Source organism: Arachis hypogaea, chromosome 20 (assembly GCF_003086295.3).
Source record: "Arachis hypogaea cultivar Tifrunner chromosome 20, arahy.Tifrunner.gnm2.J5K5, whole genome shotgun sequence".
Taxonomy (NCBI): Eukaryota; Viridiplantae; Streptophyta; class Magnoliopsida; order Fabales; family Fabaceae; genus Arachis; species Arachis hypogaea.
Genome location: NC_092055.1, coordinates 5,235,867 through 5,374,683, shown reverse-complemented (window position 1 = coordinate 5,374,683; position 138,817 = coordinate 5,235,867). Strand labels below are relative to the sequence as shown.

The 138,817-nt window shown below is 33.4% G+C and overlaps 16 protein-coding genes, 1 long non-coding RNA gene and 1 other non-coding gene across 29 annotated transcripts; 6 read left to right on the top strand and 12 right to left on the bottom strand.

The window, feature by feature from the left end:
- The first annotated feature begins 27,448 nt into the window (after positions 1 to 27,448).
- LOC112784885 (pentatricopeptide repeat-containing protein At4g18975, chloroplastic) lies at positions 27,449 to 29,893 on the top strand. Of its 2 annotated transcripts, none has more exons than XM_025828223.3 (6): positions 27,449 to 27,806; positions 27,888 to 27,970; positions 28,080 to 28,188; positions 28,310 to 28,453; positions 28,961 to 29,173; positions 29,285 to 29,893. In XM_025828223.3, the coding sequence occupies exons 1-6, from the start codon at positions 27,474 to 27,476 to the stop codon at positions 29,492 to 29,494; spliced, it is 1,092 nt and encodes a 363-aa protein (XP_025684008.1). In that variant the 5' UTR covers positions 27,449 to 27,473; the 3' UTR covers positions 29,495 to 29,893. The 2 variants fall into 2 exon arrangements, with proteins under 2 accessions (XP_025684008.1, XP_029152535.1); XM_029296702.2 differs by having other exon boundaries at positions 29,281 to 29,893.
- Positions 29,894 to 31,361: 1,468 nt separating this feature from the next.
- LOC112782280 (subtilisin-like protease SBT5.6) lies at positions 31,362 to 33,167 on the bottom strand. 2 transcript variants are annotated; one of them, XM_029296119.2, is made up of 3 exons: positions 32,837 to 33,167; positions 32,418 to 32,514; positions 31,362 to 32,311 (listed from the first exon to the last, which is right to left on the bottom strand). In XM_029296119.2, the coding sequence occupies exons 1-3, from the start codon at positions 33,023 to 33,025 to the stop codon at positions 32,262 to 32,264; spliced, it is 336 nt and encodes a 111-aa protein (XP_029151952.2). In that variant the 5' UTR covers positions 33,026 to 33,167; the 3' UTR covers positions 31,362 to 32,261. The 2 variants fall into 2 exon arrangements, with proteins under 2 accessions (XP_029151952.2, XP_072086005.1); XM_072229904.1 differs by having other exon boundaries at positions 32,837 to 32,974.
- A 2,358-nt stretch (positions 33,168 to 35,525) lies between these two features.
- On the bottom strand, positions 35,526 to 39,018 carry LOC112784796 (uncharacterized). Its single transcript, XM_025828122.3, has 10 exons — positions 38,552 to 39,018; positions 38,335 to 38,418; positions 38,018 to 38,148; positions 37,827 to 37,924; positions 37,183 to 37,271; positions 36,990 to 37,098; positions 36,730 to 36,884; positions 36,394 to 36,464; positions 36,072 to 36,186; positions 35,526 to 35,957 (listed from the first exon to the last, which is right to left on the bottom strand). The coding sequence occupies exons 1-10, from the start codon at positions 38,738 to 38,740 to the stop codon at positions 35,787 to 35,789; spliced, it is 1,212 nt and encodes a 403-aa protein (XP_025683907.1). The 5' UTR covers positions 38,741 to 39,018; the 3' UTR covers positions 35,526 to 35,786.
- Positions 39,019 to 51,628: 12,610 nt separating this feature from the next.
- Positions 51,629 to 53,119, bottom strand: LOC112786788 (uncharacterized). Its single transcript, XM_025830163.3, has 2 exons — positions 52,494 to 53,119; positions 51,629 to 52,396 (listed from the first exon to the last, which is right to left on the bottom strand). The coding sequence occupies exons 1-2, from the start codon at positions 52,909 to 52,911 to the stop codon at positions 52,056 to 52,058; spliced, it is 759 nt and encodes a 252-aa protein (XP_025685948.1). The 5' UTR covers positions 52,912 to 53,119; the 3' UTR covers positions 51,629 to 52,055.
- Positions 53,120 to 67,691: 14,572 nt separating this feature from the next.
- LOC112784206 (uncharacterized) lies at positions 67,692 to 70,165 on the bottom strand. The gene is made up of 4 exons (XM_025827335.3): positions 69,744 to 70,165; positions 69,184 to 69,593; positions 68,689 to 68,979; positions 67,692 to 68,136 (listed from the first exon to the last, which is right to left on the bottom strand). Exons 2-4 carry the CDS (start codon positions 69,568 to 69,570, stop codon positions 67,927 to 67,929), a joined length of 888 nt encoding a protein of 295 aa, XP_025683120.1. The 5' UTR covers positions 69,571 to 69,593; positions 69,744 to 70,165; the 3' UTR covers positions 67,692 to 67,926.
- Positions 70,166 to 70,398: 233 nt separating this feature from the next.
- LOC112785324 (disease resistance protein At4g27190) lies at positions 70,399 to 74,158 on the bottom strand. Its single transcript, XM_025828789.3, has 3 exons — positions 73,984 to 74,158; positions 73,815 to 73,867; positions 70,399 to 73,663 (listed from the first exon to the last, which is right to left on the bottom strand). Exon 3 carries the CDS (start codon positions 73,642 to 73,644, stop codon positions 70,615 to 70,617), a length of 3,030 nt encoding a protein of 1,009 aa, XP_025684574.1. The 5' UTR covers positions 73,645 to 73,663; positions 73,815 to 73,867; positions 73,984 to 74,158; the 3' UTR covers positions 70,399 to 70,614.
- A 750-nt stretch (positions 74,159 to 74,908) lies between these two features.
- On the bottom strand, positions 74,909 to 77,272 carry LOC112784207 (ylmG homolog protein 1-1, chloroplastic-like). 3 transcript variants are annotated; one of them, XM_072230781.1, is made up of 2 exons: positions 76,457 to 77,272; positions 74,909 to 75,978 (listed from the first exon to the last, which is right to left on the bottom strand). In XM_072230781.1, the coding sequence occupies exon 1, from the start codon at positions 77,185 to 77,187 to the stop codon at positions 76,597 to 76,599; it is 591 nt and encodes a 196-aa protein (XP_072086882.1). In that variant the 5' UTR covers positions 77,188 to 77,272; the 3' UTR covers positions 74,909 to 75,978; positions 76,457 to 76,596. The 3 variants fall into 3 exon arrangements, with proteins under 3 accessions (XP_072086882.1, XP_072086881.1, XP_025683121.1); XM_072230780.1 differs by having other exon boundaries at positions 74,909 to 76,324; positions 76,457 to 77,258; XM_025827336.3 differs by having other exon boundaries at positions 74,909 to 75,225; positions 76,457 to 77,257.
- An 11,402-nt stretch (positions 77,273 to 88,674) lies between these two features.
- On the bottom strand, positions 88,675 to 91,094 carry LOC112784205 (uncharacterized). Its single transcript, XM_025827334.3, has 6 exons — positions 90,607 to 91,094; positions 90,082 to 90,261; positions 89,906 to 89,987; positions 89,614 to 89,721; positions 89,354 to 89,512; positions 88,675 to 89,103 (listed from the first exon to the last, which is right to left on the bottom strand). Exons 1-6 carry the CDS (start codon positions 90,856 to 90,858, stop codon positions 88,907 to 88,909), a joined length of 978 nt encoding a protein of 325 aa, XP_025683119.1. The 5' UTR covers positions 90,859 to 91,094; the 3' UTR covers positions 88,675 to 88,906.
- Positions 91,095 to 91,526: 432 nt separating this feature from the next.
- LOC112784204 (uncharacterized) lies at positions 91,527 to 93,564 on the bottom strand. 2 transcript variants are annotated; one of them, XM_025827333.2, is made up of 6 exons: positions 93,166 to 93,564; positions 92,874 to 93,053; positions 92,652 to 92,733; positions 92,454 to 92,561; positions 92,212 to 92,370; positions 91,527 to 91,935 (listed from the first exon to the last, which is right to left on the bottom strand). In XM_025827333.2, the coding sequence occupies exons 1-6, from the start codon at positions 93,544 to 93,546 to the stop codon at positions 91,733 to 91,735; spliced, it is 1,113 nt and encodes a 370-aa protein (XP_025683118.1). In that variant the 5' UTR covers positions 93,547 to 93,564; the 3' UTR covers positions 91,527 to 91,732. The 2 variants fall into 2 exon arrangements, with proteins under 2 accessions (XP_025683118.1, XP_025683116.1); XM_025827331.2 differs by having other exon boundaries at positions 91,527 to 91,962; positions 93,166 to 93,561.
- A 4,084-nt stretch (positions 93,565 to 97,648) lies between these two features.
- Positions 97,649 to 97,734, bottom strand: LOC112788382 (small nucleolar RNA R38). Its single transcript, XR_003195748.1, has one exon. It is a non-coding gene; the product is annotated as a small nucleolar RNA R38 (small nucleolar RNA).
- A 215-nt stretch (positions 97,735 to 97,949) lies between these two features.
- LOC112784203 (large ribosomal subunit protein uL24z) lies at positions 97,950 to 98,656 on the bottom strand. The gene has a single exon (XM_025827329.3). The coding sequence runs from the start codon at positions 98,540 to 98,542 to the stop codon at positions 98,102 to 98,104; it is 441 nt and encodes a 146-aa protein (XP_025683114.1). The 5' UTR covers positions 98,543 to 98,656; the 3' UTR covers positions 97,950 to 98,101.
- Positions 98,657 to 101,414: 2,758 nt separating this feature from the next.
- LOC112782997 (lysine histidine transporter-like 8) lies at positions 101,415 to 106,413 on the top strand. Of its 2 annotated transcripts, XM_025825713.3 has the most exons (7): positions 101,415 to 101,860; positions 102,578 to 102,671; positions 103,385 to 103,789; positions 104,422 to 104,555; positions 104,748 to 105,175; positions 105,270 to 105,401; positions 105,517 to 106,413. In XM_025825713.3, exons 3-7 carry the CDS (start codon positions 103,407 to 103,409, stop codon positions 106,000 to 106,002), a joined length of 1,563 nt encoding a protein of 520 aa, XP_025681498.1. In that variant the 5' UTR covers positions 101,415 to 101,860; positions 102,578 to 102,671; positions 103,385 to 103,406; the 3' UTR covers positions 106,003 to 106,413. The 2 variants fall into 2 exon arrangements, with proteins under 2 accessions (XP_025681498.1, XP_072086013.1); XM_072229912.1 differs by lacking the exon at positions 102,578 to 102,671 and having other exon boundaries at positions 101,463 to 101,860.
- Positions 106,414 to 106,671: 258 nt separating this feature from the next.
- LOC140182683 (uncharacterized) lies at positions 106,672 to 108,073 on the top strand. The gene is made up of 2 exons (XR_011878713.1): positions 106,672 to 107,673; positions 107,768 to 108,073. It is a non-coding gene; the product is annotated as an uncharacterized lncRNA (long non-coding RNA).
- Positions 108,074 to 108,901: 828 nt separating this feature from the next.
- LOC140182911 (uncharacterized) lies at positions 108,902 to 113,535 on the top strand. Its single transcript, XM_072230882.1, has 10 exons — positions 108,902 to 108,940; positions 109,031 to 109,053; positions 109,566 to 109,960; positions 110,102 to 110,218; positions 110,561 to 111,014; positions 111,123 to 111,189; positions 111,906 to 112,048; positions 112,158 to 112,348; positions 112,433 to 112,993; positions 113,204 to 113,535. The coding sequence occupies exons 1-10, from the start codon at positions 108,902 to 108,904 to the stop codon at positions 113,533 to 113,535; spliced, it is 2,322 nt and encodes a 773-aa protein (XP_072086983.1).
- A 2,347-nt stretch (positions 113,536 to 115,882) lies between these two features.
- LOC112783981 (3',5'-bisphosphate nucleotidase AHL) lies at positions 115,883 to 119,156 on the top strand. Its single transcript, XM_025827069.3, has 3 exons — positions 115,883 to 116,602; positions 117,963 to 118,650; positions 118,737 to 119,156. The coding sequence occupies exons 1-3, from the start codon at positions 116,203 to 116,205 to the stop codon at positions 119,038 to 119,040; spliced, it is 1,392 nt and encodes a 463-aa protein (XP_025682854.1). The 5' UTR covers positions 115,883 to 116,202; the 3' UTR covers positions 119,041 to 119,156.
- Positions 119,157 to 122,870: 3,714 nt separating this feature from the next.
- LOC112782749 (uncharacterized) lies at positions 122,871 to 124,308 on the top strand. The gene has a single exon (XM_025825307.3). The coding sequence runs from the start codon at positions 123,469 to 123,471 to the stop codon at positions 123,910 to 123,912; it is 444 nt and encodes a 147-aa protein (XP_025681092.1). The 5' UTR covers positions 122,871 to 123,468; the 3' UTR covers positions 123,913 to 124,308.
- Positions 124,309 to 125,059: 751 nt separating this feature from the next.
- On the bottom strand, positions 125,060 to 128,983 carry LOC112782748 (secretory carrier-associated membrane protein). 2 transcript variants are annotated; one of them, XM_025825305.3, is made up of 13 exons: positions 128,578 to 128,904; positions 127,915 to 127,980; positions 127,454 to 127,567; positions 127,269 to 127,331; positions 127,044 to 127,077; positions 126,754 to 126,876; positions 126,452 to 126,514; positions 126,250 to 126,343; positions 126,090 to 126,135; positions 125,924 to 125,991; positions 125,743 to 125,791; positions 125,509 to 125,574; positions 125,060 to 125,400 (listed from the first exon to the last, which is right to left on the bottom strand). In XM_025825305.3, exons 1-13 carry the CDS (start codon positions 128,638 to 128,640, stop codon positions 125,314 to 125,316), a joined length of 936 nt encoding a protein of 311 aa, XP_025681090.1. In that variant the 5' UTR covers positions 128,641 to 128,904; the 3' UTR covers positions 125,060 to 125,313. The 2 variants fall into 2 exon arrangements, with proteins under 2 accessions (XP_025681090.1, XP_025681091.1); XM_025825306.3 differs by lacking the exon at positions 127,915 to 127,980 and having other exon boundaries at positions 128,578 to 128,983.
- Positions 128,984 to 130,319: 1,336 nt separating this feature from the next.
- LOC112783001 (uncharacterized) lies at positions 130,320 to 136,232 on the bottom strand. 5 transcript variants are annotated; one of them, XM_025825719.3, is made up of 16 exons: positions 135,803 to 136,232; positions 134,532 to 134,632; positions 134,319 to 134,426; positions 133,983 to 134,018; positions 133,680 to 133,790; positions 133,472 to 133,555; positions 133,272 to 133,390; positions 132,780 to 132,881; positions 132,252 to 132,368; positions 132,105 to 132,170; positions 131,834 to 131,900; positions 131,387 to 131,440; positions 131,110 to 131,205; positions 130,981 to 131,007; positions 130,826 to 130,861; positions 130,320 to 130,738 (listed from the first exon to the last, which is right to left on the bottom strand). In XM_025825719.3, the coding sequence occupies exons 2-16, from the start codon at positions 134,586 to 134,588 to the stop codon at positions 130,592 to 130,594; spliced, it is 1,227 nt and encodes a 408-aa protein (XP_025681504.1). In that variant the 5' UTR covers positions 134,589 to 134,632; positions 135,803 to 136,232; the 3' UTR covers positions 130,320 to 130,591. The 5 variants fall into 5 exon arrangements, with proteins under 5 accessions (XP_025681504.1, XP_025681503.1, XP_025681505.1 ...); XM_025825718.3 differs by having other exon boundaries at positions 135,358 to 135,826; XM_025825720.3 differs by having other exon boundaries at positions 135,632 to 135,826.
- Between the last annotated feature and the right edge of the window lie 2,585 nt (positions 136,233 to 138,817).

Sequence of the window (138,817 nt, the reverse complement as noted above, 5' to 3'; positions counted from 1 at the left end):
ATACAAAAGAAAAATCTTCATCTTTCTGAAGACAAGGAGAAAGAACCAGAGTTTTGAATTTTTGTTCTGAGGAGCTAATATATGAAGAGTTCAACATGTTGGGTAGTGTTTTCTAGAGAAAGAAGTATTCCGCCAAAGTGAAAAACTTAATCAGTGTTAGCACAATCCGGTTCATCTTATAGCAATAGAGGCTATTGAAGTATCAATCTCCTTCATGTTTTACAGATTGTAATTTCATTTTTAATGTATATCTTTCTGTAATTTCTTGAGTGGTAAAAGGCTGAAAGAGAGAGAGTTCAAGAAAAAGCCAAAGAGTGACAAAAGGTTGAGTGATACACCTGATTGAAAAGCCTAGAGTGGTTTCAGATTTCTTTTGGTTGTTTCAAATGTCTTGTGTCTTGTACCTTTGAGGCACCCCTTTCTAAGTTGGGTTAGCACTTAAAGTGGAGAGTTAGGTATTAGCATAACCAAGTCAAGTTAGGATAGAACTTGAGAGGGAAAGGATTGTGTCAATCCTATGAAATTGGTGTATGTAATACTTTAACTATAGTGGAAATTTCACCACTGTTGTGGCGGAGACTGGATGTAGGTTGCATTACACAAGGCAACTGAACCAGGATACATGCTGGTGTCATTCTTCTTCTCATTCTTTATGTTCTATTTTCTGATATTTATGAGACAAAATAAAATTGTCTCATAAAGTTTCTGCTGCACAGTTCAAACAGAATCTAAGTGAAAGCTTATAAGTAAAGGCTTATTTCATTAATGTAAAAGAAGGTCATAGATTCAACCCCTCTTCTCTAACCCTTCTACAACCTTCACTTTCCAACCACAAAAAATTTTTACAATCGACTTTTGCTTTGCCAACCACACTTTATGATAACTTATCGTATAGTTGAATTTCGACTGAATATCTAGGATCACAACTCAAATCTTCAGAGATGGTTCGGCTTCAACTAGAGATCTTATAGCGTCCGTGATTGTGTCGGAATCTAGTTTCGAATGGTCTTGAGAAATTGTGCCCATAGTGCAAGTATGACTTTCATTGTATCGTCTAATTTTCTAACAACATTTTCTCTGAATCAAACTAGCGTGAATCAGCCAATCACAACCTCTGCCATACTGCATGCATTTCGCATGAAATGTCAAAGGCTCAGATTCAAACACCCTGTAATCGACACCGCTGAAAATGGTATAATTTTTAATTGCCATAACTACAGACTCTCTAGAACTGAACTCAATTTCAACAGCAGACTCACCATCTTGCACAAAAGGAACTCTTGTGTATGTGGAATAACATTTTCTAAGTTCTAAAAAAATATATCTAATTGTATTTAAAGAGTTTTCAATTTTCAATGATTTGTATAATATTTCATCAAAGCAGTCACAATATCTAGTAAAATAATGTAAGTTAGATTTTTTTTTTCTTTATCTTTTGTACAAAATAATCTTATTACAAAGTACTCTCAAGCTGAACAAAATTTATTGTTTTTAGATAGTGAACAATTTTTGAAACACTTTAATTGGTAACTTAAAAATAAATATATTTTAAATAATTCAACAAATAAAATAAGAATGTATAACCGAAATTTGATACATAAAAATAAAATTGTCATGACAAAAAAAAAAGATAGGCTGACATATCTAAGTTTGCCAACTCATAAAATTCGGGTACATTCATAGCTTCAAGATCCAAAGCACGCATGAAAGATAGAACACCAAATGAATGTTAGCTTCTTACCGTGCTTGTTCAAGCCTGAATTTTTGTGTTGGTAGTCTCGTTTCCTCCCAACATATCATTGTTGGATAAGAACTCCTCTTCGTTGTAAAAAAAAAAAAGAGATAGGCTGACATATCTAAGTTTGCCAACTCAGAAAATTCGAGTACGTTCATAACTTCAAGATCCAAAGCACGCATGAAAGATAGAACACCAAATGAATGTTGGCTTCTTACCGTGCTTGTTCAAGCCTGAATTTTCGTGTCGGTGGTCTCGTTTCCTCCCAACATGTCATTGTTGGATAAGAACTCTTCTTCGTTGTCACGGTCATTTTCTTCTCATTATGTATTGCCCCCTTCATTTAGGAATGATTCGTCAACCTCATGACTAATAGTCAACTCCTCGAATTCATATATAGCTCGATCATCGACACACGAGATTAATTCTGTCGATAAATCATTAACATTTCTTGTTTGGTGACTTTATCGGTCACATTCATTACTTGAAACTGTATTACATCATTGAAAACTAACACGGGCTGCCTGTATAAAATATTGTTAACTCTCTTTGACAAATCACCGTATATATGTTGGTAAAGTCTATTTTGTAACTCTAGAAATGACATTGTATAGGAAATAACAAAAGATACTAGATTTGCACAAATAAATTTCATACTTTCATTTGTATATGATATAATCTCACCCTCAAAATATACTAATAAACACACATTAATTTCTATGACTTCCAAAAATAAAAACTTCTCAAAAAAACTCTCACATGGTAAAGACTTATACAAAATTGCAGTTTTAACTTCTCAACGAAAATGAATGTTATTTTTGGAATACTAACTCTCTTATAGAGGAAAAGAAAACTAATTTTTTATTATTTTTAATAATTTTTTCTCATGAAATAATTAAATTATTTAAAAAAATATTAAATTATTACGCTTCTCACCGTCTCTAAATTAGTAAAAATGTCTCATCATATAAAATTTATTGAGTTAAAATATTAATTTCTTCAAAAACTTTTTGTAAATATTTTTTTAAGTAAATAAACCAATTTCACACCAATTTCATACCCTGCGAGATAGATTCAACAAAAATTAAAAAATGCTTATGGTAGTTAATGAGAAGTTTTTGCTTTCACTTTATCCCATGCTCATCTTGTTAATAGCGGGAAAGTGGACACCACCGCCACCATAAAGTTTAACACCTCACATGCCCATGTTAAAGATCAACTCCAAAAAATTATCCATATTTAAATTTTTTAGACTAGTTTAGTTTGTTTAATATTTAATTAATTTTTTTATTTCTAATACATTTAAACAGTCTTAATTAATTTTATAAGCGTAATTTAATATTTTAAAATTAATGTTTAAAGAATATTTTAATACTTTAAATAAAAACTAGAAAAACATTTTTATCTTTTTAAAATTAATTCTTAAAGACCTTTTTGTCTCTTAAATAAATTCTACAAAAATAAATTCTTATTTAAAATAATACTGTTTAAATGATATTTGGTATGCTATTTTTTTCAATCAATTAAATACATGAATTTTACAAAATTAACACAAAAATTTTATTTAACTAATTTTTTATTTTTTTATTTTTTTTAAGTTGATTATGGTATATAATCTTATAATTGCTGAAAAATATTTGTTTATTATTTTTATGGTTGTTTCACAAATTAATATATTGTGGTTCTCATATAATAAACGCATGTGAATATTTTGTATATAAGTAATTAATATCATACTAGTTTGGAATTAATATTGAAAAATTGGAATTCAATGTTGGATGTCCTTTGGGAAGGACCAAAGAATATTAGGATTAAATAGAGGCGACAAGGACTAAATTTTTTTTTTTTTGGTGACTTGACAAGGACTAAATTAAATCTAAATTACAATTTTATCAGCTAAGTTAGCCGTTACACACTCTAATACAGTTTACGATAATTACGTTAGCCTAAAACAGTTGAGTCATTATCGAAAAGATATTCAGAGATCATTATAGTATTTGAAACTCAATCTAAAAAATTATTATGATAAAATTAGAACTTTAAAGACCAAATTAAGTAATTTCATACATTTTAGAGACCATTATAAAAATTTACTTGTTTTTTCAATTCCACATTTTCAAGTCTTTATACAATTTTTTATTCATTTAATAAAGATCTAATTTAGTTTAATTCACATATTGATACTTTAAGATGTGGTTAGTTTGATCTATTCTCTCAATCTTCTTGTACCGTGTTTATTAGGATTTTTTTTCTAATCAAATGTGTTTTAAATCGCCTACCTCTAGTTTTAACAAAAAAAAAATTAAGAGTTCCACCAGTCAAATAAGTGTACGAGTAAATACTTTTTGCATAAAGTCTTTCTAGGTTACAATGTTGACAAAGTTGAACTACAATTCAATTTAAAGATTTCGAGATTATCTCCATAAGTATTTTTTATGAGAAATTCTAAAACTCACCAGGGTAAGATTGAAAATGTTGATTAATTGCGAGGTTGGTCTAATATGTTTTCTAACGAGTTGACAGCATTGACGTGTTGTATTCAACCAATTAATAAAAAAATTAATACACACAAAATGACAATGATATTTTTTAATCTTTTAAAAAGTGAAACTTTTTTCTCATAGCAGTTTTAAATTCACAGATGACAAAATAACGATAACAAACACATATTTTTTTTGTAATATTAAGATAATTAATCCGAATTTTATGTATTTTTTTCTCTAAAATTTGAAAATTGTTTACAAATCAAGAAATCGGTCTAATTTTTGTTTATTACAAGTTTTAATTTTTTTGAAAGAATCGGAATCAAAGAACCTAAATCCTTGCTACCCAATTCAAGGCAATCAAAGGTTCTTCATCTCTTGTTATTTGATTTGAACATAATTTTAAATTTTTTAGGTATGGTTATTGGAATGGTTATAGGAAGAAACTTTTACATCTTGGTGAGGACTTCACAATTGAGAAATTACTAAGGCATATACGTATAGAGGAGGAAACTCGAAAACGTGATGCTGTGTATATCTTTCTCAAAGTTTTAAAGTGAATCATATTGGTGAAAACAACACCAATAAGAAGAAAAGAAATTTCTCTAAAGATTTAAAGCAAGATAAGAAGAGACAAAGAGAGTGTTATCATTGTCACAAGAAAGGACACTATATCAAAGAATGTAGACTTCTGAAAAGGGAAGCACCAAAGACCAACTTAGTGGAAGAGAAGGATCTAATTGCTATAGTTGTAGAAAAAGTACAAAACATGCATATTGGCATGGTTACAGAAGTCAACATAGCAACACAAGAAAAATCACTTGAGTGGTGGTTAGATTCTGGGGCTACTGTTCACATTTGCAATTATCGCAACCAATTCAAAACATATGAAGAAGTGAACAATAGAGAAGTCTTGATGGGCAATGACAACTCAACCAAAGTTTTTGGTCAAGGAAGTGTGGAATTAAATTTTACATCTGGAAAGAAATTAAGTTTAATAAATGTACTTCATGTTCCAGATTTGAGAAAAAATTTAGTTTCTGTTAGTCTCTTGTGTAAGAAAGGATTCAAAGTTGTAATGGAATCCGATAAAGTGATCTTGCTTAAGAATGATGTATTCATAGGAAAAGGATATTGTACTGAAGGCATGCTTAAACTTAGTATTAATAAAGTGAATGTTTCCTTGTATGTTGTTGATTCTTGTGATTTATGGCATAGTAGATTAGCACACTTAAATTACAAATCAATTGAATATATGCAAAAGAATAACTATATTGATCTTAGTAACAAGGACTTTAATAAGAAATGTGATATTTGCATACAATCTAAAATTACTAAGAAACCTTTTCCTAAGGTTGAAAGAAATACACATTTATTAGAATTAATTCATAGTGATATTTGTGAGCTAAATGGCAATATTACTAGAGGAGGAAAAAGATACTTTATAACCTTCATTGATGATTGTTCAAGATTTACTTATGTGTATTTGCTTAGAAATAAAGATGAAGCTTTTGAAATGTTTAAGAAATATAAAATGGAAGTAGAAAATATGCATGATAAGAAAATAAAAGTTCTTCGTAGTGATCGAGGTGGAGAATATTTTTCTAATGAATTTGATCACTTTTGTGAATTACATGGTATTGTGCATGAATCTTCCGCTCCATATACTCCGCAACAAAATGGTTTGGCGGAAAGAAAAAACCGTACCTTAGTGGATATGGTTAATTCAATGTTACTAAATGAAAAATTGCCTTACAATTTGTGGGGTGAAGCATTATTGACATCATGTCATATCCATAATAGGATACCATCAAGACATAGAAAGGTTTCTCCTTATGAAATTTGGAAAGGAAGGAAACCTAATTTAAATTATCTTAAAGTGTGGGGGTGTTTAGCCTTTTATCGAGTTCCTGATCAAAAGAGAACCAAATTGGGGCCAAGAGCCATAAAAGACACTTTTATAGGATATGCTCAAAATTCTAAAGCATATAGAATATTAGACTTAGTGTCTAATGTAGTTGTTGAATCAAGAGAAGTAGAATTTATTGAAAATAAATTTATCAATGATTCAACTTCTAATTCAGAGTATTCCCAAAATGATACTAATATTTCACAAGAAATAAATAATCAAAATAATAAACGTCTAAGCGACAAAGAGTTTATTGAACCAAGGAAGAGCTTGAGAGTAAGAAAAGAAAAGGACTTGGGTCCAGATTTTATTTCTTCTCAGGCTATCACCTTTTTGGTTGAAGGAACTAGGAATTCTGTAACAAACAAGATTCCTATTGTTATGAACATAGAGGGTGATCCTCAAACATTCAAAGAGGCTATGACTTCAAGGGATTCTGCTTTTTGGAAAGAAGCAATAAATGATGAAATGGACTCAATATTATCTAACAATACTTGGGTCTTGGTTGATTTGCCTCCAGGATCAAAGCCTATAGGATGTAAGTGGGTATTTAGAAAAAAGTATAATACTGATGGTTCATTACAAACCTTTAAAGCAAGGTTAGTGGCCAAGGGGTTTAGACAACAAGAAGGTCTAGACTATTTTGATACCTACGCACCTGTGGCAAGAATGACTTCTATTAGGGCTCTTATAGCATTAGCATCCATACATAAGCTTCATATACATCAAATGGATGTTAAAACAGCTTTTCTAAATGGAGATCTTAATGAAGAAATTTATATGGAGCAACCGGAAGGCTATGTGCTACCCGAAAATGAAAAGAAAGTTTGCAAATTAATTAAGTCTTTGTATGGGCTAAAACAAGCGCCTAAACAATGGCATGAGAAGTTTGATTCAGTGGTGTTATCAAATGGCTTCTCACATAATAGTGCGGATAAATGTATTTACTCAAAATTTACTAAAGATTATGGAGTAATTATTTGTTTATATGTTGATGATATGTTAATCATCGGAACAAATTTAGAAGGAATTCATATAACGAAGGAGTATCTAACTTCTAAATTCAAGATGAAGGATTTGAATGAAGTTGATACAATATTAGGCATAAAAGTGCATAAGAATGAAGTTGGCTTTACTTTAAGTCAATCTCATTATATTAAAAAGGTATTGGAAAAGTTTGATCATCTCACAATTAAAGAATCCAATACGCCGTATGATCCTAATCTTAAATTAGAAGGAAACATGGGAAGACCTATAGCACAATTAGAATATGCTAGTGCTATAGGAAGTTTAATGTATGCAATGCATTGTACTAGACCTGATATAGCATTTGCTGTGTGCAAATTATCAAGGTTTACAGGAAAGCCTAGCAATCAACATTGGAAAGCTATAACAAGAGTTCTTGGTTATCTCAAGAAAACCATAAACTTGGGATTACATTATAGTGATTACCCCGCAGTTTTAGAAGGTTATTCCGACGCAAGTTGGATTACAAATCTTAGTGATAACAAATCCACTTCAGGATGGATTTTCACCATAGGTGGTGGAGCAATAAGTTGGGCCTCAAAGAAACAAACATGTATTACACATTCTACTATGGAGGCTGAGTTTGTAGCTTTATCAGCCGTAGGTAAAGAAGCGGAATGGTTAAGAAATTTGTTATATGATATGAAGCTGTGGCCACAGCAGACGACAGCCATTTCAATCTTCTGTGATAGTGAATCAACCATGTCTCGAGCATATAATAAGGTTTATAATGGAAAGTCTAGACATATAAGTTTGAGACATGAATTTGTGAGGCAACTAATAGATGATGGTGTAATTACCATCACTTATGTAAGATCTCAAGAAAATTTAGCAGACCCTTTGACTAAAGGTTTGTCAAGGGATAAAATCAAAGAGACTACTGCTAAAATGGGATTAAAACCTATTATTGCTAAAATGGGTAACAACAAGTTATTTAGCAATTGGAGCACTAAGGTATAGGATTTAGTGCTATTTACAATAAATTAGGAGGGTGAGTTAAAACTCTTAATGGAATGATAATATTATTTATCAAAAGATTCCACCTATATGAATATAGGAGTGGTGCCGCTCTAATCGAGAATTTTAGAGGTTTTATTCTCGTAAATATTCATGAAACCAGGATGAGCACAAGGCCATATAAGTGCTTAAAATTATAAACTCTTGAACTTGGAGGGTGTAAGTAATGTGTGTGATTTTTGGTACTAGCATATGGAGTATAGGTTTAATCGATTAGACACCTATAACTTCGTTAGAACTTAAAAATTTACACTAAAAGAATGTTTAATCTTAGTGATACATTCTTTATGTATATACTTGTATAATATTTAAATTTTGTAAATAGTGGGGGATTGAAGAGTATTTACAAATTAATATATTAATATTAAATATAAACGGTTAAATAATTACCGTTTATGGTTAACTCTTTCTCTAATGGTTGTGTACCTACATATATATATTTTATGAATGCTTGTTAGTGTATGTTAAGTGTTAACGGTACTTTGTACCTATTCAAGAAATAATCAAAAAGTCATATCTTTTCATTATGTAACCATTTAATAACCAAAGGTTACATCTGTTCAAAAGCTACGTGACTCTTGATTTACGTGACTTTTGATTCTAAATACATACAGCATATATATATATATATGAATTACCCACTATTTAATGGTGTGTGTAACAAAAGAGAAAATAACAAGTACTAAGTGTACATGTGATTTTAACTATTGAGAGTTTTCTTTGTTCAAGAGAGTTAAGAATTTCTTATTATTGCTAACTAAGAAATTCATTGGTTTCATTGTATCCTGGGAGAGTATTATCATCAACCCTATAGCAACTAAGTGTAGGAACAAATATCTCTCTAAAAAAAGCGATCTAATCGTGTCTTGAAACTATAACACAAATATAAGATTTTGTCATCTTCTCGTACAATAACCACAACAGTGGGACGTGTATTTTAATCTCTTGTGCCTTTATTTCCCTTATCGAATATTGATTTATGATTGTACAGTGTATCCAAGTCAAAGACATTCCCAGAAACAAGAAATAAGAGTAGTAGCGTTTGCACTTTGCAGTGTAGTCGCCAAGGCCCCAGAAAAGGTTTTCTTCGGAGATTTTCAGCATTGCTTCCTCTTGGTAAGAAATATAACATAATACATATTATTATTATTATTATTATTATTATTATTATTATTATTATTATGTTTGATTTTCCAAGTCTTTTTTTTTTTTTTTACTTTGGCACTTGTCATGAATAATAATCAATAATGTATGATCATCTATCTAGTTTCATAAGCATTAATTTTAAACGTTAACATATGTTGGATTGGATTGCATGAATGCGATATAGTTAATGAATGTATGAAGCATATGCATCATGGATGGACCTTGAGTTCACTAGCTAGTGATGCATGTCCTTAAATTAACATATGGGAACGTGCATACTTAGAAATTAAAGGTGAATATTCTCCAAGTTATATTATAATAAGATAACAAACATCATAGTATATTAAGTATGTAACGACGTTATATATATTGAGCGATCCTCTGGAGTGTTCTGCGCATTTGTGGGCGGTGGCACTTACAATAATTGGTAGTTTCTTATAGTTGTAGGCAGGGACAGACATAAAAGCGAGTGGAGGTTTTGGCTCTTCTAGTGTTTTTTTCTTTTAATTAATAGTAGTAAGTTATTAGGTATAATTTAATTTAAAAAAAATATTTATTATTTAATTTAGTATAAATAAAAGTTTAGTTTAATTTAAATATTAATAATTTTTAATATTTAAAAAATAAATAATAATATTTAAAAGATTTGAAAAAGATATTATTATTAATATTTTTTAGTTAAATAAAAATTTTTAAATCTCATAAAATGAATTTTTTTGTGATTATTTTTTTTTATTCATTTAGTATTAATTCTTTCTGTTTCAACTGTTACAATTAAGAGATTTTTTTTAACTATGAATATTGTGAAAAATAATTTAGAAATAAAATAAAAAATAAATTTTTTATTAATTGTCTTTTAATTATATTAAAAAAAATACTGAAAATTTTGATACAAATTTTATTATCAATGAATTTTATGATACGAAAAATTGACTATTTCGTTAATAAAAAATATACACATATTTTTTATAGTTTAAAATATATTTTTTATCGGTATATTTTTATAATATATCTTATATTATATAATTTTTAATATTATATATGTGTTATTGTTTATTGATTTCCACGTGATAATATTTCTAGGTCCGTCCCTCAGATAATGAACTGTAAAGTAAATTTCTTTTTAGAAAAACAATAAAAATTTGGTTACATCTTAAATTCGAAAAATATACATTCAAAATATCAAAATTACACCTTCAAAATTTTTATTGCTTTTTTTTTGGTGACTTAAAAGAAAATAAACAAAAACTAAGAAAGAAAAAAAAAATACAAGAAACTGCTTAAGAAAGGCAGTCCCGTTGAATACTACTCTCAAACTCCTTCCAAGGCAATGAAAGCTCCACTTGGGGAGAAATAGTCCTCATTGCAGTCTTTGCCATGATGTCTGCTACTGTATTTGCATCTCTCAAGATCAACCGAAGATCAGCACGCCATTTCCAAGACATGATATCTCGGATTTTTAACACCAAAGGATCAGTAAACCCAGAGCAATCTTGTAAATTATTGACAATAGTAAAAGCCTCCACACAGTCTGTCTCACATATAATGTCTCTTTGTCCCGAGTCCCATGCTAAAAGAAAGCCTCTCCAAATAGCAAACAACTCTCCTTGCAAAATGCTACGACTCTCAATTGTTCCCAGACAGCCTCGTTGCCACCTTCCCTTCCAATCTCTGCTAACACAAGCAAAACCAACTCGAGCACCACTGCCAGGATAGCTAGCATCACAATTAATCTTAAAGGTACCCACTGAGGGGGGAATCCAAGAGCCACTAATGGTTGAGGGGATAGATAGTCGTTGCAACTCAAAAATATTTCGGAGCTCCTTTTCTAATGACAAAGCCATACCAATCACCTTGTCTGTGGTCCAATGCTCGTGAGGATGAAAGATCTCGTTGTTTCTCGAACATCAAATCCACCAGAGACCAGAAAAGAATCTAAAGGGGCGCTGTTTGCTATTATGTAAGAACCAACTCATCAAATCCACTGGTTGATCGGAGATCCCTAAAACTTGCCAAACAAGTTGGGCTTTTGGACAATCCCGAATACAATGTAAAACCGACTCCTGACTTGAGAAACATCGTGGACAGCTATCCGTGTGCGAAATGCCCCTTCTAAAACGAAATGCAGCAGTAGGAAGAGCCTCCCGAAGACATAGCCAGGCCAAAAATTTGTGCTTTTCCGGAACATGTTGACGCCAAAGCCAAAGCCAATTACCCCTATCCTCCCAACTAAACATCTTCTTACTGAGCCATAAATAACCACTATGAGCATCATAAACCTTTGAGGCCGCACCAGTCCAACACCAACCGACCTCTGAACCAGCTTGAACATCTGGGTTGTAAGAATTAATGTTGCTCTGCAGAGACTGATTCAGAGGAGAATAGATATTCTCAAGGTTCCACTGTCCAGATGACCAAAGGTCCAAGATCCTGAGATCCGAATCAGAAATGTGAACATAATCCATCTCCTGACACAGTCGCCCCTCTCTTCTCCATTTAGAAAACCAAAAGTTCTGTTCCAAATCCCCAATGCACCAACTAAAACCTTCCTTTAGGATATCCCAAGCTCGACATATACTCTTCCAAACATAAGATCCACTTCCTCGAGACCGACTAAAACAATCATCCTTAGAAGAATGGTATTTCTCCGTCAACAGTTGAACCCATAGCTTGTTGGGATGGTGAAAAAGTTGCCAAACTAGTTTTCCAAGAAGAGCAATATTGGCACAAAAAGGATCTCTAATTCCCAGACCTCCAAACTTCTTAGGAGTGACCAACACTTTCCAGTTAACTAGATTCAGGCCTCTACCATCAGCTTGACCCTTCCATAGAAAGTTTCGCATCATGGATTCTATCTTATTAGTTACCCTTTTAGGGAAGAGAGATACTTGCATGTGATAAGTAGGAATCGCAGTCACTACCGAGTTGAGCAAACAGAGTCTGCCTGCCTTATTAAGCAATCTTCCTTTCCAGCTGGCTAGCCTTCCCCGAATCTTGTCCAAAACATCGTTGAAAGTTGCGCGTGTCACCCGAGAGTGATTAAGGTTCACCCCTAAATACTTGCCCAAGTTCTGAACGAATCTGATGGAGGAGACTCCAGTGAAAATCTCTTTTCTTGTCGCTGAAACATTCCTGGAGCATAGCGCTTTAGATTTTTCCACATTAACCTTCATCCTAGAGGCTCTGCAGAAATTTTCCAAAGCTACCATTACAGTTTGAACTTGCTGTTTTTCAGCTTTACAGAAAAGAAGCAAATCATCGGCAAACATCAAATGAGAAATTCTTGGACCCCCTCTAGAAACCGCAACTGACTTCCACAAGCCCTTATCAACTTGCTGATTAATAGAACAGGACAATCTCTCCATACACAACACAAACAGATACGGTGATATAGGATCTCCTTGCCTAAGACCCCTGCTCGGAGTAAAGCTATTTAATCTATCCCCATTCCAGAGGATAGACAAGGAGGAAGCAGTGACACAACGCATAATCAGATTGACTGTCGGAGGAGGAAAGCCAAAACTCACCAGGGTTTGTTTCAGAAATCCCCAATCCACTCTATCGTACGCTTTCTCCAAATCAATCTTAAAGGCCAGGGTGCCTTTCTTTGACTTTGTCTTCTTCATGAAATGGAGAACCTCTTGTGCTACAATGATGTTGTCAGGGGTTCCTCTCCCCGGGATAAACCCTCCTTGAAGGGGCCCAATAATCTCTTTGAGATGGGGACGAAGTCTATTGACCAGGACCTTCGTTATAACTTTGTAAACCACATTACAGAGACTAATTGGTCGGAAATCCTTCATGGAAACCGGGTTTTCTACCTTCGGAATAAGAACCACAAGAGTTTCCATCATCCTTGGATCCATATCCAAACCAGAGAACGCATGACGAACCATAGTCCAAACATCAAAACCAACAATCTTCCAGTATTCTTTAAAGAAGAAAGCCTGAAACCCATCAGGGCCCGGCGCCTTAAAAGAATGCATACTGAAAACAGCCGACTTAACTTCTTCCAGAGTAACTGGCGCTGTGAGGCTACAACAGGCTTCATCATTCAGGGAAGGCAGTGGCACATCACCAAGACAACCTAAGTCTACATCCTCTGACTGGCAGAATAGGCGTTTATAGAAGGATTCAGCTTCCCTTCTAAGGACATCCGGGTCCGTTTCCCACACCCCATCTTGAAGAAAGAGACCATGAATCTTATTATGCTTTCTCCGCACAAGAGTCTGGACATGAAAGAACTTGGTATTTCTATCCCCAAATTTTACCCACTGCTCTCTGGATTTTTGAAACCATAGAAGTTCCTCCTGCACAAGCGTGTTATTAAATTCCTCAATTAGCTGTTTTTCTTTTTGCCGCATAGACAAATCTTCCATTACTTCAAGTCGCTTCTGAAGGAAATTAATCTGTCTCTCCAATTTGCATTTCCTAAAGAAAATATTGCCAAACACTTTAGAATTAAACTCCAAAGAGTTCTTCTGCACTTCTGAAAGCTTGCCGTGCATCTCTCTGTAGCCAGCCTGCCATGACTGGTTCACAATATTTCTGTACCCCGGATGAGTTGCCCAAGCTGCAATAAACCGAAAAGGTCTATTCTTTTTCGGTTGGGGACGACCTGTACAGCGTACTAGGATAGGACAATGATCAGATTGAAGCCTATTTAAAATTTCTGCGTAAGCCTCTGGAAAGAGAGATAGCCAGCCACTATTGATACAAACCCGGTCAAGTTTTTTCGCCACCTCAACACCATTTTTAACCCTTCTGTACCAAGAAAATTGTCTTCCAATAGTCTTCAAGTCAAACAGATTACTATCCCCTAGAGAGGCAGCAAGCCGATCTGCATGATGACTCGAGAAGAGGCAACCCTTAGATTCATGAGAGAATAGTACTTCATTAAAATCACCAAGAACAATCCATGGCCCGCAGAAAGACGAAGACTGAGTAACAAGATAATCCCATAGCAAAACTCTGGTATTAAATTGAGGACTACCATAGATACCACTGCACCTCCAAATCACATTATTTACCTGAACCTCAACTGTAACACACTGATCAAAAGCATCAACCCATTTGCAGTGAACACCCTGTATTGCAGAAAGGAACCAAATACCCCCCTTGTGTCCTGACGCCTCCACTATACCAATAGGGTGATAACCAAGTCTTTCCCAGAACATTTTCAAGTGTTGAAAAGGACAGTGAGTTTCAACCACAATAAAAATTACAGGTTTAAATTTCCTAACCAGCTCTTTACAATTCACCCGGGCTAACTTATTAGAAGCACCCCTAATATTCCAAACTATTATATTTAAACTATCCATAATATAAAATATAAAAATATAAAACAAGGAAATCAAAGTGCTTCACCAACCTCAAACCGAGGCTTGCCTAGCGGAAGTGACTCCCGTGACCTTCAGGTTTGCCGGATCTCCCTGGAATATCTCCTTAATCCCGCCTACCGACGCAGTAACAGCCGGCAATGCGCCTTCCTTCTCCAATGGAACCGCCACGGTAACACCCTCCTTCACGGTTGCAGGAAGACATGACGATGCTTCCACCACCGTGCCTCCATTCTTCTCAACTGGCGAGCTCTGTAGGGACCCCGGCCTTGGTCGTTTCCGGAGAGAGGACCCGCAAGGCACTGTGGTGTGTCGGGTTGAGGAGATCGACGTCTCACCAACACGGGAAGTGCTGTATCCGACCTTGACTCGTGACCCGACCCTAGCACGATAGGAGCTTGATCCATTCGTGTGAGAGAAGTGAATGGTGGGCCTGATTACTCTACCCGAATCGATTCTGGATTGAATGCTTCTTTGGACCTTGTTAGATTGCTTCTGACCCAGCTTGGTTTTACCTTTCCTCACAACTTGCTCCCAGCCTGGTTCATCATGCATGCAAGCCTCCTCAACATTATTTCCTTCCAAATTATTAGCCTCCAAATCTTCTTGCAAATTCGATGCAGGATTCTCGCCAGTAACGCCACCTACCACATTAGGTTCTACTTCATTTGAATTGTGACTTTTGGTCTCAGGATGTGGCACTGCCTTTGTACCGTCCCGTGGCTTGGTGGCATCGGAATCAACACTCTTTCCTTCCCTAGAGTCTCTACCCAAGCACTGTGCCATATCGTGACCATAACGTGCACAAGAGTTACAAATTAAATTTAAACTTTCATACTCCACTACATGAGTTACGCCTTCCACAATGATATGCTTGATCACTGGCAGTCCTAAATTTATTTGAACACATACTCGGGCATATCGTCCTCTCTCAGCCAATTTAGTGGCTAAGTCCACTTTGATGGGAACTCCTATTGCAGAAGCAATACGCATCATGGCCTGTTCCTGGTAGCACCAGATTGGGAGCCCCGAAATCCGAACCCATACAAGCGTAGACCCGAAGGATTGCTCACATGGCCGAAAATCTATATCCCACGGTTTTACAGCAACATAGTGCCCCTCAATCAACCACGGACCACCAAGCATGACCTTCTCACGATCTTCACATGCATCGAATTTTACCATGAAGTACCCAAACCCCACATCAAGCAGATCAAAGCCACCTTTGATGCGCCAAACCATCCGAAGCTTGTGTGAAAGAGCTGTGTAACTATAATTTTTATCAAGAACCTTAATCACTAAAGCTTCTCGATAAGGTTCTGCCAAACAAAGCTTGGCTTCTTCAGTGAAGTTTACACATGGAGGTTGGGAATCGCCCTGCTTGCCCACCACCGTGGCTATACTATCCCCAGATAGAGATCCTGCAAGTGCAAACGCCTTCGATTTCTCTGGACCAATGACTTTATCTCTAAAGGAGATCTTTGTAGGATTTGAAAAACCCCCTCGTGAAAAACCCTCCTTGACACCGGATGCACCCCCACCCACACTCTCCCCCTTATCTCTTCCGACGGCATGGCCGCCATGCTCACTGTGTTTCGCCCTCAAACACTCGTTCCCGCTCTCTCCTTCTCTCATTCTCTCTGAGTACGGAGTAATTTTTATTGCTTGATTATATATTGACTAATTTTTATTGTTTCTTTCAAATTTATCTTAGATAATGTGAGTACGTGGCATACCTATTTAATTCGAACGTTACCTGTGAACCTTTTGTAATTGGACATTTATATCCAAACAAAGGTTTGCTAAAGTTGAATATTGCCTGTAGTTCTGTAAGTGGTTACATCTTGTTTAATTCTTTATAACTACTGTTTGCAATAATATTTAAAGAATAATAAAAAATTAGTCTAAATTTATTTTATTTAATATTTATTAATAATTAATAAATATTAAATAAAATAAATTTAAATTTTTTAAATTAATTTTTTTTATTATTTGTCTAACATTACCAAACTACTTATACTGCGTGCTGTAAGTACATCCACAAAGTTGATTTTAAATTTATCTGCACTACACTTATACCTACAAATAGTATCAAAGTGAGTATTAACCTTATGAATATTAGTGTATCAATATGTACTAATATAAACAAACAGGTGTTATCTGTGATGAGTGGTGACTGATGCATATTAATGGCTAAGATAGTCATCATAACGTGTGAATTAATGCAGAAAGAATATTTGTGATATTATTTGAACATAGAGAATGGATATTGATTCTTCTAATTACACATTAACTCCACTAATTAAATGTAGTAGATCATTTGGCACATAAAATTAGAGTAATTAACATGAAAAAAAAAATCGATAATGCAATTTCGTTAGAAAATTGGTAAAGATTGGTTATGGGTATAATAGTTGGAGAACTAGGGTTCTAATTGAGATTGGAGATTTAGTATCGGAAGACTAAGTTTTGGGGCGCGGCTAGTGAGCGTGTGAGTGAGAGGAGAAATAACTAATTAGTGATAGAAATAACTAATAGTCCATATTTTTAATTTTTTTTCCTTCGTAGTTATTTACATATTTTAACTTACTAGATTTGAAGAAAACGAAAAAATATGTTTTAGGGTCATGGATAAAAATAATTCTGCTAATTCCCTCTATTTCATCTCATTCAATGATTCCTAATCCTAATCAAGATAATCAAGAACACTTCTTTTCAGTGAGACGCTCCCTTTACCAATAATAGTGGCCGCTGCTGGATGATGGAAGAGTAGAACACTAGTGAGCCATTGAACGTTGCTGCCATGGAAACAGGTTGCTCTTCGCCTGTACCAATACATCCTGCCTCGTTCTTCTCTGTTGATCAGAGGAGAGGAATGCTAGATTGCTTGCTTTGAGTTTCGTCGTTGGATGATTTTGCCTTTCTTTAATTTTCTTTTAGATGATTATGTCTCTTTATTGGTGCTCGGAATTTCACCGACAGTAGTAATATATCTCTGCTTTCAATTGGCATCAAAACTCTTCTCATCAATTTCTATGCACTTTTCATGAATCCAAGCGTAATACTAGCCAGAGAACCAAAAAATAATTGTTTTCACGTTTTTTTTTCTTTTTTTTTTTAAATTTATCATATATTCATCTTACGTTGACATGGTTTTTGTCCATACAATCTAAAGTCCACATGAAATAATCAATTTTTCGAACTCAAAATGACTATACTGTCAATGCAATAAAACTTAGCAAATTATCGTACTTAGATACGTTTAATCTTTTTTAATGCTTACATTAAAAATTTTTAATATTTAAATAGGTGTGTCACATATTATTCACCAATTTATTAGTTAAAGTATGACCACTTTTAATCATAATAATTTTGGCCACCACAGAACTCATCAAATAAATATTGATTTACTTTTTTATTTATTTACTATGTCTAAAATTAATAAAAATATAATTAATTGAGACGGTAAATTATCTATAACTTAATTAAAGTATATTGAGTTTGTTTCTAATATAATAAAAAAGTATTTTTTTTATAATTTATATATATAATGAAGAGTATTTTTTAGAGAAAATTACACTATCCTCTCCTGTGAGATGCTAAAATGACACTTTTCTCTCTTTTATTTTATAAATGTACATTCCCCTCCCTTCTAACTTTTAAAAAATTTTCTCTTTAATCTATTTTAAACTTTTTGTGTTAATTAATGTTAAGGGATAAGTATTGTTTTGGTCCCTCACGTTGAGGGTCGGAATCGAAACCATCCCCAACGTAATTTTCGATTTAGAATCATACTTAACGTTTTTTTTCGTATTAAAATCGTCCTTTTAATTTTTTTGGACAAAAATACCCTTACCACTACCAACACAATTTACCTCCTCTACCAGCACCACCACCAACACTAACACCAACACCATCACCACAACCACCACTAGCACCACCACAACCACAACCACAACTACAACCACCACCACCACCACCACCACCATCAACAAGACCACCACCAAGAAAGGAGGAAACAACACCACAACCACAACCACAACCACAACCACAATCACAACCACTACCAACCACCACCACCACCACCACCACCAAGACCACCACCAAGAAAGCAGGAAACAACACCAAACAGAAACAGAAACAGAAAGCAAGAAAGAAGAAGCAAGGCGTGAGGCGGCGAGGCGTGAGGCGACAGAAGCGAGGCGGAGGCGGCGAGGCAGAGGCGGCGACGTGAGGCGGCGAGGCGTGAGGCGGCAGAAGCGAGGCGGAGGCGGCGACGTGAGGCGGCGAGGCGTGAGGCGTCAGAAGCGAGGCGGAGGTGGCGAGGCGGACTCCAACGGCAGTGGCACGCCGTCCCCGGCCCCTCCCCCCCTCCTCCCCCTCTCCCCTTCCCCCACCCCACCCCGCGTCCTTTCCCCCTTCCCCCTTCGCCGCCGCCGTCCCCCTCCCCCTTTCCCCTTCCCCCTCCTCCTCCCTCTCTCCCCTTCCCCCACCCCGACCCCCACCCCGCGTACTTTCCCCCTTTCCCCTTCGCTGCCGCCGTCCCCCTCCCCCTACCCCGAACCCGCGTCCCCTTCATTTTCTTCCTCTTCTTCTCCGGCTTCTTCCACTTCCCCTCCTCTCTCTTCACCGCCGGCGCCGTCCCCCCATCCCCCTTCCCGTTCCCCTTTCCCTCCCCTCCCTCTTCGTACCCTTTTCTTACCCCCAACCCCCCCCCCACTAACGCGTTTTCCTTCGTACCCCCAATGCGTTTTCTTTTTGTTTATTTTATAATTTTTTATTATAGGGGTAGTTTAGGAATAAATTAAAAAATTTTATTAGAAATGACGGTTTTAAATTCAAATACAACTTTAAGGATGATTTTAAATCAAAATATACACCAGGGACGGATTCGATTCCGACCCTCAACGTGAGGGATCAAAACAATACTTATCCCTAATGTTAACTTTATCCATTTTTTAAGAAAAAAAATAAATTATTTTTTAAAAAAAATACCCATTAGTAAAAATTTTATTTTTTATCATTAAATTTTACTTACCAAAATATCCTTTAATAAATTATTCTTTTATTAATTAAATTTTATTTTTTTTAAAAATTTAATAATTATATAATTTTTTTCTAAAATACTCTTCAATAATTTTTTAATTATTAAATTATAATTTTACCAAAATTTTCGTTAACAATTTTTTTTATTTTATTATTAATTTTTCGATATCTATATATATTATTTTAACATTAAATAAAAAATGTTAATAAGATTATTTTCAATATCAATATATATTAATTGTTATATATATTAATAGTGGTAAAATTTTTTTATTTAATGTTAAAATAATATATATTAATATCAAAAAATTAATAGTAAAATATAAAAATATTTGTTAACAAAAATTTTGGTAAAATCACAATTTAATAATCAAAAAATTATTGAAGGGTAGGTAACTTAGAAAAAATAATTTAATTATTAATTTTTTTAAAGTATTTTAATAAAAATACAATTTAATCAATAAAAAAATAATTTATTAAAAGGATATTTTGGTAAGCAAAATTTAATGATAAAAACTAAAATTTTTGATAATGAATATTTTTTCAAAAAATAATTTATTTTTTCTTAAAAAATGAATAAAGTTAATATTAGTTAACACAAAAAAATTTAAAATTGATTAAAGATGAGACTTTTTAAAAATTAGAAGGGAGGAGAATGTACATTTATAAAATAAAAAAAAGGCGAATGTCATTTTAGCATCTCGCAGGAAAGGGGAATAGAATTTTCTCTATTTTTTATAAAGCGTATTTTTTTTAAAGTTTAACATAATTTTTTTTATATTTTTATTATATATAATATAGAAGTATAGATTTGTTTAAAAGATTTGGGGATTGATTTAAGATGATTATTGATTAACATGTAATTCAAACATCATTTTGACTTTATCTTCTATCTGACCTTATCCACTCTTAAATTAAATAGCAAACATTATTATTTTTAAATAGAAAGAATTTAGGTAAAAATATCTTAAAATATTAATTAAGAAAACTAAAAAAAGTTTTTAAAATATTAATTTTTTATTTTGTTAATTTTATAAATTTTTCTATTTTTTTTCTTTTTAGACGGAGTCCTTCTGATCTTATCAAAAAACAAATAAAAATAGTGTTAATTTAAAAAATTTAGATCTTTTAAATTTAAATTTTTATTTTAAAAAATAAAATAAAATCTCTTATAATTACATTTTTTTTATATTTTTCGTTTTACATATAAAAAAAATAATAATAAATTATATTTTATTCTCTAAAATAATATTCAAAATTTAAAAGATTTAAATCCTAATTTGAGATAAGTTTGTAAACCAAAATGTTCCAAACATTAAATAACATTGAAAAGCATTGAATGAAAATCATACTAACAATTGCATAGTGTCATGATTGGTATCAATGAATGGATATGAAAATTATGTAATTTTTATTACTTGTGTTAATTAAAAGTTAATTATCACAAATAAATGAAATAATAATGAATCTAAGCTCGTCGCGCGACTAGTAGAACCGGATAAGATCAAATTATAAAATAAATAAAATTCTGTGTCTAAATAAAATATTTATCTAAGTTATTATAACAATTTTTTAAAATTATGCGCTCCTTCTTCTTTTTCTTTTCTTTTTCCGTTTTTTTTTTCTTTTCCTCTTCTTCGTATTTTTTCTTTTTTTTTTTTTAATTTACACAAATTTTTCTTTTTCCCTTCTTCTTCTCCTCTTCCTTCTTCTCTTCTTCTTTCTTTTTTTTCTTCTAATGAAGCACATGTAAGTTTTTTTTTTCTTTTCTTCTTCTTCTCTTCCTCCTCCTTCTTCTTTTTCTTTATCATCATCACCAATAATACTAACATTTTACAAACGTCTTTATTAGTTCTAATTTTCTCTGCTGTTATCATTAAATAATTTTGGTTCATTTCTTAATTTGTTTCGATTCATCAGTTGTGTGTTAATTGTCTATTCATTTGTGTGTTAATTTCGATTCACTTGATGCTGTTGATAAGTATTGACTAAATTTTTTATTCACAAATGAACCGAAATAAACACACAAATGAATCGAAATTAATTCACAAATGAACCAAAATAAACTAAAAAATGAACTGAAATCATTTAATAATCTGTTGTTAGTGATGACGATAACGAAGGAGGAGGAGGAGGAGGAGGAAGAAGAGGAGGAAAAGGAGGAGAAGAATCTGTGTGCGCGAAAAAGAAGAAGAACGTATGCGTAAATTTAAAAGAGGAAGAACGTCAGCGTGAATTTGAAATAAGAAGAAGAAGAAACTTAGAAAAAAAGAAGAAGCAATACAAAAGAGAAAAAGAAAAAAAAATGGTCCTCTCTCTTAAATTTTCTTCTAATTTTGTCATTGTGATTCATTTTCTACGTCATAATTCATGAACTTTAGTGCCAAGAACAGAGGAGTAAGAAATAGCATTCAGTAGAACACAATAAAAAAAATTTAGTCAAACATTATAAATATATAATTTCCTTCAATTTATACCATTTATTATTAGTACTTTTATTTAAAATATTTTATGAAAAGGAATACTTATAAACTAGTATTATAACACTGAATAATCAATATATTCCTTAACATATGCCTTAAAAAACAGATAAAAATCCATATTCATATTATTAAATAAAAGCATTATTGAACAATTTTTTGTCGCCTGGGGAGTAGTGCAGCCATGCTAATGCTAGCGAAGAATGGTGTGGTATGATCTGTTTTGAATTATTTTGTGATCATAAATTCATAATGTGGTCATTTTGTTTGCACATACATGTTCTTGACTTGTAGACTCGGTAAAAATCATGCGATTACTAATTAGTGAATAGTAATAGTGTCATCATAATTACTAGTAGAGTTATTAGAATAGTGAAAGACGAACACAGTGAGTCACGTTTGAGATTAGTAGATACTACTAGTACTCCGAAAATTCATCAAGTTTTTGGCTTATACCAGATAAAATGGTGTGGTTTCATATAAATTGTTTTGAGATGCTACTAAAGCTTTTGAATTAGATCTTTGTTATTTAAAAATAATCTATAAAAAAGGTAAAAAAAATCTATACAAAATTTATATTTGAAGTCAAACTTTTTTTTAAAAAAAATATATATTAAATGTACAATTATTATAATACAACTTTTAAATTAAGTTTAAAATTGTAGTCAGTCTAAAAGCGTCACTTATTTATAAAAAAATACATTTTAGATTATTATGTATGTTTTATTCGAATCTATTTAGATCCTACTATATGATTCACCTTTCAAAGGTTGTAAATAAATGACTTAACATAATCAAAATATATTATATATCTATCCGTAATCTTTATATCTTTTAAATTTTTAGAAATTTGAGTGTCAGAATTTTTTTAGAAATACACCCTACTCTTAGAGATGTCAACCCATAACAAAAAAAATTATTGTAATCTCGTATCTCGATCTTACATATTCCTGTTCCATTGTGGTCTTAACTTCACCTTCAGAACAACAATATTGTTGGAATAAATGATTTAACTTTTTAAGACAAATGATTTCTATAGAATCTCCTATTTTAATTTGTGTGAAATAATTCTTCAAGAGGGTGGATGTTTTCCCAATCTAATACTAACATTTATTTACTTCATCATATCCAATTACACTTACAAGTCTTAAGCAAGTTCAAAGTTAGGATTGTGGAAATAAAATGATGTTAAGTTGGAGCTACTTTCGTTTTGCTGGTAGAGCATGTTGGATCTTAATCACCACATGCTGCAGTAATAGTGTGAGAGCCGAGCCGAGCCGAGCCGCGCCGAGCCAGAGCCACTATTATAGTAATGGTAAGATGAGAAGGCGTGGTTAGAACGAAAGATATGTAAGAAAGTGTTGAATTTGGCAGAGGACGGTGCATCTGGCGGCTTCCAATTCTCAATTCCCGATGACATAACAGAATCTTGGTAGATCCCACAACCATGCATACCTGTCAACCACTCATTGTATGCCACATCTCCATTATTGACGCACGTGCTCTCTATCTAGCTAGCTAGCTAATCTATCCCTAATCTTCTAATCATTAGGTCTGCTTTCTTCTTACGTTCTCCCACGCTGTTCTCGTGCAAGTCTCCTTTATTTTCTTATCTCATTTAGACTTCAATTATTATCTTACCTTGCTCCCTTTGTTTAGTTAAGGAATACATACATACATACGTGCATATACCTCTCTAGTTATTCCAAGTAACTTGTATTTTCCAAGCAACAAGCTTAGTTTCCTCCGCGAGGGATGCTCTTACAGTTCGATTTCTTAATTTGCTTCCATCACTTCATCCCAATCTCTCCCCTTCATAATACAAGTTTCCAATCATGAATTAAACTTTAATTCTTGTTTTTCTATTGTTCAACATAACACTTGTCTTTGTTTGGACATCATTATTTTAATAAAAAAATATTTTTTTAATAAAAAAAGATTTTTTTTTTATTTTGTAGTGTGTTTAACAAATTTCTAGTAATAAAAGTAAAAGCATTAGAAAAATAAAAATAAGAAACATATTTTTTGAAAAACTATAATTTACATTTTTTTAAAGATTTTTTTCTTAAAATTTTTTTTTAAGTAATAAATAAACAAAAGGTATTTTTATATTGTTATATTCAAACATAATTGATAAATAAAAAAATCTTTTTATATGAGATACCCAAACATAAAATTACTTTTACTTTTTCATAAGATCTTTTAAAAAAAATAACTAAAAAAAAAATTTTCTTATAAACCCACCCAAACAAACTCTTACACTCTCCATGAATAAATCAAATTTATGATTAGCAAAGATATATAAAACTATTATATAATATATATTTTTTTTTCCTAAAGAAATGTTTGAGTAAATATCTAGAGCTTAATTAATTTTATATTTTATATATATATTTGCATGGCTTATTAGAGATCTTAATGTAATAATGTTGGATTCTTTTAGGATGTGATTTTTATTTGAGAAATCTTGAACCTCTCCAACATCATATGCAAACAACGTACGAAATTGATTATTCAATGTATATATGTTTTAAGAAAGGCAATTAACTATTCTAACGAAGATGTCAAAAATATTTTTTTATGATAATTTTTGTTTAAAAAATATAATTTATTTATTTAGCTATATTCTAAATAAAAGTAACATTTTTATAATATATGAAAATCAAATCCTACAATTTATCATCCAATAATCAAAATAAAATATTTTTATACGATTATAATTATAAAATTTTCGTTGGAATAGTCACTTTTAAGAAATTGACACTAGATGCATTTGAGATTTGACTACGAGGATGTTGTGATTATTCATTTATCCACTTATACGTGTTGAATGCATGTAAGCGAGATCTTTTTTTATGGAAATATAAAATAAGCAAATTATAGTATGTATATACTAAAATTAGTCACAAAAATTAATTATCAATATAAAATATATATTAGAATATAAATATATATTGACAATAAATTAAATTATATATATATTTATACACAAATATATTAGTGACTAATTTTAGTGTATAAATAATATTTTTTAGAGTATATACTCATTTTGGAACTCAAAGAATTTTAAATTAGACATTTTAGTTCCCAACTAAAATTAATTACTCGATTGGTCCCTAACAATTAATTCCGTCAGTCACTTAGGTTCTTGACTTTGTCAACTCTAACGGAAAATAAAATGATCCTTGAAAATTCTAACATGGGACAAAATGATCCCAGACAATTCTAACAAGGGACAAAATGATCCCTGACCCCTTTAATCGAAAACGACACTGTTCTTCCCCAATTTTTATCATATCTCGCATAACCCTAACATTAATACTCTCCTTCTTCACTTTCACAGTCTTCTTTTCCTTCTTTTCCTTCCTCCTCTTTAACTCCAAGATTAAGCCATGGTGTAATTGTCACACGTGTCGCACCTACCTCAACATGTCATGGACCATACACTTCCTAAATCTTTGTGACTAGTACATCCACCTCTTCTGCACTTCACCCACTAAAAGCATCCACTTCCACGTCTTTGATAACATCACCTCCAACCCCGACAACGTCCACGACATTCTCAAGACCAAGTTCCAATACAACTACTCCAATGGCACACCTTTCTCCACTCTCCGGCAAACAATATAGATTGTTGGACATTATGACATCATGAAAAGATTCTCCTTTGACATCATATGCAAATTCTCATTTTAAATAGGCACTGAGTGCTTCATTTCTTCTTTCCCGGAGTCCAAGTTGGCAGACAGTTTCGACCTCGCATCCAAGCTATTACAACGAGCAATGTCGCCATTGCCGCTCATATGGAAACTGAAGCGGTTACTAAATATTGGTTCGGAGAAGAAGCTGAAGGAAGCGATCAGAGTGGTGGACAATATGGTCATGGAGATGTTAGGGCAGAGAAGGACGGAGATGGCAATGACGATGACGAGTCTTAACAAATCAGACTTGCTGTCTAGATTCATGGGATCCATCGAGGACGACAACTAGTTGAGAGACATAAGCATTAGTTTCCTGATTATGAATTGGTTGAGAACAAGTTGAGAATTTTTTTTTCTTATGAACATTAAATTTATAGAGTGTGCATTGTGTAGTTTGAAGTTACAGTGTTAGACTGTTAATGTTATGCAAGATATGATGAAAATTGGAAGAGAACAGTGTCGTTTCTGAACAGAAGAGATCAGGGACCATTTTGTCCCCTGTTAGAGTTGTCAGGGACTATTTTATTCTCCGTTAGAATTAACGGAGTAAAGGATCTAAATGACTGATGGAGTTAATTGTTAGAGATCAATCGAATAATTAATTTTAGTTGAAGACTAAAGTGTCCAATCTAAAATTCTTTGAGAACCAAAATGAGTATATATTCTATTTTTTAATAAACAAATGAACAATAAGTAGTTTGACATTTATGTTATAGTTGGTTTGAATACCTATAAAACGAATACGTACACCAAATGGATGATAAGAAATTAGGAATATTTAATTTAAACCCTAGGAATAAATATTTAGAGAAGAGAGAATGAAATGAGAGGTGTAGGTTAATCCAAGTGGATTGAAGGCTTAATCATTGAGAAAACTACTCTGTTATATTATATTATTGTGATCTTGATGAGAACGTCAGCTAGAAAATTTGAAGGATAGATCCTGTTAATTACAAGTTACTATGTATATCTTTCCATCACTTATTATTGGTGAAAATCATTTCTATAACATAACATATATTCAATGTTTATCCATCTATTGTTTTTTTTTCATCAATTGAATTGGACAACCGAATTTTAAGTTGTAATTGATAAGATTTGAACTTGAGATTTTTGAGATGGAAAAAGAGAGATATATTATATAAACTACGGTTCATTGGTTCTATCTATTGTTGTTTAATTAGAAAAATATTCTGCAATGAGGATCATTTTTCTTCAAGTGGAACTTCCGTTACCTTAGAAGGACTTTGAGAGTAATATTCAGCAAAACTCTTTTTTTTAAGCAATTTCTTGTTTTTTTTTTCCTTTATTTTTGTTTTATTTTCTTTTAACCCACTAAAAAAAATTAGGAAAACATTTAGGATTATTGTAGTGATGCAAAATAGAACCCCACCAAAAATAGCAAAGCTGAAGAATTATTGAAGTGTAGTAAATGGATTCAATACTGTCTTTTCTGTCCTTTTTGGTAACTTTAAATTATCGTGGGCTAAATGATCTTTTATATTTTCTCCACAACACCTAAAAAATTGGTGATTCAAAACGAATACTAAAGTAAAAAATGTTCGCATGTTGGCCCAAATAGAAGCCCACTATGAACCCAATTGAAGCCCACCTTGCTCCTCGCGAGTCCTTGTTCGATCCTCTCTCTCAGTCTCACAGCCTCACAGAACTCAGGTCAGTTCCCAAACACTGCCTCCGAGCTCCGCCACGGTGCCGCCGCTTCTCTCCTGCAGCTGTTGTGCTCCGTTCTCGTCCCCCGAAGAAAACCACGATGCTTCAAACACTTCAAAACTCAACTATTTGCCCCTTTCTTTCATCAGCCGAATGTCACACTAGGGCTCAACCTCAATTCTTGCTCAACACTAGTTTCTCCTTCTCAATAACAACACTATCCATCTCACATAACGTTATAACTTTTTCAAAAGTAATTGCATGTCTTTCATGTAGCTTTATTCTGCTCAGAAAAAAAAAATAGTATTCTTACTTCTCTGGTATTCAATTGCAGAGAATTGATGCCTATTGTGTGTTTGATTCCTCACTTGGTCACTCCAACATTTCCCGAAGCAATAGTCTTTCAGAGAAGGAGAAGTAAGTTATTGTTGCACTTATTATTCAATGATATTATAGTTCATGTAATTTATTTTTATGTTTTTAACCATTTACTCATGCTTCATGTTACGATTCACCTGTAATTTAGACAAGGGAAGAAGAAGGAGAAAAAGAGAGTGGCAAAGAAAGAGCACCACTTGTGGAAAAGCAGAGATTCTGCTCAATCTGGCCAGAAGGCATTGAACCTTATTAGAATTGTATGTTTGCTCATACCAATTTTATTATTTTCGGTTTGGAATTTAGTGAGAAAAAATGAACCCTTAAAAAAATATATTTATATATGTCCATTTTTGTGCATTTTGAATCTTGGAAGGTTAGGTATCTCAGCTTCCGAATGAGAAAGAGGCTGTTTATGGGGCTTTAGACAAATGGACTGCTTGGGAGACAGAGTTCCCAGTGATAGCAGCAGCCAAGGCTTTGAAAATATTAAGAAAAAGGAGACAATGGCTTCGTGTAATTCAAGTATGTTATACTAAGCTCTTTATTTACTTCTGCAAATTTTGGGACACTATTTGACAACTAATAATTATGGTTTGTTTGTGAAGTGTTTATTAAATGTTTCCATGACATGGTTCAAAGCTGAAATTGCTTCCTCATGAGATGAAAGATAGTTCATGGGTAATTTGAGTTTTGACCAAAGCCAAAATTGTTTATATCAATCATGGTTTTGAGTTATTATATAAGTGAAGAATGGTCTTTAGCTCAAGAAATGGTCCCTCAGCTGTTCAAGCTGCAGTCTATATAAATTACTCACATAACTGATTTGGATCTTTAGTACTTTAATATATATCAATGTGCTTTTTGTATATTTCTTTTCTTTATTTATTTATTTTTATAATAATGTTTTGATATTCTTGAGAATGCCATCCAGCTTGAGTTTGAGCCTTTACAATGTACAACTGTAATGATATGTTGTTTTGTTAACTTTGTGAGTAATGGAAAAGAATCTTACTGCTTATCAATCCTCAGGTAGCAAAGTGGATGTTAAGCAAAGGTCAAGGGGCAACAATGGGAACATATGACACCCTTCTTCTGGCATTTGATATGGATCAGAGGATAGATGAGGCAGAGTCATTGTGGAATATGATTGTACATGCTCACACACGTTCTGTCTCAAAGAGATTGTTTTCTAGAATGGTCACATTATATGATCATCATCATTTGCCAGAAAAGATGATTGAGGTATATTTTTATTGTACTATCAATCTTACTATACCTTGATGCAAGCTGTTCAGCAATTACAAGGTTAATTCTTCTATGCTTTGACATGGAGCTATCATGTTTGTAAGTTAGATATTTGCAGACATGGAGGAGTTGCAGGTAAAACCTGATGAAGATACGGTCAGACGAGTGGCAAATGCCTTTAGAAAACTTGGCCAAGAAGAAAAGAGTAAATTGGTTACAAAACGATATGGGCTTAAGTGGAAATATATTCACTTTAATGGTGAACGGGTTAAAGTTAGAACAGAAGCTTGGGAAGAAGAAGGTCCATTTAGAAGTTGAAATTGGTGTATTCCAAATTGTTAATGAGGACACCAGTACACCACCATATTCTATTACCTGGGATCTGCTGTTGTTGCCGATTATATTGTTACATTCCTAAAGCTGTTGTATTAGAGGTTCACTAGTTTGGTTTCTTAACATGTTTAGAGCTTAGCAGCTAACCAATCAGGGGAGGAAGTGAGGAACTGAACTACCGTGAGGGATCGGTGCAGTGCTCCCAGATATGAAAATGTTGTATACTTGTATAAATATATATATTATATATTAGTTATGTATTCAATGGAAAGGTAGCTAAAATTTAAGAAATGTATTCATGGAATGTAAATTTTAATATAGCGACAGTTCTCGAAAAAATTTGTTATGTATTGTGGTATCAACAAAAATGTTAGACCCAACCAACTACTGCCTTAAAATGTTACAAGTGGATCGAAATTAATCTCTATATAACATCAACCGTTGAAACTTATTTTTCTTGTTTCCATCCATGTGATCAGGGATGCTTACATAAATATTGTCCTAATATAATGAGATTCAGTAATTGCAAGCAACAGACACTCACATATATGTGGTGATGATTTATAATCATCCTTCACCATCTAGCTATATAAGTATATAACTGAATTTTGCTGAATTGGGATGGTAACTGATGATAATATAAATGTGTGTTGTGGGGATTCAGGATTCTGCTAAATGCCAATGATGCAGGTACTATTACTCTTGTGATTCTGGAATGGCTTGGAACACAAAGGTGATAAAATGATCCAATTATTTATACCATTTTGTCCCAACTAATTTCTACATTTTAAGACTTCAAGGCACTACAAACTTTTGGTATAAAAATAAAATGGTTCAATTATTCATTGGTACTATTTTTCTTTTAACAAAATTGTTAGCATCATTTATATTGTATGTACTTGTGCAGTGTTGCTGCTTAGTGGCAGTGACTCTCCTATAGTTTGTTTCTGTGTACTCTCATTGGGTCAGCATGAAGTTAGAGCATGCTCAAGTTCATCAGAAATTATTGCATATATCCTGGTGGACCTACCACCATGCCTTGTAAGCCTTAAATGTGCATGTTACATGTAATGATTATTATTTCTCTGAAGAGTGAAGATTGTGCATTTCTGTTTTGGTCAAGACACTTGACACATGCTTTCAGGTCCCATGTCATCGACATTATCATTTGGAGTTACACATATCAATCAATGGCGGCATCATCTCATCTTATTCATGTCTTTCATATGTTGAAGTTACTTACATTTCGGTGAGTGTTGATTGAACATCTAAGTTGTTGTTGCTGTATACTCCTTCTGCCATGTTTGTGAGTGCCATAGCTTCTAGTCTTCTAGCCTCAACCCTTTTTTCTTTTTGCTTTTTTGACTGAGGTTGGTGGTCAATTTCCATCTACTCTATTATTATAGTAATTTTAGAGAACTACACTCTGCTTGCCACTTTTTATTTTTGATAGAGTTTAATGGTGTTTTTTCAGATCATAGACTGCTAGAATATTAATTTCAAATGTAAAATAGTTTAATTTGGGATTTGATTTTTGTGAGGTATAGAAGTCAGACTTTCTAATAAATTATAATATTAAAATATATCACTCATTTTACTTCCATACAAACAAAAATAGCCTCTGCTTGCTGCTTAATTTAATATATAGATATGGCAAAATGCCAAAACATTCAAGGTCCAATCGTGGGGGCCACGGTCTTCATCAGATAATGAACAGAGAAAGGCTCAACCATGGTTAACTCTCTGTGATTGCCTCTATGACTTGAAATTCCAAGACCATATGCTATTCACAAAGACATTAAACTTTTTATGGTGTTACTCTTGTATGGACTAAAATATATAGCACCCATAATTTCTGAAATATAAGCCAAAGCGTTACTTTTCCATATTCTTAATTCTTAATATATTATATATCACATGATCATAGCTACAACCATCAACTTGTGCTTCTAGTAGCAGTACCTTATCTGAATCATGCATGCCCCTCCAATAATAAATCAATTGAAATGATTAACAAGAGGCAATAATATTAGGTAAAAGACACTGCAACTTGGCTTCTTACAACATGATTCTGGTTAGTCCAAGCATACCATCCAAAGTAGTATCTATCCGGGCCATACTTGTTTGGAATCTGACCCATCTTTACTGTCACTGTGATGTTGAAGCTAATTTTCTGTCCAACATGATTGAACTCAAGAAAATTTGGAGTTGCTGTGATGGAAAACTCCTCTGGTGACTTAGCACTAAACATGTAATCACTGCTCCTCTTACCAACATTGGCGACTGTCCTCTTAATATTCTTAGTTCCATTGAGTCCGCTGATTTGTATGGATGGATAGCTGAGATCTGTTGGTTCAGGCAATGATGATGAGTTTGGACAGTTATAAGCAACATCAAAGTATTGAGTCACTCCAAAGCTACAAGTATAGACAACGTAGTCCATGTAAGAAGCATCATAAACTAGTCCAGGATCTGCTGCCTTTACAGGGTTGAAGTGTCCAGCATCAATTGCAAATGGGGTTGCAGGATTACCAGTTTCATCAGTTACCATTGGATTAGAAGAAGAATTGATGTAGTGAATGAGTTTCAAGACATTGTGATAGGACACTTGAGTGGAAGGAATGAAGTGAGCGTCACTTGATAGATCATTCCCAAGTTGTTCATTGTTTCCTAGGATGAAACCAACACCACCAGCTCTTTCAACTTCTTAATCCCTTTCTTATTCTTCCTCCTTCCCCTCTCATGCACACAACTATCTTCCCCTTGGCCTTGTTACGATCAAGGCTGTTGTCCAAACAGAACCTGCATATATCATTACACAAAACTAGTATTTACTTTTTTCTACCTTTGTTTGCCATGTCATATACTAATCAATATATACAACAGTAAAATTGAAAACTATGCATACCCAGAATGGCTAGTAGGCATGCCTGGAAATTCAACTTCTCAGTGAGCACCAATGGATAGAAGCTGTTTGGCATGTGCCTTGGAGTAATTGATCTACCCTGATATTGACATAGATATATATAAGCACTGCAATATCTGGTGCATGTGTTGTTACAGGAATATGATTGTGTCAAATGATGAGTACTGTTATTGAAAGTGATTTTTAATATCTTTACTTTGATTGTAAGCATCAAATGATTAACAAGAAAAAAAGATGTATTTGTCAATAACAAAAAGTAGAATGCATTACTTTTATATATTTATATATGTAATTGAGTTTTTCAATTTTCAACTTCAAACCCTTATAGGTACTAATAGTTCCTACTTTGAAGATCCTAGCTAGTTAATTAACAAGAAAAGTGAAGTTAAACTTATTATTACCTCAATAATTGTGCCATCTTGTAGCATAATTGGTGCAACAAATGAACGATCCACAGTACTAGCACCAACGGTGATGATCCATGATGCAATGTCTGACGAAGTTTGAGGCAAAGGACCACCATTCCCAGCACTACAAACGACCACAATGTTCTTCCTTGTCACAGGCTGACTTGTAGTCTTCCTCTTCATTTAGAGGGCCAAATTGATATTCATAACCTTGTACATTACAGGGAGAAAGAAAAATAGCATCATTCAATTTCTGTATCTAAGTTGCACAATTCTAAGAAAATTAGAAAAGTAACGTGTATGAGAAATGATTCTATCATACTAATTCACTCATTATTATGTGCTACTAAATAAGATGTATATATGTGAATGCTGCTGAAATGGTTCTATTATACACGACTTTATATATAAAAAAGAACTCGGTCATAAAATTTTTTAACTGATATATTATTTGTACCACTCATTGGAACATTTTTGAAGAAAGGAATATATATATATATATATATATATATATATATATATATATATATACACTGTGCTTGTAACTGTAAAGAAGCGAAGCTTTTGCTTCCTCCTCACTTTCTTTCACCGAAGACAAATAATAAGAACGATGAACATTCTCTATTTCTTCATCATCATAATGCAAACAAAGTTGGTCCTTATTGGTCGCTTTTCGGTGTCGTTATTCTCAAATACTAACCTGATCACACGTGCTTACTAAGAAACTAAACACATTTTTTAAAGAAAATTTTAGTAACGATAATACTAGGAAAAAAAAACAGCCAATTTTATTTAATATTCGTTAATTATTTTTTACCAAATATTTTTTATTTAGAAATTATATTCACGCAATTCAATGTGAAAGTTGTCAAGTTTTTTGTTTTTTTATAGATATTATGGAATTCAGACTTCAGAAGGTGGAGACCGGGGATTTCTGATAAGGTATTAGGACTTAGGGGCTCTATAATGCTTGAAAAAATATATAGTCTAGAATCTAGCTAAAATGCTAAGTAATTCCGTTTCTTAAATTAATTTTTAGGATTAAACGATGCATTAATATGTAGAATAAGCTTTGGAATATAAAAATGGTTGGAGAAGTTCATGTTTGGAAGAGAAGGATTTTCTTTTTCATGGTTTGTTGAGAATAGGAGTGGTAATGAATAAGGTATGATAGAGTTTAAATTCAACTTTAATTTTTTATCTGCAGATCTCAAACAAATACAATATTTAATAATTTAATGAGATTTTACTGTTGTAATTTGGTATTTATATATCACTAAATAAATTTGGTTTTTATATAAACAAAAATGTTAAATATCTAATTGAAGATTTTGGCTTAATGATTAAAGATCTTTTATATAAATAAAAAATTCTTGGTTTGACACTCATTCCTAACACATTTTTTTTATATAATATAACATATATATAAGATACGGGTTAATTGGTAGAATTGAATTTCAATTCGCACTCTATCCAACCCGCTCCACACTCAACTCTACCCGCAACAGGTCAAGTTGACAAGATCTTTTTTAAATTAGGTAATTATGTCTATAAACTAATAGTAAAAGTATAAGTAACATTTTTTATTATGTTGAATAAAGAAGTGATATTTCATTTCTCAGTTTAGAAGCAACGCTAAGGTTATCCAATTAAGACTTTCTTAACGAAAATAATCGTGTCTATCTTTTGTAACGGAACAATGGTAAACTCCTATTTAAATATACCAACTACATACGCAAAATCAATTTCATAGATTACTAACTAAATAAATTTAAGTGTGAAAAAGGAATAAAATTTATGGGGTTTGATTTGTGGATGATAATGGTGATTATCCAGAGTCTCCAATTTGCATAATAGTCATTTAGGCTCTGGCACGGTGGCACCACCAGTTGGCACTCGTGCATTCGTACTTCATTATTGTTCTCATATTATCCATTCATTGATTCCAACCATGAAAGATGAAACTATGCAATTGCTAGTATAATTTTCTATTTAATGTTATTTAATGTTTGGATTATTTTGTTTTACAAACTTATTTCAAATTAGCACTATTTCTATTTGCATTTTGATAAGATTCGGAGGGCTACAAAAAGAAAAGGGGGGGGGGGGGGAGGGGGAATAGTAAAAGAATTTAATGCAACTCTCTTAGAGGCAGAATTTTCTCCTAGTTTGAGTGTTGAGATTCACCAATCACCACCACAATTAAATTGTGCCTCTAAAATAGTAAAATGGCATAGGCCTCACATATATTCTTTCATCCCATGAATAACATAATGAATTAGTTAGGGTGTCCTTGTCTCGGATTATATAATTTGTTATACTTTGTATTGGATTTGATAAATTCAAATTCTAAATAAAACACAATTTGATATGATATCTAGCAGTTTGAAGTGGGACGGTTAAAAATAATAATAATATTAAAACTATCATACATAAAAAATTTAAAATTATGTTCAAATAACAAGAGATGAAGAACCTTTGATTGTCTTGAATTGGGTAGAGAAGCATAGTGATATTCATTTCATGTTATCATATTCCGTCTACATCAACTTAGTGAAGTTCTATTTTATGTAAAGAAGCTTCTATTCAACAATGTAATCATCTTCTCTTCTCTTGATTTACTTTTGAACTTTGATAGAGTTATGGACCCTTGCAATGCATTACTGATTAAACAATTAATGTATAACGAACAAAAATACTTCTAAAAAAAAGAAAAATACATTATACATAGTAGGAACTCCAAAAATAACACACAAAGGTACAAAAAATAGCCTACTTCTAATTAAAGAGAAAATTTTCAACAAAAACCTATAAATCACACAATAACCAGTCATGATCCTCAAAGTTGAGGACAAAGGTAAATACATATATTCCTATCCCCACATCCAAAAACTCTTAACAAAAATATCTTAAATTTTTTTAATACAAGGGCAAGGTCAAAATTTCAGTGGATTGTATTATGGGAAGGTGAAAAAAGTTGAACAAAAGCATACTCGTCTTTGTAAGGCAAACCTGCTTCGCAAGAAGCTTCACATGCATACACCACAATTGAAGCCCAATCCAAAGAGTCCGCTTCATTGTCTACTCCAAAGTAATATAGCAGCTGTGGTAAAATCTAGTGCCACCAACAATAATAACAGCTTATTAACTAAAAATCTAAAAGTAACATCAACACCAATAGAAAAACCATGAAGAACCCTTCAAGCAAAAACTTCTCGTAACTAACTACCTGAAATTCATGACACCTTGGTCCACCACAATAACTGCATTTAGGGATATCAGCATTGGATGGCCGACCACTCGAAACAGGCCATATTGGCTTCGCATTTGTATCCTTATAGTACCTGTATTTACCATAAGTTTGTATCAGTCGGTTAATGGAAATATATCCTGAAATCAGTTCAATTAGTTGGGTTATTTTGAATTTGTTTATCCATTATGCAAGAAAATCTGGTTTTGGAACATTTTTAGCAAATAAGCTGCCATCATAAGGACGCTGAAAGAAGTTCTTCAACTCAGTTAAGCACTCTAAATAACTCAATAATAATCACCTCAACACTTGTTCGGGGGCCTTGGCAATGCGTTCTTGGAAGTAAACCCAACTCTTTTTGTCATCATCACCCTGTTTGCAAATAATATCGTGAGCAAACTATATGCTTAAACAATAGAATTTGGATCCTCTAAAGTCAGGAAGTTGATAAAGTGGTAAAGTGAAGGATTAATCACCATTGATTTTATAACTTTTATGAAATGTGCGCCCCACTATCTTAATTTAAGAGTGATTAACTTCTCATTTTACTACTTTACCAACTTTCTCACTTTAGAGGATCTTGATCCTAAACGATAAGAAACATGATTTCAGTGATGAAAACAGCTACACGTTGTACCTGAAAACTATCCATAAGTGAATTCATTGTGTCATCAATCTTGTTCTTCGAGATCAAGGAATTAGATAAAGCATTATCCTCAGGAATGTCTGTGTTATATTCACTTTCGTGTTCAATGATGATTTCAAATTCAGGCCACACATTCTTGCTTCCAACTGTATGGTAAGATATCAGATGTAATGAACATTATGCTAGAAAGTATTAAATTTTAGATTAACCTACGTGACTCATGAAATATACAGGTCTTAAACAACTGTGACCTTTATGAGACTCCAATGAAGTGGCTCCACTTTTATTGGATTCGCCAATAGGTGAAGAAGCTTTCATCTGCTGGCAAACAATTTTATGACCTGAGCGCCAACTCATTACCTGCAAATTGAAAATGGAAAGGAATTTTATAGGATGAAATTTGTGAAAAGGAGACTAAACGAGACATTTAATCAATTCAACTACCTGGTGTTTCTCAGAACAATACCGCACTTGTCTGCAACTACTGCAGAGTTTATCTCCTTTCCATGTCCCACACCAATTGCAAAGAGTAGCTAAAAGAAAGAGAGAATCCTATCTTTTAATAAAATATGCTTAATCAATAGAAGTACTAATACAGCAATCTTAATGTAAAAGCAGGCCATAAATTAGTCATATACAAAGAAAAAATAATAGTAGAAATAATGCTGAGTATAAGAACAATAAAGATACGACGTAAGAGCAACTTGTTCGGGGAATCAAATTTTGAGACTGAAATGTAGCAAAAGCATGGTGTCACAAAATAAAAAAGATGAATTGCATTGCATGTACACATGAACTCTATAACTCATGCAATACCTTTAGAATGCTACTCCTCATGATGAAACAGTCACCGGTTAAAAAATTCATAAATCAACAGATACAACTAAGAAAACTAGCAATTGAAGAACAGAACCGAAATCACACACAGACAGAAGCAAAGACCATCTGATAATCATGAATACCCATTTTCCCAAGATACAAAATCACACAAACACTAGTAAAAATGAATCAAATCACAATAGCATATACATTTATATATGTATGATACCCAACAAAAGAGCCAAAAAATAAAATGATGATAAACTAACCTCCAATGCCAGAAGGTTTGTAATTCCCATCATACTTAGGCGGTTCACTTGAGTAAAAAGGATTAAAGCGAGGTAACTGACAACGGAAAACCTTCACACTTCAATAAATCATTACACAATCAGAATTCATTGGCCAAAGGAACCCCAAAGACCATGGAAGAAAACTTTCTTTCTCGTCAGACATTACGAACCTTCTAGATGGCTTCTCCGGGTGGCGTTTCCACTGCTCATGCTGATCCCTGAGAAGACATTTCATGGAACGGCACATGAAAACAAACAGCATCCGATGAAATGCACTTTCCTTCTTAGTAGGTGCATAAACCTATCATTTCAAGAATTCCAGTAATCCCTTAGCTGGGTAGAAGAAAAAGGATATATCCTACTAATTGGTGCAGCTAAAACTTCTCCTAACTTGAAATTTCACTCACATCTTTGAATGAATATCGTGTAAATTACAAACCATGCCATTATTAGGAGAGTATAGGAACAGTGATGGATAGAATGATACCTGAAGCAGGAATTGTAAAGGTTCGCCACAAATGTCACAAATTGATGACCTCCCTGATGGTATATCCACAGGATCAAGCCAAGCCTACACCAATATTCACAGTTCACAAAATGAACACATCACCATCAAAAATTGAAACTTTTCATTTTCTTTATATAACAGCAGGTTTTAGTTTCATTGAATAAGAGGGATGAACACAGAAGCATAGTGGGAGTACCGGTACTCCGCCAGCTTTGCTGGGGAAAAATTGGCGCTCAAGAGACCATTCATTTTTGGGGTTCTCAACGAAACCAAGTGTGACAGCTTCTTCTTCTTCGTCATCGTCGTCATCGTCGTCATCTTCGTATTCCTCAATTCGAAGGGACTTGAGCTTCTCGGCATGGTCTCCAATGGCGTCAACGTCCATAGTAGTCTGCTTGAGAATGAAGGTTCAGGAGTAGGGTTTTACGCAAAGCTCTGAATATGGAACCAGTCAGGTTATCGAATGAATGAACCGGATTCAACCAGATTAAAGTTTGGTTTGGTAAACCACAAGCACCTTATTTTATATTTGGTAAATTAAAAAGCTTAATTACTTGTGTGTGTGACTTTTAAAAGTTATGGTACTTTTGAGTTTTGAAAACATATGAAAAAAACTTGTAAAGTTCTCATCAAAATTAAAAAATCTATTATATCTATTAGGCCATGAATTCCTTACTCCTACATTTTTTTTGTAGGTGTATCGTTAACCATCATAAAAATAATTACAAAATGTACCCCTTTTTTTTTGAAAAATTTATTAAATAGATTTTGATCCCTTAAACTTTTGTTATTTATACTTTTTCTCTTTTTCTTTTAGTTTTAGTTTCTCAGAAGATAAGCATGTCTGTTAGGGTTTATAGATCCAATTTCAATCAACATCATTTTCTCATCTTCTTCCTCTGTTGTATCTCTGGTTCGCCTATCCTTGCTGCCGCAACACCCATCAGACGCCGCCGCTCCCTGCATCCGCCGCCGCGCCCTGCTTCTGCCGCCGCCGCGTAGGACTCTGCCTAAACGCTTGGAGGTTAGTTAATCATTATGCCTTTTCAATTCATCATTTCGTATGTTTTCAATTCATCATTTGGAGAGTTATCGGAGAGGTCGAGAGTGATGAGTGTGGTGAGTTGAGAGACGAGTGGGGTGAGTGTTCCTGTGTAGCCAGCGGGGTCGAGGGTGATTTGGTTGATGCGGGTGTTGTCGGCGGTGCAGGTGAGGCCGCACGTGAAGTGGGTGCGACGAGGGATGGAGCATGGGTCAGTGGTGAAGTTCCAGGATGCTATGCATGACCATAGTGTTATTGAGGGGGGTTTGATTGAGGCCTTGAAAGCCTTTAGTGCTTCAATGTCTGAGGATGAGATGAGACCTTATACGAGGAAACCACACTTACTGTTTGTGTGAATGCACAAGATGATTGTTATGCAAAGATAAATGATGCTTTGCATATTGGAATTTGGAAGAGAGGGTTGGTTATAGAGATTAGTGTGTGGGGAATTGAGGTGCTTTGCATTAGGGTTTTGGCTGCTGGCCGTCAACTTGCAAAGAGTCTGGAGTTACAATCTCTAAATGATTTAGGTTTTTCCAAAAGATATGTAAGATGTTTGCATGTACACTACTTAAATCTACTTAGAGTTTTTTTATAAGTTTATTATTATTATTATCTAATCAAGCTTTCTCATCATTTGCCTCCTGTAATGGGTGACAGATATCTGAGGTTGTCAATTCCATAAAAGATCTGATAGATATCTGTCGGGAGCACAAAAGGTAATAAACAATTTGCATAATTACCTATTTGTGCACATAGGAATACCTAAGGCACTACGGACTTCCCAACCCTCGAAACTCACTATTTCTTGTATACCACATTTTGCATACTTCTCAGAAAATATTATTTCAGAAAGAGCCACTCCCTGTAAAAAGAATAATGTGCTTTATTATTCGAAGTAATGTTATTATTAGCTTTATTTCTATAGTAAGAGAACCTACTATATTTCTAATATGATGCTTGCGTGGTTCATCGTCTTCAATCTTACAGTGAGAGTCTAAATGATAAAGTATTTTGTCAGGAATGCTCATTACCATTAGATACCAGTGATCATTCTCCTTGATTGGGACATATATCTGCATAACAAATAGGATGTAATATGTATAAGTAAAATTTTGAGTACTTTTTATTATAATAAAAATATTCCAATCATTAATGAGAACTTACAAATTGAAGGTCACGGGTTGGTGGCATATAATGTACATATTTTTCCAGTAGGTCATGATCCTCCATATGTAACAACACGTCATCCTAGGAATGTTTGAGCACAATGATTATTTATTTTACTTAGTTAAAATGAGAAAATCAAGATTTTGACTTACGCAAATGATGGTGGAAGGGACCAAACATTTTTTAATTTGGTCATGCTAATATTTGATGTTATCTTCAATGCCATCAGCTTTATGGAAAACATAATGAAACAGGACAATGTCCTGGTCCATTTGCAAAACTTCTAGAAAGACATGGCATATGTGCACAATACACAATGTCATACACACCGCAACAAAATAGTGTGGCAGAAAGGCATAATCGAACGTTAATGGATATGATTAGAAGTATGATGAGCAATTCTTCTTTACCCAAATTCTTGTGGACGTATGCATTAAAGACTGCCATGTATTTGCTAAATAGAATTCCTAGTAAAGCTGTTCCAAAGACTCCTTTTGAGTTATGGACTAATAGAAAACCCAGTTTACGGCATTTACATGTTTGGGGTTGCCCAGCAGAAGCAAGAATATTTAAACCACAAGAAAAGAAATTAGATTCTTGAACAGTGAATGGCTATTTTATTGGCTATCCAGAGGAGTCTAAAGGGTATATTTTTTATTGTCCAAACCATAGTCTAAGAATTGTAGAAACTGGTAATGCAAAATTCTTTGAAAATGATGAAGTTAGTGGGAGTAAAAATCATCAAAATGTAGAAATAAAGGAAATTAAAGTTAATGTTCCTATACATGTTAGTGTTCCTTTATCCACACCTACTCAAAGAGTTGTTCTAACTATTGTTGAACACATTAATAGTGATGAACAAGATTTGAATGATAATGCTCCCAATGAAGAAACTAACTCACAAATATCATAAAGAAATGAGTCTCAAGAAATACCATTGAGGAGATCTCAAAGAGAAAGAAAGTCAGCTATTCCAAGCTATTATGAGACTTATTTACAAGAAGAAGATATTGGAATATCTAAAGATTCAGTTTCATTTACACAAGCCATAAATAGTGATGATTCAGAAAAATGGATTGATGCCATGAAAGAAGAGTTAAAATCCATGAAAGATAACAAAATTTGGGATATTATTGCATTGCCAGAAGGTGCTAAATGTATTGGTTGTAAATGGGTCTTCAAAGTTAAGCGAGACTCCAAAGGCAATGTTGAACGATATAAAGCTAGACTTGTTGCTAAGGGATTTACTCAAAAGAATGGTGTTGATTATAAAGAAACTTTTTCACCTGTTTCTAAGAAAGATTCATTGCGTATCATTATGGCACTTGTGGCTCATTATGACTTGGAGTTACATCAAATGGATGTAAAAACTACCTTTTTGAATGGTAATCTTGATGAAGAAGTTTATATGGATGAACCTGAAGGTTTTCCAACTGAAGAAAAGGGTCGTATGGTGTGTAAATTTAAGAAATCAATATATGGACTAAAACAAGCCTCACGACAATGGTATATTAAGTTTAATAATACCATTCTTTCTTTCGGTTTTGAAGAAAATGTTGTTGATGTATGCATATACCGAAAGGTCTGTGGGAGTAAGTTTATCTTTCTAGTCTTATATGTTGATGATATTTTGCTTGCAACAAATAATTTGGGAATGTTGCGTGAGACTAAAGAATATCTTTCTAGAAACTTTGAAATGAAAGATATGGGAGAGGCATCCTATATGATAGGAATTGCAATTTTTCGTGATAAATCACAAGGATTGTTAGGATTGTCTCATAAGGCCTATATAAATAAAGTTCTAGAGAGGTTCAACATGGAAAAGTGTTCCGCAGGAATTGCACCAATTCAAAAAGGGGACAAATTTAGTCTTATGCAATGCCCAAAAAATGACATAAAACGGAAGCGAATGGAAGGAATTCCATATAGTTCTGTAGTGGGAAGTCTTATGTATGTGCAAACTTGCACAAGACCGAACATTAGCTTTGCAGTAGGAATGCTTGGAAGGTATCAAAGTAATCCTGGAATGGATCATTGGAAAGCTGCAAAGAAGGTTTTAAGATATCTTCAAGGTACAAAGAATTATATGCTCATGTACAAAAGGTCTAGCCAATTAGAAGTAATTGGTTACTCAGATTCAAATTTTGGTGGATGTGCTGACACAAGAAAGTCTACATTTGGCTACTTATTCTTATTTGGAGAAGCTGCCATATCATGGAAAAGTTCCAAGCAAAGCATTGTGGCAACATCTACTATGGAGGCAGAATTTGTAGCATGTTTTGAAGTTACAAATCAAGCTTTATGGCTGCGAAATTTCATTTCAGGACTTGGCATTGTTGACTCAATTGCTAGGCCATTGAAAATTTATTGTGATAATTCTGCAGCAGTATTTTTCTCAAAAAATGATAGATATTCTAAAGGTGTCAAGCATATGGAAATAAAGTACTTTGGCGTTAAGGAGGAAATTCGGAAACAAAGAGTGTCCATAGAACATGTTAGAACAGAACTTATGATTGCTGATCCATTGACTAAAGGATTGCAACCAAAGACATTTAAGGAACATGTACATAGAATGGGTCTTGGTTCTTCTGAATGATGCTAACACTCTAAGCTCACTATGTTTATATATGTGTTTTCTGAACATTGATAGTTTGTTGTTTCTAGTTAAAGTAATATTATTTTATGAGTTATAACATAATGATCTAGAAACTTTATGGGACCGATATAAAATTGTGTTATTTATGTAGCTTGTGTAGTAAGATGCTAGTGGTTGTAGTATATGGAAAGAAATGTGTTTCATATTAAATGCATGACTACCATAACTCACACAAAGTATTTTACCATATTAAAGCAATTATGTAATGTGTGAGAATATGATTACACTTAGGCCAAGTGGGAGAATGTTGGAAGTTTATTGTAATTTAAACTTCTGTTGTGGTCTAATTGTAATTATCTATAAACTATTAATGATTTAATCTCATCTGTTAATTCTAATGTTTGCTGGACGCATTAGATTTAAAGATAATAACACATAAAAGGTGGTCCTCTCTCTGCCTCAATACACACGACGTCTTACAGTTTCCACTCACTGAAAAATATTGAAAAACTGCCATCTTGATGAACGTCTGGAAGAAAGGAAAGAAAGAGAAACCAGTGCTAAAGTTCAACTCTACCGTAATCAGGACTTGTTATGGCAACCAATCCAGGTATGAAAATCACAACTTTTAAGATCCTAATTAATGCTTCCGCTAAAATAAGTTTACATCATATAGTTAACAAAATAAAAAAAATTAATTGAAAAATTAAAGAACTCACTGCGTCAGCATCAGAGAGAAGAAAGAAGGTCCAGAGTCCACGGCGGCAGAAGTGATGCTTGGTAGGACAGAGGTGGCCGACCACAGAAGCTTCGAAGTTCGAACTAACCAGCCGACGACGACGACAGAATCTTCAAATCGTGCTTCCGACAATAGAAGCTTCGAAGTTCAGACGAACAGACGACGCCTAAGCCGATTGAAGCTTCGAACCGCGACGATGGCTACCGCTGGTGGTCATTGTCGGCGTCGATTGGGCTAGGGATGGTGGAGTTTCTTCTGGCTTCTGCAATTCTGCTCGTTGAAGGAAAGGGAAGTTAGGGTTGAGAGAGGGTTGGGAAGTTTGGTGACTTCGTTGGGTTAGGTAGGGGAGGGGCTCTTTCTTTTTTATCAGCGCCAGAAACGACGCCGTTTTGGGGAATGACTTAAAAAACCCTCTCGGTTCGTCCGGTTTGCCGATAACTGCCGGTTCGACCAATTTTTATCGGGTTTTTGCAAGACAATTCTGATGTACAACCGGACCGGCTAAGTAACTGGTTTTCGATTAATCTGGTTGAACCGACCAGTCCGGTCCGACTTTGGAGAATGACAAAAAAACCCTCTTGGTTCGTCCGGTTTGCCGATAACCGCCGATTCGACTAGTTTTTTACCGGTTTTTTACAAGACGATTCTGATATACAATCGGACCGGCTAAGTAACTGGTTTTTGATTAATCCGATTGAACTGACCGATCCGGTCCGATTTTTAAAACCTTGATAATAATAAATATTTGAAATTATTCTTATTAATTATTAACACCAAATTTTATTTATTTTTCTGCACATATTTTCGTCATTATATTGCCATTAAAGTCCTCATGTATTTCTAATTTCTCACCCTAACCTTCATCAATTCTAACATAATCTTCATATATTTTTTATTTTTCACTCTACTCTTCATAAATTTTAAGTTTTCAACACAAATACATCTCTACCACATATTAGGTATGAACTTCTATCTATTTATATTATTTTTTGTTCGTTGTTTTTATATGTTTTTAGTAGATCTATTATGTTTGTTTTTTGGTTCTTTGGAACGTGAGGTGGGAGAGGTGGCTTATAGGAACCCACCATGAAATTTTCATATACTAAAATGAGCATTAGTTAAAATTACAATAACAACGTATATATACATACGTAAATATAGATATATAATAATAAAAGTAAGCCAATATATACAGGTGGATAATGAACATACTAGTATTAATATTGGATTAAGTTTTATTATTAGCTAATGATAACTCTATTTATATTAGTATAAAAAATAAATCGAATAAATATTTAAATTATTAGTCTCTGAAATTTGAGTTAGTATCAAATTAAAGTTTCAATTGATTCAATTAAAACTCCAAATTTTGATTCATGGATTATATTATCAATTCATTGTTTCTCGTGATTTTTTTTGCTAAGTAATATTTATATAGTCTTTTTTATTTTTAAAAGCTATTTTATCAAATATAATTATAGTATTTTTACTTATTAAAAGTCATTTTTTAATTTAATTTTACCAAATTCAAGTAATGTAACTTTTAAAAAATTGTCTTTTAAAAAACAACTTTCATAATTTACTTTTAAAAAATAAAAATTTTATCAAACCAAACCAAAATTTGAATAATAAAATTTTTGAATAAACAATTTTTTTTCTTGGTCTGGGCCTAAAGCCACTTTAAAAAATCGAATTGAAAATACGCGCCCCGGTTTCACAACACACGCTGAAGCCATGCTCTACACTAAGAAGATGAAACGGTTGAAGAGCCATGTTGACCTCCATTGCATGGTATCTAAAACAACTTTCACAGCTCCTGCGGATGCTTTAGAACCTCAATTGCGACCATGGATGATGCTCAGTGATGACTCGCCTGTGCTTCCCCTTTGTGGTAGCTCAGAACGGTTCTCCAGGGCTCATCGCCTTATGTTGTGGAGGTACCCTTTAAATTCAAGGCAGAGAGAACAATTTGGAGAGATCCACATGGAGAATCAGAATAAACAACTTGTAGTTGGCAACTTAGAGTGGGTTTGCAGTTCTCTTTGTTGAAAACCCAAGTAGAATGAAGCCAAGCCCAAAGTCCATTCAACGCTGAAACAAGGCAGGAGGAGACTCACCGGAATAGGACCGTGTAGAGTCTTTTCTGGTCGGGTCTGCTAATATACTTGACCTACGCCCAACAAAAAGAAAAAGGCAGGATTACCTATTTTTTAAACAATATACTTATTATAATATTTATAATTAGTTTTTTAAAAAATAGGATAATTTTATTTTTACTAATTACAAAATTAATTTTAATTTTTTATTTAATTTAATGTAATTTTATTTTTAATATTTAAGATAAATTTCAATTATATTATTATTGTCATTTTTGCTTAATTAGTTATAAACTTAATTTTGAATGAATTTGCTGATTAGAATTTGTTTTAATTAGTTATAAACTTAATTTTGAATGAATTTGGTTCTTGCCAACTTAATTTTACTCTGAAGCTCTACTTCTAAGACAATTGTATTTATAGCTTGTCTTAAAAAATAACATAAAATTATATGACTTTGAGACTATATATATGTATGTATGGAAAACTTTCTAACAATATATATAAAAACTAAATCCCTACATAATATTTTATATCTCCAGTATGCATAAAATATTGACAATTTAGAATTAGATGTATCAGGTAAAGAAAATAAAATAGTAAAAGAAAAGATATGTTCATCAAAAAACATATTTCAATATATGTAAATTTTATTAGAGGGAGATAAGCATTTATATTTATATCTCTTATAATTTTGTTCATAGCCAATAAAAATGCATTGATAGTGTGATCTGTAATTTAAATTATTTTGTTGTATGATCTCAAATTTAAATAACATAAACTACCAAAAATTTTTAAATAATTATAATCTAAAAGTTGATTAAACAAAACTTCAAAAAGGTGACTTGTCATCTAAGATAATTATAGGTAGTCTGTTAATGAGATATGCTGAAGTTAAAATAGTCTTGTCTTAGAGACATCTTAACAGTAAAGAGCATAGACATGGCCATTTCTGTGAGATGACGATGTTTTTTCTTAGCTCGACCATTCTATTTATGAACATATCTGCATGAAAATCTATGCTTAATACCATTTTGTTGCAATAAGAAAGTAAAGGCAATGGACAAGCATTCTTTGCCATTATCAGATTGCAAACCCTTCATAGAATGTCTTGTAAGATTTTTCAATGTATGCTTTATATTCCACAAAAGCATTAAAGACCTGAAATTTATTAACCAATAAAAAAAGTCAGGTATATTTTGAATATGCATCAATAAAAATTACATAGTAACGATAGCCTAAATGAGAAATTATTGAAGATGACTCCCAAACATTAGTGTATCCTAGCTACAGTGGTAATTTGGTATTAGAATCATGAAAAGGTAATTTGTGTATTTGGCACAACACAATTATTACAAATCGAAGGAATGTTGTTCTTATTAGATTCTGAAATAGAAAAGTTACATTTGTTTAGGACAATTTTGACAATTTTTGAACTAGTATGGTCTAAACGTTTATGTCAAGTCTGAAAATTATTAATAGAAATAGAAAGTAAAATTGGATGAGAAGGAACAAATTCAAATCTACGAAAACCTTTGAGCAGGATCTTCCTAGTGAATTTGTATTTCACAAAATAAAAAAAGTCATGACACTCAAAGAATACAACATTATTTACAGCAAATTTAGACGCACTAATTAATTTTTTTTTGTAATTTATGATGTATTTAAATTGTAATTTAAACTAGTGTTTTGTCGTTATATCTTACAAGAAAGAGTGACCAATATGTTTAGGGGAATGCTCCCATAAAGACGGCGTAAAACGTGTTTTTGTAAAGATGTTTATGTGTCGCATTATTATTGGACGTATTAATAAATTGGTTATTTTTTAATTTTTTAACAAATTATACTAAAACCGATTTTTTTAAACAATAACAATAAATCTTTTTTTTTTTAGAAATTTAATTGTATTTTTAAATTTTTAGAGATTTAAATGTTCGCAAAACAAAAAGTTAGGAGTATATTTGTCTTTTTATCAAAAAATTTAAAGATATTCGACTTAGATTGTGTAATTCGATTGGATCAAATCGGGTCTAATAATTATAATGCTGACAATTAGGTTTATTATTGTTACTATAATAAACCGATTTTGTTCCGGTTTATTAAAAAATAAATTATTAACCAGTTATCCAATAATAACATGACACATGTAAACGTCTTTAAAAGAAGACATTTTTAGTGTCTTTATTAAAGTGGCCTCCATATGTTTAATTTGCATACCTGCTCTATTACCTACATGAATTTTCTCAGATCTAGAATATTCTGTGCAAGATACAAGATTATTGGATTGAGAAAGAGTGACATGATGGGATGTTCCGGTGTCAAAAATCCACGAAAGATAAAAAAAAAACAGATGAAAGTATGGCCATGCATGTTGAGGGATTATGAAAAGAGAGTGGTGCTGATAGAAGTGTAGAATTGACTGTAGATATATTTGATGATAATAATGCTCTAGAAAAATATAATAATGAAAAAGGTGAATAACGAGAAGTTTGAGAATGTGGGAGTTGATCTTGATTCAAATGCTAAAAATAGCTCCATACAATGTGTCCTAAACATCCACAATAGACCTGACATTGAGGGCGTGAATTGTCAAAGAAAAATCTGCCTCCGAGTGAAAATCTTCCTCCACATCCACGTCGATCACCAAATCCTCTTCCAGAGTAATTTGTTGAAGGAAATGAAGCTTGTGTCACATGAGCTCGAGTAAGAAAAGTATATGATTACGAAATTTTTTCAACATATTATCAGATGAGAGAATAGAGTTTTCTACTTCATGCAATGAATACAATTTAGGCTTGGTTGAAATAGTAGTAATAAGAGTATGGTAATTTTCATTAAGACCCTTTAAAAAATCTCAATATGTTCATCAGATGAAAGAGGATTTTTCAATGCTGCCAAAGAATTTACAATCTTCTTTATCTTCAAAACATAATCAAATGCAGAATTACCTTTTTTTTTGGGTGAGTTTCAATTGAGATTTCAATTGTTTAATATGATATTTTGTTGGATTTTTTTCTAAAATAAAATAAAAAAATTAATTAATTTCTAAAACAAGATATTTGAATTTTATTTTTCGAAATGCAGCTTTTTTTTTTTTTTTTGTATTAAGGGCAAGTTTGACGCACCCGGCGAACTCTAGGTTGAGTTCGAGAGAGTATATAAACGTGGGGTCAAATTCATTTGTCGCTTTCCTTCCAAATCTCTCCTCCAAAATCACTTTGTTCCTCCTTCACTTGTGATAGTCAAATTCTTCTATACGAGATTTTCTGTCTTTCGATGTCCGTGAGGCTCGTTATCTACGACATCGTTAGTTTCAGGTCAGTAAATAATATGTTAGTTAGAGTTACTGTTTTTAGGTTAGTTAGAGTTATTGTTTACACGTTAGTTAAAATTACTGTTTAGTGGTTGCATGTTAGTTAGAATTACGGATTTACTATTTATATGTTAGTTAGAGTTACTGTTTATGGTTTACAAGTTAGTTAGAGTTACTATCTAAATGTTATTTAGAGTTACTGTGCAGTATTGACATGTTAGTTATAGTATATAACATGTTAGTTAAGTTTTTTATGTTATTATTTTCTAGTACAGTTGCTGTTTATTATTTATAACATGTTGATTAGTATAAGTTATTAGTCAATTTTTAGTTAGTTTAGTCAAAATAGGTAATTTAAGTTGTGAATTAGAAGATAATTAGCGGAATAATTAGTTAGGTTAGGTTAGATTAGAAAGAAACATGATTAATAAAATTTAGGGTTCAGTTAATTATTGATTAGAGTTGTTTAGAGTGTTAGTTGACGGCCTCATGTAGTTGGATTAAATTTTAATTAGTAAGTTTATAAACGGATTAAGAAGTAAGGTAGACAAGTAGGAGGTGTAAGTATGTTTTTTAAGAATTTAGCTAACGTGAAAGGAACTCATTTCAGTATATGTTATTTTATTTTACTAGAGTGTGGTTAGATGGAGCAGCAGTTATTGGGTTACGAAGATATACTTTATAGATTGGATCATGCTGAGCATATTACTGGCAGACTTGATCGAGTGGTACATTTTTATCATTGTTGTTTATTTTGTTGTAATTAATAAAAAGTGAATTTGTTATTTAATGTGTTCACCGTCTTTTTTTTTTATTTGTTGTTTTCGTTTGGTATGCGACTCGAATCTTGCGTACCAGACGGAATTTGATGAGACGGCTGCCAGAGCAGATTTGGCCATATCTCAGACGAGCTGAGTTTGAGTATGTGGCGTATATGGTTGAGTTTGAGTACGATTGGTCATTAGCCTCGGCGTTGATAGAGAGGTGGAGGCCTGAGTCCCACACGTTCATTTACCATGCGGAAAGATGACTATCACAATGCAGGACGTAGCTTATCAGTTGGGGTTCAGGATTGACGGTGATACTGTTAGTGGATGCATGGTGGTTGGGAACAGCACCATCAGGGACGGTCCATTGAGAACTACTGCCAGCAGTTATTAGGTGTTGTTCCTGGCCCTGATGACAGACAGTCACAAACCAAGTGGACTGTGAAGCTCACATGGTTCCACAACACCGTATGCGGAGAGCTAGAGCAGGACGCCACTGAGGAGCGCCTGTTGAGGTACACGAGAGGATATATCATGCAGTTGATCGGGGGTATCCTATTTCCAGATGCATCTGACTCTCGGGTGCACATCCGGTGGCTCCCCCTCCTAGAGGACCTTGACACATGTGGCGGGTTATTATGAGGCTCGGTTGTGCTAGCATGGCTGTATCGTCAGATATGCCGTGCCACAAAATATGGTCAACACAATTTGGGTGGTTGCGTCAGCTTGCTGTTGTCCTGAGTCTATCGCCATATTTCGCTGCTGCGGCCCGATGGATTTGATACTCGTCGATTTTCGCTGGTCGAGATTTGGAAGAAAAGCGACAAATGAGTTTGGTCCCACGTTTATATACTCTGCCGAACTCAACCTAGAATTTGCCAGGAATGCGGCAAACTCTATATAAATTATAGAGTTCGCCGGGAGTGCGGCGAACTCCATAATTTATATAGAGTTCGCCGGGGGTGCAACGAGCTTATCCTTAATACAAAAAAAAAATCGTATTCCGAAAAATAAAGTTTAAATATCTTATTTTTGGAATTAATTATTTTTTATTAAAAAAAATCCTATTTCGTTGATTTGGAGAAATAATTTTCAATCTTGCTTCACACATCATGAGCATATGTACAATCAACCATCTTATTTTTGAAAGACTCATCCATTGAAGCAAATAACCAGGAGATGATGTTATAATCCTCCTGTCTCCATCACTTATAAGTTGTAAAAAAACACCAGCAGCACAATCTTCATCATTTTAAAACTGTGATGAAATTTTATTGAATTGAGATTATCTTAAAAGATTTTATTCAAAGATTATTACTAATACTTATTGATATCAAATTTTGTGATTTTTTTTATTGAGTTTGTCCCTAATTGAATGATCCAAAGAATGTGAATTAAAAACAGCAAATAAAGAAGATATAAAAAAAAAGATGATTTTAAATTTGCAGAGCTTGAAACCATGAATATTCAATCAACAAGGCTCTTGATACTACGAGCCAAGGACTGAAACAACCATGTAGAGTCAAAGACAATGTTAAAGAGGCAGAGTATACTCAGAAGAAAAGTAACAATAATCAATATTAGATTGTGAAGAAGTTTACAATGACTTGAGATACAGGCTACACAAGTTTGCTACTTAACAGACTTCCTAACCAACTCTCTGTTTATAACTAACTTTAAACATAGCTAAGACTCACCCTTCTCATCAATTTCATTTCTACCCTTAATATAAACAATGCCAGTTAATTAATTAATTAATTAATACCTAAAAGAAATTTACCAAATTAACTAAGATCAGAATAGTGAGACGACACAATCAAATTGGAAAGTCCGCCCGTGTAAGAAATTATATTGTGTGTTATTCTGTATGTAAGTTATATGTGTACATGCAGAAGCAAAAGCTATTTTGCATATGTTGGTATATAAATAAATTAATTAATTAAAAGAAGTAATTATCTATGATGTATTGGTGTGTGTTTAGTTAAGCATCTGTTTGTATTGCTCCTCCAAGGACTGTTGTCTCTGCAAGCGCATCTGATGGTTGAAGTTGCGTATGAATGCTTCGACGCGCCGATTCAACTCGTCTTGACTCAGCGACGGCTCTCTCCTAAGCGCTACCGCCTGCTCCTTGAATGTCTCAGACTTGTTCAATTCAGCCACACTCCCGGGCCCGCGGTTCTGCCACGTGTCACACTTCCTCACGTGCCTGCTTAACGGTATCGCCCGTCCTTCTGTTATGGCCTTCCACGTGTTCTCCAGCGTTTCATGTCGTTTCGCCCTCGCCACCACCCTCAACGACTTTCCAGTCCCGCTCCCACCTACAATTTCGTGCAAAACGACAACACACACTTTTAATCTCAACTCGTCTTTCCACGTCAAACGAAAAAAACGGTGAATGATAACGAGATTTGATACCTTCGGGAATGGATTTGGGCGGTCTACGTTGACCGAACCTTGCCGAAACGAGAGGTTTTCCCGGCGGAATCTCCGAGTCAATGCTCTTGAGCGGAATCAATGCGGATTCCTCCACCACTCCTAAGTCGATTGTCTTTTCCACCTCTTCTTCTTGTTCTTGGGGGTTGACGTGGTGAGCAGGAGGTTGTGGAATGGGAAGTGTTGTGTCGAAGGGATTGTGGTGGAAGAACTTGGAGGAGGCGACGATGGAGATGATGATGGCGTTGAGGAGAATATAGATGAATGGAGGCTTGAAGCAGAGGAGGCAGAGGTTCCAGAGTGTTGGGAAGTGAGTAGTAAGCAATGGAACAGTTGCCTTCACTCCCAGCGCCGTGAAGACGACGGCGGCGGAGAGCACAACCACCTTGAGGGAAAGCATGGAATTGGGTGTATAAGTGGTCAAGTAGTAGTGAGTGTATGATAGAGGGTACTTACGTTGGAATCCAAAGGGGAATTTATAAAGGAAGGGAAGACAGGGAGGGAATCAGATGAAATCTCAGCCGTTCATTGCACGGATATGGAATCTATTTTAGGTCTATGGGGTTGGCCTACTCCTAACAAGTCCTACTCCTTCACACTCTTAGCCTAAGTACGTCAAAAAAATAACATCAACTCAAAGGCTCTAATTATCTTCTATTCACCAATAAGAAACTGTCACGTATAGTAATTTGTTATCCGATTATTACGCATGTCTAATTCAATTTTTTTTTCTCTTTAAAATGTACTGTAAATGACAACTAATGTAAAATTTTATCTTTTTTATAATCAATTCAAAGAAAAAAAAGTAGAAAATAATCTTGGTGCACTACACATCCATATAATCATGTAACTAAGTTGACTCAAACTCAAATAGAGTCATATACGTTAATGATGAGTGAAAATATGCACTCGAAAATCTTTCATTACTTCGCGCTCATTATGAAAAGACGTTACTTTTTCCTTAACACGAAACTGCTCTTTCTTTTTGAATCTCTCTCAAAATCACTCAAACTGCAGTCACGATCTCTGCAAAAACCACTACTGGAGAAGAATCGCGAGAAGATTTGGCAAGAAACAACCAGAAACGAATGAAAACGGCAACAAAGATTCGCCTTCCTCCTCTTCCTCATTCTCCTCCTTCTTTTTCGCATTCCTTCTTCTTCACGTGTTTTCTCTTTATCTTCATTCTTTTGTTGTTATTACTGCTGTATTTTTTTTTGTCTTTTAATCTTTCTCTCCCTGATAAAAAGCAGTAAAAGGTGAGGGGAAAGAGTTTTGAATTGTACAGAACAGAAATGAACCGAAATGGACAACTCCACTGAACCGAACATCATTCATGTGCTGAATAAAACGTCATAAACATTTAATCATCAAGAAAAATATTTCTACATGCACAAGGACTCAATTGAACACACTAACAATCAAGTAAATCAAAATGAGCAACTCCACTGACTCGAGCAACATTCATGTGCTGAATAAAACGTCATAAACATTCAATCATCAAGAATAGCATTTTTTCACGCAAAAGAAGTCAACTGAACACATAACAAGCAATCAGGTGAACCGAAATGGTCAACACCGTTGAACCGAAAACCAATCATGTGCTGAATAAAACCTGATAAACATTCAATCAGTAAGAAAAATATTTCTGCATACACAAGGACTCAACTGAACACATTAACAATCAAGTGAATCAAAATGAGCAACTCCACTTAACCGAGCAAAATGTTAGTGTTGTTGGTGATGATTATAACGAAAGAAGAAGAAGAATCTGCGTGCGCGAAGAAGAAGAAGAACCTACGTGCGCGAATTTGAAAGAAGAAGGAGGAGGAGGAAAAGGAGGAGAAATACTATTCTTGTTGATTGAAAGTTGATCACCATTTATTCACCACATGAACATTGTTCGGTTCGGTGGCCTTTGTGATTTTGATTCACCAAATGAATGTTGTTCGTTTTGATGGCCTCCTTTTACTTTGTTCAAAATTTAAGATTATTGTGATAGCATACAACAATCATTTTCTAGCTGTCTCAACGTAATAACCTCATTCAACTGATTTGAAATTGAATCATTCATTGTTTCCATTCAGAAGTGTAGATCGAAAAAGAAAACGAAGAAGAAGAACGATGGAACTTATTACATTGAATTCAATGCAGATCAATAATGAAGAATGCGAGCAGAGAAGAAAAATGCAAACAGAGGAGAACGACGAATTTTATTAAGAAGAACGAAAATGCGAGAAGAGAACAAGGTTTACGTTGAGAAAGGTTTATCACGCAGCATAAGGTTTATGTTATATACGTTATATGAGGCGCGTGTATAACAAATGTCTAAGGGAGTTGGGGAGGTGTGTCTGATTGAAGTTACTTAGATAGTTTAAATGAAAAAATTACATGGATGTAGAGTTTTTCCAAAAAATAATATTCTAAGTTAATCGCATGCTTTGTATAATGTATATAATTTTTGAGGAGTGCTATACATACAAGTCATTTTTGTTTACAAGTCTTACATTGGGCCTAACACGCGCGTTACTGAACCATCTTTGCGTGTTTCATCTTTGTTTCCTTTTTTACGAAAAAGAAGAAGAAGAGACACAGAGAAAGAAGAAGAAGAAGAAGAAGAGGAAGAGGAAGCACGGAAAAAGAAGAAGAAGAAAAAGAGGCACAAAAAAAACGTGAAAACGGCGTGAATATAAATGACTTGTATGATTTGTATGGAAAAGCGTTCTCTCTTTGTCTTCGATCTCCTTCTGTTTTTTTTTATTTTCATGGTTTCTGAAATTAAGCTTTGAAATTGTTTTGAAGATGATGGAACTTCAGAAATACACCCGAACGATTACAAAAATACACCCAAACGATTACAGAAATACATACAAAGGATTACAGAAATACACCCAAACAATTACAGAAATAAACCAAACGATTACAGAAATACACCCAAAGGATTTAAGAAATACACCCAATATAGGAGGAGACAGTATATTTCTTCTTGAAATCTTTTAATGTTTTGCTGGTTAAGGGTTAGACACATGACAGAGACAATCTAAAAAAAATCTAGAAAAACAGTAAAACAGTACCTTAAATAATGTTTTTTCGTTTTTTTTGGTGATTTTGATGAAGGAGAAAGAGAAAACGAAAAAAGGAGAAGAAATTTCAATAAAAAAAAAGAGAGGAAGAGGTGGTGTTGATGACGATGATAACCAGAGAGAAAAATTACGAAAAAGAAGAAAAAGAGACACGGAGAAAGAAAAAGAGAAAGAAAGAGGAAGAGAAAGAGAAAGAGGAAGAAGAAAAAGAAGCAAAAAAAAAAATGTAAAACAGCATGAATATAAATAACTTGTGTGATTTGTATTAAAAATTACTTGTACGTGGAGAATCACTCCTTACATTATCCTCTAATTATATCTACCCTTAAGCCGTAGGAGTTTCTACCGAAGTTAGACGTGGAAGGTGATTATAAATGTCCATGCAAATTGCAAAGTAAAGTGAACGAGGAAGAATAATATTGACATCTGGTTGGGGAGCAAGGCATGCACATGCGGGCACACGTACGGATATATATGGCACGTATCTACTGTAGCATTATATTTCACATTGATGATGACTATCTGACCATCCATCTGTGTCATCAAATGTGGACCGTCTAATTAAGATACGTTACAAAAGATAATAACATAATTAAAGGAAAAGGAGGAAAGGTCTAGTAGTGATATGAGCTCATAAATTCCCTGAAAAGAGTATAATATTATTATATGCATAGTGTAGGAATTAAGAAAGGATTACATAGTTAATTACATTAACTGACTGACAATGACACTCCCAAATTAAATCCAAAATCTTGGTTTGGACTTTTCAAACCGTAACTTAAGGAGTTTCTGGATGGGAATATAAACACCACAAAATGAGTGATTTTGATTTGATTTTGGTCCAAATTACCCGCGTAAAAAGGCACGTATCTCAACTACACCAGCTGGTCTCATTCTCTTGCATTGCTGAAGAGATAAAATGGTCGGTTCGATAAAAAAACAAAAAGAAGTTAATGAGCTTCGGAACTTTCTTAAATTGATCCCATGAAAATTGACTCCTCTTGTGTTGGTATCAAGGACGAAAGCGCCATGCAATTGCACCAAAAGGTACAGACAAAAACTACATATGTGATCCACCAAGCTAAAAGGAACCTTTCAACAAGATTTTTAATATTTTTTATCTTAAATAAATATAATATCAGGAACCAATATTTTTATTAAAATTTGACTAACATTTAAATATAATTTTACATAATTAAAAATATTAATAATAACTATTTTTTTTTGAAAATGCATAATAATAACTAATTAATAACTACAAATTACAAAACTTAGTTATCTCATCCTAAAAACAACAAATGCTATTTTAATTCACACCTTCAATTTAATATGATATGATAAATGAGCATATATTATATACACAAGTCAATCTTTAAAAAAAAATAGCTATGCGCAATTGAAAAAAGAACAGATTAAACAATTATTTATTTTGTTTATTATTTTTAATTCGTAGGTGTGAATGAATATCTTCAGTCGTCTTCATTTTAAATTGATCGCACATTAACACCGACGAGTGACCAGTGCAAAATAGATAAGAAATAATAAATGTATAATACATCATAATAAGTGATATTTAATTGAGGTAGTATTGTAGTAAGTCAAAGTATAAGTGTGAAAATAGTAATTTCCTTGGAATTGATTCATTCATGATGATTCTCGGTGAATTAGCAACAATATAACTTTGTCACAGATTTTTAAGGATATTCTCTTCGGATATATTCCGATTCATTTTCAGTTAGGTTTTTCTTAAGAATCAAACCAGAGACTCTGTAATCGTAGCTAACGTTATTAATAGGTCAATGAAAATGGTACTTTTTTTTTCGTTGAGTAAACTACCAACACTGTATTTGAAAATTTAAATACTGACAAAAAAATAATTATATAACATGAAAATGACAAAAAAAAAATCTCCTAAAAAATTGACAAAAAGTTTAATATTTAATTTCATACATAGGAACCTAGCTAGGATCTTAATTAGTTGATGGTAAAAACTCAGGTGAAGTCGACTTCATATGAAATTGATACCTGAGAGTCGTTAGATGAAAATTTAGTCAAATCAGTCAAATTATTTAATGACTCTCAGGTATCAACTTCACGTAAAACCAATTACACCCCTTATTAGTTGATATATTAGTTCTATATTTCAAAGTGCTGGCTTTTCTTCATATGTTTTCGTCCTTATACTCTAGTAGATATGTCATCGAATAAACAAAGTATTCATGATTTAGCAAAACAGACAAAGAAGAACTGTAATTGGTGGAAAATTAGCGTAGTCCAAAGTTGTATGTGTCGGCAAACAACGCTCTCCATATATGCACTTTCAACTGTATCCTGCAACTGCCACATATATTCTAAAGAAAGTCAAGATAATTAGTAATATTTTAGTTAATATAAAATTTATTTTATTTTTACTTTTCTTCTTTTAACAAAAAAAAAAAAAAAAAAAAAAACCAAAAGGAGTGTTCGTTTTTTTCTTACTATTTTTTTATGTTAACTATAAATTTATTAAATATTTGATTCCAAGATCCTTAAAATATATACTTAGTAACTAATTATAATTATTTTTAATGGCTAATTAATTATACTCGGATCAGACATGATTAAATTCAATTTTAATGGATTTGAGTATTAGTTTTAAAATTTTAGAACTCGAACCATGGAATCTAAAGAAATGCATATTCTTTTTTCTTTAATTAAAAAAAAATAAAAATTTATTATTTTTGGATCACTAATTTAGTATTTTTTTTAAATATTTTATTTAAAATATTTTTTCTTCTTATAAAATAAATAGATTTTAAATAGATATTTATGAGTTATAAGTAAAAATTTTTATTTAATAAAATTATTTTTATTTAAAAATTCTATTAAATAAAAATAATTCTAAAATTATGTTTCTTTGATTTTATTAAAAAATATAATTATTTTAGTTAATATTATATACAAATTTTATATTCTATTAGAAAATAAAATCCAACTAATTTAGAATATTCCAACGTTTGTATTTTTTATATAAAAAAACTTTTTAAATTTTTTTGTAGAAATTAATTGCGCTAATGAATAAGCTTTCAATGTTGTTCAAAAACCTCTCATTTTCCAAAGAATTTTTCAGATTTTTTTTATCTTAAAGGTGCGTCGTCTTTTTGGAACTGCCATGTAACTAATATAATTTTTTGAGAAAATGACAAATAGGTCCCTGACTTTTTGTTCCGCGGACATTTTCGTCCTTGACCATTGAAAAATACTTTTAAGTCCCTGCCTGACCTTCACAAAACTTGGACGGATCAGTCCCTCCATCCAAATGTCTCTGTCAGGGATTAATCCGTCCAAATGCCTCCGTCAGGGAGTGATTCGTCCAAGTTTTATAAAGGTCAGGGACTTAAAAGTATTTTTCAATGGTCAGGGACGAAAACGTCTGCGGAGTAAAATGTCAAGGACCTATTTGTCATTTTCTCTAGTTTTTATATTGCTACAAGTAAATATTTACAACAAAAAATGAGTCCCAATTTTAAGATGACCGACCCCCTAAATCCAATTCATAGAACGTCTTTCTCAGACGCTAGAAAAAATGCATCTCAAGTACACCAATTAATGAATATAAGAAGATTAATGTCAGATCTACAAAAACAAATGATTGATTTACCTATTTAATATTAATTAAAAATAAATAAAATTTAATAATATATATACATCTTTATCTTTTAACCTAAAATTTTTTTAAATTATAATAATTATTTAAGTTAAAATTAATTATGTGATTTTATTATTATTATTATTATTATTATTATTATTAATTTTTTTATAAATTTTATTTTTAATTAATATTCAATTATTCGAATCCATCTAATCTAAATTTAATCGATTTAAATTAGTTCAAATATATTTATAAAAATATTAAATTTGAACCTATTTAAATTAATTAAAATTTAATCTATTTGATTTTATTTCCCATCACATATTCACATCCGAATTAATCCGAGCGGTGAATACTTTTAAATTTAATTACGCAGTAGCAGATAGAGGCATTGAACTCCGTGCCTAATTATTATGTGAGATTAGGTTTGAGCCACACCCACACCTAAAGGCTAAGGGGATAAAGATAAGAAAAGAAGCAGCAGTCAAGGTTTCAATTCAATACTAGTGGAGTTTAGCTGACTAAGGGTGGAAATGGAAACGTATGGAGTAGTACTACTATATCATACTATACCCGTATTAATGGATAATTTCTGTAGGGCCCACCCGCTATTAATTAACTCAACAAACTGGCTGGTAGTTAAATGGCGGTTGATAACATTTGGATTTTCACAAAATGGATAGAGTTATTGCCAAACACCGTCTAAACTCTAAAGCGATATAGTGTGTTTTTAAGTTATGCAGGGTAAAGGTGGCTTGAAATGATTTGAAATTTGAAGGCTATGCAAGTTTTATTTGATATTTTTATATTTAATGAACGTGAATACTTTTTTTTTAAATCTATGTTCGACCAAAAACAAGAATTACTTATTTTTGCATTTAAAATAGTTCGTTGAAAAATTATGATTGTAATTAATTTTTTTTTCTAATATTGTCCTTATGTTATCTGTCAAAAAATATTTATTGTTGTAGTTAATTCTTCTTTCACCTATTTTATTCTTCTAATTGTACAAAAAAAAACTCAAACATTCTCTTTTATATATTTTAATGTTATTTTGAAAGAATTTTTTATTTATCTTTAGAAAACATAATTTTAGTAAAAAAAAAGTATAAATATTAAAATAGATAAATAATGATTAAAAATATAGTTTTATGTTCTTTTTAGTAGTTTTACAATTTACAAATAGAAATAATTTTAATAAAAATTATCTAAACACAATTTATTTTATTATAATCAATTTTAATATTAAATTATTCAATATAAATTATGTTGATATCAATTCAATTTTAACCAAACATAAGTCTACAAAATTAAATAAGAATAAACTCTCATGCATTACAAACTCAAATCGAAACACATTTATAGATTTTTTTTTGTGATTACTATTTTTTTTTGTGTGACTACATTTATAGATTGTTTGAATTTTAGTGTTTGATTTGTTGAGGTTAGAGGTTCCTAGATCCCTGCTAATTACTATAATAGTATAATTACAATTACACGGTGGTTGTGTGGTAGGTAATTATATATGGTCAAAAACGAGTAAAAGGATACGGGAACAAGCATAACGATAAAGCCTTTCTCTCAACATCTTTATCTATTATATATTATTAATTTTAGAGTATATATCTATTTTGGTCTTTAAAAAATTTCAGACTGAACACTTTAGTCCTTAACTAAAATTAATTATTTGATTGATTCCTAACAATTAATTTCATCAGTCACTTAGGTCCTTTATTCTGTTAACTCTAACGGAGGACAAAATAATCCCTGACAACTCTAACAGTGGATAAAATGATCCATGATCTCCTCTGTTCGGAAACGACACCGTTCTCTCCCAATTTTCATCATATCTCGCATAACACTAGCAGTCTAACACTGTAACTTCAAACTACACAATGCACACTCTATAAATTTAACGTTCATAAGAAAAAAAATCCTCAACTTGTTCTCAACCAATTCATACTCAGGAAACTAATGCCTATGTCTCTCAACTAGTTATCGTCTTCGATGGATCCCATGAATCTAGACAGCAAGTCTGATTTGTTAAGACCCGTCGTCGTCGTTGTCATCTCCCTCTTCCTCTGCCATATCATCTCCATGACCATATTGTCCACCACTCCGATCGCTTCCTTCAGCTTCTTCTCTGAACCAATGTTCAGTAATCGCTTCAGTTTCCATATGAGCAGCAACGGTGATATTGCTCGTTGTATTGATAGCTTGGATGCGAGATCGAAACTATTTGCCAACTTGGACTCTGGAAAAGAAGGAATGAAGCACTCGGTGTCTATTTCAAATGAGAATTTGCATATGATGTCGAAGGTGAATCTTCTCATGATGTCCTAATGTCCAACAATCTATATTGCTTGCCGGAGAGTGGAGAAAGACGTGCCCTTGGAGTAGTTGTGGAACTTGGTCTTGAGGATGTCATGGACGTGTCGGGGTTGGAGGTGATGTTATCGAAGACGTGGAAGTGGATGCTTTTGGTGAGTGAAGTGCAGATGAGGTGGATGTACTAGTCACAAAGATTTAGAAAGTGTGTGGTCCATGAAATAATGAGGTAGGTGCGATATGTGTGACAATTACACCATAGCTTAATCTTGGAGCTAAAGAGGAGGAAGGAAAAGATGGAAAAGAAGACTGTGAAGGTGAAGAAGGAGAGTATGAATGTTAGGGTTATACGAGATATGATAAAAATTGGGGAAGAACAGTGTCATTTTTGAATAAAGAGGGATAATTTTGTCCCTTGATAGAGTTGTCAGGAATCATTTTGTCCCCTGTTAGAGTTGTCAGGAACTATTTTATCTTCCGTTAGAGTTAACGGAGTAAAGGACCTAAGTGACTGACGGAATTAATTGTTAGGGACTAATCGAGTAATTAATTTTAGTTGGAGACTAAAGTGTCCAGTTTAAAATTCTTTGAGGATTAAAATGGGTATATACTCTTAATTTTACCATTAAAATATAAAGTAATACTATAGTGCTGAAGGAGAAAATTTTCAGCAGATGATGAAACTAGGTGGCGTAGGAAAAAGCTTACGCGTGTATCTATTGTCTCGAAAGTCCCGACAAGTCCTGCAGTGTGCCTAGAGATTGATGGAAGAGTACAATTAATTACATGTTATTTGATTTTGTTAATGATAATAATTAGGTTGTTGGACTTTTTTTAGAAGTCCAATAAATATTTGGTATGTAATGTATTGCGAGTTCAAAAAAGATTGTACAGCCCGAAAAAATGAATAATGATAATAATAACACATTAGTTATAAATAATTTATTGGTACAAAAAAAATCAAGTCCCAAATGAATTAAATTCTTGTCTTCTATTTTTTTTTGTTGTACTTTATTTTTGCTTTGTACAAATTTTTTTTATTATTTGTTTACCTCTATTAAAATTTGTAATTGTGATAATTGTATATTATGTTTATCATTATAATTTTTTTAAAATATAAATTATTCATCTTACTAAAAAGGACAAAATAAATAAAAAACTAACTATTAATAGAGTCATATCAAAGTAATATTTATAATATAAAATAATACTAAATAAATTATGAGTAATCTAATTTTATAAAGTATATTTTCATATATTATTCATACACAAAACAAACAACAACTAACATACATGAGGTAGTGCCAATGAGTTATAATTCAAATAATATAATCTTTCCATACTCACCAAAAAAGTTGCGGGTTCGAATCTCCCTATCTTTAGTAAAAAAAAAAAAATACATAAAGTAGTGATGTTTGTGAACCTAACTATATATACGTGTCTTTTTATATCATTTGACAAAGTGGCATATTTAAGAAAAATTAGAAGAAAAAATTTATACATAATTTACACACTTATTTTAATTAAAATAAATATTTGAAAAAATTAATTAAAAAGTCTAGCTATTTCTACATTTAAAATAAAATAAAAAAATAATTTCGCATATTTTTTAAAATCTAAAGGCTAGATATATAACCTAAAATATTTAACCTGTATAACATGCAATTAACCCTAAATATTGTATAAATAACGAAGATGTATTATTATTGTTATTTGTAGAGTGGTGAGCTCTTATATTTTGAGATAGCTGTGAATGATTTCTGATAAAACCCAATAACAAAAGTACGCATAGGAACGTATATGCCACCACCACCAACACCTCCTACACTTCATTTGGGACTTGATTTTTTTTTTGGTACCAATAAATTATTTATAACTACTGTGCTATTATTATTATTATTATTATTCATTTTATCGGGTTGTACAATTTTTTTATCACAACATCCAATCTTTCTTGGACCCGCAATACATTACATACCAAATATTTATCGGACTCCCAAAAAAAGTCCAGCAACTTAATCATTATCATTAACAAAATCAAATAATATGTAATTAAATGTCCTTTTCCATCAATCTCTGATACACTGCAGGACTTGTCGGAACCTGGGAGGCAACAGATACACGCGTAAGCTTCTCTACTACGCCACTTAGTTTTAGCACCTGCTGAAAATTTTCTCCTTCAACATCATAGCATTACCCTAAAATATATCACATGTCATTCTCTTATTAAAACTCCGCTACTTTTAAGTGAGTAAAAGAGACTACACTATTTTTCTTAAGAAAAACTACCATTTGTACCCATAAATTTTGTAAATGCTGACAAAAGTACCCATCAAACAAGAAAACTAACGTTATACCCATAAAAGATGGGTTCCGTGTGACAATAGTACCCAAACCGTGATTTTTCATTGATTTTTTTAATAAAATTCCCAAATTACCCCTTTTATCTTCTTTCCCAAATTCTAAATTTCACAACCCTCATCCTTCGTCTTCCTCTGCCACCGCCAGTCACCATTCCCTCAAGACCAAGTATCTGATGTCTTCCTCCAATCTTTATCCTCAACCTCCATCTCTCTTTATTCCAATCCTAACTTGTTCTCCAAATCTAAATCCAAATCAACTTTAACATCATTATCCTTGTTGTTTCTTTCTTCTTCGGATGCAACAACAACACTAAGAAAGCACACCCTTATCAAACTCTTCAACCTGAATATTGTTGTTCTTCTTATTCCAAAGCAATAAGTAGCAGAATTTAGCAACCAGAGCCAACAAGAGGCCAGTGGCCATGTTCTCTTTCCAACGGTGACTCCAAACACTGCTCAGCGCCGTCGATCTGTAGAAAAAGGGGCTACTGTTAGAGTATCTTCATACGATTTGGTGAACTGATATTCACATCGCAGCCGCCGCCGCTGCTCAAGCTAGGCTTCCGAGGCCACCGCAGAACCCTCTAGAAGGTTGTGGTGGTAGTAACGTTATTGTTGAAGGATCTTGTTTCACTTTGAGTACTGGAGAACAAGGAGGGATGATGGTGGTGGGGTACATTGATGAGGATGAGCTTCTGAACATGCCGAGTATGATCGAAGACATGGCCAGGGGAATGCAGGGTGAAGAAGGAGCCACACTCCCAAGCCCACCTTCGACGACGACATCATCACTGCTCCTCCGGTGAGTTCCCAGCGAAGCTTCTCCTCTGCAACAAATGCGACCGAGGCTATCACATCTTCTGTCTCCGACCTATCCTTCCTTCCGTTTCCAAAGGCTCTTGGTTCTGCACCTCTTGTTCCCACAGTGACACCAAGAAACCAAAATGTATGTTTTTTTTGTTAATTTCAAACTTTTTTTTCTTTTTCTATACGAGATCTACAAATTCATAATATTTGAACAATAATTTCAGATAATTAATAATCCACAGTTTTTAATCTTTTTAATTTTTTGGTGGTTGGCAACAGCAGAGGAAAACGAAGGGTGAGAGTTGTGAAATTTGGAATTTGGAAAAGAAGATAGAAGGGGTAATTTAGAAATTTTATTAAAAAGTCAACGAAAAATCACGGTTTTGGTACTATTGTCACACGGAACCCATCTTTCATGGGTAGTTTTCTTGTTTGATGGGTACTTTTGTCAGCGTTCGCAAAATTCATGGGTACAAATGGTAGTTTTTCTTTTTTTTTACTAAAGACAAGAAAACTCGAACTCGTGACCTCTTAGATGAGTATGGGGAGACTATGTCATTTGAGTTATAACTCATTAACAAAGAGACTATACCATTTGAACTATAGTCGTTGACATGATTAATTACAAATTTTATAATTAAAATATGTAACATAACATTCTTTAATTATAATTAAAATTAAAATTGAAATATAACTATATTATTGTATTACTAACTATTTAACAATCAAAATGTGTCATATGATACTTTCATTAAAATTGAGATAAAATATTTTTTTCTAAAATTAATAAATTCCTTTCCTCCATTCTTTTATTTACTTCTCTTTCCTTCTCTATTTCTCTCTATCCTACTCACTCTATATATAATTTTTATATTTTATATTTTATATTATTAATTTGACAAACTAAAATGTAGAGATATTTTTTTATTATAATTAAAATAAATTTTTTTAAAATTAAAAAACTCTCTCTCTCCTTCTTTTTTTTATCTTTTTCTTTTTTCTTTCATTCTTTATTTCTTTCTATCTCTCTGTGCTACAGAAAAATAAAATTAATAAAATAATATAATTTAAATAAATTCATAAAACTATAAAAAATACAATAAATTTATAATTAAATATAATTAAAAATAATCACACAATATTATTCACATAAAAATATATATTATTATTATATGCATATTTTTTTATTTAGTTTTAAATTTTTATCGTTTATCTTTTTAATCGATATTTTTAATTTTCTTCTTTCAAATATTTATTACATATAATTTATAGAGAATACTAATATCGTGATTATTTAGAATCATTCAAATGTTTTAAAAAAAATTAATTTTGAGTTAATTTTATAACTATTAATATAAATTTTTTTATACTAATATCTAATTATATTTATATATAAACAGTGAGAAAAATATTATTTTTAAGTGACAAATATGAAAATAATTATTTTTATTTATGTAATAAACTTAACACCTAATTAAATATATATATATATATATATATATATATATATATATTAAATACTTTCATAACGAGTATTAAAATTAATTATTAGTAGAAATTTAAACTCTTTTACATAAAAATAATAACTAAAAAACTTATTATTTAATTTTGTTTCTATAAAAATCCTATTCTTTTTAGTCGACGGAAACTTTTGTCCCATACAACCTTTTTGTAAAAGTAGTTTAATTTTATAAATTTTTTTTTGTTATAATCTATAATGCCGTGACAAAAACAACGTAATTTTAAAAAATTCTTATTCCTATAATATTATTACGAGTAAAAATACTAATTATCAATAATGTCTTACCCTTTTACTTTAAAACAAAATTAAAATTTGAACAATACATATTTTTTTATTCAATACACTGGAAAAATCAAGTATGAAAACACAATCATCGAGTTCATTTTTTTAATTCTTTGGCCAATTCAAATTTCTCTGTTGAATGATTGCATAAAATATTTTATCCGACAATGGCAATGTATATAAATCAAACTATTTTCTTTTTGTATTATCTTAAAATCTACTGTCGTGTTTTTTTTGGTGACTTAAAAGAAATCTACTATCGTGTTACCATTAATTATTGTGCGACTATTATTTAAAAATAGGAGAGACAAAATTTTATATGGTAACAAGGTATATTTAGTCAAAAAAGAAAAATGTTTAAACATTAACTAATTCATGTTAAATAAAGTAAAATTGTACATTAAATCAAAGTAAAATAAATAAAGGCAAGTCCAATAGTCAAATTGAATCGCAATTTATCAAATGAACAAAAATAAAAATTGAAAAAACTCAATCTAGCTAAATTTATTGTTTTTGTCGCTAATAGGAGAAGGTAACACTAATGGTTATATTTTTAACATTTTCCCTCAAGCAAAAGCCTCTCTTTTTGGGTTTGCTTGATTTGCTATTTTTTCACTTTTTGGGGTTCATCAAGGATCGAACTCTTGACCTTTTGGACATAACGCTCTCATACCATGTCATGAAACTACTCATCCTAAAAGCTCTATACATAAAATATTGCTGGTAAAAAATAATAAATTTTGCAGGTCTTTTAACATTCTTTGTAGAAATTTTATGTAATTTATTTTGTTTACTATAAATGTAAATTCTTAATTTATTATCATAGAATGGAGACAATGTGATAAAAATATAAAACCAATAAAATCAAAATCAAGATAAGGAAAATTAATTAAATTGAACCAAAATCAAATCAAACTTAATTATATCTTATGAAATCAAGCTAAACTAGATAGGGTGCATATAAAAAATGTAAACTGCAGAGATGGTTCCTTTGGCATTCAATGTTTCGCTTGACCATGGAGAGATCCCTTAACTGTTTGAGCCCAAAAGAAACCAAAGAGAAGGAAAGATAATGTTACGTTTTTAACATAAAAATAAAATACAACTTGATCTTAAGAAGTTGAAATATATAATCCATAACCACAACTCAAGAAGAACTAGAAAGAGGAACAATTATTAGCCGATGCAATTGATATAATATGAGCAAATTAAAGTTCCTTAGTAATCCCATAAATTAATGCAACCATGATAAAAATACATCATATGTTCTTCACAAAAAGAGCACATGCACTTGTATTAAGCATCAATGTTTTTCATGTTTCTATTGTGGAACTCTAGATCCTAGAACTAGAACACATATCTGCATCATCAATATCATTCTATCTTTGTGCACATAGCATCACTCATTCTTCTTGTTCTGTTTCAGCATTTGCTCAACCTGTCCACTATATGGATGAACATGATAAGCATACTGCTGAAGAACAGAAAAGATAACCATTTCTATACAAACCAAAATGTTCTGCATCGCTTCCTCGACATGCTCCACGTCTAACTTCAAATGACGAGGCTTGAGTACGCCCATTCCTCCTAAGATGTCAAGCAACATTCCCTGCATGCATTTTCCCAGACAGCGTTCATTATTTGAGAAGGATAGGCTGAAAGTCAGAAAGTGTAGGACAAGGAAAACAATTCGAGAGCACATGGGTGATGCAAGATATTTAAGGCAGTACAAAGTTATGAACTCTTGAAAAGGAAGACCTTGCCATCATAAGACAAATTAAGAAGGATGTAAATTTGAATATACAAAACATCTTCAGAACAATTAATTAGGAAAGTTAATTTGAAGCATAACTTAAAGGGAAGTTACTTCTAAAGAAAATCACAATATATAGATCAGAAAACTGTTGCAGTTGAGTTTTGCTAGGCAAAACCACATAAATAGCAGACATCAACAGGTTGAAGACTTGAAGATCAACAAGTCATATGATTCACCGAAATACTCAATTTGATTTAGATGCTGTGTAATCATTAGCCACAGAAAATCCCAATATCATGCAGAATAGTTTTATTTCTTCAGTAGCACCACTAGTTTTTTGTACTAGTCTGCTTTAGGCGGTATTGAACAAAGCTTATCGGATGATGATAAAAGAGAACAAATTACCTGCCAAAAGCAGAAGAAAACAATTCCTTTGATGCATAAGAACTTTGCTAGTGGTTTGTGTGGTGCCAATTCTTTTGCAAACACATGGTAAAAGACCACCAGAGAATACAAGGCCAAGGAAACAGAAATGTTGAGAATAATGGTGAATCCCCAGCTCAACCAATTTGGATACAGCCCAACTGCTTGTAACAAAATCATCAGCACGGAACACACTGGTCGGATCACAACAAACTGCCATGTCCAGTACTTTAGAAGCTTTAGCGTATGGTGGTTCAGTCGAACAGTATGAGGCTGCACAACATCAATTCACACTATCATGAAAAACCATGACATCAAAACAACATACACTCCTTGTTCCTTTTTATCTGTCACTAACTAATGACTATTTGGTACACAGTTAGATCTAAGAGAACATCTCTGAAATCAAAACCTAACATGTGATGTACATAGAGTGAACTAATTAACACATAAATTGAATGAAATGTAAGGTAGTACCTGGAAAAGTGTCATGGGAAAAGAGTGGTGAATTTCCCTGCCTTTGATCTCATCAGGCACAATGTTTCTGCTGATGGATATGTTCAAGTAACTGTACATCAAAGAGAGGAACTTGGCAATGACAAGAGCTTCATAGCATTCCTTGATGGACTCCAAGAAAGTGAAGAACTCCTTGCTTCCCCTAATATCCAAGAGTCCCACAAAGGAGACAACAGCATAGATGGGAGCCATGAGGATGATGATGATAATAGCCTTTTGCTCCTTTGGATTCTTCCAATAGAAGAGATGCTGTGACAGTAACTGCGTCGTGAAATGCATTGAAAGCATAACACAGAATCCAGATCCCATCATAGTGATCTGTGCAGGATTCAAATTTCTGAAATCCATCGCTACTCACGAAATCCTAGAACCTGATAGACACGGACAGAGTCATACACTTATGGACATGTTTCTTTGAAAACAACCTAGTTTATGTCGAAATCCGGCATGACAAGAACTAGAAAGCAAAATATGATTGAGTTTGGATGAAACATGGGAAGAAGTGAAAGAAGGAAGCATACCTTAGTTGGATTGAAGTTGAAGCTGATGAATGATCGAACTCGTTTGTAACTTTGACTGACCTCAAGCTCAAAGGCTCCCCAGTCCAACAACTACTTCTCTCTTGGCCAAATGTTGCTGTGCTTCGTGGTGTAAAGATTGGGTCACACGTGAACCAATAAGATCTTGCCACTTCACCCACCCTGCTTCACAAATCTCAAGGCCAAACACGTTGAATTCACCGTTCTAACTTCGCGTGCTTTGCGTGGAATGGAATGGCCCAATGGATTTTGTTTATTTATTTCACTAATTTTATACATACAGAGATATTAAAATCAAAATCTTGAATAATTTAGGTAATTGGTACTTCAAATGTTTTTTTTTTCTTGTCATGTAATAAAAGTTGTGTTGATGTGTTCAACATTACCATAGAAATAAATTCCGCTCAACCCTTTTTTTTAACCCCCTCTATACATTCTTCGACAGTGTTGAATTTCTTAAATGACCCATGAAAGCGTGGTAAGAAATAGTGTTAGTAATCACCCAACAAATAATATATTTTCGCATGATAAAGTTTAGGGAACAGCACTTTTATTAAAATTTGGCTAACACTTAACCAGCAAAAAAAAAGTAAGTAATCTCACACCGTTAGATATAATCTCAGACCACTAAAAATACTAATAAAAACGGTAATTAAATATGTAAAATCAGTGTCTCCAGCTAAGACAAATTGAAGACTCTAACATGGCACCAAGTCTAGATATACAATATATGATGAAGCTGTTTACATGAAAAAAGAAAGGGAAAACAATAACAAATGTACATATCTGAAAGGTAACGATTAAAGATAATAATGATTGGAACAATCCCATAGGAGAAGGGATTAAAACTCCTCTATCTATTAGGAACTATTGCTCCTACTTGGCTGCTGCTATCAACATTATCTGACACTATTGGCATCTCTATGAAATATGTCTGCATTATTTGCTTGGCATCAGGTTCATCCCACTCAAGTGAATCCCACCAACACTTTGCTCCTTTGATTTCCAAAGCATGCGGTGACAATAGTTGCTGGTTAAGGCCTACTAATTCATCAAGATCAAAGGGTAATCTCTTCAGTGCATCACAAGAAACTACTTGAAAAGAGCATGGAGAGCCATAACTCATGAATCCATCATATATTCCTTTTAAATTTGGCATGAACTCCAACCTCAATTTCCTTAATCTAGGCAAGTGAATTTTGGCAGCATGAATGTCATTACTGTTTCTTCCTCCTCCTTCCCATCTCATCAAATCCTCCATCTTGTTGCAGTGGCCGACTCTAATTTCTTCAAGATTTGACAGTTGAAGCAAAAGGTTCCCTGAGAATAGGCTCTTCAAATTTGGACAAAATTCTACATTTATGATCTTTAATCTCATAAATGCAGATGAAGGCATCACTTCCCTACATATCATCTGCAAATTGATCAAATATCTCAGCACCAAAGTCTCCAGCATAGATAAATCAATCTGCTCAGTGTCAACAATTCTTTCTACACTGTAACAGCAAACTACTGTGCATTTCTTGAGCTTCTCTGCATGCAAAAGGCAAGTAGTTAACTCTGTGATATCATAGCAGTCAATAAACTTCAACTCGGTAGTATTTTCTGGGATTGAAATTTCCTCTTTGGCAATGGATATGCTGAGAAATGCCACACTCCATTTCTCCGAAAATTCTTGGATTTCTCCTGGTCCAACATTGAACTTGAACTTCTCTAGCTGAGCACAGTGACCAGAGCAAGCATACAGATTATAGAGATCACAGTGCCAGAAATCCACTTCAAGAGATGATAATCTTGAGGAGGATATGATTTCACCGATGCTGATTTCAGAAACGCTCAGTGGCAATGACTTTTGAAAGACGAGAGCATTAGATGCTAATAACTCCTCTAGAAGGGTTAAAGCTGAGAGAAAACCAGATGGCAAGATGTTAATCATGGTATTGGAAATATTTAGTCTTCTCAGGTTGCATAGCTGTTCTGTCCCATGGGGAAGTTGCTTTATGTTTCGGCAACCCGAAAGGTCGAGAACCATCAACTTAGTGAGTTTTGCCACAGAAGGGATCAATTTCAAATTCCAGCAATTGCTCAATAATAAGGCACATAGATTCTCTAAGTTAGAAACCGAACCCGGCAGCACATGGATCCCAGTGTAAGAGAGATCAAGAACCTTTAGGCTTTGCATGAAATCAAAGAAGTCATAAGGTATGTTTTGAGGGAAAGAGTTGTATTGCAATAACAGGGAAGTAACAGCTGGACATGATGGAGGATTGCCAAGAAAGATATTATTCAAATCATTTTTCATCAATGACACCCTTAGAGCATCTTCTGTCCATTCATCAATTTGGGGAGGTTTCTTCAATTTGTTGCCGGCTTTGACAATGCAGTGCCATCGAGGATCTGTTTTCATGATTGTCACGGCCATATCTCGTATTAAGTCATGCATTTTGACACATTCCATCTCATTGTCTGCAGCATTTTCCAGCAAGCATGCATATTTTAGTTCATTCAATATGATTTTCCCCTTCTGTTTGCTTGTTGAAATGCTATCCACTGCACCTAATAAACCTTCCCACATCCAATACTCAATCAATGCATTTGCATCAACATGATTACCTTCAGGATAGAGAGCACAATATAGAAAACAGGACCTACTTGTGTCATCCTTCAATTTTGTGAAGCTGAATTTCAAACGAGAGAAAACAGATTCTTCCATTTGTTCTATGTTGAGAGCTGAAGCTTTTAACCCCATCAATGAAATCTGCCACTCTGAACTATCAGTTGCATTTCTCAAGGCACGCCCCACGGTAACAATACCAAGAGGCAATCCCATGCATTCTTTTGCCACATCTTTTGCAATCAGTTTGATGTCCGGAGAGGCCAATGCTTCATCCCCAACTTTGTCCCTGAAGAGATCCCATGCTTCATTTTCTGTAAGAGCCTTTACTTTAACATCTCTATCTGTTTCCATGCCTCGGCAAACGCTTACCCTTCGAGTAGTTATTAGCAGTTTGCAACCGTTCTCCACAGTTGGAATTGGTATTCCAACTCTTTCAAGAGAGAATGGCTCCCATAGATCATCCAGAATCAAGGCAAAATTCTTCCTTCTTTGGAAAGCTTCAAACAGTGTGGCAGCTCTTGAAGTCTCATCCTGAAATCCTGAAAGGTCTATATCAAACTTCCCTGCAATAACCTTTTGTAACTCCTCAGTTTTCATGTCCTTTGAGGAACTAACCCAAATAACACTGTCAAATAGTCTATTTTCCCTCAATAGTCTATTGTTAATTTCAGCCATGATAGTTGTTTTCCCCACTCCACCCATCCCATGAACACCAATAATTCTCACTCTATCATCCAATATGAAGTTCAAAATCTTGTTCAAGCTTTTCATTGTTGTTTCGTGTTCCATTAGCTTTGTTGTTGGAAGGGTATGCCCTTTTCGAGGCGAAGTTTCAGCCAATGAATCATCTGCAAATCGACCTTTCTCTAGAAGCTCTCTCACCTCCTCCATTTTTTTCTCAATAAGTTCTCCTCTCTTTATTCTTGAACTATAATAAAATGGAGAGAGAACACTTGTGCTTCCACTTTCTTGTTCAACTTCCCTTATGATCTTATTTACTTCATTTGCAATCTCATCAACATTTTTCAGCCACAATTCCACTTCTTTCTTTGGATTCATCCCTTTTTGAAGCCACATTTGATTTAGCTTGGCACACATGTCGACTTTCCGGGCATCTAGCTCCTCCAACAATGACTTGAGCTTGTTCAAATTCCTTTTGGGTCTTCTAAGGTGTCTAATATGATGACCAAGTGATTCTTGAAGACAGTTCTGTGTACAGAGGCAGCTCATAACGCCCGTGATCGCACCAACGATGTTAATAGCCATTTCAAAATCAAATATATATCTGGTTAAGACACAAGGAGGTGCTCTTCAGTTTGGATTAATTATATAGTATGTAGTCTCAATATGTCTAAGAAGATAAGAACAAATCTAGAAGTTATTTTACACATTTACACAATTTGAATATAGACTTATTTCAGAAGGATCTGTCATACCTTGCACTTTCAGGAAAAGCCTCACTTGTGAGTTCAAACCGTCGCTGCTGGATCTTGAATGAAAGTACAAAGATATAAATAAGAGACACATTAAAAAGAAAAGAACAAAACTAGTAATCAATTATCAGTTTAGAAGGGTCTAAAACAAGTTTTTTAATGTTGAGCTCACCTGATAAGAATTGATGATCTTCAGCTTCAATTAACACCGGCTAGAACCTCCAAAGAGAAATGGAATGCTTGAAGCTGTATTGCTGTTTTACAACAATAGACATTGACTCAATGTGTTGAGTTGAATGTTGACGTGTGATAGTGTGACAAAATATAAAAATAATCATGATATGTATCTACAAAAAACCAGTAACCAAATCAATTACCAATATAAAATAGACGTTGAAATACAATACACATTAAAAAAAGTTAAACAATACACGTTTATACACAAATATTTCATGACTGAATTGGTGATTGATTTTTTATATACGTATAACATTTTTTATTTACAAAATTAAAATAAATCACCTCAGCTAGACATTTTGACATGAGATTTATTTATTATTATGTTTCTCAGAGGAAAAAAAATTAGTAAAAAAGTTGTAAATGTATTCATAAACGTGTGATTAAAGGCAAATTACGATTAGTGGTCACTGAACATAGCCCGTAACTTCCTATTTGAGATCCTACAGGAAAATTGACTTTGCTCTTTAATTTTTCTAGCATTTTTGTTTTTGGTCCATAGCCACCTATCTACGCATTGAAGAAAATAGCAGTAACCTTATACATGCAACCACATTAGAAAGTGTAGCTTGAAGAAAATAGCAGTAACCTTATACATGCAACCACATTAGAAAGTGTAGCTCGGTGTCTCTAACCAGTTTAACGTATATTAATTGATGGCAAAACTAAGTTGGATATTGGCTTCAGTCTCACTATGATTGATTAATAGTTTAGTACTGTTTTATTTCAACTTTTGGCCACAATAGACATAGTCCAATCTAATGCTCTTTTTATAGTCTTCTTTTTTAAAGCTTTTCGAACATTCATTTTCTTTGTGCTTTTTGCCACTCCCTTGTACACAAATAAGAACACGTTTTCCCTTATTGTAAATCACAGTTTTATAGGTTCTTGAGTTCATATATATAACATAAAGATTAACAAAGTCAGAAGATCTATAGTATGTTGTCATTTACATTGTTCAGTATTACAGAACAAAGAAATTCATGGAGCAAGCAATATCTTCTCAATATGTTGGCTGCTTTCTATGATGCAGTGTGCCCCGCTGCCTCAGAGAGAGGGAAGTATTTGTACACGACAGGCTTTACCTTTCCTTCTGCAATTGCTGGCCAAACATTCTTCTCCCCTTCACTAACAATCACAGCTTTATTTTCAATGCTTCTATTCCGCAAGCCGTCCCCTGCATTCAATCCAACAAAATTCTGGTTATTGGTTGTCATCAAGACCTCATAAGGCAGCACCTTTGATCACATTAAGGCTCTTTCACACCCATTGAACACATTTGTTTTCTTCACTCATCGCCTTTTGCTCCCATTCATTTCTTAATTTAAATTCCTTCTCTCCTTTGAAGCTAATGTCGATGTTTATGAACCCCTGCTTCATGCTATTAGCCTTATTTCTCAAGAACCTCAACGCCCAACATGCTTCCTTCTTTCCATTAGCCATTCAACAACATTCTTATTATCAACAATCACGCTTAGCTTTTTGCTAATTTCCGCTTCCTCTAGTATAAATTGTAGTGATAATTGTAATCCTACAAGTGCTGCATCACCTTTTGTTTTTTCTACAATTATATCACCCATATTGCACTTCACTGCACCATGTGGATTTGTTATATATCCCCCGGCCAAAAAAGCGTTAGTGACTGGGTTATATACAACCCAATTTCATCACAATCACTTTCTTTCTTTTCCAGTCTGTTCTAGATTATTGCAATGGCTCCTTCTATTCTTTTTGTCTACAAGCCATTGTTTTGTAAGAGCCAAAAAATAGGATGATCCAATTCTTTTTCTCATACTATATATCTCTTGGATCATCCAACTCTCAAACCACATTTAACCACCTCTATGTCTGTCTTTGCCTCCGTCTGATCAGAGCAAGATCATCTTATGGGCAGATCTGGGTTGGTCCGGAAAGTCATGGAAGAGGTGGGCTAAGTAAAAGAAAAGAATTAAAATCCCTGATTCTGCTCAGTTTATACTACCCCAACATAAGACTTCCTACCATAACTTAGATAAGAATTTGCAGATTTACAATGCGACTTAGATGTCATAACTCAAACAAAAGCATATAAATGGGTTGACTTCACAGTTTTTTATCAAACAGAAAAATATGTATTAGCTTAGTTTCTTTTTTCCATTTTTTCTTGTTAGAGGCAGTTCCATACTAAATGTAAAAGCTAGCAAAATCAGCCCAGCATCAACCTCATTGTGTAATCCCTTTCCTTAAGTTGCATTATATGAGCATTGCAAAAGGAGAGCTTCACAAGACTGTGGGAACTGGCAAACATAATCACTTAACTTCAAAATCAAGTTAAATTAAACTAACTGTTTGTAATAAATAATAATAATAATAATAATGACTCTAGAACAGTAGCAAAGAGCATAACATAAACTGAGTGACCAAAATACCTGTAACTATAGGGAAATGATGTAGTGGCACTTCCATACCCATACTTGCACCATCATCAGAATCATGAGTGTAACAGTAAATATAAGCAGAATACTCAAAAAAAGCAGATACAGGATAAGGCATGGTGCTGAATTTGTAACTAAGCGACAGTGGTGTTGAGAATGGAGCCGAGGGTGCCCAAGACGGCAAAGGCGAGGAGGGGGCTGACGTCGAGGGTGTCGAACACAGGGGGAATGATGTTACGGAAGAGGTTCAGGTAGGGATCGCACAGGTCTCTCATGGCAGACAGTGGCTGCTTCTCCCACGGAATGTTGGGGAACCAACTCAGCAGAACCCTAACCATCAGAACGCCGCTGTATATGTCCAGCCACTTCGCCAGCCCCGCAGCCACCACCGTCAGCGGCGTGTTCAGGTACCCGCTCGGCCTGTCCGTCAGCGACGCGAAGAACAGAGGCCCTACCGAAGACATGGACATGGACATCGTCATCGGAGGAAGAAGCTTGTGGCAGAAGGCTCTGAGGGAGAGTAGGGCCATCCCGGACAGGCTGGTGAGTGTGCGGGTGGAGCCTTCCAGAAGGTGCGGTGCTCCCTCGGCGGCGACAATTGGGGGATTGAAGTTGCGGCGGAGCGGAGTGAGAGAGAGTGAGGGTTGTGTGTGTGTGAGGCAGAGCATGTGAGTCTTCGAAGCCATGATTGCTGGGGAGAACGCCATCGCCATCGCCATCGCCATCTGCGAATTAGGGATTAGGGGACTTTCTTCCTCTTCCTCAAATTAATCTTTTTTAGGTGACAATAAGACATTAAAAGAGATTTTTTTTTTTTGGTGACTTTTATCAATAGATAAATATGAGTTAATACTGTCCTAAACTTACCCGCGAGTTTTAATTTAGTCCCTAAGATTTCAATTGTCTCTATTTAGTCTCCAAAATTTATAAACGTGCCTCATATTAGTTCTTGAGACGATTTTTAGTATAAAAAGGTTAATGGAACCCTGTTATAGACTATCAGATGTCACATTAAAACTTGTAAAATGATGTAGTTTTGATTTTGGCATTTAAATAGCTCAAAAACGGTATCATATCACTTATTTTGTTAGGTAAAATTTTAGGATTAATCTTAGCATACAAGTTATTAACACTTACAAGTGTTACAAGTGTGAAGTTTATTAAAACCTTAAACGCGCTCCAATTGTTGCGTACAACTGACGCGCTATATAACAGAGCATTATATCAATCAAAATCAATTAACACGTGAATAATACTATTTCCAATTTTCAAACGACTTCGTTACCTTCTTCAAATCTTTTGCCAATTTTCTTCGTTCTCCTTCTTTGCGTTCTTCCCATGTATTCCCGATCGTTCTTTCTTTTGCGTTTATCACTGCTTTGTTCTTCGTCATTCACCTCAGTTTCTCTCATTGTAAGTCTAGCTTCGTTTTATTTCGATTTTTTTGTTTCTGAAATCAAAATCTAAAAGAACCTTGAAGATAATGGATGATTCAACCTCAGATTGTCAGCTTAATCAGGGCGAAGTGGATTTTGAATTTGAATCGAACGAAGTTCCTGAGGTTTGATTTAGATTCAGCTAATTAAGATTAATCTAAATTTGATGCAGTTATTCGTCTATGATTGTCTAGCTGAATAATTCGCGAACGTAGACTATGAAATTAATGCGTGAACATAATCTGTGGATTGAATCTAATGTATTCGTTTTGATTAATTATCTACAATTTATAGCAAACGCTCGGGTGTAGATTAGAACTTTTTGGGTGTATTTTTAGGGAAGTTTGGGTGTATTTTAGGGAGGAGTTTGGGTGTATTCACAGTTTATAATTTTTTTGTTATTTTAGTTGACTTGTTGTCATAACGGGTGTAGATGAGGGAGTCTTTGGGTGTATTTTACTTTGATTGATTGTTATTTTTTTATGAGGTAAAGAAATTCTATAGTATTTTTGCAGCCCCTCTCTGTTGTTGATGAGCAGCTTGTTCCCAAGGTTGGAATGACCTTTAAAACCCTTGAAGATGCTGTAAAATTTTACAAGGACTATGCCAAGGCTGCAGGTTTTTCTACTAGAGTTCGGAACACAAATAAAAAGGGAAACGAAATTAAGAATCAATTGATCACATGTAGCAGAGAGGAAAAATAAAAATCTAAAATATCTCCGACCGAGAAGACAAATCCCACAGCTAGTTTAAATTGTCCTGCAAGAATTTATATACACACATTGAAGGATGTTGGTGCTTGGATCATTTCAAAGGTCGTGCTGCATCATTCACACCCTTGCTGTCCAACTCAAGCAGAGATGCTCAAACAGCATAGGGAACTAAGCATGTCCGTTCGTCGTACAATAGAGAATAACGAGGAAGTCGGTATCAGACCAAGCAAAATATTCCAATCATTCGTTGTGGCAGTCGGGGGTCACCGCGAGTTAAATTTTATTGAAAAGGATGTGAGGAATTACATCACGAGAGAAGTGCGGAATGTTTCGGAACAAGAAGATGCAAAGGAATTCGGGAAATGTTTATTGAGAATGAAAGAAAAGAATCAGAATTTCTTTTTCGAGCTCGAATTCGAGGACGATCAATCGATTGAGCTTGCTTTTTGGGCCGATGCAAGGAGTAGAGCTGCCTTTGAGTATTTCGGAGATGTTATTTTATTTGACACCACGTACAATACAAACAGGTAATATGTTGTTCTTGTTTATGCTGCTAAATTAATTTTGTTCTATGAATCTGCATCAGAGGTGTATATTGGATCTTCCTTGGGTGTATAAATTCATTATATGCGTGTACGTAATGATTTTCATTCTGCAATGTCGTAATTTGTTTCAGGTATAATTTGGTTTGTGGTTCTTTCGTCGAGGTGAATCACCACGGTCAGTCAATACTTTTTGGATGCGCTTTGATGAAAAAAAGAAGAAATTGAGTCGTTCAAATGGTTATTTCAATGTTGGCTTCGTTGCATGGGGGAAATGCTCCGAAATAGTTTCTCACCGCGCGTCAATGAAAAGGGCTATAGAGGCTTGTATGCCAACAACAATTCACCGTTGGTGTATTTGGCACATCACGAAGAAGATCCCAAGCAAATTAAATGGGTACAAGGGACATGCTGAAATCGAACAAGAATTGAGCCAAGTTGTTTGGAACTCTCATAGTAAAGATTCATTTGATAGGAATTGGAATGATTTTCTGCTGAATTTTGGTCTTGGGGACAACAAATGGCTCTTAGGTAATGTTGTTTAAAATCTGCAGCAGAGGTGTAAATTGCATGTTTCTTCAGGTGTATTTATATTCTGTTTTTGGGTGTATTCTGCAAATCTCTATGAAGACCGTCATATATGGGTTCCAATCTATCTGGATCACCACTTCTAGGCAGGGATGAAAAGCACACAAAAGAGCGAGAGCATGCATTCGTTTTTTAACAAGTTTATTACCCGGAACAGCTCGCTTATTCAATTTGTCAAACAATACAATAATTGCCTCGGAAGTAGGGAGCAAGCAGAGAGAGAATCAGATGCTGCAGATTTTCATATGGTCATACCATGTGCAACCAAATCCTCCATTGAAGCTCAGTTTCAAGATGTGTACACTCATCAAAAGTTTAGGGAAGTCCAAGCACAATTTAGAGGAAAGGCGAATTGCATCACTAGATTAACGAATTCTGCTATAGGCTATTCATTATACAAAATTGGAGAATAAGTTTCAAGCTCAATATTCAACAAGTTTGTGATTACTTACGACTCAATAGCAGCCGAGGTAAAATGTCAATGCTTATTATTTGAGTCAAGAGGGATATTGTGCCATCACGCACTAAGCGTGTTAAGCTTTGAACGAGTAAGTCAAGTGTCACCTAGATATATAATGGAACGATGGAGCAAGAAGGTAAAGAGGCGACACACACACATCAAGAGCAGCCACGACGAGCCATTGTTGGAGCCAAGAAGCAAGAGGTTTGACGAATTGGTTTTTCGTTCGCAAAATATTTGCAAATTTGCATCAGAATCGGAGGAGCTGACTGCAATTCTGCACTGTGCATACGATAACGTCATGGTTGAGATGGAATCATTGAAAGCCAAAAGGAAGGGGACATCTTCTTTATCTCACGAAGACGCCAACTTGAAATCCGTTAACGAGCTTCAAAGCCCTCCAAGGATTCGAACAAGAGGACGTCCAAAAAATAGACTAGGTTCAAAGTTGGACAACAGATTGCAAATGCCTCAAAGAAGAAGAAAACGAAAGCTTTAAACGAGGTAAAAGTGATGTTCTTTAAATATGTGGTTATTGAGTTTAATTTTCTCGTTAATAGTTTAGCTAATATGTGAGTTTATTATATCCAGTTAAACTTCTTTGATGCTGCATCAATTGTGCGTTCAAATTCTAGCCAATATCAAGGACGTGTTATGAATTATCAGTTCAGAAAACCAGCAACAGCGGATAACTCTCTGGGTGTATAGTTACATAATATGGGTATAAAAGCACTGTTCTTTTGAGTGTATTTCTGAATTTTCTTGTGTTTCACATTTTACATATATATATATATATATATTTCACAATCTGCTGTTTATGTTATAAAATGTTGTTTGTTTTTTTTACTATGGTTTAAGGGTTTTAGGGTTTAGAATTCAGGGTTTTTTCATCCAAAGCATCAGGGGGATAGATGTTTGGGTGTATATTCAACTTTCTTTGGGTGTAAAAAATGTCAGGTTATGGGTGTATATTTGGTTTGATGTTTTTCTTCATATTATAGTACCTGTAATTCAGACATTTTGAATATAGCAGAGAGAGTTTTACTCATAATTGGCAAATTTTTACAGCATGTGTTCAATTTGTTACAAGACTATATAACAGTTACATTAATCAGTGTCAATATCATTAGAATCTATTTGACAATATGGACTCAATAACAATGATGATGGCTTGGACAGTCTTATTGCATTACTTCCTCTAATGGCTTCAGCTTTGTCTTGATTCATTTCATGGAATAGAATTCGGAAAGCATATTCTACTCTAAAGTGGTCCACCTCGTCCTACAGTTAAAAAGAATATTCTATTTAATCAACCATGTTAATTGAGTAAAGTAATACAGAGTTATTTAGTTTTAAACACATTTACCTGGGTCCAATTGTCCCACTCATACTTCAACCTTTTAATATTTTCGGGCTGAATTATCTCAAGCCACTTCATTACGTAAATAGCACGGTCATAGCTGAAAACCAAGAAAATAAATTACAAATTACATATAGAAAAGTTTAATTTTCAGAGTGAAAGATTTATACCTTGTCTTTTGGCCTGAGATGTTAAGGTATGGTGGTTCAATTTCCTTGTCCTTGTCCTTTGTCTTCAGAGGTGCCCCCAACATATACTTTAATTCGTGAAATTACATATCCCTTAAAAAATAAAACAAATCAGTAATACATGAATAAATTTAATAAAGGAATACACTCAAAGGAGCACAAACTTACAACTTATATTGAACAGGAATACACCCAACTATTAAAATACAGAACACAGAATCAACTTACAATGAATGTATTTAGGGCTGTTCTCTCATCGGACGAAGATTTCGTGTGATATGGGTCGACTATATAAAATTTCCGCCTTCTTGTATCAGCCAACCATAACCACCAATGTTGTGAATGGCAAACAGGTGCAAAAATCTAAAATATGTTCAGATTGAACACTGTTTAGTTTATTTGGCTCATAAGTAAAAAATGGTAATAAGAAGTTTTAGAAATGAAAACTTACATAACGATGCGATGCTAATTTTTTTAAGGTCCAAGAAGGGTATAAACATTGGGTAGTCTTCCACCCTGAATGGCTTATTAGTTTTAGGTTGTAAGAATACCCCTTGTGGATGATTTCCAATGGCCATGTTCTGCAAAAATTGTGAACCACAAAATGAATACAGAAAATACACCCAAACGAATGCAGAAAATACACCCAAATGAATACACAACTTACACCAAATTGAACACAGAAAATACACCAAAATGAACACATAAAATACACCCACTTTAAGACAAAAAATGCACTCGAAGGAATGCAGAAAATACACCCAAAATTTGTTGAAGCAACCCTTACCACAATATCAGGGGGGAGACAGTATACTTCTTCTTGAAACCTTTTAATCTTTTGCTGGTTTAGGATGAGGCACATGGCAGAGACAATCTAGAAAAAGATGCCGAAATTAATTTACATCAATCAGCATTGCAGTTAATTTTGGTGATAAAAAACATTAATGTTATTGTAATATTACCTCAGCTTCTATATGCGTTTCAGCTGCGAGTGATGCAAGGTGAACTTTTGACAAAATGTATCTATCTTGGGCTTGGAGTGTGCACACGGTGTCAAACTCATTAGTTAGTTCATTTGCGTATGTCTTCACTTGTATGGCCTAGAGGTAGCATTTTTCTTTCATGTCAAAAGTATCTTCATTTGTCCTCGCAGGAGTTTTAAACTTCTCAAAACTCTCTCCGCAACTCTCCTTTCGAATCTATGGTCTTTTTTCTTTTGTTGTCACCCCACCACTTGCAATTTTTTCTACCAAATCCCCTAATTGTTCTAGCAGTTTTGGGATTTCAGGAGTTTTTGCCCTCTCTCCATCTTGTGTTGATGCCCCCTCCTGCGTTGCTGCTTCTTCTTGGCTTGAATCAGTTAAGCCAAGGCTGAATGATGGCATTGGATCTGTTTTAGGAATATACGATACTGTCCGTACCATCATCATCAGCGCAGCAGCGTCTTCTGGGGCTGGATTACTGCATGATCATGTATAACGTATATTAAGAATAGGAATATACGAATGATAACGAAACATTGATTTTACTCTGATGAACTTACATTTTAGATGGAGCATGTGGAAGTGCGGGTGTGTTTTCTTTAGGTTTTTGGGGTGGTTTTGGAGTGCTGCAGGGTTACATAAAATTAATCATGTTATAAAAAAAATTAGTCAGGGATCAATTGTGATAATATACACCCAAACTGTAACCAAATACACCCCAAGACTATTTCTTACCTTTTTGTAGTTTCTTCAATTTGTAGCACAGGGGTTGGTTCATTTTCTGTCACAGGTGTTTGTTCAATTTCTGGCACATTAGTTGTTTGGGACAATGGTAGACAAACTTGAATCGAAACTCTAAACAAGAAGAAAAATAAAAAGGTTAACAAAGCGTCCGAAAATAAAAAGGTTATAAGGTTGAAATTTTCTGGAAAAACTCACATTGCAAGCGCTTCAGACTGTGTCTCTTCCCTCACAACCATCATGTTCTCTTCAGCTGGCTCACTAACTGACTCTACAACTAGACTCAACCTAAAATACACCCTAAGAAAGTCAAAAAATACACCCGAAGCATTCAAAAGAAAGACAGGCTTTGTTTTTTGAGAACTTACATACTTGCAGTTTTTGCTTTTTTTCCTGCCTTTTTTTTCTCGAATAAAACATTAAAGGGCTTTTTTCTAAAAAAAAATATATATACAGAATTAGAAGTAGAAGATAATAAAAGAATAAAAGCAACGGTTATTTGAAAGAGAAATTACATGCTCTCTGCCGGTTTGTTTACGCTACCTTGGTCTCTGTGTCCTTGAGATGAAGGATCATCACTTCCTAAGTTTATGTCCGGTATTCTAAACATAATAGAGTACATGTTATTCACAAAAAATACTATACTGTTGAATCAGGATAACAAGATTTTATCAAATAAAGCTTTTTACGTTTCAGATGAGACATAGTGACCTTCCGTCGGTCGCAGGTCAGCTTCCTTCTCCCTGCCAAATAAGAAACAATTATTAGCAAAGAAAATACCTTAAAATCTGAAATATACACCCCAACAAGACATAATCCTGTGTAGCAGATTTTTCATTCTTTTCCCTTAATAATTCATCTAATTCTTCAGTTCCAATTTTAGATATGACAGTACATGCATAAAAGAACATGTTAACAAATATAATTTTGATGATAGATGGTAATATAGCTTACAAAGTACTGTACCCATGATAGGATTGAGCTTGCTCAGGAGATGAATCATCAACAATGATCTTTTTCTTTTTGGATTGTGTCCTGGGGGAAAAAAACAAGTATGAATCAGAAATACAAAATTAAATTAATAAGAAAATACTATCCAAAGAAGTGCTTACTTTTGTGGTGTTCTCTGAGTCTTTTTTTTTTTTTTTTGCTTCTCTACTGGTGATGATTCTTTGCTTCTAAAAGTTAATAAGATACACTCTGTTAATACATGAAATCTTGATAATAAACCCAAATAAAAGCAGTAATAATTTCAGAATATTACTCATCATTTGATTCAGATTCTGAATCAGAATCCTCCTGAATCTTCTTTCTTTTTTTGGACTCTATTCTGGAAGACAAACAATCATTATTTAAAAACATACTAAAAGGGACAAAATACACCCAAATGAATTCACAAAATACACTCAAATTAATGCACAAAATACACCCAAATGAATGCACAAAATACACCCAACTGGATAAACAAAATATATCCAAGTATTTTACTTACTTTTTGGCTTTTCGGGTGGGTTGTTTTCTTGTTGAATCCTCTAAGTCTTCTTCAGTCTCAGACTCAGAGGTAGAATGGACCTCACTGTCAGTTGTTTCAGTCTCAGATGATGATGATAAACTTGCCTTCCTTTTTTTGTTTTTTTGTTTTTTTGTTTTTTTGTTTTTTTTCTTCTTTATTTCTTTCATTTTCTCCTTTGTTTCCGCCATCTTTACAATCCCCTAAAATATTAGAAATGTTGGTTAACAGCATTCAGGTAAATAAAATACATCCAACATATTTTGTTCACTTACCATATGTTCCTCCATTTCTGCCCTCATTCTTTCGACCAACTGCTCTCTAGTTCAATTCACAATCCAGGGTTCTGGAGGTCTTTCTCCCCGCTTCTTGTCTTTATTTTTTGATAGATGAAAGTAAACTATCATCAGGGCAAACAGGCAGTCGTCAATTGCTTTTTTCTTTTTCAGATTATAATCCGTTATGCCCTTGATGATAAAATTCAGAACATGTGCTCTCCATTTCCCCTCTGTTATTGTGTCCATCTTGAAAATTGGTGCCAGGTGCACAGGGGAGATTTTATTTATTGTGGTTGGTAACAGGAACGCCATCTGTATATAGAGGATGAAAATCCTCTTGAACATGAGGCGATCCTGTTCATTATCAACACCAATAGCCATCATCTCATCTGTCAGATTTTTGAGGGTCTTCCCCTGAAATCTTCTAAAAATTTGTTTGTTGTCTTCAGAAAGATCCTTATAATTGAATTTCTGAGGCAGTAGATCTCCTACAAAAAGGAAAATAACATTGTATGAAAATCACTTGAAATACACTCAAGCATCACTTGAAATACACCTCAATATGGCTCATATACACCCATGTTTCTAATGATTTACCTGACGCGTTAATGCCAAGCGCAGCCCCTATTGTTTTTGGTTTTAATTTACACAAACCGTAGCCGGTTTCGAGTCTGTTTTCCCCTAATTTAAAGGAGTTAGCCAACTCCTTTAATATTTGGTGATGCACCCTTAGCGGCGGGATGTGCATCAGGCCACCAAATCCCAAATCCCTTACAATTGCTTTCTTCTCCTCGCTCATATTTCTGAATTTCTCACTCAACAAATGGGTTGCACACTTAAAGTCTTTGGTTTGCTGTAAACAAAGCAAAATTAGAGTTAGATATATTTCTATTATGAAAAACTGATTTGATCCTAGACATATATTTGTTCTTACATTTTTTTCAGCTTGGTTTTTACCTGTCATTTTTTCTGAAATAAAAAATACACCCATAAATATCAGTCAGATACACCCATAGATCAGCCACATACACCTATACAGTTTCTCATAAGTATTTAATTAGATCAGTTCAAAATGATGTTCAATTCACTCAAACATGCATAAATATACAAGGTCAAGCAACATTACAAGGTCAAGCAATATACACCCATGGACAAGCAAATATTAGAACAGTTGCAACTGTTGATTATATTACAGTATATCAGTTCAGAAATATACACCCAACAAATTATGCCATATACACCCAACAAATTACTCCATATACACCCACCAAATTACGCAATATACTCCCAAAAATCAGTTACGAGAAGAACTAGAATAACAAGAACAGTAAAACCTAGAACAACTAAAAAGAACAGTAAAACCTAGAACCAAGAAGAAGAGTAAAACCTAGAACAAGAAGAACATTAAGAACAGTAAAATGAGAGTTAGAACAAAAAGAACACTAAAACCTAGAAGAACGTAGAAGAACAGTAAAACCTAGTACTTCGATTTCGAAATGTGGAAAATCTACAAGATGAGTAAAATAGTAATGTACCTTGAGTAATATTTCTTCGTTTTTTTGGAGATTGTTGATGGAGAGTTCTATTTTTTGTTGATGGTTTCTGCTAATTTTCGCGACGAGTTCTATCTCTTCAGTTTGCAATGTTGCTCGAAACTTCACGGTTTGTGTTTTCTTCGAAGCAGAAGAGGAAGAGTGCGCCATAAACGAGCGCTTTTTGCGAAGCGTAACCGTTGAGTAACGCGCGTGGCATTGACGCTCCATTCAAAGGGAGTGAGTGCGCGTGTAGTGTTTATGGGCTGAGCCAACTTGTAACACTTGTAGGCTTTTTTTGCTTGTATGTGTAGCAGGCCCCAAAATTTTAATAAACACCATTTACGATGTTGTTTTTGGGTTATTTGAGTGCCAAAACTAACACGACATCATTTTACAAGGTTTAGTGTGGCATCCAGCTGTTTACGACAGTATTCCGTTAACATTTATACGTTGAAAATTGTTTCAAGGACTAATATGAGTTATGTTCACAAAATTTGAGGACTAAATAAAGACAATTGAAACTTTAGAGACTAAATTGTAGCTTGCATGCAAGTTCAGAGACCAAATTAAATATTATCTCGATAAATATTAAAGGAAAACACCACATTATTTTATGAATAGACAAATTTTTTTTTTCTCATTTGTTCCCTGTTACTCAATGTTACACTTTCCTCTCTTTCAATTAAACCCACAAGTCTAACCAACATTTTGAATAGTTTTACTAGTTCTTAAAAACCTACTAACCCAGTAGTAGAAAATCTTCAAAAAAACCCACATTTATTTTTCTATGCAAAACATCCCACTCCGAATTACTTAAAAGACTTAGTAAGCATCCCATATGTCGACTAAAATCAATTATTAAAATTAGTTATTAGTGTAAAATATATATTAGAATATAAATATATTATATACATTAAAAATTCAATCACACATATATTTATACATAAATATATTAGTAACTAATTTTAGTAACACAAATAACAATTTTGATGACTTAGCAGAATTTATACATAAGATATATGGAATTTTCAATTTCAAAACTAAATTCAACTCCAACCACCTGATTAAGGATACTATATAAAAAATAAATAGGTAATGGGCAGGGAAAACTGAAAAGTCCGAACTACTCCATTAACAGTCTTATTAGCAGGGTTTAGGGCTTAAAATATTAAACAAATAAATTTGTTGAATTTAAAATCAAGAGAATAATTATGAATATACATTAACACCGATTCAGTTTAGGGTTTAGGTAGTGTTTGTTTTGAGATATTGGGATGGAACCTGAAAAATTAGAACTCAGCATCATTTTTGTTGACCCAAAAATTGATATTAGAATTTTAGTCTCTGTCTCCAAAATTTCAATATTTCAGTACCTCTAAAAAGTGGGAACACAGGAGACGAAAATTTTTTGGGATTAAAACTGAAACTTTAATAACATTTTATACCTAAAATATTTCCATTTCAATTAATTAATTCCAACTTTACCCTTTGTGCAAATTAAATTAGCGCTTCATTCTTATTTCAGTCTCTATCTCCCATTTTATACTAAACATAATACTGAGACATATTTCAGTTTTTGTCTCTCAGTCTAGTCTCCGTCTCTGTCTCTCAATCTCTTCTCTTCTAAACGCTACCTTAAAGTATAAAGATCAAAGATTTGGATCTTCTAAAGTTTGAATTTTACTTTAGAGAGTAAAGTGTGATCTTCTACCCTTGAATAATTTCTCTTTCATATTTATTCTTGGTTTCACCTATAAAATAAATAATGAGAGATCACACTTTACTCTTTAAAGTAAAATTCAAACTTTAGAGAATTCAAATCCAAAGATCAAATAGCATAACCTTGTACATATAACCACATTAGAAAGAGTAGCTCCGTGTCTCAAAGACTTCAACTTGGATATTGGCTTGAGTCTTACAATGAAACATTCATTTTCTTGGTGCCTTTTGCCAACCCCTAATACACAACTAAGAACATGGTTTCCCTTTATTCACAGCTTTATAGGTTCTTGAGTTCATAATCATACATATAACATAAAGATCAACCAAAGTCAAATGATCCATGCCATGTTGTCATGCACATTGATTCAGTAGTACAGTACAAAGAAGTTCATGGAACAAGCAATATCTTTCCAATGTGCTGGCTGCTTTCCATGAGGCGGTGTGCCTCCGCTGCCTCAGAGAGAGGGAAGTGTTTGTAGACCACAGGCTTTACCTTTCCTTCTGCAATTGCAGGCCAAACATTCTTCTCCACTTCACTAACAATCACAGCTTTATTTTCAATGCTTCTATTTCGCAAGCCGGCCCCTGCATTCAATTCAACAAAACTCTGGTTATTGGTTGTTTACTTGTACAAAAACATCTCAAATTTTCGAAAATTCAATCTGGACTTTGGAAGAAAGCACAATAATTTGGAAACGCAGAGGAAGCATGATAACAAAAACAGATAACAGAGAGTGTGTGAAAGATGTGTTAAGCTATTTTCTATTTTCAACATCTTCCAACATGCAAGCAAAAGCATCCACAAGGAAAGGGTATAGTCCGAAATTTGCAACACCTTGTACAGTAAGACGCTTAGCAAATAAAGTGCGCAGATCTGTTTGTGTTGAAGTGCCTCCTTGAAAGCCAATGATGAAAAGCCTTCCATCAAAATTTAAGCTATCGAGATTTCTTTGATAGTAGGATGCTCCCATACAATCAAGAATAACATCCACACCTGCCACCAAAACTTCATTACATCAACGCACACACTACACAGATTATTTAACACTCAGAAATGCTGGGAAATACATCATGCTTCCTATTGATAATTAATACCTTGACCACCAGTTTCTTCCTTTACCCTTGCAACAAAGTCCTCCGTTTTGTAATTGATGCATACATCAGCTCCAATATCCTTGCAAAAAGCTAGTTTCTCCTCACTACCTGCTAAGCAAAATCTAGAATAAGATTTGGAGAACATTGCTAGGAATTCCAATCAATAAGATGGGGTAATAGAGCTTGAAAAGAAATCAATGCAACTGGAAAATATAAAAGACAACTTATTTCGGCATCTAAATTTATGCAACTTGACTATGGTTCAGTCACATGAAAGCACTACTTAATCAACCTGCAGTGACAAATACTCTTGCTCCTCGGTATTTAGCTATCTGAATTGCAAATGTGCCAATTCCACTGGAACCTCCATGAATCTGAGAATCAATACAAGAGACATTTAAAAACTGACACAATACTCATACTTTCAGAACATGGATTATCCTCCATGAATTATCAGTTGTCTCTTACCAAGAAAGTTTCTCCTTTCGACAATCGACTCATCATAAAAACAGTTGACCACACAGTGCATGACACTTCAGGAAAACTAGCAGCATCCTTTAGAGAAATCCCAGGAGGAACCGGAAGAACTTGTCCAGCTGGTACGGCAACTTTCTCAGCATATCCTCCTCCGGCAAGAAGAGCACAAACCTATGAACCACATCTCACATGTTGAGGTAATTTTCCTTCATAAATCATTGTACAGCACACTGGCAGATGCTAAAAGAGAACCTCATCCAGTGATTATAATTTCCACAAATGCATCATCCATGAGAGAGCAAAAACACAAGTAATGTTCTTCAACCGAATTCAATTCAAAGTTTCTTCCCAAAAAGAAAACAAAGATAAAGAAGCAAAAATCCAATCAATAATGAGCCTCGATCTTCTAGGCACATACACACAAAGCTTAAAAATTTGAAGACACCCAAAATTAAAGATGGGCCTTTTATCACAAACCCATTTCTCAAACCACCAAAAAGAATAAAATTTGATCACCTGGTCGCCGACTTTCCACCTGGAAACGTTTTTGCCGATGGATTCGATGGTTCCGGAACACTCAAGTCCAGGGTAAGGGCTGGCACCTTTGGGTGGAGGGTAGGAACCCTTCCTCTGTAGGGTATCAGCTCTGTTAAGTGCAGTGGCTTCAACTCTAATTAGAACTTCATCGTCTCCGATATGAGGGTCCTCCACTTCTTGGAGCTGCAGCACTTCAGGGCCACCGGGAGTGGTTATCACTACAGCCTTCATTTCTTTGTTCCACTCACAGCAATCAAAGTCAGTAGAAATTTCTTGAGGACACGGCTCTCCTCTTTCCTAGTGTAATCAGTAATCACACTACTCCAACACTCGATTAATCATTAACGTTTAAATACAAAATATACGTATAAATACATAACAACTTATTTAAGATTAATATATATCATTAAAAGCAGGCAAATAATTAAATAAATTAATTGCCAAAGCTCAAATGGCATAATCTCCCCATACTCAATTAAGAGATTGCAGGTTCGAATCTCCTATCTTTGGTAAAAAAAAAATTAAATAAATTAATTGTCCTATCGGAATCTAGGTTCTATATCAGGAGTATGTGGGAGTACGTGTTTTGCTCTCCTAACGGACTTATCCAATAAAATCAAATAACTACGTGCCAATTCAAATAACTGCCTGTACTCACTCCTGACATGAAAGAGGTACGTTATTCACTCTGAATATCATTTTTATTACTCACATTCAATTATCACATGATTAGACCCACTAAGTAACTACCTGTATCCACTCCTCACATGAAAAAAGTACGTTATTCACTCTGAATATCATTTTTATTACTCACATTCTTACTGACTTGAGTGTTAGAGTATCTTTGTGGACTGGTGACATTGATATATGTTCTTTATCTCTAATAAAAAAGAGAGAAAAAAAAAAGCCTTATCATATAAATAATGAATAGTGATTAATTATTCAGAAAAATAAATGGCTACTAATAAATCCATAACCAGCATGAAAACAAGATTACAATTTACAAGAAGTTTTGTCCAACACGATTAAAAGCCAACTCCATCAAGCACTGCATATCATTATGTTACAATGAAATATTCAACAAAGTCATGGATTTAAGGACTTTTCAACATTGTGGGCGAAGCAATATCTTGCCAATATGGATGCTACTCTCCATGAGTTTATGAGCTGCTGCGGCTTCTGATAATGGAAAATATTTATAGACAACAGGCTTCACCTTCCCAGCAGCAACTGCAGGCCACACATTCTTCTCCACCTCTCTTATTATCTCTGCCTTCTTCTCTGCACTTCTAAATCTCAACCGAGCAGCTACATCCAAATTCATCATATCAAGGGCTTACAAAGAAACACATTCAACATTCCATACAACAAAAGATGGGATGGAACTCTTTAGTACATAGATAATGGAGTCACTACAAAAATCAAGTTGATGATCTCTTCTCTAATATAATGCTAATAATCAATGATAAATCATATGGAAAGTTACAAAAGAATCAATAGAATGTTGATCAGTATAGCACGCACTATAGTGAAAAATTCTCTTCGCTAAGATAATGTCAATAATGAATGAAAAATTTGTCATACCATGAATTGTGAGGCGCCTTGTGAGCATACCATTCAGATTTACTTCTCCTATAGCTCCACCCATTATGCTAATGAGGAAAAGCCTTCCATCAATGTTTAAGCTGTCCAAGTTTCGCTGAAGGTACGATCCTCCAATATGATCCAGAATGACATCAACACCTGCAGTAATATAGGTAGAGGCAACTGATATAGAAGCTTCAGTTATTGCACAAGTCAATTTCAGAAGGTGGAAAATGATATACCTTTCCCTCCTGTTTCTTCTTTCACTCTAGCAACAAAGTCTTCTGTCTTATAATTGATGACAACATCAGCTCCCAGATCCTTACAGGCAGCTAGCTTTTCATCACTTCCTGAAATTCAATACTAAAAATGAACAAATGCATGGAAACTGAATATACCTACCATAAATCTAGTCAAGAATCAAAGTATGGGACTATGACCTGCTGTAGCGAAGACTCTTGCTCCTTGGCATTTTGCAATTTGAATTGCAAATGTGCCAATTCCACTAGCACCCCCATGAACCTGTTCATTAGGCAATGACTATCATCTAAGAGTAACATTATACAACGATGTCAAACTTTGAACAAAATATGATCTAGTTAGTTATTCACGAAGCATTTAAAAAGTTATGCATAAATAATCAAGCAGAGTGAGTTATTTACCAAGAAAGTTTCAGCAGCAGAGAGTTTACTTGTCATAAAAACAGTTGACCAAACAGTGCATGCCACCTCAGGAAGACTAGCAGCATCCTCAAGAGAGACACCAGGTGGAATAGGTAGAACTTGTGAAGCTGTAACAGCAACCTTCTCAGCATAGCCTCCACCGTCGAGAAGAGCACACACCTTCAGACAATGAATTCGCCAAAAACATAAAAATTTGATATACATCAAATTGAAGACAAACCCATAAATTCTCTATAGACAACATTTTGAAGTTGACGAAAATAGTGGGTACCTTGTCACCAATTTTCCAGCGGGTGACGTTATTCCCAACCGCTAAAATGGTGCCAGAGCATTCGTGACCTAGATAAGGGGTTTTACCACTTGGAAGCTCATACAAGCCTTTCCTTTGAAAAGTGTCAGCACGGTTCAAAGCTGAGGCGGCGACCTTTATGAGCACCTCGCCGTCGTTGATGAGAGGATCGTCAACATCGTGCAGCTGAAGCACTTCTGGGTCGCCGGGGGTGGTTATCACCACGGCCTTCATGGCTTCCACCGCAACACAACCAAGACTACGATGATGGGGAGTGGTCAAAATGGAGACTTTGCTATGAAAATGTGAGTGCAGATAAATAGCTGCGTGGCACGGTATTGAGTGTACACGAGTATGAGTCATAACTGTTGGAACTTGCAAGTTGCAACTCATAAGTCATAACAATTTGATTGTTAACTCTAGATTCGATCGAGATAAGCCTCAATGTAGTCCCTGAAGTTGCACTCAGTCTCATAGTAGTCCTGAACTTAAAAGTTCCCCATACTTATCCCTGAAGTTGCACTCTGGGACTCAAACTTGTCCTTCCGGCACATTCTGTCCACCTGGCGCTACCGAAAAGCTGAGTTGGCATCTTTCGTGACACGTGGGCATTACAATGGCAAGCTGATGTGGCAGAGTAAACTGTTACGAATCAATTTGGTCCTTCAATTCAAGTTAAAACCCTAATTCCCAATTTTAAAGCCCACGGTGCTCACTTTCTTCTCTTCTCTTTTGTTCTCTGTTCTTGTCTTCTCCATCTTTAAAGTCCGACGGTTATGGCAAACACGAGCAACGCATATGGGAGTATTCAGTTTCAATTTTTTGACTTCAGTCATATTCTTTTGACAAGTAGAAAATGTTGTCACCAGATATTTTTTGAGCACTTAGTATTTAATGTGTTTGTTCATCTGTGTTCTGGTCGTTGAGACATCCACTAGTTCTTGAAAGAAAACACAATAATCATGCTATAATTGTTTCTGGCATTGTTTATACTTGGTAGAATCTTGGGGAAGCAAAATGAATGCTCTGAAGGAACATTCTATATGAACAGAAAAATGAATATCAAGATATTTACAAATGTACAAAAGTGAAAAGAAGGAGCATTATTCACAGTCACAACAATGTGGAACAAGAATGTACTATTTACAATGTTGACAGAATCCTAAACAAGAATCTGAGACTTGGCGGCATCGCAAGAGCATTTAGCCCTGCCACTCTTGCTCAGTGCACAAGCACATGTCTCAAGAATCTCAAGGTCCTCTTCCCAGCACAACATGGCTGCTGTCACAGGATTCTTTAAGAACATCTTAGATGCAAGGAAGCCGGCTAATGTCCATGTCTGATAAAGCCGGGCCTGTTTCCCGATGAACTTAGTGCGAGTGTCATAGTATTCCGGCCATGAATCAACTGGAAGCCTTTTCTCAGCCAAAGCAACTGCATCCTCAGCAAGTTCAGTTCTCCCCATTTTGATGCATGCAAGTGTAAACTGAATGACAAAAATGAATCACATATTAAACCAAAGAGGAAAGGGTAAATAATTATGAAACGACACCATTAAACTTCCATGGTCATAATATTCCCATAAAGAAAAATTTACCTGCCAAAGAAGTGTTTTCTTCAAAGAGCAAGTAGAAATCCCTCTGTAATGGAACCCACCCCATAATTTTAATCTTTTCTAATGGTTGATTGTCTGAGAAGCAATGATGGATTACATTGAGAGTGGTGTTGACATTGTGCAAATCCAAACTATCCCTCACTAAACTTTCACATATCCTTGCTTTCATCTCTGAAAATGGTAACTGATGCTTTGCTTGGAATTCTCATTGGAAACTTGAACACTTTTGTCAAGAATGAGATTGCAGCACTTTCTGGTGTTGACTCACAGATCCAAGAGCTGCCTGATAATCTCGAAGCAATCCATGCATTGTTCCAAGATTCTACAGAGGAGCAATTCAAAAGCCATGCCATAAAGGACTGGCTGAAAAAGCTTTCCGATGCCATGCACGTGTTGGAAGATATCTTGGAAGATTGTTCAATGAAATCCAACCGACTTCAAAGTGAAGGGTGGTTAGCCCGCTTCCAACCCAAGACTATTTTGTTTCGTCATGCTATCAGCAAGAGGATGAAAGACATGGTCAAGAGGTTCCAGCGTATTGATGATGATAGGAGAAGGTTTCAGCTGCCTTTGGGAGTCAGACAGAGGCAACAAGAAGATGATGATCTGAGGCTAACTGGTTCTCACCAGATGTATGGAAGATTTTCATTTGAAGCCATCATCACGGCAATGCTTTTGTTTTTGTGCTCTCTATCCTGAAGATTTTCGAATCTCAAAGGAACAGCTAATTCATCTTTGGATGGCCAATGGACTATTTAAATCCAAAGGGCATTTGGAGGTTGAAGATGTTGGTAACCAGCAATGAGAGGAGCTGCTCCAAAGATCATTTTTTCAAGAAGTATCGATTGACAAGTATGGAAACACCACCTTCAAAGTTATGGTGAGTCTGCAAGCTTGACCAATTTGTCAAGAAGGGTCCACCATGTAAGTTACTCTGGCTTGCCCGAGTTAAATCAGAATACCTTGAAGAATATTGAGTCCTTGAGGACTTTTATTGATCTTGATCCAGCAATTAGCAATCCCCTCATTAGATATCCAGCATTGGTTTTGCGTAAAGTGCAGTTATGTAATTCTCTCCGAGCACTGCGTACAAGATCTTCTGAACTCTCAGTACTGAAAAGTTTAACACATTTGAGGTACTTGAATATTTACAATAGTTACATTACAAAGTTGCCAAAATGTGTTTCTAGGCTGCAGAAATTGCTAATTCTAAAGCTGGAACAATGCATTTTTCTTACTTCTCTGTCCAAACACATGTTGAAGTTGAAGGATCTCAGGCATCTCTTAATTGAAGGATGTTGGGCATTAGTAGAAATGCCTCCAAAAATGGGGGAGTTGAAACAACTAAAAACACCGAATATTTTTATTGTGGATTCAAAAGCCAAACATGGCTTAGCAGAGTTACATGATTTACAGCTTGGTGGAAGACTACACATTAAAGGTCTTGAGAATGTCCAGAGCGAACATGATGCTAGAGAGGCTAATTTGATGAGTAAGAAGGAGCTGAGTAAGATGGAGAAGACAAGAACAGAGAACAGAAGAGAAGAGAAGAGAGTGAGCACTGTGGGCTTCGAAATTGGGAATTAGGGTTTTAACTTGAATTGAGGGACCAAATTGATTCGGGACAGTTTACTCTGCCACATCAGCTAGCCGTTGTAATGCCCATGTGTCACGAAGGATGCCAACTCAGCTTTTCGATAGCGCCAAGTGGACAGAATGTGCCGGAAAGACAAGTCTGAGTCCCGGAGTGCAACTTCAGGGAGTGAATATGGGGAACTTTTAAGTTCAGAGACTTTTAAGTTCAGGGACTACTATGATGCTCGAGTGCAACTTCAGGGACTACATTGAGACTTATCTCGATTCGATCACTTCTTACTTCTATTACCGTAATAATCGTTAAAGAAAATGCTGAACTGTTGTCGGCTGAGTTAACACTGATCAAATAAGAAATAAAATAACAACTCCACTTTCAAGTAGCTACTTGGCTTTCTGTTCTTGTTTGTTTACTCCATATAACTTAGGTACTAACTAAAAAAAGGGCTATATCATTGGCTAAAGCAAATTAAGTTCAACAATAGTTAAAAGCCTAAGCCTTGGTATATATGACATGCAAAGCAATAATTTTCATTTCTTTAATTTTATGGACAAATTGCCAGCTTTTGTTTTTCAAAACAAATTTTTAATAACAATAGTCAGGCGATCGAGCTAGTTTTTATTTCTTCATAACCATCAACAATGAACAACCCTTCAATTTTTATTTCTTCCTACCCATGAACCATGAATAACCTCCTGGCCGAAGGACGATGTCTCGTCAAGTTTATATTGCATAACCTTTGAATGCAAATCATCAAATACCCCCTACAATTTCGGAACATATATCTCGCTCAAGGACAGAATTTTCGAGTAAAAATGCATAATGTAACCATTAATCAATGCCTAAAATTAATATGCCAATTCACCAATCATTCACTATATATATAACTAAAAATAACAAAATTTTATTTCTATATTAAAACCAGTTCTCAAAATCAATTACTATATATTTATACAAATATATGTATAATTTAATTTATTTTTAATGTATATTTTGTATCTGTATTCTACAAGATTGACTGATTTCGATATCCTAATTTGGCGTAAACAATGCATGGTGATATATAACACATGGTATAGGATGGAAAACGGATTAGAGTAGAACTCCTATCCAAATGAAGAGTTAAGAACAAACTCTCGCTTCTCAATAAGCATCTAATCATATCCTTAGAAAGACCAAAGAGGACCATTGATAAACTTCCTAACCATAGTCTGACAAAGGGAACCATCATTAACAAACAAATTTGGAAGTAAACAATGCATGTCAGAATACAAAATTTCAGCACCCTATATTATATCAGCCAGGGATAACTGTAAAATGGGTAATCTCATCACTCATAGCACTGTTTAATCAGAAATAGCATGCAGGACTTGTTACACTATCAAATCTACGATTATGGCGAACCCACGTTGCAAATACAACAGCAACAATGTCGTTCCCAAAAACTAATCAAGCAAACAAAACGAGAGCACCATACTTATTTCCACATTATATATGCCATAATCAGAACACAGCAAAGCAGAAACTAGGGTAGTAATAACTATAAGCTCAGCAGCATTGTGATAAGATTTTGATTTAAAATTAAATGCATAACAAAATTAACCCGATTGAACAATTCAGATCCAAAAATTACAAAACCTAATTTTGTTTCCTTCTATCAGTAATATAACTTCAAACAAAAAGAGAGAGATAGTGAGAAAGAGACTAAATTAATCGACGGTCTGCATGATATCTTCTGGAGCGAACTTGGTGCCCTTCTCCTTATCGGCGGCGGCACGTCCCTTAGCCTTACGGTCAAGGAGAGACTTGCGGTCCTTGTCGAGGCGAAGCTTGGTGATAACAACCTTGGAAGGGTGGATTCCGACGTTGACGGTGGAGCCGTTAACCTTCTCTCGAGTGATGCGCTCAATGTGGATCACCCATTTGCGGCGGTAAACCTGAGTGACCTTGCCCTCACGGCCCTTGTAGGTGCCACGAACAACCTGAACCTCGTCTTCCTTGCGGACCGGCATGGAGCGCACGTTGTACTTGGCGCGGAGGTCGGTGGAGAGGGGTGCGCTCATGAGCACGCGCCGCACGCTCGACGGGGCCGTGAAGTGAGCCTTGCGGCTCTTGCGGCGGCTGCTCGATACTCTTGGGTTGAACTTCATCTTCGCTGTTCTTCTCTCTCTCTCTGTCTCTCTCTCAAATTCTAGGGTTTCTTTTCTCTCTCTTTCTCCAATTTATTCACCTGTTGTTAGGGTTTCCATATTTGTTGTAGTGGGCGTGGCGCTCACGGTTCTTCACTTTGGGCTTCCAATCTATTCTATCGATCTAAATGGGCCTTGATATAAGCCCATGACTAAGAAAGCCCACATTGTCATCTTACAACCTATTGTCTTTGGACTTCGTAACATGTTAACTTGATATGCTATATAGGCCCAATTCGTTGTTCTATCGGCCCATTCACGTTTCTTATCATTGCAAACCAAAAACAAAAAGTTTCTTAATTTTTGAAGTAAAAAAAAAACTTAAATTATTTTACCAGGTTATACAATCACAAATATCTTTTTTGGCATGCGATTAATAAAAATAGTAATTATTTTTATGATATAATATTATATAATTAAATGCACATATAAAATTATTTTACATTCATAGTGTATTAAAATTAAATTCCTATTATTTATTATATATAATGAACATTTGAATAAGTTTGATGTAAAAATTTTAATTTTCTAAAATGTCCTTAGTTACACATAAAATTTTTTGTTATTTTTAAAGCATATTTCCATTAATTTTTTAATATAGAAAATATTCAATAGAAGTTGTACGTTTTTGTTTGTTGTTTTGCCTCGAATAGAAAAAAGAGAATTATAGCCATGTCCAAGCTAAAAAACCACAAACCCCTACAAATTTCATTTTAATAGCCCCTAGTTGTCTTAGTAACCTTTCAACGTTAGTACTACTCCTTTTGTTCTAAATTAATTGTCTGTTTTAGTTTTAATTTTAAGAAGTAATTAATTAAATTTTATTTATTATATCATTTACTATTAAATAGAAAGAAAAAAATTCAAAAGACTAAAAAAGTAATAAAAAGATAAAAAAATATTTAAAATATTTTTATATTTCTATTCAATTATGTATACTTTTAATAATAATTTTAGTAACTATATATAATTAAAACTAAATAATTAATTTAAAACGAACGGAATAATAATTAATTAATAATGTTTCCTCCCTTTCCCATAGCTTCCTTTTCTTACCAGACTAGTAGTAGCAAATGGTGAATGGCTTAAATGAGAATTATGAAAACAAGAACACAATGATGTTGTGAGTTTCATGCTTAAAAAGGAAAAGAACTGAAATGATTTAGCAGTAACTAGTAAGACAATTTGTTTTTGTGGTGTATGATGGTTGGGTCAACAGCAGAGAGTAGCAGGCAAGCACGTGGTTGGTAATTTCCGACAAAATTCTTAATCTTCCCACCTTTAATTTACTGTCACTTTTCCAATGTTTAGTCTCAAGTTTCAACTTCACTTTATTAATTACTGCGACTTGTATCAGATACAATGATTTTTAATACTCCTAAGTAGGAGTATATCACTTTATCGAAATTTACAATTAAACTCTTCTTATTTTTTCTATGTATGTATGTGCTTTGTATTATTACTGTATGAAAGTATTTGAGTGAGAGTGAAGAGTGGAATTGAGACTTGAAAGGTACTATACACTCTACTTATTGCTACGCTCCACTTCACCTGAAATCATTCTTGTTCATCATTCATCATTCAAGAGTAATCATTACACATTCCACACTAAAGCATCTTTTCTTCCTCTATACACCAATTTTAGAGTAATACTATAAATTTAAAGAATTATGATAGATTTATAGATTATGCAAGAAAAAAAATACAAATTAGTCCCTAAAAAATTATAATTTAAAATTTATAAACTTTTAAAAGTTACATCATTTTGTATACACGTTCTCTTTTGGTTGTATTTATTTTTGAGAACAGGATAAGATAAGACACTAAAAACAAAATATAAAATTTAGTGTTCTTATATTCTATTTAGTAATAAAGTAGAACAAATTATAAAAATATAATTTATTTTTTTTTTATTAAAAAATTTGAGAAGAAAAATATAATAATAAAAAATATAATTATAAAAAATTAACAAGAATAATAAAAAAAATAAAAAATAAGTTGTGTCACTTGTTAATGTCTTTGTGTCTTTCTTATCATATAGACACAAAAAACATTAATTCAGTGTCTCTAAACACAAAGTTTTTTTTCATGTCTCATCTGCCAAACACAATTTTATGTGTCTGTGTTCTTGTCTCTCATCTCCGTAAACAAACCAGCTTGTTGTCAGTTTTCATACGATCATTAAGGTAGAGTTTATTTTGAGATATTGAGATAGAGACTGACTGAGACTCAGTATCATATTTGTTGGTCTGTTACTAAAATTTCTATCTCTGTTTTCAAAATTTCAATATTTCAATACCTCTAAAAAATAGGGACACAGGGGACTAAAATTTTTAGAGATCAAGACTGAAACTTTAATAACATTTTATACCTAAAATACTCTTATTTTAATTAATTAATTTCAATTTTACCCTTTGTGCAAATTAAATTAGAGTTTCATTCTTGTTCTAATTCATGTATTTTTTGTACCAAATAGAATACTGAGATTTATTTCAATCCCTGTCTCTTAGTTTCAATCTTTTTGTCTCTGTCTCTCTACCAAACGCTACCTTATAGATTTATAAATACAATTCTATAAATTTTTAAAATTTACTTATTATTTTTTAAAAAAAAATTATAATTCTCTAGGAAAGTTTTTTTAAAAAACTTACACTTGCAGAGCTTTTCTTAGATTTATAAGCATGTTGTTTTATTTTATTTAATACTTTGTTTAGTTGGATGAAGCAAGTATTAATTAAGCATGGTGAAAATCAAAATGATTAGGAGTGGGGCACTTGCACTCGATTGATTAACAAAGTCACCTCAAATGTCAAAGTCAGACATGAATGGCGTTGATTGATGAACGGCGATTGATTAACAAAGTCACCTCTGTCTCTGCAACACATTCATTCATTCAACTCTTCAAACACATTTTCTTCCTTTTCATTATTCTTATTATTCTCATCAAAGAAAGAAAAAGTGATAAATAAGTAACAAAGCAAAGCATCATGGTTTCTCGTACCAACATCATTTTAAATAACCACACTTGGAGACTCACAATACCAAGTTCCCAAATAAAATATATATAAATAAATAAATAAATAAGAGCTTTAAAATTAGTAGCTAGCTAGTAGCTACTCCAATAACTGTTACTACTTTGGTCTGCTCAGTGCAGTGAATGAAGCAGCAGCAGCATAAGAAGAAGAAGAAGGCTGCATTCATGAGATTCGATTCTCTTTGAAGACTGAACTTGTAGCACTACTCATACCCTTATACTTGGTGGCCTGCCCATATATCAAGGTACTAACTTTCATAATATTGATTACATTGCTTCTTTCTTTAAGCTTCCTCCTGCATTATTACATTCACTACCTTGCTTTTGCTCTCACTCAAATGTTCTTCTTTCTGATTTTGGAGCCATACACTCGCAGACTATAGACTCTGGTTAAGTGGTTAGCATTATTTTATATAATTATATGTTTTATTTTAAGTCTTTTAGTCTATGTAGTAAGGTTTTGCTGTTGTTTGTTAACATTTGTAAACAGTGTTTATGCCCCTAGTGCATTTTGTACCCTCATGTGATTTTTTGATTGATAAATCACTGCAAAAATCCAAGCTTGTCCTTGTTCAAGCAAGATTTAATGAAACAAGAGTTGTCTCATCTTCCAACCTAGCTAGTCTACATAATAGTCATCATAAATTATGCGAGTGTATATGAGAAAGAGGCTGTATAATTAAGTATTTTTTGGAATGGCTTTTTGTGTATCTCAAAGGGTCTATTTTAGATTTTGGATATCTACTTAGAGAACTTGACAGTTCACTTCAGATGAGTCCAATTTGATCTGTCTCCAGTATTCTCAAATCTTTCACAAAGTATATTCCAAGTTTGTAGGCTTGTTAATCTTCAAATGCTTAAATTTCTGACTTGTGTGCTCCAAACTATGAAACTTAAGTTATCTCAGCTGTTATGTGATATGGTGATGATTTGTTTTTTTATGTTTACTTGTTCTGTTTCAGGACATTTGAGCTTTTCCCTTTGACTAATTTTTTTGGGGAAGCTGTTGTTGAAAAATCTCATTGCCAATATTTCCAGCTAGTTTGTATTGATCTTGTAAGTATGCATTCCCTTTTGAAGTGAAGTTTATGTGGTTAACTAAGTGAAGTTTGAATGTTGTTGTTTATGTGGATTAATTTACAATCTACTAGAAGATGATAGATATGATTGGTGCACCTTTTGGAGTAGATGTTGTCTGTATTTGAAATCTTCTAATTAGCAAAAAGTAGCACGCTTCACTATTCCTTTTTGACCTGTTAAAAAAGAATGATTAAGCTGATTGTAATGCTGTCTCCAACTTTTATTTTAAACTTAGACAAAACATTTTTAAATAAATTTTGAATATCATCATTGATTAATCTGGTTTAAGCATTTTCCAGATTGTTATAACTATGGAATACCAAACCAACTGTTTATCAAAGACTAGTTTTATATCACTGTCATCAATCATCAATTTCAAGATGCCATTTCTGTTTCATGCCTGAGTCAATTGAACACTTAACACTGATACTGTAGTTCTGTATATTGTGTTAATGTCTGTGTCACTGTCAACTTCATTTATTGCAATCACAACCGTTACAAAAGTTTAATCAACACATGACTGTAACCAAGTATTTACATTTTTGTCTATGAGGTTTAACTAGGAAGTTAGTAGTACAATTGTAAGACATCAAATTCATAATTCATGCATGTAAGAAACAAAAATGCCTAATGGAGTTCTATACTGTCACTTATGATGCTGTTCCTAAAATTTGTTTTTCTATGGTTAGATAATTTAGTTTGACTCATTCAATGGACGAGAGACCGGAGACAGAACTGATATCCATACCGGCGACACCAAGGGTGTCAACGCCGGAGATACTGACGCCGTCCGGGCAGAGGTCACCAAGACCAGCTTCAAAGGAAGCAAAATCATCAAATGCATGGACACCAACCTCCTTCATATCACCAAGGTTTCTGAGTCCAATAGGGACCCCAATGAAGAGAGTGCTCATAAACATGAAGGGCTACTTGGAGGAGGTTGGCCATCTCACTAAGCTCAATCCTCAAGATGCTTGGCTTCCCATCACTGAATCTCGCAATGGAAATGCTCACTATGCTGCATTCCACAACCTCAATGCTGGTGTTGGTTTCCAGGCCCTTGTTTTGCCTGTTGCTTTTGCTTATCTTGGCTGGTATGTGTTGTTACCTTACATTTTTGTGTAACATTATATTCCTGATCATAATATCTGACCCCTTCTTGTTAAGTGTGTCCAAAATCAGCTAAATGCAAAATTGCAGCACTCATCTGTAGCTGAAGTTCATTCAATTATTTTCAATGTGAATTGTTATCTCATGCATTTCTTTGTAATTGCACAAGCATGTGAAGTCTCTATATTTTCAAACTTTACTTTCACTTTTAGAAATAAAAAACTTGTCAGCTTGTAGTGTCCCTTACTAGGTTCTAGGGACCACTTGCAAAATGTCCATATTCATTCACTCTTGGGTGATTTAGTGGGGGGGCCTTGTGTTGGTCATTTTAGCATTTCCTTTTGGTACTTGCTACATAGAAAGGTAAAGAAACAATAAAAACAAAACAGACCATCATGCTTACATCCTTTCCTCATAATTTGATTAATTTCTAATACTGTTCCAGAAGCACTTTCTACATCTATACCTGTAAAAAATGATAGATAAAAAGAAAGGGAGGGAGTATAACATAGAATAATGCAGATTTAGTCCGAATTAAGCTGATTAGAATATAAAATGTCATTATGAAAGATATCTTAGAATAGTTTGATCCAAAAACATTGATTTTTTTTTTCAGGAGTTGGGGAATCCTTTCTTTAACCATAGCATATTGTTGGCAACTGTACACTTTATGGCTTTTGGTTCAGCTGCATGAAGCTGTTCCTGGGAAAAGGTACAACAGATATGTGGAGCTTGCTCAAGCAGCATTTGGTGAGTTTAATTTATTATATCACATTGTTATGTAAAGTTGCATAATTAACAATGCAAGAATGCTTTACATATAATTGATCCTCAAAAACCATGTTGGGTACTCAAACCAATTTAATTGAAGATTCATACACATGTAACAGTCCTAAAACTAGCATTGCATGATTTGAAAAGGTTTCAACCTTGCTTTTTCAGGGGAAAGATTAGGGGTGTGGCTTGCTCTCTTCCCAACTGTTTATTTATCAGCAGGAACTGCAACTGCATTGATCCTTATAGGAGGGGAAACCATGAAACTCTTCTTCCAAATAGTTTGTGGTCCAACGTGTACCTCAAATCCTTTAACCACAGTGGAGTGGTACCTGGTTTTCACTTCTCTATCCATTGTCCTGTCTCAGCTTCCAAACCTCAATTCAATTGCAGGGCTCTCACTCATAGGTGCTGTGACAGCAATCACTTACTCCACCATGGTTTGGGTTCTATCTGTGAGCCAACAAAGGCCACCCTCCATCTCTTATGAACCTTTGTCATCGCCATCATCTTCTGCATCTTTGTTTCTTGCCTTGAATGCTCTTGGAATCGTAGCATTTTCTTTCAGAGGCCACAATTTGGCACTAGAGATTCAGGTACTAATAATGCCTTGCCATAAACTTTGTCTAATTAAACTTTTGATTTTTCTCTCTTTAGTTAATGAAAATATGAGCTTATCTTCTCTTTCAGGCTACAATGCCTTCGACTTTTAAGCACCCGGCTCGTGTGCCAATGTGGAAAGGTGCCAAGGTTGCTTATTTCTTCATTGCATTGTGCCTCTTTCCTATTGCTATTGGAGGATTCTGGGCCTATGGAAACCAAGTAAGTGAACTGAGATGTAAAAATGTCCATAGAAGACATATCCATTTCCATGAGGAAATTCATGATTGCTATCATGCAGCATCCTTAAAACTTTTCTGCTGTTTTCATATTACAGATGCCTTCTGGAGGGATTCTCACTGCTTTATATGGATTTCACAGTCATGACATATCAAGAGGACTTCTAGCATTGACATTCCTCCTTGTTGTGTTCAACTGTTTAAGCAGTTTCCAGATATACTCAATGCCTGCTTTTGACAGTTTTGAAGCTGGTTACACAAGCAGGACTAACCGGCCATGCTCGATATGGGTGAGGTCAGGTTTTCGAGTATTCTATGGATTTGTGTCATTCTTCATAGGAGTGGCACTTCCCTTCCTCTCAAGCCTTGCCGGTTTGTTAGGAGGACTAACTCTTCCGGTGACTTTTGCATATCCTTGCTTCATGTGGGTTCTCATAAAGCAGCCAACAAAGTACAGCTTCAACTGGTACTTCAACTGGATTCTTGGTTGGTTAGGTGTTGGTTTCAGCTTGGCCTTTTCCATTGGAGGTATTTGGAGCATGGTCAATGATGGTCTCAAGTTGAAATTCTTCAAGCCCAGTTGAATCATTAATAAGTCTAGAGTGAGTATAAAAAAACATGATCATTTCTCCTTTCCTAAGTGGTAGAAGTAATCAGTGCTTCCTGCCACTAAGTATCTATAGACTATAGTGGAAGATCTTGTTGTATTCTGAGAGATGAAGTAGAACTATGTGGAAAAGGAAATGTCTTTAATAAAGGGTAGTAGATCCTTGTGTGCCTAAAGTTGAGACAAAAGCTAAACTTTGCTGATTGCTGAAGAAGTTACCAACACAAAATACCTAGGAGTTCACTATTCCTCTTGTTCTATTCAGGATATGTTATGTTGTGCTTGTGTTCATATTTGTAGAGAACTGAACCACTGGTCACTGTTGAAGGTGAAAACTGTTTGTGCTGATGGTTTTTCAATTTCGTTAATCAAAGCAGTTTTGATTAAATATTATTCTGTGTGGCTACAAATACTCAAAAAATGCATGCATGATTCTCTGACTAACTCCCTCAAAAATGTTTGGATATATTCAATTATTCATGATCCTCATCCTATCCTATAACATTCCATGAAAACAAGGTTATACTCATAGTGAAATTCCTACGTGGCGTTTCTCATATTACTCTGGCTTTGTCCGCCGCAACAATTCAGTGATATTTTAAATTTTGAATTCAAAATAAATATGGAGAAAAAAATCATTCTCATTGTTTACGTTTTCTCTCTATTAGCTGTCTCCTCTTTTTTCTCTTCGTACTCTTCTTTGATCTTTTTTCTTCTTCTTCATCTTTAGTTCCTCCTCTTTTTTTACTTCATCTTCTCCGTTCACTTCAGTTCCTCTTCTTATTCTTCTTATTGTTCTAATCTAAGTTGAAAGTGGATATTATAGAATTTGTGAGATAGCGGATGTGGAGGATTTGACGCTGTTCGTGATGGCTCCAAGTTTCCGGGGATTTGTCGCTGTTGAGGCAACCTAATCCGGGGTGGTTGATTTACGGCCGTGGTTGCGGTAGTTGCTATTTTGGTGGTGGATGATGGTATGGTGTTGGTGGTGGTCGCAGTGGTCGCAGCCAGTGCAAGGGATGTTGTCTTCGTCGCTGATTAATTGACGTGCTAAACTTTTTTTTACATTTTACATTTCTATTATGGTGATAAAAACTCAAGTCGACTTCACGTCAAGTTGATAAAGATGATTTGACCGATTTGACTAAATTTTTATCTAATGGCTTTTAGTTATCAACTTCACATGAAGTCGACTGTACTTGAGTTTCCACCCTCAAATTCATGCCTTTTAATTGATTAATTGACTTGCTAAATTTTTTTTACACTTTACATTATTAAATTTTCGTTTCTTTACTACTTTTTCCTTCCTCCGTCATAAAATGTAATATTTTCCTATTTTCATTTCAATTTATTGTTATAAAAATTTCTTCAACCACACTGTTAATCACTTGCACATATATTTATATATTACCAATTATCAATTATAATTTATCAATCTTAGAGAAATATATACTTACCTTATTTTCTTACTATTCATTCGTAGTTTTAAATTAGTTGTAACAATTTTTTTTTTAAGCAATTCAATCTTGAATGGACTCCATCGATTACCAAATTAGCCCAAAGTTAGCTAGGCTAAGAAGAAGATTAATCATGAAGCAGAAAATTAGAGAGAGGAATCAAAGAAGTTTCGAGACTGGACTAAGTACTGGTTAGTTTGACAACTACAAAGTATTTCAATATATTGATTTTAAAATTTGCTATGTATTCATGTGTTATTGAATATTGTTAAAAAAATAATTCAGCCATCGTCCAATATCCATTTCTCCCTCTCAAAAGACCAGCAACATCTCTAAGGAAATATTCTTCAAACTCAACCGAAGAAAATGTTATGGATTCTTCTACTACCGAGTCTCATGTCTTTATTGATAAAGTATATGATGGGCCACGTGAGAAAAACAAATCAACGAGTATATCCAAAAAAATATTGCATAGCAGCAATGATTTATGTCAGCCACTATCAAATAATTCGATTGGTATGTAAATATTTAATTAAAGTACTGTTAATTTTCTATCTTCTTAATAATAAATATAATTGTTTTGGAACAAAACACTGTGTTAATTTTTATGTCCACAAGAATCAATTGGCCATTAACTAATATTTATGTTATCAACGAATTGTTCTTCGCATTTCTCCATTCAGTCTAGAATCAAAACAATTGGGAAAGAAAACTCATATCATCAAATGAATTGTATGGTGATCAACCTTCCTCGAGTTGTTATATAACGAAGTTTTCTCCAAATATCACAAATAGTGGCAGATTGGATTCATCTTAATGGTAAGTATGTTATTATTATTAAATTAATCTATAATAAAATTATTATTTTATATACTTAATTATTATGATGTTTAGCTCAAATTTTTTTTATAAACAACTCAAATTAGACGTTTAAGATTAATTTTTTTGAGTTTTAACGTTATACGGCAGTCTTTGTATCTAATTATTATTAAGCTATTTTTTAATGGAAATATTAGTTTAGATACTTAATTATTATAATGTTTAGTTAAAATTTTTTTATGAAGACGTCAAATTATTAGTTTAAGAATTTCTTTTATTACCAATTCAGTTAATCATCAATGTGATTCAGAAATTCTAGAAGATAATCAAGATCACGAAGGTATGATTTTATTTATGTGTAATAAATATTAATATGCGGTATTTATTTAATATTAAATCCAATTCTGCATAAATGCCTTCCAGTTATAGATGGATTTGACGACATTGTATTAGACAATGACATCATTGATCGTGATAATTCATATAACAATGAAGGTATTATTATATCACTTATTACAACAACAAAAATTTTATACATAAAATTTATCTGTATGGTTTTGTTTAATTTATATAAAAAATAATTTTCAAACGTAGAGCACAATGTATGTGGTACATCATTTACTCCTTCAGTTGAAGAAGGTAACTCATGTAATTTTTTTTCATTTAATTTATGAAATTACATTATTAATATTTTATTATTACACAATCTTAAAATTGATACATATGCAGATACTTGGGATACTGGTGATCCGGTTTATAATTGTGTTTATTGTAAAGCAGTAATGTGAGAAGGTGAGAGACTCTCAAAAAGTGTGAGAAACAAAATTGAAAAGTTTAGATTATGTTGCATGGACGGAAAGGTTGAGCTCCCAAATCTTAAAGAAGTTCCTATTTGTCTCAAAGAGTTGCATTGTAATGATAATGAAAAAGGAAAATATTTTCGGAGACACATACGTAAGTTTAATTCAATGTTTGCTTTCACGTCGATGGCTGGAAAAATTAATCGCAACATCAATAATGGCTCAGCTCACCTACATTTTGAATCAGCGGTCAAAATTACCATTCAATCGGTAGTTTACTTTCAGTTGAAAGTAATAGGCCCAAATTTGCCTAGCTTTATATTTATGATACAGAGAATGAAATCGAAAATCGAATATCTTTTGCGAGGTATATAATACTCTGCATTTTTTTTACGTTGATGAAATATTATTTCTCAATTCTTTTAAAAATAAGATTTAATTTATTTTCATTAACTTTATACCAGTTCCGTTGATTCATCAAACGCTATTGAAAGACAAATTGTCCATGACCTAAAGAAAATGTTGGATAACCACAATGAACTGGCGATGAGTTTTCATTATGCTAGAGAAAGGTTCAAGAATGAGAATAGTCCGGATATTAAGATGAAGCTTATTCGTAATAGGGTTAAGGATGGAAGACTATACAATTTACCAACTGCTTCAGAGGTTTCTATTCTAATTGTTGGAGATATTGATGAATCTATTTTAGACAGAGATATAATCATCGAAATCACTTCCAAGAAATTACAAAGGATTGACGTTCTTCACCCATTGTACTTGCCCCTTCAGTATCCCTTATTATTCCCGTATGAAGAAGACGGTTTTAGACCAGGAATTGAAACTTCTGTACGCCATGCAAGTACTTCACATAAGAGAAAGAATATAAGCATGAGAGAGTTCTTCTCATATCGAATTCAGATGAGATTTGAAGATTCTCCCATTTTATTTTATTCTAGAAGATTATTTTAGCAATTCTTAGTGGATGCTTACACTATGACAGAGTCTGAACATCTTAGCTTCATACGAAACAACCAGCCTAAATTGAGAGTTGATAAGTACAGCTCTCTACATGAATCATTGGTTAGAGGCGAAGCAAATGCTGTGGCTACTGGTCAACGTATAATCCAAGTAGTTTCACCGATGGTCCAAGATATATGTTTAATAATTGTAAAGATGCTTTTGAAATTTGCAAATATGCAGAATACCCAAGTTATTTTATCACAATAACATGCAATCCTGAATGAGATGAGATTAAACGTCTATTAAAGGACACAGGTCTTAAAGTTGAAGATCGACCTGACATAGTGTCTAGGATCTTTCACATAAAGTTGAATGAGTTTATTATGGACTTTAAGCATGGGAGATTCTTTGGCAAGATATCTGCATGTGAGTAATACATTATTCTTTATTTAACTAGATTTCATCTAATATCTTTAACGCATTGTCTAATTTTTTGCAGATGTATGTACTGTAGAATTTCAGAAACGCGGCTTACCACATGCTCATATTCTGCTGTTCATGGATCCCAAACACACACCTAAATCTCCAAATGACATTGACAACATGATCTGTGCTGCGATACCAGATAAGTTACGTAGACCTAAGCTCTATGCAGCCGTGGAGAAGTTCATCGTTCATGGACCATGTGGTCGTCATAATAAGAACAGTCCTTGCATGATCAATGGTCGTTGCTCTAAATTCTACCCAAAACAATTTCGAAGAACGACTATCATTGATGAAGCTGGGTTCCCAAAGTATAAAAGGCTTGACAATGGGCACACAATTTTAAAAAAGAACACAGTTCTTGACAATTCTTTCATTGTACCCTACAATCCATCACTGCTGTTAAAGTATGGTTGTCACATTAATGTCGAGCATACATGTCAGACATCTGCAATAAAATATCTATTCAAGTATGTTCACAAAGGCAACGATAGGGTCACAACTGCTTTTTATCAATCAACAGGTGATGGTGAATGCAAACAAGTTGTTGATGAGATACGTAATTATTATGACTGTAGGTACATATCTGCCTGTGAGGCTGCTTGGAGGGCATTTGGGTATGACATACAACAAAAAGAGTCTTCGGTAATTAGACTACCTTTTCATTTACCCAATGAACATCCAGTTGTTTTTAGAGATCATGAAAATATCATTGATGTCATAGAAATGGGTGGATGGCAAGCTCACTAAGTTGTTAGCATGGATACTCGCTAATCAGTTGTTTCCTTTTGGCCGATCTCTTACATACAGCCAATTCCCTAAGAAATTTGTATGGAAAGAGGACATATCAATGTGGATGCCAAGGAAGCAAGGGTTTTCAATTGGTAGGTTGACTCATGTGCCGCGTGGAAATAGAGAAGACTATTATACCTCAGACTTCTTTTGAACATTCAGAAAGGGTGCATGAGTTTCATCCATCTTCGAACGGTAGATGTTGTTGTGTATTCAACATTCAAGGAAGCATGTTATGCTTTAGGTTTGTTGAAAGATGATAAAGAATTTATTGACGCTATGTTGGAAGCAAGCACGTGGGCTTCTGCAAGATACATTCAAGATCTATTTGTTGTTCTTTTACTATCAAACAACATCTCGAGTCCTATAAAGGTTTGGGAACAGTTTTATCATGTATTATCTGAAGACATCCTTTATTCTCATAGAAAGGCTATGCATTGCAAAGGTTGTATATTTAATTATATTCTATTATTATGTATATACATAACACCACACTAACAATAGTTGTTGTATGTACTGCAGAGTTACAACTTTCTGAAGAGCAAATTCTTAATCTAACTCTTTTCAAGATTGAGGGAAACTTACAAGCTAATGGTAGATCGCTTAAGGAGTATGATCAGATGCCTCTCCCAACTATCGATGCTCTAGATGGCATAGATGATCCTCTAATAATGGATGAGATGAACTTCGATTTATCCTTGCTTAAGGAGGAGTTGGAGAATAATTTACCCACCATGAGTTTGGAGTAGGGTGAAGCATTTGATAAGGTCCTTAGTGCTGTAAATGATGATGTTGGAGGTTTTTTTTTTTTTGGTATATAGATATGGTGGTACTGGAAAGACGTACCTCTACAAGACACTATCAGCTGCTATACGGAGTAGAGGTGAAATTGTTCTAAATGTGGCATCTTGTGGGATTGCATCCTTATTACTCTCCAATGGTCGTACAACTCATTCAAAATTTAAGATATCACTTGATCTAAATGAAGACTCTGTGTGTTGTATCAAGAAACGTACTTCGTTAGCCAAGTTGGTATGTAAAGTGAAGCTTATTATATGAGATGAAGCACCAATGTTAAATAAACTATGTTATGAAGCATTGGACAAATGCTTGCGGGATATTCTGAGGTATGAGAAATGTTATAATCCAGATATGCCTTTTGGTGGCAAGGTTGTTTTGTTAGGCGGTGATTTTAGACAGATTCTTTCAGTCATACCGATGGACTCACATCAAGACATTGTGCAGTCTTCAATAAATTCATCATATCTCTGGAAATTCTGCATAGTTTTAAAGCTAACAACCAACATGCGGCTTACTGTTGGAGCTAACCATACTCAATTAAGACAGATTTCACAATTTGCTGAGTGGCTATTGACTATTGGTGATGGTTTGGCAGGTGATTCTACTGATGGAGAAAGCGAAGTTAACATACCTGAAGACATCCTTATTCATAACAATGAAGATGGTTTCAATTCTTTGGTTAATTTTGTGTATCTAAATTTGTTGCTAAATTTAAACAATGGGTCGTACTTTAAAGACAGAATAATACTTGCCCCTACACTTGATATTGTCAACGATGTTAACAAGCACATAATGAAATCTTTAATTAGAGAGGAGAAGACCTACCTTAGCTCTGATTCATTGTGCATAGAGGAAGGTAACATGAAATCTGAATTAGATACAATCACTTCAAATGTTCTCAATTCTATAAATTGTTCAGGCTTGCCTCCTCACGTGTTGACTCTTAAAAGAGGTGTACCAGTAATGTTACTACAAAACATTGATCAATCAAATGGGCTATGCAATGGCACAAAATTATAGGTATGCAGGTTAGGTAATCATGTTATTGAATGTATCACATTAACAGGAGATAAAGCAGGTCAAGTGGTTTTAATACCACAGATGAACATGATACCCAACAATGCTACTATTCCTTTTAGGTTTCAAAGGAAGCAATTTCCATTAGTTGTTTCATTTTCTATGACTATTAACAAGTCTCAGGGTCAAACTTTAACAACTGTGGGATTGTACTTGCCGAAATTTGTTTTTACCGACGGTCAACTATATGTTGCTCTATCAAGGATAAAATCAAAATCTGATTTAAAGGTATTAATTAAGAATAATTCATCCAAGACAAAAGATAATACCATCAATATTGTTTATAGAAAAATACTTAAAAACCTCAATGACCGTATATAATTCCAAAATTTTGTTGTCAATGTATAATAATCACAACTTTTCAGTCGTCTATCAAGTTATTATTTTATACATGATTATAAAGTTAGCCTTCGTAAACCTTTTTGTTAACATGTTCATTATATTATTACAATTACAATATATTTTGCTTATTATTTAATAGAAGCACTTTTATCATAAGATATCTACAATTTAATTATAACTTTATTTTTTATTAAAATTATCATACCCGTGTATCGCACGGACACTTCACTAGTTATCTATAATATTATAGTTCAAGGAATTAACATCCACAAACTAGGAATACGAAAACCAAACTGATAAATCATTATTATTAATATCACTTTATTTCTTATCCAAGTTTAATTTGATACCTATTCTTGCAAGTTTCATACTCTTTTCTTTCTTTTGAGTTGACAACCACAAGAAGGCACATGTTGTGGTCCATAAGCAACTTTATTCTTATGATAAGAAAGTGTGAAGTGTAGAAGTTGCAGTAGTTTATACGGTGTATGTCTTAGATTAGATGTTACCCTGCACAATACACTTAAACAAGAACCTTTCTGGAGCAAGTTGAATCCAAACCAAAGCATTTATTTTACCAGTAATATAGTCACTACTTGCAATGCACTGTTTTTTTATGGTTCATTATGCGCCTTCAAGATGAGTTTTAAGGATAAAAACTATATGATACGTACATAATACGCCTATATATACTATATATTTAGCCTAAGCATAATAAATTAATTATTCAAATACAGTTGAGAATAATTGAATTAGAGTTGGACCATATGATGTAACCATAATCCTTCATCTAGTGGGCTTCCCACTTCAAAGTTTATTATATTTTTTCTTTTAATTTTTCATTAATCAAATTGAGTTTGTCTAATAATTAGCTTATTAGACTTTTTAAATAAGTGTTAGAATTTATGCATCTAATATTTTTCTTTTCAAAAAAACATTACACTCTATACAAATATAAATATATATTTTCAAAATGCATTAATATTTGACCCAGTTAACATAATTTTATTTATTTTAAGATTTGTTGGTAATTTTTTTCCGAAACCTATACTCTGAAAGATTCTTGAAAAACTGACTTAGAACTTATAGAGATTTTTTTATTATTATTAAACTTACTTATCTTTATATTAATTGAAATTTTATGTGGACTTTGGTCAAATTTTTCTTTTTATCCCATTAATAATAAAAAAAATGCTATTTGTATAACAAAATTTAGTTTTTGATTCGTCTTTAATATTATTTAATTATTTTTTAATTAAAATATATTCTTATTTTTTAAATACACATTGGTAATTAAGATTAATTTAAATTTTAAAAACTAAAATTTCTCTAACTTTCTACTTACTCCATAATTAGTTATTGTTTCTTTCTTTTACGATTTTACCTTTCTTTTCTCTTTGTAACACGGTTTTCTTTTATTAGGAGTCGTAGTAGTAACTCGACCTTAAGAACTTGAAAATGACGCTTCAAGTTCATTCCTATTACATATCCAAAATTTATAATATTACACATACAAAATTATACGTTTACACAATCCAAATCACAAGTTTGCACACTAAATAATTGATAGTCAACAAACATCACGAATAAAAACAAATTAATTCTCTAACATAATTATGAGAATAGAACAACTAGGTAGCAGTAAAACTCACGTAATATTTTTCTTGTAGACAACTAAAATTCACATAAATACTTCCAAATACAAAAATTGCACACACAAAAATAATTTAACATTACAATATATATGAGAATTTCTTCAGGTCATTTTATTCTATTTTTAATTAAAAAAAATATTATAGAGAATAATAAGAAAAGCAATGATGTTAAAAAATGCGCAAAAAAAACTCTATGAATAGAGACATATCTAAACCTTAGGTACATCTTCGGCGCGAACGAACGGCGACGAGGTGGAGGAAGGCGATGACGAAAATGAGCTCTGAGAAAGAGAAAGATGTAGTGAATGTGATGGCTTTGCTTCAGAGTTTTGTATGGTATTAGTTAATAATTAGATGGTTTAAGGTTTATTTTAGAATTTTAAAATCAAAATTTTAAATTTTAATTAATTTGATTTTTGGATGTATATTTAAATTATAATATATTAATAATTAAATATATTAAATCTGAAACAAAAATTTAAAATTTAAAATTTCAATTTCAATTTTATTTAATTTATATTTTAAACGTGTATTCAATTTTAAAAAAATACTAAATTTATTTATAATTTTTAAATATATTTATTTATTTTTAATTATTATAATAAAAAACTGAATATTATACCATTTTTAAAAGATATCTAATTAAATTATAATAACAAAGTATTCAGCATATGCATACAATTCTATCTATCGATAAAGTAAGGAATCTATGAATAATATTTTAAGTTTACGTTCCACATTAATAGAAACAAATCCACTTTAATTTGATACGGGAAGATAAAAACGACAATAGTAGATTAAAAAAGCAGCAGCCCCAATGGACCTACAAATTGAATTGATTCTCAAGTCTCTACTTCTGTTTCTTCTATGAATGAATCATACATGATACTCTGAATGAATGAACTCTTTATCATTATTATGTGTTACCATAATCCAATTCTGAATTTTCTTCTTCCCCTTTCAATGTCAACATAAATAAGCACTACCAGCCATGTCTTTATATTGTTCAAGCTTGGGTACCATTATCCCACGTATCTTGGGACAAGCAAGGAAGAGATACCATGATGTTCTTTCTGCCTTCACACTCACCTATGTTGTTGGAGGAGTAGCTTCTAGTTCTAAAGCACAACCCCATAATTACATTGCCTGTGTCTCAAAATTCGACCATACTTGTTCTTTTCCTGTCATGGAGGAGGAGAATCACAGTAACAACTTGGGATTGTTGTATGAACAAGAAGAACAACCGAAGGAATATTCCAAGGAACTTGATGTTGCTGTGAGAGCAGTGCAGATGGCATGTTCACTCTGTCAGACAGTTCAAGACACTTTGATTTCTAGAACCAACCATCAGGTCCACTCCAAAGATGATAATTCTCCTGTTACTGTTGCAGGTCAGTGAATCATTGTTTTTCCTCAATTGGGTAGTTTTGTTTAGCAGTAAAGCTTCTGTTTTTTTTATAATTGTTTGAATTCTCTGCTGTATCTTTTTCAAGATTAGTGGGTTTATTTGGATTTGTGCAATTTGTGCATGAGAATGTTGTGACCTTGCCAACATACAAAAACTCTCTTTAATAGGTTTGGTGAAATTACAAAAATTCACCCTAAGATGCATTATATCCTGTCAAATTATGACAAGTGGCTTGTTCCTTCTTTATTATAAAAGTAAAATGATAGCAATGCAATTGCAAAACCTTGTCTGATACACAAGGACACAATGTAATCAATACATTTTAATTAAGTCAATGATAACATACTTAGCATGGAAGGTGACAATTAAATTTTGGAGGCTTCATGGAATTCCAAGAGTACACGTTTCTAATGGAGGGGAAATAAACAAGCTGCTTTCATACTCTTTTGGTACACGTTTCTATTCTTTACTGCTATCAAAAGGGTGTAAAACTGGATAAAACCTTTGCATAACAAATTTTTATGCCATATTTTCCATTTTCCATTAAAGAGATAACGGATCTAGAATAAGTATGAGGAGATTTTGCTGGTGTCCATATATTGCTCACTTCAGCTGGTTGACTTAAAGGTTTTCTACTGTGGTATTCCCCATTACAATCACAAATTTCCCTATATAGGACCTTGTTAACTTGTTTCCATTTTAGGTTGTAAGGCATCTCATTCACTTTAGGTTTATATTCCCAAATATCTAATGGTGACTTCAACTTGTTCAATGACTAGCCATCTTTGACTGAGCTGGATTGTTTAACCACAGCCATAATTTTGGTTGCATCAGTTCATGTTCACAAATATGACTTTTCATATGTTACTCTCTGCTCCTAATTTGTCCTCCAAGAGAAGGAAAAAAGATATATAAAACTTATTCTTCTAAATAAATTTTTACAAAACTAGAAATTCTATTAGAACAAAAGAATGATTGCTAATTTGAGGGGGGATAAATACCCAATTTACACATTGAATTGAATTGGGTGTAAATCTGTAATCAGAACCAGTTAACTACAATCTTTGTGGTAAATTTTGGTTATATATCATATCCTCTTATTTCTATGTAAAAGTTTCAACGTATTACACTGACTTATACTAAAAAGCCATGATCAACTTATGTTGTGTACTTCATTATGCTTCTTTACAACTTTAGCCACATGATGATTGAAGCATATTTTTCTGAGGTTTGTGAATTCAGCACTTTGGAAATGGGTGATAACTGATAAGTTTATCCCTAGCAGATGAAGAGTTCTCATTCATTCTTACTATGACATTTAAATTGTAGTCTTGGTTATGTAGATTGGAGTGTGCAAGCAATTGTCAGCTGGATATTGTCGAAGTGTTTGGGGAGCGAAAATATCTCAATTGTAGCCGAAGAGGACGTTCAAACTCTGTCCAAGGCTAATGCATCAGAGCTGTTAGAAGCTGTGGTTGAAACTGTGAATGAATGTCTAAGCAAAGCATCCCAATTTGGAGTTCAAAAGCCAAAGTCAGCTCTTGGCACTTCAGAAGTTCTGGAAATAATTAGTCGCTGCAACTCGAGAGGCGGTGCTAATGGAAGATTTTGGGTGCTTGATCCTGTTGATGGAACATTGGGGTTTGTAAGAGGAGATCAGTATGCTGTAGCTCTAGCACTGATAGAAGATGGAGAGGTTGTTCTTGGAGTTCTTGGTTGTCCAAACTATCCAATGAGAAAGGAGTGGTTAAGCTATCAGCACCGTTATCATAGGATCATATCTAAGTTGACTCCTCCAAATTCTGAAACTTGGAACAAAGGTTGTGTGCTGTATGCAAAAAAAGGAAGTGGCAAGGCATGGATGCAACCTCTGCTTCATGGCAATAATAAGTTCTTGTGGCCAAACAATGCAAAACAAGTTTGTGTGTCTTCCATTGACAATCCAGCACTGGCTACATTTTGTGAACCGGTTGAGAAGGCCAATTCAAGCCACTCTTTTACTGCAGGACTAGCTCATAGTGTTGGTCTAAGGTGCATTTCTTAACTTTTTCTGTTTTTCATTCCAATATCATGATTGATACATTCCTCTCAAGTGTCATACATATAAATATATGCAGGAAACAGCCATTGAGAGTGTACAGCATGGTGAAATATGCAGCAATAGCGCGTGGAGATGCTGAAGTATTCATGAAGTTTGCAAGGAGTGGTTACAAGGAGAAGATATGGGACCATGCTGCAGGTGTTATCATCATACAGGAGGCGGGTGGCATGGTGACTGATGCCGGCGGACGGCCGCTAGATTTCTCAAAAGGTATATATCTAGAAGGGCTTGATCGCGGTATAGTTGCTTGTTCTGGAACCACACTCCATGGAAAGATCATTGAAGCTGTTGATGCTAGCTGGGGATCTTCTAGCCTTTGAGCTAACTTCGTTATATGTCAAATCATTTAACAGTTTTCACGTGAGCAATCAGTCAATCACCATACACTGTTACTATACATACAGATCAAATAATAATGTGAATAATACTTTTATCATTTGTTCTCTTAGAATCCCTCCCTGCTTTTTCTTCACCTTTATTCTTCTTCTTGTGTGGTGTTGATGCCACACCCTTTAATTATGCTAAGTTGTCATAATTTCTTTGTGTACTGATGTTGATGCCATTTATATGGAGACTAAAAATTGGGTCCATGTTATGCCAGAAAAGGTCACAGGATTGGAGGCCCAATAACAATAAAGTGATATTGATAACTAACCAACTTGGATTGGTTAAATGGTCAGCTCACTCGTTCGTTTAAATAAGTGTCGGGGTTAGAATCTCGCCTTATGCATGCAACAACCCATTAACCAGCGACAGACTCAGATCCATGAAAAATTAGTCCTTGACATATCGAGTTGGAAGATATCGCAGACAACCAAAAAGACAGAAAAAAGTGATATTGATAATTGATAGAAAAATAGGGTACAGAGCAAAGAGAAGAGGTAGTATTGAAAATGAGATGTTTGTTGCAAGATAAGGATATGAAGAGTTAAAGAGTATTAATGAGAGGGTGCAAGTGCATCACAGTGTTTGAAGATTGGTTGTTTTCTTCATCATCACAAGTCAATTCAATGCATTCAATATCCCGTTGATTTTGCTACACCACGTACTCTATCTTCTTTTGACTTTGAGAGCCTAATTGACAAAAACAAAGCCTCATTTCACATGAAACTTATCTTATATATACTATGTGCTTCTTCATTCATGACTCTGGCTTTTGCAAAGCTGTGATATTAATTATTCACTTTCCAGTTGTATTAAATAAATAAATTAACGGTTTAGCTACTAAAAACTTTTATTGTAATAATTCATTTTAGCTTTTAAGTTTAGAAATATTTTTGCAATTTTTTAAGGTATATTTATATGGATGCCATTCCCATCCCATGATGGAGTGTCTGGCACAGGATCGACCAAGAATGATTCACAGCTTTCAACTTTAAGTGGTGGAAAGCTCACTCACATGAGAATTTCTTGACTTTTTGAACACACTACCGCACTCCATGGACAACCACCTCTATAGATTCTGCCTATGTGAAAATTAAAGAACACAAACAATTTGCTTTTTCATCCTCAAGTTATATGTATTCGTTTAGAAAAAGAGTAAAGTATCGCTTTTGCTTTTGTCCCTAATGTTTGAGGTAAGTCCTATTTGTGTCCCTAACGTTTAAATCGTTCTATTTGTATCCTAACGTTTATAAAAGTGATTCAATGTTATCATACTATCAATTATACTAACAAATCAGATTATATTTTTCAATTATTCTCACTTGGATGTATTCATTCTCAATTAGGTCTCACTTGAATGTGTTCGATTTTAATATTATACCCAATATTTGTGTTTAGATTCAATTATATCCATAGAAAAGTGAATTTTATAAATGTTGTAGGAATTAGTTTCAACTTTTGATGAGTTATTTTTCGGAGTGGATCATCGATTCTATCTCAGACATTTGTATTCTAACTTTAAGAAGAAAAGTTTAAAACTCAAACTAAAGCGCACATGATGTGTAATTGACGGTAGGATAACATTGAATCACTTTTACAAACGTTAGGGATACAAATAGGACGATTTAAACGTTAGGGACACAAATAAGATTTACCCCATACGTTTGAGATAAAAACGATACTTTACTCTTTAGAAAAATCATTTAATTAAATTTATAATTTTTTAAGTTTAGAAAATTAATTGTTACAATAAAATAAGAAGTTGATGGAAAGTAAGTATCTGTCCACAGTATGGGAGGCAATTATTAATTCCTCAAGATCCATTTATGTCATTAATGCCTTTAATTTGCTGTTAACAAGATACAAGATGTTATTAGTTGATTGATTTGAAGTCATTTACGTCAAAGTACCCTAGCTTGTAATCGTACTCTTAAATCAAACCAAAGTCATTTTCTTCATTAGGTTGTAAACCTAATTATGTTAGCTAGGGTACGTATTTAGTTAAGGCTGAATCCAAAATAACTTTTTCTCAATTGATAACATATATTATTCATGCATGGAATATATAGTACATATGGTTTATGACTTTCTGACTCATGACTTGTGAATCATGATGATGCACCAATGTCAAAACCATCAAATTGAACTACGTATGTATCGTAAAATTGTATACGTGTTGTGTGAATGAATAAGCTAAGGATGAATATCAAAGTCGGCTTTTTCTATTAGGATTAGGATTATTACAACCCAACCATCCCTATCTTCATTGTTTAAACTATTATAATATTATCACTACAAAAATTACTATCTATACATTAAAATTAATTATTATATATTTATATAAATATATTTATAATATGAAAAATATTCAAAAATTATTAAAATGTATTATTTTTAATTATTAATTTAATTTTTTAATTTAATAATTATTTTTAATTTATATTTTTAAATATTAATAATTAATTACTAATAATAAAAATAAATTTTAATAATTTTTTAATATTTTTAATATATTATTTTATATTTTAATATATACCGTATATTGGGGAACGCGTTAATTTGTGCATGAAATAAGTATGTGAGACATGTATTATTTCTCCCAGAGCCATGTGCGTCATTAAATTATATCTACAGGAACAGTGGACGAGAAATAAAACATGTATTCTTATATGTAAAATATACGGTGGAAATTCAAGTGCAGTGGATTTCACTTGAAATTATATATGAGAGTTATTAAATGATTTGATTGATTTAACTAAATTTTTATCTAACAGCTTTCAAGTATAACTTCACGTGAAGTCGACTTTACCTGAATCTTCATAAAAAATATATAAATGTTGGGTGGCAGGTGAGATTTCGGATGCCTCAAAGGTTGACATCATGGAAAGCCGATGATTAACATGGAAGAGGTGATGAGATCATGTTTAATAGTTAAGGACAAATTACTTTTGAGATATGAGGCAGAAAATTTGGATTTTTATATGGTGTTTCGTCAAAGATTTTATGCTCTTATAATTAATTAATAATCAAATAGATATATAAGTATGTACGGTTAAGCGGTTCATGAGGAATTGAAGCAGCTACACAGCTGGGCGAGCTAGCAACCACTAAAGGTGGGGTTGCACTTAATTATCCAACGCATCTCATGACTATCACATCATCATCATCATGACCACGATCTAGTAATGTAATTAAGATGAATCAATAATGGGTTGTTACCTAATTCCATTAAATTCTTCAAGGCCTTGGTCCATGCAAATATCTATCCATCCCTCTTCACAATTCAGATGCCTAACGTTATGGCAACCTTGTACTTAATTGGACCATTTTCTTAACATCAAAGACTTCTAAAACTTCCAACATATACATCTATATTATATTATATTTTTTCCCATTAAATACCTTAATATCTACAATGTCTTTTAGCAAGGCCATTTAGTACTATTCTGTACATCAACCTGTACTAGTACAACTTGGTGGGGAAGTAATTAACGCTTCATCCATGACTTCGCTTCTCCCATCTTACTCACAAAATTTGAATTCACATCTATGAGATAAGTTATTTGGATAATAAATTAGCACTAAATTTTCAAAGTTAAGCCAACAAATTAAACTTGCACGTTAGTGTTATAAAGGAAGTTTTACCCGGAATGAGCAAAAGGATTTGCCTAATTTCCAAGTAATGTAAATTATTAGTATACTAGTTTGAGCGCCATGAAGAGATGTATGTATATATGTAGAAAGATGACACACTACTAAATATTGGTTTCACATGTTTTGTTATACATCATTCATTAACATTAAAATTTCAATTGTCCTTAAACCAAAAACGGCAGAGAGGGAAGAGAGAGAGAAAAGAAAAAGAGTAATAATAATTGCAACCAACCTACCAAAAGATGATAAATATCCCCACCTGTCACCCATACCACACCCTCCCAATAAATGCATAGTTTTCTCATTCCCACTTACAAAAATATTACTTGAATATTAAAAAAAATTACTAAAATTAATTATTAATATATTTATATATAAATATATTTATAATTTAATTTATTTTTAATATTTATTTATATTTTAATATGTATTATATAGTGATAATTAATTTTAAGTAGAAACTCAAGTGCAGTCAATTTTATGTGAAGTTGATAATTAAAAACCGTTAGATAATTTGATTGATTTGATTAAATTTTCATCTAACGACTCTCAACTATCAACTTCACATAAAATCAACTGCACCTGAGTTTTTCCCTTAATTTTAATAGCTGATTTTAATGTACACGTATTATCATTTCCACTAATATATCATTTTTTCTCTCTTTAAATACTTAAGTCCCTTCACACAATCAACAATACAAAAATTAAAAATGAATACCCTTAAAGTCATCTTGGTCTTGCTCTCTATACTCCTCATAGCTTCACCCTCTTTGGCAACCCGACCCGGATCCAAACCTTCCGGTGATGATCAACAGAAGAAGCACGCTAAGAGTGGTGGCGATGACCCCAACTACGGAGGTGGTATTGGGCCCTTCTTTGGGCCAGGAGGTGGGTTCAGCATACCCGGATTTGGAAACGGGTTTGGGAATGGAATAGGAGGAGGTTATGGTGGTGGATACGGTGGACCAAGTGGTGGTTACTCCAGAGGTGGTGTTGTCAGGCCCACCGTTGTTTGCAAAGACAAAGGCCCTTGCTTCCAGAAGAAGATCACTTGTCCTGCTAAGTGCTTCACCTCCTACAGCCGCTCCGGCAAGGGCTACGGCGGAGGCGGTTGCACCATTGACTGCAAAAAGAAGTGCATAGCTTATTGCTGAGTGAGTCATATCATACATGAATACTGTTAGAAACATTTCAAGTGTTTCAATGTCTTGGGTATTTTAGTAATTTTTATTAAAATATCTTAAACATTAAGAACACTTAAAATGATTCTCGTGTATGAATGTGTGTGAAACTTAATTACATATATATGGTTATTGTGAACTTTTCAGTTTCTTGCATGCATACTCCTTTTTTAGATAAATAAACATATATGTATGAATTATGATGGTACCGGTGGATTTGTTTTGGGAGTGCCCTTTTGGATATTTCTAGTTTTATATAGGTTTGGAAAAACAATATATTGTGGATGAGGAGATTTTATTTTTATATATGGTTGTTCACTACTGTAATTTTGCTTACTATATATATATATGACAGATATATTAGAGGTAGATTTGCTCTTCCTTTTTATGTATACTTTGGTCATTTTTAATTTTCATTTGATATTATTGTTGGTTGTTTAAAACATAATTAATTGTAAATTGCATGTGAGGAGAGACTAAGGTTTTGGGTCGGAGATGTGATATATGAACCTTCATTCCCAAACGGCACGTTTTGTTTGAGGTTTTATATTTTCTTTCTTTCCATTAATGGAATAAAACTTTCTAGACCATGTTTGTTAACGACCGGTCAAATATATTAAAACTCATATTACTATTATTAAATACTAAGAAATAGAAATATCAATACGTTCATTTTCATTTTCTTCTTTTTTTTAATTCAATGTTAATGGATTTTGGGGGAATAGAGATATCATAATGCGAATTTAATGGTAAGTACTGCTAGTACTATCTTCTTCAATAATTGAACGATGTGAATAATTGAATATACATATCTACTCCAACCAAAGGCATGAAGGGCTTTAAATGAGTGACCGCGTTTCTTTTTATTTTTCTTTTTAAATTTTTTCCGGCAGAAAATATCTACAACTACAACTTCATCCATAATAAAAATGTGTTTATATTCTAGTATATATTTTATATTAATAACTAATTTTAGTACACATGTAGCATAATCTATATAAATCCAAATATAACAGAGTGCAGTTATAACGACTTTTAGTTATTAATTTCACATGAAGTTAATTTGCACCTAAATTTCCACCTCAAATACAGAGCTGGAGAAGTAAATGTTGGTGTGAAATGGAGAAAATGCACGACCCAGACCAATCCATTGATGGTAAACCAAAACTACATATATAGGATTCACTCGAAATAAATTATAGCCATGGCTTTATGTTTGTTTGCTCTATTCCACTATATAAGTACAACACTAACAAATTAACAATCATCATCAACGTGTAAAAAAAACACACAAATCATTTTCTGCAGCTAAGTAATTTACAATATGAATCCAAATGCAAACAAGGCCTATATCATCCGTGTGTGTGTGTGTGTTTAGAATGCAGATCTGACTGCTCCTCTTGCAGCCTCCCGCTTCATCTCGGCGGCTTGGCCGCTGCCGCGGAAGTACATATACACTTGCTGTGTATTCAAACCAAAGGAGTATATATAGTGAGCATGTGCTAAGAACATAGTCACCCTAAAAGAAAAAAAGAAAAAGATTCAAAATTTTGAAGAGCATAAACAAACCTGAAGAACCCAGATGCTGACCAACGTTTCAAGGCAGAAAAATCCGAATCCAATGAAGTAGAAAATCTACAAGCAAATGGATCAAAACAAATATTCAGACACGATTTTGATCGGTTGGATTTTGCAGCATGCGCTTTAACAATGTTACATGGTTTGTGTCAAACATGATGTTGGCAATGTTTAACAGATGACAATTAATTAAGCAGCATGCAGGAAAAAGAAATGGTTACTTACTCCAATCAAAGTATGATCACCAATCACATCTATGGCAGACAGAATGCCTCTGCATCGATAAGTAAACAGCACGAAACATTAGGCCAAAACAATAAGAGTAACACCAGGCTCTTGAAAACATGGAAAAAATGCAATATAGGCATAGTGATGTTATATGAAGTGTATACACATATAAACATACGTCAGGGATTTTCCTTTGAATACTATAGGAGGAGCAACTGCAGCTAAGATGCAGAATCCAATGTGAATCTGTAGAAAAAAAAAAGATGATAGTAATATTGAAATCCATCCCATGTTGGAAGCATAGCTTTACATGCATTAACCATTAAGCATAATAGTGAACTTACTATGTAAAACATGAAGAACCATCCGAAATTCAAAGCACTATCTTTCCTGCAAAAGTAGAAACAGGGCAGATTCAAAATCAAGAGCATAAGCAAAACAGAAGGATCTATCAGAATGGGGAACACCGTGGAACTAATGCATGTAAGCATAGGAAATAATTACCTGAAAGCACGATATAGTGGGCGGTACCATAGGACATATGCTCCAGGAACGCCTGCTATGAAGTAGATAATAGAAAGAAACCATATTTTTACACCTACAAGAAACAAGAACAAGTTCCATGCGCATGGAATTTGCAGAGTCAGATATGTAACACAAGCTTATTCGTTAACCTGGAAAGGTTATTGCTCCCATCTAAACTGACCTTCTCCCTTGATCCAAGCTGCAGTGACAGCTATAATATTCCAAGAAAGGCATGCCACTAGACCTGTATCGCATCAATATTTGTCATTCACTGTAGATCATATCGCGTTCTTTCATCATTATTTGCTAAAAACATAACATGCAGAATACACATTATAGATACATTTTATTTAAGGTCAAAATGTAATAAAGCAATGCTGCCATAAAAGAAATGAAAAGGAAAAAAGCCTCAAGAGTTGCTAGCCTGAAAACAACATGATAATGCAAATTAAAGCAATACCGTCACAAGATTGGCAAACATACCTAACAATGAGCTAAATGCAACATATTGCATTCGTTGAAGATGAACTGGAATTTCGTTTGTAATATCATGATGTATGATTGGGAAAAATGGTGGCCAATTCTTCTCCTCAATTACAATTCCAGCTGCAAAACAAAATGTAATGGAAGATTATTCCCCAAGCAAGAAACATGAGTTTAAGCTTCATAGAATTCTGAAGTGGCAACATTGCAACAATCAGATACAAGGACAAGGAAACTTATCTCCCCCCCAAAAAAAAAATGCAAAAAGCCTCATAAGAAATGCAAAATACCTCGTGCAGCAGCTTCCTCTTTCCGTCTGACTTCCTACATTTGACAGAACAATATAAATTAAATTACAGGCAAACTTTAAGGCACACATAGTTAGTAAGAAATCACTAATTTAATAGACAATGTTTCATATAGTCAGAATTAACTGAAAATGAATATCAACATAATCATTAAGGGAATTCTCAGGGATAACATGTACAGAAAGATATGAGATTCTCAAAATAAACCTGTTCTCGTCTTCTCAATTCAGCCTCTTTGGCTTGAAGTTCCTTTTCCTTCTTTTTCAAGTCCTAATATTGAACAGACATAATTAGAAAACCCACATTAAATTTGTTTCAACATACATGAGATATAATTATAAATGAGGAAAAAGATGATTGGAGATTTCAAACATCTCAATTTTATTACTTACTGTTGATGCATCAAGAGGTATATCGACGGTCGCACCAAAATAATTATAATCAGCAGGTTCAGGATTAAGTGGTTTGAGCCTTGAATTGGTGGCAGGGGCGACACTTCCAGGATTCTGCAACTTCAAATCATTAGGATGAAGGTATAGGAAACAAGTTGAAGTTTACCCCGAAAAATAGTCAAGATAACTATTTTTCTTTAAGCTAATTTCCCTTATAAGTGTGCCCGGAAACATTCAACATTTACTATACTTCCTTAAAAAGAAAGCTGGTCATGGACCCAGCTCTGAAGATCAGATAACATAAAGAATAAAGTAGAAAATAATCCATGATCCTCCTACTCTTTGAACAATATTACCATCAAAAGGCAACTAAAATTGAACAAACAAGATTATTCCCTGATGAATAATCAATCACCTATGGTCACGAATCACGACTTTTAAAATCATGCATTTTAACATACTGTAGTGTAAAATGCGCCACCGCTATAACTTGACGGGCTTGATGCTTTACCCCTTACAGCCGGATCCTGTTAGTGTATACCAAATTTGAAGGATCAAGCAGGAGCATATGGAGCAAATATATATGCCATAAGTCCTTAAATTTTCCATGAAAAAGAGCAAACTTAAGAAGAAACTACTCCAGCTAGGAATAAGATATCCCAAGCACCAAACAGCTAAATTAGAAAATCATCAATGATAATATCTGACTACCATAGTCTCACAGATACCATTAATGTTTGACCTTATTGTTTATGTTAAGGATTGCCTAGAATTTATCACGCAAGAATTTGAGCTCAAGGGATTAACATGAGGTCAAAACATATGCAATTAACATGAGATCCTTCACAGAATTATGAATTATGAAACCAAATAAAAACTAGAACTTCCTAACACATATACACAGGATCAACAATCGTATGAAACAAGTCAACGGACAAATCAACCAAGCACAATAATTTCCAAAACCCCAAAACCCAGAAGGTTTATACATGAATTGTTGAGTGTGAAACATCACTGAAACAGGTAAAATTCACAAAAATAATATAAAATAGAATAAAAAAAATTGCATACCCAGCTCACAAAAAAACTAAATTTCAGAAATAGCAGTGGTGGGAAGGACTTACTGAGAAGGGATTGACTTCGGTTTCTTCTTCGGCGAAAGGGTTACTGTCATAGCGACCAGCCATTGTGAGAGGAGGTTGAGGAGGGTGCTACCAAGAAACTAGCTTTGGAATTTGGAACTACAGAAATGCAAAGATCTAAAACAGAGAAGAAAGTCAATAGGGCTATAAAAAATGGATTTTTTTTTTTTTGGGGGGGTGGTGTTAGAAAATTTGAAACTTCTTATGCAAGAGAATGGCTGAAAAGGCCTAAGAAGTAAATGGCAGCAACTTAGACAAAGGAATGGTCTTTGGTCAGCTTAGTACGCAGCTTCCAAGAGAAACAGAGAGAGAGACTCTGTTTTCAACTTCGTTGTCATTAAAAAGATAAAAAAGAAAAATATGTTTTTTAAAAAATATTTAATTACACGGATTAGTTGTTGATTTCATCGTTCATATGTATTTGGCATCTTGTGTGACTTGTGTAAATAATAAAAACAGAGCATGGTTTTATTGAAGCACCATTTAAATCTTTTATATATAATCAATTCACTTTAGGTTAGTCTTTTTTTATTATGATTTAATTGTTTTGGTTATAAACATGTCATATTAAATTAAATAAACGTACACATTCATTCCTTTAATTTGATTTTTTATACATATATAAATGATTTTAATCTGGTACCGGAACCACTTAGGCATGCTTCATTTGTGCCATGTTACAGGTCAACTACTACTACATTTTTCTGTTATTCATTCAGTTTCAGCATTTTTAAGGATTTTAATTAATTATATAACAGATTCATGAACAAAGAAAGTGAACTGTCTAATTTTCTAGTATATTAGAAAATTGAAATCGAGATTTGCACATTTTATCTTTTCTGAATATGAGGATTTTTGGGCAGCGACATTAAGCATTTCAAATGTTCTAGAATTTATTGAAGAAAAAGAAAGGGTCAAGAGTCCAAATTTGACTTTCCGCAATGAAGTTAGAATTAAAACATACACAAAATACAATTTGATTGGAAGCTAATTTGTAATTGCATAATTTTTCAACTGTTCAATTCAAAACATTGTCATGCATAATTTATTTTATTTTTTATGGTGCAGATTGTTAGGTATAATATGAACAGAATATTTCGGTCCAACCTAAGTATACGAGTTTTATGTATTTTCTAGAATCCGCAACCTTTAAATATATATGAAGAGACTATATCATTTAAGTTATAACTCATTAGCATACATACGAGTTTTATGTATTATGTGAGTGATTTTAGTATATAGTATTAAATAATGCTATGTTTACACAAAAAATGACCATATTATATATAGAAATATATACATGTGTTGTCTCACATACTTTCGTTATATATTTCGTATTTCGACATATATTTTATACTAATAGTTAATTTAAAATATACTAATAGTTAATTTGATAATTAATCTTCAGAGTATACAAAATATGGTTGAACATTATATAATGAAACAATTAAATATCCATTAACATTAAGCTAGATAATGATTTGGTTTAGAAGTTTAATGGTTGAACCAGAAGTTTAATATGAATGAATGAACATTATTGCGTGGCAGCCACACAAACGTGCCCTTTACGCCCTTCATGCATTGCATGTCCTTCTAGACGATTGCAAATGTGTCCCTTCTCTTTTCAACAAGGCAAACACCAAATTCAATGCTTCAATTTAATTTCATTAGGCAATGAATGACCATTATATCGCCAGAACCAAAGTCAAACCACTACAAGAAGATGGCAAACATTTATCTTCCCTTCTTTTGATCTATATATTGATAACACATGAAGCTGAATACATGATAATTACATAGAAAGAGGGTATCAAGAAAATCTGGACCACAACACCAAAAAAGAATATAACTAAAGATGTGATTTCTTTTCCTTTAAATTGAATGAATCAAGTGTTCAACTACACAAACTAAGTTATATGCCTATAAAAATGGCTGATGCCTGTGAATTGAAGCTTAAAGTATCCAACCGGATTAGTTAAATGAACCGTTAAAAGAGTTAAGACTGCGAGCCACTGCGCCGTCTTCTTACCCGCCGTTGGTTACTCTTGTTTGGAAACGGATCGACCCAGCTTTTGTCTTCGGCCGTAGCTTTGTTCCAGCGCTCTTTAAAGGTTTCAAGTTCCCACGTCGACTGTCTTCGTATCTAATTAGTCCGCGATAAAACAAAAACAGAATCATTTGTAAGATGGAAAACAAGACTTTGTTTTTTAATGTAGTTCAGAAGTCTCACCTCAGTTCTCACATCTATTGCTGCTCCACCTTGTCTCTGTTAAGCAAAGGAAGAAAGCCATCAAGAAAGTGAATTTCAGAAAACACTAGGATTGTTAATGAAATTAGATTGTAGAGAAGAACTATCCAAATGTCAATTAAAAGTTAAAACCTTACCGTTGTTGTTTTTTTAAGTCTTGAACCCTGCAAAATGGGAAATAAAAATATTAGTTCAAGAAACAATGAGGTCAAAACAAATAAGGTTATATTCCAAGAGGTATGTCCTAGTATTTAAGGGGCAAATACCTTTTGTGTATCAGGACCACTCCCACCCAAAGTTTGTATTCCCTTATGAACAACGTATTCGCTATCAACTACTCCAACGTTTTTTGTTCGATCTCCCTGAAAAATCACATTGACTTCATTAGCTATACTTGTCTTGCAAAAAATATTAAGAATGAAACAAGAACATACAAATTAAGTCCATGTCAGCCTAATGTAGATGATATATCAAATGAATTGAATGGATTTATGATGGTGATTTTGGAATTGACTTATGTGTAAGAAGTTGTGTAGTGCTCACCTGTGCACAATATCCTAGTTTCATATCCATTCCCCACCCATGGACAAGATCATTCTGGAGAAAACACAAACAATAACTATGAGTTGCAAATATTGAAAGCCGAAAACATGAAATATAGTATTGGTAACCAGGAGAAAACATTGAACTACAAAATTTTTTCATAAAGAAAAAAGGCTATATGAAGGCAGAAAACCCATACATGGCCTCTTTTCTAAAACTATAGCAAACTAGCAATCATTTTTTGGTATCCTGGAGAACTGAAATTTTGAAACGACAAAGATGATTTTCAGATAAAATTTGCAGTAATTCACACTATATGTAACAAGATGGAAAACTTGCAGAGGAGAAAAAGTCTTCAAAGAAATTCATGATTCGTCTTCTACCACAACTTAGATTCAATATTTGGACATGCTACAAAAAGATTTGTATGGACATTGGAAACATTACCTGTATAAGATGCCAAGTACAATACCAGGCAGATCGAGAGAAAACTGGGGCCATACCTTCGACAAACCTACAAAAGTTGTGTTTAAGGCTTAGTGTCATTCATACTCAAAGATTTAAGTTGATTGCTTTTATCATTAAGGCATAGCCTTCTACAAGGCTGTCAACTAAAACAGAACAAAATCAATAGCGTGATTTCTCTTTTTAAATATATGGAGAAGATTCCAATCAATGGACTTGCATGAGCAAGATCAATCAGGAACGTAAAAGTTACCCGGTGCATGGTGGCCCTTCACTTGCATCTGAACACCTCGTACTGCCTCTACGTTCATAAACTCTTCTGCATCAATCAAAACATAGTGTAAGTATCAAGACACATAGATTAGCAAGAACTTTTAAATAGTCTCTCATAAAAGGTCACCTGTGAAATTTCTTGGTTCTAGATCTAATTGTAATTCTATGATGTATCTCTGTTGAATTTGGGTCAAGGGCAGGTTGAGATATCTCTAAACCTTCTTCCTTAATAATTTTAAGGTATCTGTAAAAACAGAAGATCATATTCAATTCCATCTCTTTGATTTGATGAGTATAAAAGCATATCAAAAAGGTTATGAATATGCTTTAAATTAAAACAAGATTAAGAGTATAAGCCTGTTAAATAACCTCTATTTCCACCATACCAAATAGCAATCTCAAGCATGCTTAATAATCTAATGAGGGTAATTAAGTGTCTACCTCCTCCAACTTAAAAATTTTAAAAATTTTGGGAATAAAACTATCTGATCATTTTTTCTTTAAAAGAGGGACGTTTTAGTATCACATTTACCCCAAACCATAAATTCCTGCTTATATAAAACGGTCAAAATATTTCATGCGAAAAGCTGGCCAGACAGCACTCAAATATCAAATAGCACCAGTAGAGAAAGAGCCACAAATGTGTTACTCATACCTTGAAGGAGAAAAATGCTCCACTCCTAAATCCTCATCCCAAAGAAAGACATAATCATAAATAGACACTATATCAGGATGCAGAAATCTTTTAGCAAACCACCTGACAAAAACCAAATTGATATTGTAAGTTTAGAAAATAAACCATGCAACAAATGCAAGTTTACATCTCAGGAAACCACCACAACAAAGAAGGCAATGGTACATTGCTCAATCATCATCTATAAACTGTAACCAGAAGATTCCCATACTTTGTAATAAATTAAGACTTTGATTTCAGTATGAAGACAGAAGCCAAAACAATCTTCCTTCTACCACAGTATTTTACATAACTGGCTCACTCTGTGTCAGATGTTTCAATTTTCAAGAAATCCATTTCATGACATGCCCCATTTATTATCTCTTCAAAATAAACAAAAGCAGTGAAAAAAGGGCTCACAATAAAGTTTTCAGACCAAAAAATGCAGCCACCAGTGGCCAGTCTCATACTTACCACTTTGTTTGATTTACAGCAACAATGTGTATGGCCTTGCTACTCCAATTAAGGTCCCTCCATCCATTCACATTGCCATCATAATGGAATAAAGTAATAGTAAAATTTTCGGGAAGAAACTGCAATCAATGAAATTGGATAAGCTTTGCTGACTCAAAACAATGTTGAAATTCTAGTGAACCATTGTAACTTGCAAGTACCTTTTGCACCATGGCATCAACATTATGCTTTTGTTTAATACCAACTGGAACTGCCAGCAAGTTACGGTTGGTGTAAGCACTAGCCTGAAATTTAATATTCAAAATTAGTTACTGAAGCAATTCAAATTTTGAAAAATAATTTTTAAAATGCCCATTAGGGTTTACCAATAGAACTAAAACTCTGGAAAAACAGCACAAAGATGCTAACCTTTGACCTCGAACTACTTCTTGACCACAAGGGCCTTAACTCAAGATCTGAATTAGCATGTATTATACCTTGCGGCAAGGCTCTCAACTTCCCTGAAGTTGTAGAATATCCCTGGAATGCCATCAAAAGTACCAATAGATAAGGAAAACAAATAGACATATATCTGAGGTGAAAGAATCATAGTTCAGCAGCACAAAAGCCATAAAACCAGCAGAGCCTTTGTATCGTAATGCATCAATGATCAAATCTGGAAAAAAGAAAAATAATAAGGCTGGTTGGGCAACCAGATGAACAAGTATGTACCTTTCCTTCTCCCCATAAATTCCATCTCTTGTCTATCTGGTAATGGCATGTGATAAACACAGAACAGAACTTATGTTAGCACACTCAGTAAGAATACCATATACCAATTTATGGTGTCTAATGAGAAGGAGAAAAAACCTAGAAATCTCTTTTTTCCCGAATCAATGGACATTTTGTGATCAAATGAGTACACTGACATGATTACAATACAAAGTACTAACATGAATTGATCCCTTATGCAATGCTAAATATCTATCAGCCAAATATTAAATCAACATTCTGATTCTTAGTAACAACATATGATGACATCTAAAAAGAATGGTTTCAATCTCGTACCTCTTCTTGGTGATACTGATATTTTGTAGTTCTATACACAATGAATAGCATTACTGTACACAAAACTGCCATAAAAGGCAAAGGTTTCATCTTGAAACTCGACTTTCCCTGCACCAATATGTTTCGTTAAATTAGTGAGCTAGCCTATGAATCAGAATGAAAAACTGCTGACTAGAAATTCTCCTTATGATAGTAAAAGAAAAGAGGACAGACCCCATCAGCCAAGCCACTCTTTTTTCTCGTCAGCCATTTCCATGATTGAGGCTTCATAGGAAATTCAGTCTTTTATCCAGTCTTCACTCCTTCATAAGAAACTGCTAGCAGAGACAAAAGGAAGTGTTGGAACTTTGAAGCCAATGTTTAAGACAATATCTTTCAAGCTACCATGTCTATTTTTAGAATTCATGTGAATAACTCAAGAATAATAAACTTGATAATCATATGCTTTTACAGGTGATGAACAAATCAGAAAACAATCAAATAATAAATGCCTAATATCCATATCAATCTTATTCAAATATCCTAATATTCTCTAACATTTGTAATCCAAAGTCTAAGGTACAGATAAAATAAAAAGGGGATATATATTTTATGCAAGAAACTCAAGCACGTGCAATATGAAAAATGACAAGAAGCAAAATATTTGTGAATTGGAGAGAGAAGAATCAGCTAAATGAGAGAACACATGCTTAGAATAATGGCAATCATGGCAAGAAAACCTCAGATACCAGAATCTACTAAACACGCCCCTTAATCACACTCACACCAACCATGCTTCCAACAAATAATAACAATAACAATTAAAAAATAAAGTAAAAGATGCTAAACGAGAGCAATTCCCGAAAGAGGAATCATATGGCTTACAACAGAAGCACAATCATGAACAAGGATTGCATGAAGGAAAAAAAAAAACGAAAAGTGAAGATGAGAAAACTCAAGAGGTGGCAGCTGGCAAGAACACTGAGCTAAAACCTTAAATCAAAATCCAGTTTTGTTTTTTTCTCCGGAATAGAAAAAAGAGGCGAATTAAAACACGCACTCGAAAAAAGATAACTTGCACCGAAAAAATAAGAGTGTAACAACAATTAATTGACCGCTTCAATCAGATCTAAAATCAACATTCTTCAGATACGTTCCTTCTCCTCCAAACTTAAACAAGAGTAAAGTTTCACTTTCACTTCAAAACAGTGAACATAGCACCATCAGCTCAAATAAATAAATAAGGTAAAATAATTGACAGCTATAACAAAGTTGTTATTTTTATTTACTATCAAATTATTTATTTTTAATTTCGCCGCCGTTTTATGAAAAACCTGGATCTTCAGCTGAGCTAGAAAGGAGAGGAGATGGAGGCGAAGAAGGTGAGAAAATTGAAAAGGGGAAGCGTGAAACAGTGAAAAGAAACAAACTTTGAAGATCACATAGGAAGGGGTGAAGCGACGAAACCCCAGGATCGGAGAGAGAAGTAGAAAGAAAGAAGGAACCTTTGGAGGTGAATGCATGTGAATGGTGAAAGAAGGAAGAAGGAAGTGATGACAGGTGCAGAAAGTAGTTCCAGTCGTGTCAATTCATCTTCATCCAAAACCAAACCATGTTTGACATTTGCCGTTCCATTCTTGACGATGATGTCTTATATAATTATTAAATAAATAAATAAATATTTAGTAAGAAATAAAGTAAGTATGAGTTAGTTCGTTCCAGCTGCTCCAGAAACTATTAATATTAAAAAATAAAAAATAAATTTTTGATGGATTTGTAATTTGGGTACACCAACACCAACACAAGTCGCCGTCTCCTTCTGTCTCACTCAAAACTAAACTCTATCGCACTTTTTTCTGCTTCTGTTTTTTCCCCTCTCTCCTCCCCTGGATTCTAGTACCCTTGTTTTTCTCACGCTACTACTAGAACAAGAATAAATATCCCATAAATCAAGTGATTATTGTTATTTCCAAAAATCATGTTTGATTTGGACCATAATTAAGTGATTTTATTGAAAAAAATGTATATTAAAATTATCAACTGAACAAATTATAACAATAATAATTTTAAGGTTAATTTTTTTTATATAAAAAAAATATTAGTATTTTTGTTAAAAATGAGATTATTTGATGTAATTTCAGTTTGGTGGATTTTGCAGATAAAAAGTCAATACGCAGGGTGTGTGTTGTAATATCATGAAGAAATGGATTCTTTCCAATTTTTTTAACACTTGATAAAATACAGTGTGATCTCTCACTTTTGATTTTATGAATGGGATTAGAAATAAACAAGAGAGAGCAATGAATGCTTAGATTGAACACTGGATACCATCCAGTTTTTTTTTTACTGAAAAAGATCCACTCCCATATCCTGACAACACATAGGGTGCGTGTTAGACACATGTCATCATCTGCCAATACATAAGATGCATGTTAAATATCTATTTTATACATCTATAATACTATAGTACACTTCAAATATCCATCTTTAACCAAAATACTATCTTTACCTCCATATTAAAAATAATTTCTATAATTTTAACATACACTAAAAATACATTTTAGTTAAATTGATGGGTTAACCACCAAAAAATGCCTCCGTATTATTTAAACGCTGACAAAAATACACCCAAATTTACTATCGACAAAAATACCTTCAAATAATTTAAAAAAACAACAACAATACCCAACAGTAAATATATATTTTCAAAAAATACCTTAGAAATTGAATTTTGATGCAATTTTTTGCAAGCATGATTATAAAAATAATATATTATTATACATAAAAATTAGTAATTTTTTGTTAAGTATATAATTTTTTTATAATTATTTTTGTTAACAATCAATAATACTTTTAAAAAATTACAAAATAATATATACTTAACAAAAAATCACCAATTTTTAAGAATAATAATATCTCATTTTTTAATTATACTTGCAAAAAATTGCATCAAAATTAAATCTCTAATTTATATTTTGAGAAATACATATTTAATGTTAGTTTTTTTACAAGATTATCTAACATTAAATATATATTTCTCAAAAAATATATTAGAGATTGAATTTTGGTACAATTTTTTGCAAGCATGATTAAGAAAATGAGATATTAATATCCTTAAAATGTGGTGATTTTTCGTTGTGTATATATTTTTTTGTAATTTTTTTGTTAACAACTAATAATACTTTTAAAAAATCACAAAAAATATATATACTTAGAAAAAAATTATCAAATTTTAAGAATAATAATATCTTATTTTTTTAATTATTCTTATAAAAAATCACATCAAAATTCAATTTTTAAGACATTTTTTAAAAATATATATTTACTGTTGGATATTGTTATTATATTGTTAAATTATTTAAAGATATTTTTATCGATAGTAGAATTTAGGTGCATTTCTGTCAGCGTCTGAATAATTCGGGGACGTTTTTGGTGGTTAACCTAAATTGATATAATTTTTTTAAACATAAAAAGCTAGGCATATTGAGTAAGATGAAGACACGTGCATTGTGATTGTGCATACCTATGCAATTGGAGAAGCTCAAGTAAAGTAATGTGTGGCCACGTTGTAACCCTACCTACCTAGGTATAAGGTATGGCAATAGGGTTCATGTCTCTCTAAACACTTTATTTACCCTTCTCAAGAAAAACACAGCAGGAGTCAACATTTCAACGACCATTGTTTCCTCTTGCTCAATCTCGGGAGGGAGGGACCATTATAACTTCTAAGTTCTAAGATTGAGTAAAGACAAAGTTAGTTCAATTAAGAGTTTGATTTGTTACTACTATGATTTATCACATAAAAATAAATTTTTTTTTTGAAAACATGTTGATAATGCCTGTTTTTTGGGGCTCATTTTTTTATATACAGAAAAAATATTAATATTACACCATAAAGTGGATGTTTATATAGTATTTAGGTTCTAGTAATAATAATAACAATAACAGAAGTGCTAATACTAATAATCTAATAATAATATAATAATATTAATAGTACTATTATTCCTAATATTAACTAACAGTAACAATAATATAACTAAAACGGTGAATAATCATAACAATAATAAATATACAGTTTCGTGTAAATAATAATAATAATAATAATAATAATAATAATAATGATAATAATGCACACAACAATAATATATAATAACAATAGTAGTATTTAATAATAGTAATTATAATTAATAATAATAATAAAGTTTAATTATTCTGTTGGTTCTTATAATTTTATTAAATTTTTAATTAAGTTTTTATATTTTTTTTTAATTGAATTTTTATACTGCTTTTAATTTTGTAATTACGTCATTTTCATATTAAAAATGTTAAAATTAACATAATATTTTTATCAAAATACATGCGGTCAAAAATTTAATTAAGTTTTTAATTATAAATACCTTCAATTTACGAAAAAATATTCAATTAACTCTAATATTTTCTACACTACGAAGAACTTAATTACAAAATTAAAGTAATATATGGATCTAATTGAAAAGAAAATATAAAGACCTGATTAAAAA

Excerpts from the sequence above, each read along its gene's own strand:
- LOC112784885 (XM_025828223.3), top strand. The coding sequence starts at position 27,474 with ATGAACCCAATTGAAGCCCACCTTGCTCCTCGCGAGTCCTTGTTCGAT. Across the intron at positions 27,971-28,079 it reads AGTCTTTCAGAGAAGGAGAA|ACAAGGGAAGAAGAAGGAGA; the intron begins GTAAGTTATTGT and ends CCTGTAATTTAG. Across the intron at positions 28,189-28,309 it reads CATTGAACCTTATTAGAATT|GTATCTCAGCTTCCGAATGA; the intron begins GTATGTTTGCTC and ends TTGGAAGGTTAG.
- LOC112782280 (XM_072229904.1), bottom strand. The coding sequence starts at position 32,060 with ATGGTAACTGATGAAACTGGTAATCCTGCAACCCCATTTGCAATTGAT.
- LOC112784796 (XM_025828122.3), bottom strand. The coding sequence starts at position 38,740 with ATGGACGTTGACGCCATTGGAGACCATGCCGAGAAGCTCAAGTCCCTT. Across the intron at positions 37,099-37,182 it reads ATTGTTCTGAGAAACACCAG|GTAATGAGTTGGCGCTCAGG; the intron begins GTAGTTGAATTG and ends TTCAATTTGCAG. Across the intron at positions 36,465-36,729 it reads CACTTATGGATAGTTTTCAG|GGTGATGATGACAAAAAGAG; the intron begins GTACAACGTGTA and ends ATTTGCAAACAG.
- LOC112786788 (XM_025830163.3), bottom strand. The coding sequence starts at position 52,911 with ATGCTTTCCCTCAAGGTGGTTGTGCTCTCCGCCGCCGTCGTCTTCACG. Across the intron at positions 52,397-52,493 it reads GCCCAAATCCATTCCCGAAG|GTGGGAGCGGGACTGGAAAG; the intron begins GTATCAAATCTC and ends ACGAAATTGTAG.
- LOC112784206 (XM_025827335.3), bottom strand. The coding sequence starts at position 69,570 with ATGGATTTCAGAAATTTGAATCCTGCACAGATCACTATGATGGGATCT. Across the intron at positions 68,980-69,183 it reads TTCCCATGACACTTTTCCAG|CCTCATACTGTTCGACTGAA; the intron begins GTACTACCTTAC and ends GATGTTGTGCAG. Across the intron at positions 68,137-68,688 it reads TTTTCTTCTGCTTTTGGCAG|GGAATGTTGCTTGACATCTT; the intron begins GTAATTTGTTCT and ends AAATGCATGCAG.
- LOC112785324 (XM_025828789.3), bottom strand. The coding sequence starts at position 73,644 with ATGGCTATTAACATCGTTGGTGCGATCACGGGCGTTATGAGCTGCCTC.
- LOC112784207 (XM_072230781.1), bottom strand. The coding sequence starts at position 77,187 with ATGGCGATGGCGATGGCGATGGCGTTCTCCCCAGCAATCATGGCTTCG.
- LOC112784205 (XM_025827334.3), bottom strand. The coding sequence starts at position 90,858 with ATGAAGGCTGTAGTGATAACCACTCCCGGTGGCCCTGAAGTGCTGCAG. Across the intron at positions 90,262-90,606 it reads GGTGGAAAGTCGGCGACCAG|GTTTGTGCTCTTCTTGCCGG; the intron begins GTGATCAAATTT and ends TGTGGTTCATAG. Across the intron at positions 89,104-89,353 it reads TAAGCGTCTTACTGTACAAG|GGGCCGGCTTGCGAAATAGA; the intron begins GTGTTGCAAATT and ends AATTGAATGCAG.
- LOC112784204 (XM_025827331.2), bottom strand. The coding sequence starts at position 93,546 with ATGACTCATACTCGTGTACACTCAATACCGTGCCACGCAGCTATTTAT. Across the intron at positions 92,734-92,873 it reads CTGCTGCTGAAACTTTCTTG|GTTCATGGGGGTGCTAGTGG; the intron begins GTAAATAACTCA and ends CCTAATGAACAG. Across the intron at positions 92,371-92,453 it reads AGAAGAAACAGGAGGGAAAG|GTGTTGATGTCATTCTGGAT; the intron begins GTATATCATTTT and ends ATATTACTGCAG.
- LOC112784203 (XM_025827329.3), bottom strand. The coding sequence starts at position 98,542 with ATGAAGTTCAACCCAAGAGTATCGAGCAGCCGCCGCAAGAGCCGCAAG.
- LOC112782997 (XM_025825713.3), top strand. The coding sequence starts at position 103,407 with ATGGACGAGAGACCGGAGACAGAACTGATATCCATACCGGCGACACCA. Across the intron at positions 103,790-104,421 it reads GCTTTTGCTTATCTTGGCTG|GAGTTGGGGAATCCTTTCTT; the intron begins GTATGTGTTGTT and ends TTTTTTTTTCAG. Across the intron at positions 104,556-104,747 it reads GCTTGCTCAAGCAGCATTTG|GGGAAAGATTAGGGGTGTGG; the intron begins GTGAGTTTAATT and ends TTGCTTTTTCAG.
- LOC140182911 (XM_072230882.1), top strand. The coding sequence starts at position 108,902 with ATGTATGTGGTACATCATTTACTCCTTCAGTTGAAGAAG. Across the intron at positions 110,219-110,560 it reads TGCTGTGGCTACTGGTCAAC|ATGTATGTACTGTAGAATTT; the intron begins GTATAATCCAAG and ends AATTTTTTGCAG. Across the intron at positions 112,049-112,157 it reads TTATCCTTGCTTAAGGAGGA|ATATGGTGGTACTGGAAAGA; the intron begins GTTGGAGAATAA and ends TTTGGTATATAG.
- LOC112783981 (XM_025827069.3), top strand. The coding sequence starts at position 116,203 with ATGTCTTTATATTGTTCAAGCTTGGGTACCATTATCCCACGTATCTTG. Across the intron at positions 116,603-117,962 it reads TTCTCCTGTTACTGTTGCAG|ATTGGAGTGTGCAAGCAATT; the intron begins GTCAGTGAATCA and ends TTGGTTATGTAG. Across the intron at positions 118,651-118,736 it reads GCTCATAGTGTTGGTCTAAG|GAAACAGCCATTGAGAGTGT; the intron begins GTGCATTTCTTA and ends AAATATATGCAG.
- LOC112782749 (XM_025825307.3), top strand. The coding sequence starts at position 123,469 with ATGAATACCCTTAAAGTCATCTTGGTCTTGCTCTCTATACTCCTCATA.
- LOC112782748 (XM_025825305.3), bottom strand. The coding sequence starts at position 128,640 with ATGGCTGGTCGCTATGACAGTAACCCTTTCGCCGAAGAAGAAACCGAA. Across the intron at positions 126,136-126,249 it reads CCACTATATCGTGCTTTCAG|GAAAGATAGTGCTTTGAATT; the intron begins GTAATTATTTCC and ends CTACTTTTGCAG. Across the intron at positions 125,792-125,923 it reads TTCAAAGGAAAATCCCTGAC|AGGCATTCTGTCTGCCATAG; the intron begins GTATGTTTATAT and ends TTATCGATGCAG.
- LOC112783001 (XM_025825719.3), bottom strand. The coding sequence starts at position 134,588 with ATGAAGCCTCAATCATGGAAATGGCTGACGAGAAAAAAGAGTGGCTTG. Across the intron at positions 131,206-131,386 it reads AACTAGGATATTGTGCACAG|GGAGATCGAACAAAAAACGT; the intron begins GTGAGCACTACA and ends GTGATTTTTCAG. Across the intron at positions 130,739-130,825 it reads CAATAGATGTGAGAACTGAG|ATACGAAGACAGTCGACGTG; the intron begins GTGAGACTTCTG and ends CGGACTAATTAG.